This window comes from Salvelinus namaycush, chromosome 3, assembly GCF_016432855.1.
Source record: "Salvelinus namaycush isolate Seneca chromosome 3, SaNama_1.0, whole genome shotgun sequence".
In the NCBI taxonomy this organism is placed as follows: Eukaryota; Metazoa; Chordata; class Actinopteri; order Salmoniformes; family Salmonidae; genus Salvelinus; species Salvelinus namaycush.
In genome coordinates, this window is record NC_052309.1 from 42,283,320 (window position 1) to 42,404,840 (window position 121,521).

At 42.7% G+C, this 121,521-nt stretch overlaps 2 protein-coding genes across 2 annotated transcripts; one reads left to right on the top strand and one right to left on the bottom strand.

The window, feature by feature from the left end:
* The first annotated feature begins 8,494 nt into the window (after window positions 1-8,494).
* On the top strand, window positions 8,495-17,232 carry LOC120043877 (glycerophosphodiester phosphodiesterase domain-containing protein 5-like). Its single transcript, XM_038988482.1, has 14 exons — window positions 8,495-8,581; window positions 8,918-9,011; window positions 9,304-9,363; window positions 9,706-9,804; window positions 9,899-9,992; window positions 10,411-10,553; window positions 11,966-12,048; window positions 12,443-12,593; window positions 12,975-13,199; window positions 13,914-14,075; window positions 14,166-14,309; window positions 14,660-14,742; window positions 14,956-15,035; window positions 15,613-17,232. The coding sequence occupies exons 1-14, from the start codon at window positions 8,508-8,510 to the stop codon at window positions 15,714-15,716; spliced, it is 1,596 nt and encodes a 531-aa protein (XP_038844410.1). The 5' UTR covers window positions 8,495-8,507; the 3' UTR covers window positions 15,717-17,232.
* A 3,555-nt stretch (window positions 17,233-20,787) lies between these two features.
* Window positions 20,788-95,912, bottom strand: LOC120043878 (unconventional myosin-VIIa-like). The gene is made up of 48 exons (XM_038988483.1): window positions 95,895-95,912; window positions 88,792-88,905; window positions 88,269-88,421; window positions 86,972-87,156; window positions 86,582-86,703; window positions 85,537-85,679; window positions 85,283-85,396; window positions 82,332-82,485; window positions 80,853-80,929; window positions 80,600-80,719; window positions 79,243-79,385; window positions 78,575-78,785; window positions 77,925-78,060; window positions 77,447-77,553; window positions 73,304-73,441; window positions 72,937-73,095; window positions 72,591-72,683; window positions 72,352-72,446; window positions 71,929-72,013; window positions 71,457-71,675; window positions 68,617-68,814; window positions 68,035-68,154; window positions 66,800-67,006; window positions 63,480-63,659; window positions 54,205-54,303; window positions 53,729-53,856; window positions 52,485-52,611; window positions 52,161-52,280; window positions 50,515-50,688; window positions 50,082-50,309; window positions 48,232-48,402; window positions 47,747-47,864; window positions 47,466-47,592; window positions 45,682-45,851; window positions 45,223-45,416; window positions 44,727-44,851; window positions 44,388-44,545; window positions 40,329-40,482; window positions 40,017-40,172; window positions 39,513-39,618; window positions 39,193-39,306; window positions 38,227-38,314; window positions 37,326-37,432; window positions 34,467-34,652; window positions 24,020-24,136; window positions 23,181-23,264; window positions 22,977-23,096; window positions 20,788-20,880 (listed from the first exon to the last, which is right to left on the bottom strand). The coding sequence occupies exons 1-48, from the start codon at window positions 95,910-95,912 to the stop codon at window positions 20,788-20,790; spliced, it is 6,555 nt and encodes a 2,184-aa protein (XP_038844411.1).
* Window positions 95,913-121,521: the final 25,609 nt, after the last annotated feature.

Consider the following 121,521-nt stretch of genomic DNA (forward strand, 5'->3'; position numbering starts at 1 on the left):
GTAATTAAGAGTCTATAATACTCCACACCCACTTTCAAGAGATAGGAGTACAGATTCGGGAAATTGCAATATTGTATCCAACACCGGTCATTGTATCCATTATTATTCAACATCGAAGGACAGTGAGTGTGAAGGTCCAGAAGAAAGGAATTGCATTCGACAGTACACGAAAGAATATCTCCATTGGCAACAGTTGGCAGTCGATTACTATTAGACATAACAGGGTATCCTAAGTGCTCGTCGTGTGTGTTCGTTAACCGCGAAGAGGAACTGCGCACTGCGGCTTCCCCGGGAGTGAAAATCAAGCCAAGGATTTGGGGGAAATCAAACGGAACCCTTTCCTGGGGTAGGCTATTTAAATGTATACAATGTCAGATAAAGGATTTAGATAGGGAATAATATCTGCCTGCATGTGTCATTTATGAGAACTGAATATAACATATGGACATTCATAACATACGAACTTCAGTATGTTAGAGGACTTCCGATTTTCTGCAAGTCTTGGCGTGTTATAGACCGAGGTAAAGTTGGTTTTATATTCACACATTCAGCAGACATTCAACAGACATTCGCCAAAATCAATTAAAAAATGTAAAAGTCAATAACTAATTCACAGTTTGTTTTGAGTAGAAATTCCAGTTTTGACTTGATAGAAATACATAAAATGCCATTTAAAGCCAGTATAAATCAATAACTAATTCAGTTTGTTACAGAAACATAAAACTATGTATGATTTATTCTATAAATGTCTAGCATACTTTTACAACCTTTGTTTTGAAGAAAATTCCAGTTTTAATTTGATAGAAATACATAAAAATCTATAAAATGCCATTTAAAGTGGTATAAATGTCACGGTTGTCGTAAGAACTGGACCAAGGCGCAGCGTAAGTAGAGTTCCACATCTTTATTATCAATTGGAACTTAAGCAAAACAAAACCATAAACGAACAACGAAACGTGACTACGTGGTGCACAAACACAAAATAATATCCCACAAACACAGGTGGGAAAATAAGCTACTTAAATATGATCCCCAATTAGAGACAACGATTACCAGCTGCCTCTAATTGGAATCATACAAAACACCAACATAGAAAAAATAAACTAGAACACAACATAGAAATAATAAACTAGAATACCCCCTAGTCACACCCTGACCTACTACACCATAGACAAGCAATGGCTCTCTATGGTCAGGGCGTGACAATAAATCAATAACTAATTCACCGTTTGTCACAGAAACATCAAACTAGGTATGATTTATTTTAATAAATAGATAGCATACCTTTACAACCTTTGTTGTGAGGAAAAAAATCCAGTTTAGATTTTTTCGAAATACATAAAATCAATAAAATGCCATTTAAAGTGGTATAAATAAATAACTAATTCACCGTTTGTCACAGAAACATCAAACTAAGTATGATTTATTCTATAAATGTCTAGCATACTTTTACATTTGTTTTGAGGACAAATTCCAGTTTTGATTTGATATAAATACATAAAATCTCAAATATTGCTTTTAAAGATGAAGAAATCTAATTCAGTGATTGTCTCAGAAAAAAAGTGAAAATATTCATTTATTTGCAATATCTTTAAAGAAATGTCACTTTCAAGTGCAATTTGTTCTATTTGAAGTTAGACAATGTTTATATAAAGTTATACAATGTTTACAATCTTAAATTGTATTTCAAATCAATGTTTGCATTTTTAGTGCAACAAATCAAATCAAATTTGATTGGTCACAAACACATGGTTAGCAGATGTTAATGCGAGTGTAGCGAAATGCTTGTGCTTCTAGTTCCAACAGTGCAGTAATATCTAACAAGTAATCTAACAATTCCCCAACAACTACCTAATACACACAAATCTAAAGGGGTGAATGAGAATATGTACATATAAGTATATGGATGAGCGATGGCCGAGCGGCATAGGCAAGGTGCAGTAGATGGTATAAAATACAGTATATACATGTGATATGAGTAATGTAAGATATGTAAACATTATTTAAAGTGGCATTATTTAAAGTGGCATTGTTTAAAGTGACTAGTGATCCATTTATTAAAGTGTCCATCCAGTTAGTGATTGCTATTTAACATTCTGATGGCCTTGAGATAGAAGCTGTTTTTCAGTCTCTCGGTCCCAGCATTGATGCACCTGTACTGACCTCACCTTCTGGATGGTAGCGTTGTGAAGAGGCAGTGGCTCAGGTGGTTGTTGTTCTTGATCATATTTTTGGCCTTCCTGTGACATTGGGTGCTATAGGTTTCATGGAGGGCAGGTAGTTTGCCCCCGGTGATGCGTTGTGCAGACAGCACCACCCTCTGAAGAGCCTTGCGGTTGAGGGCGGTGCAGTTGCCGTACCAGGCTGTGATACAGCCCGACAGGATGCTCTCGATTGTGCATCTGTAAAAGTGTGTCAGGGTTTTGGGTGACAGGCCAAATTTCTTCAGCCTTCAGCCTCTTCAGCCTTCTTCGCCACACTGTCTGTGTGGGTGGACCATTTCAGTTTGTCTGTGATGCGTACGCCCAGGAACTTAAAACTTTCCACCTTCTCCACTGCTGTCCCTTCGATGTGGATAGGGGGGTGCTCCCTCTGCTGTTTCCTGAAGTCCACGATCATCTCTTTTGTTTTGTTGAGTGAGAGGTTGTTCTCCTGACACCACCTCCTCCCTGTAGGCTGTCTCGTTGTTGTTGGTGATCAAGCCCACTACTGTTTTGTCATCTGCAAACTTCATGATTGAGTTGGAGGCGTGCATGGCCACGCAGTCGTGAGTGAACAGGGAGTACAGGAGAGGGCTGAGCACACACCCTTGTGGGGCCCCAGTGTTGAGGGTCAGCAAAGTGGAGATGTTGTTTCCTACCTTCACCACCTGGGGAGGCCCGTCAGAAAGTCCAGTACCCAGTTGCACAGGGAGGGGTTGAGACCCAGGGACTCCAGCTTGATGATGAGCTTGGAGGGTACTATGGGGTTGAATGCTGAGCTGTAGTCAATGAACAGCATTCTTACATAGGTATTATTTTTGTCCAGATGGGATAGGGCAGTGTGAAGTGTGATGGTATTTGCGTCATCTGTGGACCTGTTGGGGTGGTATGCAAACAGAAGTGGGTCTAGGGTGGCCGGTAAGGTGGTGGTGATATGATCCTTGACTAGCCTCTCAAAGCACTTCATGATGACAGTAGTGAGTGCTATGGGGCGGTAGTCATTTAGTTCAGTTATCTTTGCCTTCTTGGGTACAGGAACAATGGTAGCCATCTTGAAGCATGTGGGGACAACAGACTGAGATAGGGAACGATTAAATATGTCTGTAAACACACCAGCCAGCTGGTCTGCGCAAGCTCTGAGGACACATCTATAGATGCTGTTTGGGACAGCAGCCTTGCTAGGGTTAACAAGTGTAAATGTTTTACTCACGTCAGCCACTGAGAAGGAGAGGGGGGCGAAGTACGTGATTTTCGGTAGACCCTGCCACATACGTCTCGTGTCTGAGTCGTTGAATTGCGACTCCACCTTGTCCCTGTACCGGTATTTTGCTTGTTTGATTTCCTTGCGGAGCGAATAACTACAGTTGAAGTCGGAAGTTTACATACACTTAGGTTGGAGTCATTAAAACTTGTTTTTCAACCACTCCACAAATGTCTTGTTAACAAACTATAGTCGGTTAGGACATCTACTTTGTGCATGTCACAAGTCATTTTTCCAACAATTGTTTACAGACAGATTATTTCACTTCTAATTCACTGTATCACAATTCCAGTGGGTCAGAAGTTAACATACACTAAGTTGACTGTGCCTTAAAACAGCTTGGAAAATTCCAGACAATTATGTCATGGCTTTAGAAGCTTCTGATAGGCTAATTGACATAAGTTGTGTCAATTGGAGGTGTACCTGTGGATGTATTTCAAGGTCTACCTTCAAACTCAGTGCCTCTTTGCTTGACATCATGGGAAAATCAAAACAAATCAGCCAAGACCTCAGAAAAAAATGTTAGACATCCACAAGTCTGGTTCATCCTTGGGAGAAATTTCCAAACGCCTGAAGGTACCACGTTCATCTGTACAAACAATAGTACGCAAGTATAAACACCATGGGACCACGTGGCCGTCATACCGCTCAGGAAGGAGACACGTTCTGTCTCCTAGAGATGAACATACTTTGATGCGAAAAGTGCAAATCAATCCCAGAACAACAGCAAAGGACCTTGTGAAGATGCTGGAGGAAACAGGTACAAAAGTATTTATATCCACAGTAAAACGAGTCCTATATCGACATAACCTGAAAGGCCGCTCAGCAAAGAAGCCACTGCTCCAAAACCGCCACAAAAAAGCCAGGCTATGGTTTGCAACTACACATGGGGACAAAGATCGTACTTTTTGGAGAAATGTCCTCTGCTCTGATGAAACAAAAATAGAACTGTTTGGCCATAATGACCATCGTTATGTTAGGAGGAAAAAGTGGGAGGCTTGCAAGCCGTAGAACACTATCAATAAAGTGGTGATCCTAACTGACTTAAGACAGGGAATCTTTACTAGGATTAAATGTCAGGAATTGTGAAAAACTGAGTGTACCAGCAATCTACCTCACCAAGCAAAGTGAGAAGAATAAGAACACCACATTGAAGCTGCCCAGCAACACCCGTTGGGGTGGTGTTGTCAACCTGTTTGACAGTCTCCTGGAGGGGAAGCAGTCTCTCAAAGAAATGGCCATATCACAGTCTGCAGATATGGACAGCCCCATCAAGAGCATCCTCCTGGATGATGTATTTTGGGAGAGAGTGGTAAGCAGCCTGAAACTACTGAAACCTATAGCAGTAGCTATTGCACGGATTGAGGGATGGCACAGAGCTTGCCATTCCTGAGCAAGCTCTGTACTGGTGGTGCCCCGATCCCGCAGCTGAACCAACTTTAGGAGACGGTCTTGGCACTTGCTGGACTTTCTTTGGCGCCCTGAAGCCTTCTTCACAACAATTGAACCACTCTCCTTGAAGTTCTTGATGATCCGATAAATGGTTGATTTAGGTGCAATCTTACTGGCATCAATATCCTTTCCTGTGAAGCCCTTTTTGTGCAAAGCAATGATGACGGCACATGTTTCCTTGCAGGTAACCGTGGTTGACAGAGGAAGAACAATGATTCCAAGCACCATCCTCCTTTTGAAGCTTCCAGTCTGTTATTCAACTCACTGTTGTAATCCCTGACAATGGTGCTTCTTCAAAGTATTGGCTCAGGGGTGTGAGTACTTATGTAAATTAGATATTTCTGTATTTAATTTTCAATACATTTTCCCCCAAAAATATATTTTATCCATTTTGCATTCAGGCTGTACCACAAAAAAATGTGGAATAAGTCAAGGGGTATGAATACTTCCTGAAGGCACTGTACATCAAGGCGGCTGCAGCCTACAGGCTAAGAACATAGAAAATGTTCAGTAATTTTCATCATAGTGTATAATGTCATTGGTTGTCAGATAATGATCACCTTACTCGAAATTGAGCTCAGGTGCATCATGTTTCCATTGATAATCCTTGAGATGTTTCTACCACTTGATTGGAGTCCACCTGTGGTAACTTCAATTGAATGGACATGATTTGAAACGGCACACACCTGTCTATATAAGGTCCCACAGTCAGAGCAAAAATCAGCCATGAGGTCGAATGATTGTGTCGAGGCACAGATCTGGGGAAAAGTTCCAAAAAATGTCTACAGCGTTGAATGTCCCCAAGAATACAGTGGCCTTCATCATTCTTAAATGGAAGAAGTTTGGAACCACCAAGACTCTTCCTAGAGCTGTCTGCCTGGCCGAACTGAGCAATCGGAGGAGAAGGGCCTTGTTCAGGGAGGTGACCAAGAACCTGATGGTCACTCTGATAGAGCTCCAGAGTTCCTCTGTGGAGATGTGAGATGGGAGAACCTTCCAGAAGGACCACCATCTCTGCAGCACTCCACCAATCAGGCCTTTATGGTAGTGGCCAGAAGGAAGCCACTCCTCAGTTAAAGGCACATGACAGCATTCTTGGAGTTTGCCAAAAGGCACCTAAAGGACTCTCAGACCATGAGAAACAAGATTCTCTGGTCTGATGAAACCAAGATTGTACTCTTTGGCCTGAATGCCAAGCGTCACGTCTGGAGGAAACCTGGCATCATGCTGTCAGGATGTTTTTCAGCGGCAGGGACTGGGAGACTAGTCAGGATCAAGGGAAAGATGAACGGAGCAAATTACAGAAAGGTCCTTGATGAAAAGAGCTCAAGACCTCAGGCTGGGGCGAAGGTTCACCCTCCAACAGGACAACAACCCTAAGCACACAGCCAAGACAATGTAGGTGTGGCTTCGGGACAAGTCTCTGAATGTCTTTGAGTGGCCCAGCCAGAGCCCGGACTTGAACCCGATCGAATATCTCTGGAGAGACCTGAAAATAGCTGTGCAGCGACGCTCCTCATCCAACCTGACAGAGCTTGGGAGGATCTGCAGAGAAGAATGGGAGAAACTCCCCAAATACAGGTGTGCTAAGCTTGTAGCGTCATACCCAAGAAGACTCAAGGCTGTAATCACTGCCAAAGGTGCTTCAACAAAGTACTGAGTAAAGGGTCTGAATACTTATGTAAATGTGATTTCAGTTTTTTATTTGTAATAAATTTGCAAAAAATCTAAAAACCTGTTTTTGCATTGTCGTTATGGGGTATTGTGTGTAGATTGATGAGGAGAGCAAAAAAAATAGTTTAATCATTTTTAGAATAAGGCTGAAACGTAACAAAATGTGGAAAAATCAAGGGGTCTGAATACTTTCCTGTAGAAGCACACTAGCCCACCAATCAAGATAGAAGTTAGCGAGTTGGGAATCCCTAAGAGAGAAATACCATATTCAGAGACTGTCGCTGTAGTGTCTTAGCTCTTATTACTAATGGATATAATAAGAAAGACTCTGAATACATGGAAGTGAACTGGAGCCTCACATTACTAAAGCTAGTTAGTAAAGAATAACACAGCACATGATCAATTGTGCTCCGTTCTTAAAGGGGACATCAGTAATTAATAGAACATAACAATCACCATCCCAAAATGTATTATTGTGAAAATGAAGATGTGTGTCAGAATGGGACTTGTCCTTTACCTAGCCTGTAATCACCTACCTAGTATGGTTTTATAATTCATTATCTAGGCCTACAGCAGTTGTGTAATGTTTGGGGGCCAGGGTTAAGGTTAGACTTGACTTCCTTTTACCTATTGTCCTTCTCCACTATCTTTACCTTTGTGATGAAGTTATGCGATAGTTCTAACCGGGACTTGAACCCAGGACCTTGTGAAATCCGAACCCTTTGACAAAATCTCTATGTGGGCTTGGGTTAAGGCCACTACAATATTAACACTATTTCTCCATTTACTCTCTCCCTTCCCATTCCAAGCTCCTTACGCTCCTCTCACCCATCCACTTCTTCCACCTCTTCCTCTTCTCTCTCTCTCTCTGGTGTGTGATGGCGCTGTGTGTGTGAGCCATGGGCCCCTCTCCGACCACCCTGTCCAAGCTCAAGCTGGGGAAGCTGCGTGTGGTGCGCCGGCGGCTGCTACAGCGCTACGAGCACCAGCCCTATGTCTCGTGCCTGGCCGGCCTCTACGGCTGTCAATGGAGACGCTACCAGAGGACCCGTGCCACACCGGGAGACTGCTGCTGCAGCAAGGTTAGAGAAGTCAGGGACTGTGGTTTTACAGGGTGGTTTAATAACCTTGACAGAACAGAGACTATACTCACACACACACACACTACAACAATGTACTCTCTCTCACACACACCCAGCCTCACAACGTGAGTCAAACACACACTCGCTTTCTTTATCTCCCTCGCTGTCGATATCTCTCTCTAGCATTGCTTACATCATTTGTACTGTCACGGTTTTACAATCATTGTTAAGCCAATGAGGAGCTTTTTCCTCGCATTCCTCCCTCTCCTCAGAGTTCAACGGGCACGTCGTAAACTGTATGGAAAGCATTCTAGGGTATAAATACATACAGTGAGTGTGGAAAGTATTCAGAACCCTTCCCTTTTTCCACATTCTGTTACGTTACATCCTTATTCTAAAATGGATTACATTTTTTTTTTTATTTGAAGGCGTCTGAATACCTTCGAATGCACATTCACACGTTTTGAATTTCCCAGCCCCGTGAAAGACTAGCACGCTTCTATGTTTTGTAAGATTCTTCAATGCTGCAAAACAACAACTTGCTGTGTGACATTCTAATCATTGAATAATGGTAGCCCAGACTTGAGTTGTTTACCTCGTGTTGGGGTCAAACATACAAAGAGAAGTGATCAGTGTGGAGGAGGTTTTGGCTCTGTCCTAAATCGCTGCCTTGCAACCAAAATGTTGTCGGTCCAATCCCAATCTCTGTTAAATTCTTGGTAGTGTACATTTTCAGGCCAACAGTATATATGGGTTATGAATTTGATATGAAGTCTGTGGGACTTATTGTGTTTCTCTATCCTGCAGTTGGAGTGTGTCAGCTTTGCTCTCCTCATCATGACTTTCTGTCTCACGCTGGTCTTCCTCTACTTCTGGAGTGAAGCTCAGAATGACTACAATGATTTTGACTGGTAGGTGTGCTAGTATGTATTCGTAATGTATACACACATCTAAGTACTTTATTAACAAGCACGCAAATATATAAATACTCAAGGGCACACACACAGACATTATACACACACACACTAACAACATTACCATACTGTATAGTCACGACTAGTGTCTCTGGTGCTGACTGTTAACTGCTGCACTCTGCTTTCTTTCTGTGTGGCTCTTGCTCTCGCACTCTCGTGTGATACACACACACACACACACACAAACACACACACATTTTCTCTCTCAACTCTTGTCATCCTCTCTCTCCCCCCTCTCGCTCTTGCTTTCTTCCCCTTTTCTCGCCTTTCCAGGTTTAACTTTGGGAACCTAGGATTCTGGTTCCCCTGGTCTGTGGTGTTGCTGGTCATCGCTGCCGCCTTCTTCAGCTACGTCACTCTGCTGCTGGTGAGGGGTGTATTTGTGTGTTTTTTTGATTGAGGGGTGTATATGTGTGCTTTTTTTATTTGAGGGGTGTATTTGTGTGTTTTTTTGTTTGAGCAGTGTATATGTGTGTTTTTTTTGTTTGAGGGGTGTATTTGTGTGGTTTTTTGTTTGAGGGGTGTATTTGTGTTTTTTTTTGTTTGAGGGGTGTATTTGTGTGTTTTTTGTTTGTTTGAGGGGTGTATTTGTGTGGTTTTATGTTTGAGGGGTGGTTTGGCATCTGTCTGATATGAGGTATGTGTGGTTTGAGTTGTAGCTGTTGGCTGTGTGTCTGCTGTCAGAGGGACAGAAGCTGTACCTATACTGGGGCCACAAGGTAACGTCCTCGCTCCTTTGAACTTCCTGCCTACTTCTCTACCTCATGTGGCCTATCCATCACTTTGTCCTTATGGCCCATAAGTTGTATAATCATCCCATCCATTCTTCTGTGACAAGATGAAATTAATGATTTTACCTAGAAGAAATTGCTGACTGCCTGGTATAAGAAAACTTCAAATTACTGCTGTATGCTGCAGATTTATGGATAGATCCTGAAAAAAGAAGTGAACATTAATTGTGCTCAGCTCAGTTCAACGTTAGGTGAATGAAGTGCTCCGTAGTGTGAATATGGTATGGTGCTAATGGTTGTATGTTGTCCTAATTCTGGGTGTGTTGCCAGATTGGCATCCTGGTGACTCTAGCCTTCTCCATTGTGGCCACAGCAGTACTGTCTGACCTATGGAGCAAAGAGTGGACCACTCTCCTCCTCTCTTTCCAGGTGGGGCCTCCCTTCTTTCATCTATATAGTCATCCCTATCTCTTTATTCTCTGTCTTTCCCACACCTTCTGCAATTTGTTTATGTTTTGAATAGGTGACGGCACCATATTTGCATGTGGGAGGAGTCTTGTTGATGACACTGCTATCCTGGCCAATAGCCTTACATTTCTTCCGCATTAATAAGAAAGGTGAGACTGAGTAGGTGGGGCATGTTTGAGCAGCTGTATAAATAATATGCAAATTACAGAGTAGAATTAGGCAAATACTGACATCATACCTAGGGCAAGGATGGAAACTTCAGGGAGGTTTTCTATCTCAATCAGAGGAGGCTGGGAGGAGCTATAGGAGGACGGGCTCATTGTAATGGCTTGAATGGAATCAATGGAATGGTACCTATAGCTCCTTCCACCAGCCTCCTCTGATTTCAAACGTATGATATGTCTGCATATAGTCAATACAGCGGTAGATATTCCTGTTTTGTTTGATTTGAATTATTTGTTTTACAAAATGTGTATTCTGGTGTCATTTCTTTGGTCTTAAGGAAATGAATCAACCAGAAATAGATATCTGTACCCCATAATAAACCGTGTGTGTGTGTTCCAGTAGGGCGGACGCTCATCATGGGGCTGTACCTGGCGGTTCTGTGTGCCCTCTACTTGGTGCCCCTGGGCATGTACTCACCCTGCCTCAAAAAAGAGGGTGCTCTGGGCCCCGCTCCAGCCCTAATCGGGCACAGAGGGGCACCCATGGTGGGTAGGCCTGGTCAGCAATAACATTAATGCCAACCCATTCTTATCAACTATTTTCAAAATTAACTGGCTGGAAATGACTATTTATATAAGTTACATAACATTGAACAACATAGCAGTGACATTGTATTGGTAGTAGTAGTTGAAAAATAGCGCCACCACGTGGTGGTCTCCGATAGAGGTGTCGGTTTCGATAGGTGCAATTGTCCCAGAGTCCCGGTAAGAGGACTGATAATGCCTACCAGGAGACAGGGATAAACTCACACTTTAATGCCACACCGAACGGACAGCCACACAGCAAGCAAGAAGAGGAGACTAGCTGTAATGTTAGTGTATAGTGGTTTTCTGTACGACAGAAAGAACAGCGAATATATTGTAGCGACCTGCACAGACAGCGGTGTGTTATGTGGTAGACTATTAGTGGGTTGTGTTGTACTTACCAGTGTTCGCGGGGTCCGACATGCCAATCAACCTGCTATCTGCCAATCACGGGGATGCCTGGAATGTTCTGATGCCGGGCATCCTGGTGTTTGGCGGAGTGGCGTGGAGGTGGGTTGGGCAGGGCAGGGGGATGGAGCATTGGAAGTTAAGACCAGGTTTAGCCATTGTTCTCTCTATTACGTCTGGGCTTCACAAGAGAAGGTCACGGTTGGCTTGTGGGGTATCTTTCGTTTATTTGGCGTGGGCTACGGCCAAACAGTAGCCTGTGTAAAGTTGGGTTAATAAACCATAAATTCGTAAACTCAACCCTCTGTCTGGGCAATTGTTCCTTTATGATCTTGTCTGGTCATTACAATATATTACAACAGAGTGATGGCAGTATTGGCTATACAATAGTAATAGCAGTGATGCAATATATACAAATCAGCAATGGCATAGCAATGGGTTAGTACACAATAGTAATGGTTGTAGTAGCGTTAGCGGTGCTAGCAAGGTAATATTATTGGCTGGTAATAAATATACAGTAATACACAGGGGTTAGTAAGCTAACATGCTACAAAGCAGTAATGCAGGCGAACAGGCTACATAGCACAAATGGTAGCATACTGTAGTAAGGGCTAGAATAGCATAGGCAGTATAAAACAGGATGAAATTAGTGAATAGCATAGTATACAACATGTACGGGGAGCTAGCATGCTAGGCTAGCAGGCCACGGGCTAGTAGGCCTAAGGCTATAGATAATAACACACAGTAGTATGGACAGTAAGGCCAAGTTAGCATCAGTGTTAAAACTACAAAGGCTAACATGCTAACAAGCGGCCATGTTGAATGTGGCTATGACCATATCAGGAAGTGACCGGGTCGCTAGTTTGCTGAACTGATGTTTATGCCTGCTATTTATCATCTGTGCTGGTAGCGCCTCTGTTTAGGATAACTATGTTAGAATCATGTTTATGTGTATTAAATCTCAGCTTGCTCCAGAGAACACACTCATGTCCTTTGAGAAGGCAGTGGAGGCTGGTGGGGAAGGTCTGGAGACTGACGTCACCATCAGGTCAGTGGTGGTTGTCAACTCTCCTCACACCCTGTCCATCTTGTGTACCTTAGCATGTCCCAACATTAGTCTATCTCACCAGTCGTGGGTATTATGAAACAAGCTTGCTATGCAAGGTTAACTCAACATAGCTGGTGAGCTCATATCATCAACAAGCCATTGCCATCAGGTTCTTTCCCATGTTTGTCCTGGGCATTTTTATTGGAGTAAAACATTTATTGAAGGAGACTTTGACATACCTGAATAAATTATAGATAGATTGATAAAGTACCTGGGTCTCTTTGACGGAGTTATCGTGATGCACTTCAGTCAACTCTGTAACTGTCAACTCTGCAATGGTCAACTCCATAACCATCAACTCAGTAACTGCCATGTCCTCCTCTCGTTGCCATAGCTACGACGGGGTGCCCTTCCTGATGCACGACCGCACCCTGAGGAGGACTACCAACGTGCAGAAGGTGTTCCCCAACCGGACGGATGCCCCTGCGGCCATGTTCACCTGGGGGGAGCTGGAGACCCTCAACGCCGGGGACTGGTTCCTCTATGTGAGTCACCAACCGCCGCTGTGGTAGTACCTCAGGAAGACTCAGGGTCACGTAAAATAAGCCTAGTCTTGAACTGCTTTTTAATAAAGATCATGATCATTTCGCTTCATGGACATGGTATGATGGGATACCAATGGAAGTAGTTACGACAACATAATAAGATGATGGATAGTGAAGATAGACATTTTGTCACTACACCAAAGTACTATTGATGGGGGTCGGGAGGTTATTGATTGCTCAACTCCAATTGGACAACCAACGACTTTATGGAATACAATGTGATATTACATTGTCCCCTGCATTGCGCCATGCAATATGATTTGCCATGATGCCAAAGCATTCCGTATACTGACTGTCTCTCTACCCCTGGTGGATCTGCAGCGCGACCCGTTCGGCACGGCCTGGTCTCTGGGCGCCGAGGACCGGGCGCAGGCACAGAACCAGTCCGTGTGCACCCTCAGGGACATCCTGGAACTGGCAGCCCAGAGGGGCAAACAGGTGATCTTTGACCTCTACCGGCCCCCTCGGGGCCACCCCTACAGGGACACCTGGATCACACGCACCCTCGAGGTCATCCAGAACGAGTCCTCCATCCACTCACACCAGGTGAGGGCACTGTGGGACGATGTTATAAAGAGACGTAGGGTGAAGTTGCCCCTAGGTGCTGATCTTGGGTCAGTTCATCATTTTCCTCACTAATGGTTAAGATTAGGATTGGGGGATGGGAAGCTGATCCTAGATCTGCATCTAGGGGAAACTTATTCACTATGTGTCAGTGTTAGGGGCCTTCACTGTCCAAAAAGTTGGACCCGTTCCGAAATGGATCTGGGGCTTTCCCATCTGGACCCGATATGCATAAATAAATGTTGACAATATAGAGACTCGGTCCAAACAAACTTGAGGAAAACTAGAACCATTCCGTATAGACTTTTATATAACTTTTGCCCCACACGGAGGCTCTATGACTGTAGCCTATTGCCTCTTTGATGACTTATGATTGGCCAACAACAACAACAAGCTACAAGCGGCACTCTCGTGAAAAGCAAAGAGCAGTAGCATAAATTATACAATTTCTCTCTATCTCTACTGCAGCAGTCGCGTTCTGATCTATATGGGTCCTTCCGGGATAGTCAGTTAAAATTACACCTACTCGAGACCTGTGACAATCACAGGAGATCTGACCCAGACCCGTGAAATGTTTTCTAATTCTAGATTCGATCCCGCTCGGGTCTCGGATCGGGTCTCAGGTATTCGGGTACAGGTGGATCCGTAAAGACCTCTAGTCTGTGTGTGTGTTCTCTGTGTGAATGTGTGTGTCAGGTGCTGTGGCTGCCCCCAGACCTGCGGAGCCTGGTCCAGAAGATGGATCCTGACCTCCAGCAGACCTCTGGGTCCTGGGGTCCAGTGGAGGAGCTGCAGCAGAACCACATCGTCCAACTCAACCTGCACTACAGCTCCATGTCTACAGAGATGATCAGGTGTGTCTGTGTTTGTGTGTGTATGTCTGTGCGTTAACTGGCTATGTGTTTGTTCATTATCTGTGTGTGTGTGTGAGGTGCCTCCCCCAGTGAGTATGCGGCGGCTAACATCAGCACCAACCTGTATGTGATCAGCCAGCCGTGGCTCTACTCTCTGGCCTGGTGCTCCGGTGCTCAGTCTGTCACCACCAATTCCCCACAGCTCCTCAACAAACTCACCAGACCCCTGTTCCTCATGGTGAGAAAAACAACCTGGGACAAATACTTCTGCATCCCAATAATCTATCTTTTCACAAGAAGTGTGCACTTGTTTACTACTCTCCACAAATGTAAAAACATTGTATTTTGGTGTAGGTATGAGCTAGAGGGAGTATCCATCATACTGGTATTTTATACTGGTAATTTTCTTTCATATCCACGAAGGGAAGTGAACAAGTGCACACTTTGAGAGAAAGGACTGATTATTGGGATAAAGGGCCCAAATGCAGCCTATATCCTACCTTCCTCGAAGTATCACAGATCTAAAATGATTTGGATTGGTGAAAGTAATACACCTAGAGACGATGGTTGTCTGTCTTTCTTTCTCAGACTCCAGATGAGTACAATCTGATGTGGGTCCTCACCGACGTGGTGTCCTTCATCCTCATCCTCATCATCTTCATCTTCCACTGGTGAGTGAGCCCACCAGAATACAGAGAGCAAGGGTTGTCATAAGCTGCCTTTTAATATGCCTACATAAAAAACATAGATTGGTTATGTGATTGAAATTTAAGCTTCGGGTGAAGGTCGGTATGTTTTGGATATAACGGTGATGCCACTTCCTGTAGTGTCCCTTCCTGTCGTGTCACTGCTTGTAGTGATGACTGTAACTGTGTTGGTGACAGGTGGCGAGAACGAGGCTTGGCTTTCTGTTCGGGCAGCAAACCCACACTAGAACACGGCACCTACAGCAAGTTCAGGACAGGTGAGTTAGAGGGTGTCGGTAGGAGATACCCAGTCTTTGCTCCATGGCTAGCTTTGGTAACATATGAGATACATGTACACACGCACACTAACCCCATATAGCAGGGAACATCAATTATATTGAGCGGATGGTCAGGGGGCCGGAGCATAATTACAAATAATTTGTAGACTGGGCTTCTTGCGGTCAATTTGCAAACATATATAATAACACAAAATACTTTTAAACCTTGCTTACATTTGTATATGACATAGCTTATATCTCTCTATTATGCGTGGGAATTCAAATCACTTGGAGTTGATTTTCTGGTGATTTTACAGTCTTTTATGTCCATCAATAAAAATAAATAAATTACTATTATTATTTTTGCTCAGAAAACTTGGGGGGGACAAATAAAAATCACTCGTGGGCCAAATTCCGCCTGCGGGTCGCCAGTTGGGGAACCCAGCTATATAGGCTTAGAACAGAGATGGGTTGAAATGAAAAAGACAATGTATTACATGTATTACTTAATCATTATTCCATATGAATGATAATGACCTTTGTCAACCACTAACCGCTAACCTCATCCCCCTGACAGAGATGAGTGATGTGTGGTCCGTCTCCAGTGTCAACATCCTGGGAGAGCCTGCTGGAAGCCCTCTAGCCACTGAGCCTAACCTGGCAACCGTCTCAGAGCACTGAGAACCAACCAACCAACCAATCTCCTCTGCGAGGCTCAGTTCAAACAAACCATTCCTCCCCCTCACTCTCACCCTGGCAACACCCCAGGGCCCAACCTGGCATCTCACCAGGACCCAACCTGGTAACCCGGGAGCTCAACCTGTCAACCCCTGTAACTTTTAGTGAGAATGAGAAATAGTTCAATGATGTGAGGCCTATCTGAGCTGTAAGTGGCGCTGATGTTGATGTGTCACTTGCAGAAATGATTTCATTGCATAGAAATGAATCCGTAAATCCCAGATTAAAGCTCACACAGCCTCAAGGACCATAACCAACTCTTCACACTACAGACACCCTCTGATGCTGGGAAGAGATGACTACACTATTGAACCAGGCCCATGGAAATGGATTACTCACTGCATTAATATAAGAAGAAAAGAGACCTTCCGCTGTAGATATTCTCAATTTATTTTGCCCTCCATGGGTTCCTTTCCATTTCAGCAGCCACTGCAGTGTTGAGTTACGTGAATTACAAACACTTTACCATTTCCTTAGTGTGTGAGAGTAGTGGTCGATAAGATGTGTGTATATGACCAGACTGGAGTTCAATTAGTACGTGTTTGTTTTCTTTCGAATACTTATGCTGTGTGCTTGATTGAGCTTTCCTGGCATTTAGGGAACTAATGAAGTAGTCACAAAAGTGCAAACTCCACCCATCTGGGATCTGGCACTCCAATCAAATGGTCAAAGTATTTCAAAGAAAAATGAATACTATTAGAACCCAGGTTTGAATATGACACGATGATTCTGTTTATTTCTGGAGATAAATGAATGTGTTTGATTGTAGTCTACGTTTATAAGCGTTTATAAACACTTTTAGAGTATTAGGCGGCGTAATGAGGTGACACCCAGAGAACCTGGCAACATACTGTATAATCACTGCAACAACATAAACAGTGACCTACTGAGAACAATTAGATTATGTGTATTTCCATGGTCCATATTGAGTTCATTGTTTTTAACCAATTTGTTTAGTCTTTTCAACACAAATGAAAATCCTTCTGGCAAGGATTAAAAAACAAAATGTTATACAATGTTTAGTCCTTTTGGCCAGATTATAGCAGAACTCTTACATCTCCCTACAGTTGATTCTGCCTCAGATTAGACAACAATGCAGAGTAAAGCTATGTGAATAATGCCAACTTCAGCTCTGGTAGCTAAGAGAATGTTTTTTCTAATAATTACTATTAAACCTGTTAGATTCCTTTATGACTGACGACATATTGATGAGTAGCTCATCACAAAGCTACGGTGGTCCTAAAGGGCAAAGTAGCTTTTAAAAGCCACCGTACAAAGCCTTAGGAATACCTACAAAAGAAAAGTCTGTTCAGCCAAAGAATCACAGTATAGATACAGTACTAGTCTGATTTGTCATCTACGTATGACACCTGTAGTGTTCTCTTGGTCGTAAGATTGTCTTCGTTCTACTTCTATCTGTTTTAGAGACATTTAAGAGCTGTGTGTTGTTTTAGTTACTCTTCCGATTGTAACAGGATGACATATCATATTAAAAGACAATTTTCAAACATGCCAATTTGTAATTTTATTGTCTAAACGTTTCAATGTTGTCATTTTGTTAAATTCCCATTCTGCGTTAGACATATTTGCGTTCCTTAGTGTGAGATTTGCAAAGTGCCTAACAATTCTCATGCAAGAAAATAAGAGGCCCTGCTAATCCAGAGTTAGAAGACCGGCAACAAATGTCCAAAATTGAGCTGAGAGGAAAACACTCAGTTGGCTGTGATAGCCATTGTATTTAGTATGAGCCTATTTCCCTATGAAGTCATTTTAAACAATGGCATTATTGAGAGGGGTGAACGCGACTTCTAGCATAAACATGATCAGAAGTGAACTGAACATTTTGTTCTGTTTAAATTGGTTTGATTGTTTTCTTATTAAATGGAGTAATGCTGAAATAGGCTCATTAATCTTTTGGGGTGCTGAACATTAGGCATTAAAGGAAATATGTCATTTCTTTATTGACACCAACATATTTGGTTACATGGACCAACATTCACAAAACAAGAACAGTTTGAGCTAAATTAATATCCACTATACAGAACGGCACACAACAATGTAAATAAGGGCTCTATTCAATCAGATCTCCTTTAGTCCACATCTGCATAGCGGTTGTTTTGGCGGTGTTGGAGGTGGAACTGCATTAGAACTGTCAAATCCACAAGCGGCTCGTGGCATTATACCTAAAGTGGACATTGCCATTGGCTGCACCGATTCGCATTAACAGAAATCCCATGCAGCCTTGTTTACAAGGTCTAACGCTAGAATGTGAGATGTAATCTACACCTCCATTAGGATGATAGAAATCCTCATTATCAGCTATCACACCATGTAAAGGAACTACTACCTAATTTATTTATTCTTCATATAATGCAGCTAACTGGATTTTGTCAACTCCTTCAGACACCATTAAAGGCATTTTTCATTTTTTTATTATAGTCCAACAAGTGTTTATAGGCCTTGATTGTTTAATTCTAACATTAGATTATTAAATATGTAATACAACTCTCCAAACTAGCACAGCAAATACTTCAACAGTTTAAACATGTGTTGCAAAACAGTGATTAAAATACTTTTTCAGAATATTGACAAAATAATCGACCTTGACAAGCCACTGGTGACAAACAGTGATTAAAATACTTTTTCAGAATATTGACAAAATAATCGACCTTGACAAGCCACAGCAGTTTGATCTCTCCACTGGTGGAGTTCACAACAGATACTCAAAACGGACATATTTTTGCTTCAAAAAACAAAAGTTCAATACAAATATTTGTAAAATATGGAAAAGGATTCATTTGAAAATCCCCCCCAAAACATAACTTTGCAGACCATGAGTGGTCCTGTTGCACTACATGTAATGAGGACATGAATAAGGGGACCTTATGGTGTAGTTGACCCTGCTCATTCCGGATTAATTTACGGAAATCTGACGGAGTTAACCAAATCTCCGGACACATCTTTTAGTAATATCAGTTTTGAGAGAAATATTCTTTAACGTTAGAGGGCTATTGCAAGAAACTACATAAGAAAATGTATCAGTTAATATAAATTATTGCCTGTTTTAAGAATTGTAAATAGTTTTTGGGAGTTTTTGAAATTGGGATCCTTTGCGCCGTACAAGGGCATTTCCAGGCATGTAATGAATAGTAATAAAATTCCAAAACAAATATTTTCCTTAGGTAATTTGGCTCAAATAATGCAACAAAATCAATTGTTTCAAATATAAAAAAATTAAAAAACTTTCCCTGCCAGGCAAGGATAGTCCCGGCTGTCAGCAATCCCTGAGATAATTTCCTGCTATTCTACACATTTTGCCATGAGGCTGAGAAAGAATTTTGCAATTTGAAAGCTACACTGAACAAAAATACAAATGCAACTTGTAAAGTGTTAGTCCCATGTTCCATGAGCTGAAATAAAAAAAATCACAGATATTTACCACACACAAAAAGCTTATTTCTGTCTGTAATAAAGCCCTTTTGTGGGAAAACTCATTCTGATTGGCTGGGCCTGGCTCCCCAGTGGGTGGGCATGGCTGCAAAATGGGTGGGCCTATGCCCTCCCATGGATGTACCAATGCCCAGTCATGTGAAATCCATAGATTAGGGCCTAATTCATTCATTTCAATTGACTGATTTCCTAATTCCGTATGAACTGTAACTCAGGAAAAGCTTTGAAATTGTTACATGTTGCGTTAATATTTTTGTTCAGTATAATTCAAAAAATGTTTTTCATGGCTTATGACGTGTGCACGGAGGTGTGTGCGATGCCTGTGGGGGTGACATCCTGCTTACAGACATAAACAATAACATAACTTTAATATGCCAAAACTGGCACATTTCTGTATGTATATGATACTGTATTTTGTCATTAACCAGAGTTCACCTTTAATACTTAAAAATCATTGATTGCGCAACAATTTTAAAAAGCCAAGTCATATGAAACAGAATTTATTTATAGAATACATTTGCTTCAATAATTAATTAGGCAAACAGCTAAATATGTGCTCGTTAGAAATATCACATGATTAAATATTGTCAACTTTCCACTGAAGGTTTTTACAGTGATGTGGTATACACACAGTATGCAAAGTCCTAGAGACAGCTAATGTCCAGAGGTCAATCTAACTGTACTCATCAAATGTACTTCATCAGTACTTGAAATGTACTAATAACACTGATTACTGTAGGTATGAATAGATATTGAAATAAACTATTTAGCCTGCCTATGACAATAAGGGAAAATGTTGAATTAAACCAAAATAGATTAGCGATCACACATGAGATATATAGTATAGACAAGCCTTAGTTGTATAGTTTTAGGCCCAATGTTAATAAATCACAAAATTGGACTTAGACATTTTATAAACAAAGCTCCTGATTAGTTGCCATGTAACAAGTTGTAATTGTTGGTTGTGCATTTGAGTATAGGTCAAGTAAAGGCAATTGGTGATTGTTAATTAAGACAGGACCCAAGATATAAACCAACATCTGACAATCAGTCAAAACATTGTCATGGCCAAAACATCAATCAAAAATGTCAATCGTCACAATTCCCACTGACAATACAAAAAGAGAATTCTAGTCGCAACGCCGCTATCGTGCCTCCATCCCCTTAACCAACGATTCATGTACATTTCTTTAACACAAGTGCGTGGAGATGCATTATATTCATCCAATGTCTCAGACATTGCATTCAGACGATGTAGCAGCATTGTGCCTGTAGTCCTGAGATGAGCAGTATCAGTAGAATAGACTCATAGACCAGAGATTCTCAAGCTTTTGCACTTTCCACTCTCTTTCATCCACCATTTTTGGGAGGAAATCAGTCAAGTGCATCTCTCTCTGTGTGTGTGTGTGTGTGTGTGTGTGTGTGTGTGTGTGTGTGTGTCATTGATTTGACATGTTATGGCGGAAGGGTTGTATGTATCCCTCTGTTTTAATGAGACAGTGTTATAGATTTGAAAGCCCTCGAAGCCTACTACGCTCAACAGCGGTATCAATCACTTTACAGTTCATTTGATGTTTCCACGGGAACCGCGCTGTTTGGTCATGGTGGTCAGCATTTGGCTGATGTAAGAGGTCAGGAGGTCATCCATCTTGTAGCCCTGTGGTCACACAGACAAACCAGTTCAAACCAGGTCAAAAGGTAAATTCATGTTTTTCCATATTTCATGGTAGCCTATGAATCAGACCCGTGTTCAAATATGTGTATCTGTAAAATACTTTTGCATGCACTTGATTGAGCTTGCCTGGCGCAATGGAGCCAACAGAATAGTCTCAAAAGTGAAAACCTGGTCAACTGTCACTCCAAGACGGCCTTATCAAACACTCAGCATTTAAACCCAGGTCTTTCATGCATTCATTATTTCGAGTTCCACAAAGCTACAGAACCTCCGATGTATACCATAAAAAGGCTTTTCTATCTGCATATAGGCCGATTTCAGGCTAAGACAATTACTATGATTTTTGGCCACATGACACCTACAGTCTAGTCAAGTGTGATTTAAATGAAACCCTATTTTTCACTTCAGCATCTTGAGAAGAATTTGGTTAATAGACGGGTTGGTTGTTAAGCAACAAAGCCGATGCGTGTGCAACTATGGGGCAAACAGATGGGGTTGGCTTTGATCGCTGAATACATGTAAACTACATTTTGTCTCTAATCTTTGTTGAAAACATAAATAAAGTTGCTCAATGAGCACAATGTCTTTCAAATACATCGTTACAGTTGTTGGTTATCTAGCTAGCTAGGAAATGTTGCCATATTAGCATAGATGTTATATCAGCCAAAACACCTCAAAACAAGACATGATATCAAGAACAAAATCAAACGAGCTAAAACAAGCCACCAGCTGGCAGTTTCCGGTCATTGTTGCTATCATTGTTGCTATCTGATATGTAGCTATCTGGCCATCCAGAACCACAATAACACACAGCCTTCTTCCCCTTTGAGGCGTGCACATCATTTCACGACATTGTCAGCTAACCTGTCTATACAGTGCATTCGGAAAGTATTCAGACCTCTTGACTTTTTCCACATTTTGTTACGTTACAGCCTTATTCTACAATAAAAAATAAAATTAAAAAATCCTCATCAATCTACACACAATACCCCATAATGACAAAGAATAAACAGGTTCAGAAATTTTTGTAAAAGTATTACAAATAAAAACTGAAATATTACATTTTCATAAGTATTCAGAGCCTATACTCAGTACTTAGTTTTAGCACCACTGGCAGCGATTACAGCTTCGAGTCGTCTTGGGTAGGACGCTACAAGCTTGGCACACCTGTATTTGGGGAGTTTCTCTCATTCTTCTCTGCATATCCTCTCAAGCTCTGTCAGGTTGGACAGGGAGAGTCGCTGCACAGTTATTTTCAGGTCTCTCCAGGGATGTTCGATCGGGTTCAACCTGGAGCAGGTTTTCATCAAGGATCTCTCTGTAATTTGCTCCGTTCATCTTTCCCTCGATCCTGACTAGTCTCCCAGTCCCTGCCGCAGAAAAACATCCCCAAAGCATGATGCTGCCACCACCATGCTTCACTGTAGGGATGGTCCCAGGTTTCCTCCAGACGTGACACTTGGTATTAAGGCCAAAGAGTTCAATCTTGGTTTCATCAGACCACACAATCCTGTTTCTCATGGTCAGAGTCCTTAGATGCTTTTTGGCAAATTCCAAGCAGGCTGTCTTGTGCCTTTTACTAAGGAGTGGCTTCCGTCTGGCCACTCTACCATAAAGGCCTGATTGGTGGAGTGCTGCAGAGATGGTTGTCCTTCTGGAAGGTTCTCCTATCTCCACAGAGGAACTCTGGAGCTCTGTCAGAGTGATCATCAGGTTCTTGGTCACCTCCCTGACCAAGGCCCTTCTCCCCCGCTCAATTTCGAGTCTCATAGCAAAGGGTCTGGCTACTTATGTAAATAAGGTATTTCTGTTTTAAATCTTTTTTCACTTTGTCATTATGGGTTATTGTGTGTAGATTGATGAGGGTAAAAAATAATGTTATACATTTTAGAATAAGGGTGTAACATAAACTGTGGACAAAGTCAAGGGGTCTGAATACTTTCCGAAGGCACTGTTTGTGTAGAGGGTGAGGAATCTAAAATAGGCTAGCCCTAAATACGGTATACCAACACTGCCTGAGAGCCATTGACATCTCATGTCATGTCAAATTGTGAGTGTTGAAATGTCCAGTAGCTCACCAGTGAGGTCTCACACAGCAGCTTGGTGCCTCGGACCATGTTGCCGATGGTGATGTGGAAGTAGGTGTTTCCACTACTCCAGTTGGAGATCTTAGTGAACGGGTGAGTCGTTAAGATGTCCTGTTCAGGTTGGAATTGGAGAAATACACGTTTAGCACACACATACACAACTTCCATGACACACACACACGCGCACACACGCACCTTTGACTTGGGGTCGATCAGGCTGACACCATGTTTGTTTATTGCTATCAAGAGGGTCTCTGGGAAGTTTGGATCAGTGGTTTGCTGTTGAACAGGAGAACATCTGTTAAGTTGTAAGTGGTATCTTTTAAATCTATAACGAACAACTTGAGTTTGTGAACTATTTTTTATGAATCATATAAATAAATACTGTGATTGAGGCAGACGATAGGTAAATGTACTGTATACACTGACAACGATAATACATAAATAAAACAACAATACATCAAAAGAAAGTAGCAAGGAATTCACAGCAACTCTCTGAGCAGGTCAATAGCAATAGTCCATGACCTGAGATAGAGTTGAGTTTTCCATGACCTGAGATAGAGTTGAGTTTTCCATGACCTGAGATAGTTGAGTTTTCCATGACCTGAGATAGTTGAGTTTTCCATGACCTGAGATAGTTGAGTTTTCCATGACCTGAGATAGTTGAGTTTTCCATGACCTGAGATAGTTGAGTTTTCCATGACCTGAGATAGTTGAGTTTTCCATGACCTGAGATAGTTGAGTTTTCCATGACCTGAGATAGTTGAGTTTTCCATGACCTGAGATAGTTGAGTTTTCCATGACCTGAGATAGTTGAGTTTTCCATGACCTGAGATAGTTGAGTTTTCTGACCATTGATCAAGAAAAGTTATTTGAACAAAAACCTCCTAACGTACCAAACAGCTCTCAAATGCACACGGTAACTCTAATGCACTAAAGAATAACCCCACAAACAAAGATCATTCTGCCCCGGTTCTGCACAATAACATGAATTCATACAGAAATCTATACAGCATTCCTATATACCTCTTTACCTTGACTTCAAAGAAGGCAGAGCCAAATGTAGGCCACTTGAAGATGACTTTGAGGAATGATAGCTTGGCCTCCTCTCGAGTCTTCCCCGACTGCTTGTTGAACAACGCCACTATGGACTGTGAGACAGAAAAACAAGCAGCAGAGTGTGTGACCAAATATGATTTAAACCCTGGTTTCTTATGCACTCCCACTGACCTAAAGCTTAGGCATTTATTTGAGAAGCTAGAGCAAGTCTTTAGGTCTCGGGCAAGGTTACTCTTCACGCAAGCGTAGTTCACTGAACTACTATACCTCTGCTAAATTAGCACAAAATCCTTGCTCAGACAATTTAATTAGCATGTTGTTTATATATATATATTTTTTTTTATACTTTGTTTTTATTGTAGGAACACAAAGAAAGTACAAATAAAGTAAAATAAAAGAACAAAAATGATCTGGCAGTTACAGTGCACTTCATACCTTCATCATCATATTAGTTACATTAGCATCTTTGAATTAGACCTTTTCCAAGTATGAAACCCATTTCTCCCAGTATTCCTGACCTCTCTCCTGTTGAGTTCTTAAAGCAAAGGTCATACGCTCCATGTGGTGTATTTCTTCTACAATGTCTATCCATTGTGTCACTGTGGGAGGGTCTTTTTGTAGCCATTTCCTAGTGATAGCCTTTTTACTGGCTGCCAGTAGGACCTTCAAGAGGTACTTTTCTCTATTGTGTAAGTTATCTGGTATTTCACCCAAGTACAAAGAAATGAATGTTTGTTCTATGTCAAATCCCATTATTTTTCCAATGTTAGATCTTATTTCTCCCCAGTAAGTTTCGATTGCGGTGCAGGACCAAAAGATATGAGAGTGGTCCGCCCTCAATAGACCGCATTCTCTCCAACAAGGGTGTGGTGAGCCAGTCTGTTTTGATTTCAGTTTAGGTGTTATGAAGAAACGTATAACATTCTTCCAACATAATTCTCTCCATGACCTTGAGTTGGTGGAGCTTTGTTGAGTCTCTAATATGTTCAACCATGTTTCATCAGTTATTTCAATGTTAAGTTCGTCCTCCCATTTCTTTTTAATATAGTTTGTAGAATGTTTCTTTGAGGATTGAATACCCAAGTAGAGATTTGAAATCGTTTTTTTGTTACTCCCCAAGTTGTATGCGTTAGTGAATACTTGGATTAATTTTGGAGGTGCTCGAGGGTCAGTCACTTTTATCTCCCTTAAGAAATAGTGTCGGACTTGTAGGTATCTGTAAAAATCTTGTTTATCCAAGTCATGTTTTTTACTTAAGTCCTGGAAGTTATCTAGGTTCCCATTCCTTATAATTGTACTGAATGATGTGATGCCTTTCTGCGTCCATTGTTTAAATCTGCTGTCCTGAGTTGCAGGGATGAAGTTGGGGTCGTATGCGGGCCAACTCAGCAGTTTGATCTCTCTGTCTAAATTATTTTGCTGAACTACCCTAAACCATGTCTTCAGAGAGAAATTAATCCACTGATTTTGTCTATTGTATATTTCTTTTACCATGTCCTTATTTCCCAAAACTGACTGTATGGGTATCCCTGTCAAAGTAGTCTCGATGTCTTTCCATTTGAATTCATATTCTGAATTGCACCAACAAACCAGGGGTCTCAATTGGGCTGACACATAATAATCTTTTAGGTTTGGTAAGGCCATACCCCCACAGTTTTTTGGTAATTGTAATGTTGTATATCTAGTTCTTGGTCTCTTACTGTTCCAGATAAACCTTGATATCCGTTTATCCCATTCCCTAAACTGTTTAGGTGGGATTTCTATGGGCAGTGATTGGAACAAATACAATAACCTCGGCAGGATGTTCATTTTGATTGTTTCAATTCTACTACTAAGATCTAAGGGAAGTGAGTTCCACCTGTCTAGGTCATCATATATTTTCTTGTTGATGTGATCGTAATTCATGCAATAAAGTTTGGGTGTATCTTTTGGTAGGTATACTCCAAGATATTTAATGGATGAAGAGGTCCAGGTGAAGTTATACCTATTCTTCAGCTCTTCCTGTGGGGTATAATTATATACTAGGGCTTGGGTCTTGTGTACGTTAAGCACATACCCTGAATATGTTCCAAATGTTTGTAGAACATCCATCAATCTAGGTACGCTTGAGCCTGGGTCTTTAAGGAATAACAGAACGTCATCCGCATACATGCATATCTTATGTTCACTGTCTCTTATTGTTATTCCCTCTAAGGTTGGGTCCTGTCTTATTGCCTGTGCTAATGGTTCGAGGTACAAGGAGAAGAGCGTGGGTGAAAGATTACAGCCTTGTCTTGCCCCTCGCTCTAATTTTATCGTTCGTGTCAAATGTCCATTTATCTTTATTCTAGCGGTCGGACATGAATACAGTGTTTTGATGCACTGTATCACTTCTTTGTTGAAACCAAATCTTTCCATAACTTGGAATAGGTAATCCCATCCCACTGAATCAAATGCTTTTTCTGCATCTAGACTGATTAATATTGCACTTGTCTTATTCTGAGTAATGTGGTCCATGACATGTAGTGTTCACCTTATATTGTTCTGTGTCTGCCTATTTTGTATGAAACCAGTTTGATCTCTGTCAATTAATTCTGGGAGTATGTTCTCCATTCTTTTGGCTATTATTGATGCATATAGTTTATAATCTGTGTTAAGAATTGCGATAGGTCTATATGAACTGCATTCTTTCTTATCTTTACCCTCTTTTGGGATTACAGATATGATGGCCTCTCTCCATGACGGTGGGAGACCACCCTCCCTCAGAGTCCAGTTAAAACAGGCCTTAAGTAGAGGTGTTAGTTGTTCTCTGAAGGTCTTGAACCATTCTGAAGGGAAGCCATCAGTGCCTGGAGACTTGTTGACTTTTTGTTGAGATATTGCTTTATTAATTTCTTCGGTGGATATTTCTAAAGTTAGTCTATCATTTTGCTCTGTCCCAATTGAGGGGAGATCAAGTGACTTCAAAAAGTGCTCTATTGTCTGTGCATCTGCCTTCTCTGGTTGCTTGTACAGATTTGTGTAATATGATTCAAATGCATTCTGTATTTCATCTAATTTGCATGTGATCTTTTTGGTTTTGGGGTCTTTTATTTTAAAAATGGTATTCTGTGCTTGTTGTTTCCTGAGTCTCCATGCTAGTAATTTGGTTGCCTTTGAGCCTGCTTCATAATATCGTTGTTTCAGGAACCTAAGCTTTTTCTCTACTTCTTCTCTATAAATCTGGTCAATTTCCTGTTTTACCTTTTGAATCTCTCGTAATATAAGAGGGTCTTTGTATTGACTATGAGATCGTTCTAAGTTTCTTAGGGTTTCCTGTAATTTCAGCAGTTTCTGTGCTTTAATCTTTTTCTTGAGAGACGATGTGGCTATGATTTTTCCTCTAATAACCGCCTTAGCTGCATCCCACAGTATAGCAGGAGATACTTCCCCATTATCATTATTCTCCAGATAGATGTTCAATTCTGTCTTTATTGATTCCTTGAATGCTGGATCATTCAGCATGCTTGTATTAAGTCTCCATGTAGTATTTCTTGGTTTGCTATCAAGGTGTAGAGTGAGGTAAACTCCATTATGATCTGATAAGTCGCTCTGCCCGATCCTACAATCCTTAAGCCTGTGTCTATCTGCACTGTACATAAAAAAGTAGTCTAACCTGGAGTATTCAGTGTGGCGGGCTGAGTAAAAAGTTTATTCCTTATCGGTCTTGTGGGTGTCACGCCATACATCGAGCAGTCCTAGATCCTGCAGTATCCTATTGATCTTTTTGGCAATTAGGCTCATTTTCCTATTTTGATTTGTGCTGTCCAATTTTGAGTTTAGAATTGTGTTAAAATCCCCTCCACAGATAAGAGTGCCAGTGGTTTCTGTGGCAATTAAATCAAACACCTTCCTATAGAAGACCATGTCACTCCCTGGGGGTGCGTATACATTAAATAATGTAACTTCCTTGTTATCCAGTTTACATTTAACAAGTATAAATCTACCCTCCTTGTCTTTTATTTCTGACATAAACTCAAAATTAACTGAATTTGGGATCAAGATTGCAACTCCCCTTCCACCCATTTTGTAAGAAAAAAAAAAAGTGTTCCTATATCCCATTTTCTTGAGTTTCTCGTGTTCAGGTGTGGATAAGTGAGTTTCCTGCCAGAATAGTATGTCAACTCTCTCCCGTTTCATCTTTGCTATTACCTTACTTCTCTTGATGGCACTCCCCAGTCCGTTTACATTGAGACTTATGACCTTAAATTCCCGATGATGCATCGATATAAATAAAAAAAACTGTGCACCGTATCTGCCTGCTTATCATGAACCTAAAAATGAACGAAAATTCAAGAACGATAATAAAGTAAACCAAAGTGGGAAAGTACTTTGGTATTTGGACTCCCATGTCAGAGGACTGTCTCTTGCCTCTGGGGTTTGAGGGGATGAGCCTGTCCGCAGGATGGGCCCCTCGCTCAGATATGAAAATGCGTGACGTAGTCACAAACAAGACCTGGTGGAAGCGAAAATAATAAGGGCGCCTATTTCGTCGCTTATACACATCGGTTAATTACAAGTGAAAACTATATTGGTCATGCGTGCATATCATGAATCCTCCCCTTGATATGCCCTTCTGTCGCCCCGTTGTCAATGTGTCATTAATCCTTAGCTAATATATATGTTATTAACGTGACGCTACTTAATGTGTTCATAAAGAACACATGCTTTTGGGTACTCACCCTTGTTCAGCATTGGGGGAAAATAGGGGAGATATTTTATCTATTGCAATGTCAACCGTAACAACCCAAAGTCTTAACAGCTGCGGTAACTATTAATTCTGTTAAATCCGATTCAGTGTCTTTCATCTTCCCGTTGGAAATGCCTGAGTCTCTCTCGGATGTGAATGTCCTCTCGCCGAGATGGTTTCCCTCTTTCTCCATGACCTTGCTTGTTGACAACGATCCATGGGAGAGCCTGCTCGAGTCTTTCCGCTGGTGATGTCGCCTTTCTCCTGGCGGTATACTCCACTGGGAAGCCCCTTGACTTCAGGTCCTCAGCCGCCTCGTCTGCATGCTCGTATGTAACCGGGCCATTTTTCAGAAATACCCGCATTTTTGCCGGGTATGGTGTTTGGAAGCGAATACCCTTCTCTTTAAGTGCTTTCTTAAATGGGGGTGTATTCTTTCCTTCTTTTCAGTATCTCTCCCGCGTAGTCATGATCAAAGAACACTCGTTGGCCTTGGAAGTTAACAGGTTTTTTCCAGGTAGCATGTAAAACTTTCTCTTTGACTGAGAATTTTAGGAACCGTATTACTATGGATCTTGGTGGGGCGCCGCTGGGGGGTTTTGAGGCCAGAGCTCGGTGTGCTCTCTCGATTCCCAGGTCAGTGTCGTCGTCAAGTATGTCCTTGAATAGACCCTCCACGAAGTTGGGCATAGAGTCTTTTTCTGCGCCCTCTACTACGTTATAAAGTCTAATGTTGTTTCGACGTGAGAAACCTTCGAGTTCTGTCACTTTTGCCTGTAGTGCATGTTGGCTTTTCAGTGACTGTTCAAGTATTTTCTTGACTGCGAAGTTCCATGTGTCCATTTCCCCAATGCGCTGTTCTGCGTCCCCCATTCTTGTAGATATGCTGTGAAGTTCTAATTTGTTTTCTTCCAGTTTCTGGTTAATGTCCTTCTTGAACTCATTTAGTTCTATTCTTACATCTTCTCGAAGTTCCTCTCGTAAGCCTGTGAGCGCCTCGCGCAATTCCTCCTTCATCACCTCACGAAATGAGGGTTCTTTTGCTGCTGCTATCTTATTTGCGCTAGCATTAGCCATTTCGGGTTCTTCGACGATTATATCTTCTGCTGTCTTGTTACGGGCTGTTGTTGTAGCTCCACGACCTTTTCCTGTTTTCCCCTTTTCCATTTTGCGTAAGTTATTATAATGCTCAGAGTAAATATTTGAATTTGGGGGGGAAATTCCCAACCGATGTGCAGTACGAAAAACTAGGCAGCCATTTCCTAAGTTGCGTCACCGGAAGCCCCTGTTTATATATTTTTGATGACACAATGACTAGGACCATGGCCCCCGTACAAAAATGTATTTGTTGCGGCAAACTTCCCGTAAGTTTGCGGCAAATTTGATGGAAACTAAATAGTGTGCCACGAAATCAAGTTTAAAGTTTTATTAGTCGTATGTACGGGATACAAATGATATACACCGTCCAACGAAATGCTTACTTGTAGTGTCCTTCTTGACAATGCAACAACAATAAGAAATAATACAAGATACGAATATGAACATAAAGTAAATGGCTCCGTAGAATAGAATAAACATTTTAGCATTAGTATAGTACAGAAAGGCACAATTATAGTCTGATATTTACATGTGTTTTGGGGAAGGGGGGATTGGGGGGCAAGTGTTTAAATTGTGCAGTATTTAGCAATCATAATACGAGTCTGGTAGCAGCAGTTGTGATGTGTGTGTAGCATGAATGTATATATGTGTGTGTGTGTGTATGTACTGTATGTGTGTGTGGTGGGTGCATGTGTGTTAAGGTGAGGAGAATCAGAGCAGGTGGTCAGTCCAGTTCAGTGTTCAGCAGTCTGATGACTTGTAGATAGAAATGGTCCCGGAGCCTGTTGGTATCAGACCTCATGCTCCGATACCGGTGTGTGTAGGCTTCTTGATGATGTTGCGGGCTTTCTTCATGCAGTTTCGAGTAAATGTTCTGGGTGGGTGGGAGCACGGTCCCAGTGATGTACTGGGCCATCTTCACCACCCGCTGGAGGGCCTTTCAATGCACTGGCACCACAATGCAAGTTCACCTACCTCCTCCGTATAGGCTGACTCGTCATGGTTGGTTATCAGGCCTACAACCGTGGTGTTGTCAGCAAATTTGATGATGCAGTTGTGGGGGAACAGGGAGTGCAGCAGAGGGCTGAGGACACACCCCTGGGGGGTCCCTGTGTTAAGAGTCAGTGTGGAGGAGGTGTTGTTGCCAATACTCACAGCCAGTGTTCTGCCCGTCAGGAAGTCCGGCATCCAGTTGCAGAGAGTGGTGTCCAGATCCAGGGCTCTGAACTTGGTGTCGAGCTTGGAGGGAACAATAGTGTTGCATGCTGAACTGTAGTCAATGAACAACATTCTCACATAAGTGTTCCTCTTGTCCAGATGTGTTATTGGCCGTGTGAATAGCGATGGAAATGGCATCTTCTGTGGATCTGCTAGAGCAGTAGGCAAATTGGAGTGGGTCCAGTGTGCCTGGCATGCTGTCCTTGATGTGGGTCATGGCCAGCCTATCGAAGCACTATTTGATGACGGGGCGATATTAATTTTGGTATGTCACCTTGTTTTTCTTGGACACTGGGACGATGGTGGTCTCCTTGAAGCAGGTGGGGACTACAGCCTGGGACAGGGACAGGTTGAAGATGTCCAAGAAGACGCCCGCCAGCTGGTCAGCAGACACTCTGAGGACGAGGCCAGGAATGCCATCTGGGCTGGCAGCTTCATGACTATTCACTCTTTTGAGAGTTCCTCACGTCAGCCTCGGAGAGTGAAAGCACCTGGTCCGGAGCAGCGAGAGTCTTCTCCGATGGCTCGGTATGGTCTGCCTCGAAACAAGCATAGAATGTATTAAGCTCGTCTGGGAGCTATAAATGGTGCCAGAAGTTTGCAAATGTTTGCCACTAGTGGTGAATCTGCCGCAATAATAATACTTATTGCCACTAGTGGCAAACAGTTCGCCAGACCCCAGCAAAAATCTGATTTTTTCTCTCACTACTTTCATTTATCTGCATGTCCAGCCCTTATATTTTGCCCTACAATGAAGTGTTTTAATGTTTATTTTCAGGACAACCAGGGCTACAAGTAGAACACAAAAAAATAAGGTCTGACAAGCAAAAACCTGATAAAAAAGAATTCAGTAAGTACAGAAATTGTTTGCTCAGCGGGAAATGAATATCCAACTAGTTAGTGACAACCGTGTAGAGTTTGGAGTTTGTGACAGAAACAATGTGAGCTTATAGACACTATGTCCTGGGATTTCCTGGGATCTTCTATGTAGAAGAACTCCTTACCTTCCATCTACTCATGTGTGGCTTATGAGCGTCACAGAGCAAAACAGCATTACATGTTCGTGAGAGTCTCAGCTTTTCATAGATGAGCTCAAACCATTCAGACTTTACAGATGTTTTTGTGAAAAGAACTGTCCCTGGACCCCTTCGGGATCCACCCTCACAAATACCACTCTAGCTCAGACACACAATGTTTAAAAGGGGTTAGAAGTCCAAAACGCGGAGACGAGTTAAACATACTAAGGTCAATATCCCTATGGTGTTCACATGCACGCCTCCAACTCAATCATCAAGTTTGCAGACGACACTACAGTGGTAGGCTTGATTACCAATAACGACGAGACGGCCTACAGGGAGGAGGTGAGGGCCCTCGGAGTGTGGTGTCAGGAAAATAACCTCACACTCAACGTCAACAAAACAAAGGAGATGATCGTGGACTTCAGGAAACAGCAGAGGGAGCACCCCCCTATCCACATCGACGGGACAGTAGTGGAGAGGGTAGAAAGTTTTAAGTTCCTCGGCGTACACATCGCGGACAAACTGAATTGGTCCACCCACACATACAGCGTGGTGAAGAAGGCGCAGCAGCGCCTCTTCAACCTCAGGAGGCTGAAGAAATTTGGCTTGTCACCAAAAGCACAAACTTTTACAGATGCACAATCGAGAGCATCCTGTCGGGCTGTATCACCGCCTGGTACGGCAACTGCTCCGCCCACAACCGTAAGGCTCTCCAGAGGGTAGTGAGGTCTGCACAACGCATCACCGGGGGGAAACTACCTGCCCTCAAGGACACCTACACCACCCGATGTCACAGGAAGGCCATAAAGATCATCAAGGACAACAACCACCCGAGCCACTACCTGTTCACCCCGCTATCATCCAGAAGGCGAAGTCAGTACAGGTGCATCAAAGCAGGGACCGAGAGACTGAAAAACAGCTTCTATCTCAAGGCCATCAGACTGTTAAACAGCCACCACTAACATTGAGTGGCTGCTGCCATACATGTAAAAAATGTATCACTAACCACTTTAAACAATGCCACTTAATATAATGTTTACATACCCTACATTACGCAACTCATATGTATATACTGTACTCTATACCACCTTCAACTATGACAGACAAAATGAGGGAAAAAAATCCAGAAAATCACATTGTAGGATTTTTAATGAATTTATTTGCAAATTATGGTGGAAAATAAGTATTTGGTCACCTACAAACAAGCAAGATTTCTGGCTCTCACAGACCTGCAACTTCTTCTTTAAGAGGCTCCTCTGTCCTCCACTCGTTACCTGTATTAATGGCACCTGTTTGAACTTGTTATCAGTATAAAAGACACCTGTCCACAACCTCAAACAGTCACACTCCAAACTCCACTATAGCCAATGTGGAGGACATTGTGATTTTCTGGATTTTTTTCCCTCATTTTGTCTGTCATAGTTGAAGTGTACCTATGATGAAAATTACAGGCCTCTCTCATCTTTTTAAGTGGGAGAACTTGCACAATTGGTGGCTGACTAAATACTTTTTTGCCCCACTGTATATACTGTACTCGATACCATCTACTGCATCTTGCCTATGCCGTTCTGTACCATCACTCATTCATATATCTTTATGTACATATTCTTCATCCCTTTACACTTGTGTGTATAAGGTAGCTGTTGTGAAATTGTTAGGTTAGATTACTCGTTGGTTATTATTGCATTTTCGGAACTAGAAGCACAAGCATTTCGCTACACTCGCATTAACATCTGCTAACCATGTGTGTATGTGACAAATACAATTTGATTTGATTTCTCTCATGTAAATGTCGTAACTACAAAAAATATTTAAAAAATGAGTTATTTAGCATTCTGATGATTTCATGTTGTATTGGATTTATTTTTATCTGTTAAGAAATTGAATACATGTTGTTTAGTGTATTTTCAAAATGTTGTATGTTTAGTTTTGTTTTCTCTGTGAGAAGCAAGTTCATTCAAAATGATGTGATTCATGTAGATAAAACATTTCAATGTTTTTAATACACAAAGTAACCAAAAACTTCATCTAATTTCCATAATCAGTAGAATGTTCGCCACAAGTTTCCTAGAATTGTTTGCCAGAAGTTCACAAGTCACCGCATATTCGCCGTAATAGTTTGCCACAAAACCAATTTGCATGTGGAAATTTGAGCTTGCTGCATATTTGCGGCAAATTGGCCAAATATTTGCCACAACTGTTTGCCAGAAGCGGTAAGGGTATTCACAAAGAATGGGATCTACATTCAGGGTCCCCCTCTTATTCTTTATGACCTAAAATGCAAAACTGATCCTAGATCAGCACTCGTATAGATTTTCTCGGTCAGGTCACGCGGTCCAGATAAACTAGTCCTATAGGAATTCTGATTTTACGACTCACCCGTTTCCAGACCTCAGGCGAGAGGTGTCTGATCTGGTCCTGAGGGATCAGCTCCTTCAGCATCTTGGGAATGTTGGGAAACTGGGATTTGTCCTCCTCGAACTTCACCCTGTAGATCAGCGCTCCCAGCTGGAAAACCTCTTCCCGGGAACACTTGTGGTAACCACAGAGATATTTGGGAAGCTCCTGAAGAGAGAAGAGTGAGTAGGGTCAATACACTTAAACAAATATGCAGACAGTCAAGCACATATGAGCACACACACAAGAATGCTCTCATGCACTGTGGTGTAAAGTACTTAAGTAAACATATTTTAAAGTACTAAGTTGTTTTTTAGGGGTATTTGCACTTGTATTTGTACTCTGATCTGGCAGACTCACTAAACACAAAAGCTTTGTCATGTAAATTCTGTATGAGTGTTGGAGTGTGCCCATGGCTATCCGTAAATAAAATAAAAACAAGAAAATGATGCCGTCTGGTTAGCTTAATATAAGGAATTTTACTTTTGATACTTAAAGGTGTTTTATGTCACACGATCTGTGAAGACTTCAAGCATTAACTCATGAATTATGGACACCTCATGAACTACAGTGCCTTGCAAAAGTATTCATCCCCCTTGGCGTTTTTCCTATAAACAAAATAGTCCAAATTGGTGAAGTGAAATGAAAAAAATTACTTGTTTCAAAAAATTTAAAAAGGAAAAGTGGTGCATACATATGTATTCACCTCCCTTGCTATGAAGCCCCTAAATAAGATCTGGTGCAACCAATTACCTTCAGAAGTCACATAATTAGTTAAATAAATTCCACCTGTGTTTCAATCTAAGTGTCACATGATCTCAGTATATATATATATATATATATATATACACACACCTGTTCTGAAAGGCCCCAGAGTCTGCAACACCACTAAGCAAGGAGCATCACCAAGCAAACGGCACCATGAAGACCAAGGAGCTCTCCAAACAGGTCAGGTACAAAGTTGTGGAGAAGTATAGACCAGGGTTGGGTTATAAAAAAATATCTGAAACTTTAAACATCCCACAGAGCACCATTAAATACATTATAAAAAAATGGAAAGAATATGGCACCACAACAAACCTGCCAAGAGAGGGCCACCCACCAAAACTCACGGACCAAGCGGAGAGCATTAACCAGAGAGGCAACAAAGAGACCAAAGATAACACTGAAGAGGCTGCAAAGCTCCACAGCGGAGATTGGAGTAACTGTCCATAGGACCACTTTAAGGCGTACACTCCACAGAGCTGGGCTTTACGGAAGAGTGACCAGAAAAAAATTTGCAAACTCGCCAAAAGGCATGTGGGAGACTCCCCAAACATATGGAAGAAGGTACTCTGGTCAGATGAGACTAAAATTTAGCTTTTTGGCCATCAAGGAAAACGCTATGTCTGGCGCAAACCCAACACCTCTCATCACCCTGAGAACATCGTCCCCACAGTGAAGCATGGTGGTGGTGGCAGCATAATGCTGTGGGGGTGTTTTTACATCGGGCAGGGACTGGGAAAATGGACAGAATTGAAGGAATGATGGATGGCGCTAAACACAGGGAAATTCTTGAGGGAAACCTGTTTCAGTCTGCCAGAGATTTGAGACTGGGACGGAGGTTCACCTTCCAGCAGGACAACGACCCTAAGCATACTGCTAAAGTAACACTCGAGCGGTTTAAGGGAAAACATTTAAATGTCTTGGAATGGCCTAGTCAAAGCCCAGACCTCAATCCAATTGAGAATCTGTGGTAGGACTTAAAGATTGCTGTACACCAGCGGAACCCATCCAACTTGAAGGAGCTGGAGCAGTTTTGCCTTGAAGAATGGGCAAAAATCCCAGTGGCTAGATGTGCCAAGCTTATAGAGACATACCCCAAGAGACTTGCAGCTGTAATTGCTGCAAAAGGTGGCTCTACAAAGTATTGACTTTGGGAGGGGTGAATAGTTATGCACGCTCAAGTATTCCGTTTTTTTTGTCGTATTTATCTTCAAAGTGGTAGGCATGTTGTGGAAAACAAATTATACAACCCCCCCCCAAAATCTATTTAATTCCAGGTTGTAAGGCAACAAAATAGAAAAAATGCCAAGGGGGGTGAATACTTTCGCAAGCCACTGTAGGGTGTAAAACATGTTTTGATTCAAGTCATGTATTATATTGAATGTAGACTACCTGTTCTGCGTGTGTTCATATTGTGTAAAATTCCCTTGGTTTAGAGGGTAGACTATTGGCAGTGTAGGCCTAGTGGAGGGTAAATGCAAATAAACGCTGTTTACCCACTTTTTTAGAAAAAATGCATTGAAATTAAATGGGAGCATAACATTTTTTTTACTGTGACCGGCAATCAGAGTTTACCCACCATTTTTTTACCACTAGGCCTACATCACTGGCTACAGGCTGGCCTATTTGAAGTTCATGGCAATACACATAGCCTAGTCTAATAAGTTGACCGTGTGTGGAAGGGTGACCATCCCGCTTTTCCTGGGACAGTTTCAGCTCCATTTCAGGTGTTCCGACTTTCCATGCTTCAAAAAAGGTCAATTTGTCAGCAAGACCATAAATTAATCTAGGCCTAATCATTGGCAATCACTGAATGTCATTAGGCACACTTTCTGGTGTTTTGTAACGGATGTATATTTCCATTCATCAAATGGCGCGAGTACACATGCAGTTTGGATGCTGGAATTATTTTGGAGTGGATAAACAACTTTTTGAATCAGATGAAATTATCATGACTGGTTGTGTTCATGCCACATTAAAAGATTATTTATTTATTTTCACCATTTAAATGACTCTGCACACACACACACACACACACACACACACACACACACACACACACACACACACACACACCTGGTAGTAGTGAAAGATGGAGTCGGCCATGGAGTCTTTCCCTGGCATGGTATTGGTCCACAGTTTCTTCATGAAGAACACCTGATAGCTCAGTGAAGGCACTATACCTACAGATGGACGAGAGAGAGATTCAGGACATACTTCTCATTTTAATACATCTACATAGATGGCAAGTTCCCAAACCCAGAAAGGAGAGCCGCACTCTAGGCGCTCAGATGCAAAAATGTTACTTGAAAATAAAGGAGAGCCGCACACTCTAAGAGCTCAGATGCAAAAATGTAATATCCAACGTTTCGACAGCTTGCAGCCAAGCTGTCAAAACGTTGGACATTACATTTTTGCATCTGAGCTCCTAGTGTGCGGCTCTCCTTTATTTTCAAGTTTTCTGCTCCGCTAGCCAGCACCTCGCCTAAATAGGTGTGCGTTTCTTTTTCTTCTAGAAAGTTCCCAAACCCAAGCTTAACCTTCACCTAGCATTAACCCTTGCCACAACGTGTTGACATGACACACCATGTTTGATGAAATGTTTATGTGGCCCAACCCTGAAGGCCGCACTGGGTGCTGAAAGTTGGATCATCAATTCATCCTTAGGATTAATAGGATGGTTGACTTTCTGTCTTTCTTTCTTGTGGACCTAGCAAATGTCAGATGCCTACAGGAAAGTTGAAAGGAAACTTCTTTGAGGCTTTAGAGAACTCATATTTTGATCAGAGTGACACAGATCTAAGATTAAATATGGTTGTTTCTCTGAGAAAATACCCCAAAATATCTTGTTGAATAAAGCAAATGTTTGTCTTGGAGAATTAAAGGTGATAAAGAACAGATCTAATCATGGATAATCTTCCTATGGGTAACCTTTCTACTGAATCTAGGGCCCTCTACAGTCCAGACATGTCTTTACCGTCCTTTGCAGGTCTAGCTTTTTTGATCCAGTCGGTCAGATGCCTTACAAAGTCAAAGAAGAAATCCCCCTCAGGCACACTGATGACCTGGAAAGAACCAGCAAAGGTCAAAGGTCAAACATAAATATTGATACAGTTTATCGAGAGTAATTTGAATCACCCTCACATTCCGACAGTAGTGAAATCTTACAAAAATAAAATTGGTGTAAACTCCTAGTGGAGGTATAGAGGTATAGAATCTTTCAAAACAGTCCCGTTTTGAATAATTAAGATCTGCGACTCATACTGTAATATACTGTATATATTTGGATAAATATTATGAAATTATATATATTATTTGGGTGTACAAGAACACAGTCTTGTACTGATCCAGAGGGCAAGCTTTTGCATGGGTCATAATGGCGTAATGTTCTGGTTGTAAAATTGTTTTCTAGTTGTAGAAACATCGGATTACAACCAGACACGACCAGATTGCAAACAGGAGAAGTCTTTTTTCATGAAGTCATCAAGAAGTCAGGAAAAGATGTCATATTTTGGTTGTTATCTGGTCATATAAACAGATTACAACCAGTTAAATACATCATGTTTAAAAAAATACATAATTTTACAACCAGTATACAACCTGACCGCAAAGTAAAAAAACACGTCCTAATGACATCATTGCATCAGTTTTTCTTGCTGGTGAGGCTTATCAGTAAAAGGGGAAACAGCCGCACTGTTCTCCCCAGCGAGTTTGTTATTATTTTAGTTTTGCTTATGAAATGGAGGAGAACATCCAGCATCACGGTAAAAAAAGTCTCAGTACATATTCTGCTGTTTTATCACACCTGCAATGATGTCCGAGGGAAAAAAACTGTGATCTTTGTTTGAAGTAGTTTCTTTGTTGTTGTAATATCACAAACGGACGTGGCAGTTTCACCACTGTGGATTTCAGATGTAATATCAGTCATATCCTAGTAGTGTACCTTGTCAGTGATCTTGACAAACAGGCTGAAGCCCTCAGAAGACTTGAGGAGCAGTCTGCCTGAGATGTTCAGAGAGAACTCTTTGGCCTTGGTACTCGACTCCACCTCGAAAGCCTGTAAAAAAAAAAAGCTACATTTACACTATTTTGCAATAAAATTGACCACACAATACGTTCCAGGTTAGAATAAGTCAGCATGTGTGCTGTATTTGTCTCTGTTACCCAGCAAACACACAACGTTGTCTCAATGTTGACTTCACGTTTTGGGACTCATTGTGCCATTGCAACTTTGTAACAACATTGATGAGGTTGACCTCTCACCTCATCTGTGTCATCGGGGAAGAACACTTTGTGAAAGATCTGCGTGGTCTTGTGCTGGATGGCCTCCACCTCCACCAGGTGAGGCGGGTACTTCCTGGATCCATTACTGTATTAGTAAGGAGAGAGCATTATGGGTACAGAGCAGTATGGGTACTGTAGTACATCATGCTACAATTACTGTTGGACTGTTAGTTCACCCAGAGGAAGACAATAGAAAGACAAAGGAAGGAATATGAGTAAGATGGCATGGATCTGGAGTGGCTCTCGAGTTAAGAGCCGAATCCTTACTTGAGATCCACACACATAACTCAAATGTTTTTTTGTAAATCTTGCATGGATCTCAAATTAGGATTTGTCCCTTGCGTAAATACGTCAGTATTTTTCTCCTCTGTTTACATGGCTGAGAAACTCAATAAAAAAATATATACTTTTTCCAAAATGGTTGAACCTGTAATGTGTGTATATGTCGAAACACTTAAAGTAAATATACTTTACAAGATATACCGTAAGGCCTTCTGGAGTCTCTGCATGCAGTCAGGTGCGAGGGGGTGGTGCTTCTTAGCCTGGAGGAACTTCTGGACGTGGGGTAGCAGAATGTTACTGGGGGGGAACAGACCTGTACAAAGCCACAGCAGCTCCCAGCCCTTCTCCTCACTGTACCTGCACACCCACCCACACACACAGGCAGGCAGACCAACACACGCAGGCAGGCAGGTAGACACGCCACAGCCACATACACACCATGGTCAATCCCCATATGACCACAACTTCCCTGAGAGACTACATGTGTGTGTAGACTGCACAGTCTAGACATACTTGATGTGGTTCTCGGTGATCTGTTTGAGGATCTGACAGTAGATCTCGTCTTTGAGTGGCTCTGCCTTCAGCGCTCCCTCAAAGATCTGGTCGGTCAGCTCGTTGACCGAACGCGCTCGCTTGGACGGGTAGTCACCCATATATTTCATCAGGGGTGCAGGGGAGCGGTCAAGGGCCATGACCAAACATTGACCACAAACGCTAAACACAGACATTAAACCATGATGCATCACTACATAATGTACACTGCCGTCGGAAAGAATTCAGACCCCTTGACTTTTTCATCAGTTTGTTATGTTACAGCCTTATTCTAAAATGAATTAAATCGTTTTTTCCTCATCAATCTACACACAATACCCCATAATGAAAAAACTGAAATATCATATTTAGATAAGTATTCAGACCCTTTACTCAATACTTTGTTGAAGCAACTTTGGCAGTGATTACAGCATCGAGTCTTCTTGGGTAGGACGCTACAAGCTTGGCACACCTGTATTTGAGAAGTTTCTCCCATTCTTCTCTGCAGATACTCACAAGCTCTGTCAGGTTGGATGGGGAGTGATGCTTCACAACTATTTTAAGGTCTCTCCAGATTTGTTAGATCGGGTTCAAGTCTGGGAACTGGCTGGGCCACTCAAGGACATTCAGAGACTTGTCCCGATGCCACTCCTGCGCTGTCTTGGCTGTGTGCTTTGGGTCGTTGTCCTGTTGGAAGGTGAACCTTCGCCCCAGTCTGAGGTCCTGAGATCTCTGGAGCAGGTTTTCATCAAGGATCTCTCTGTACTTTGCCTCCATCCTGAATAGTCTCCCAGTCCCTGCCGCTGAAAAACATCCCAATAGCACGATGCTGCCACCAACATGTTTCACTGCAGGGATGGTGCCAAGCTTCCTCCAGACGTGAAGGTTGGCTATTCAGGCCGAAAAGTTCAATCTTGGTTTCATCACACCAGAGAATCTTGTTTAGGTAACATTTTGGCAAACTCCAAGCAGGCTGTCATACACCTTTTACTGAGGAATGGCTTCCTTCTTGCCACTCTACCATGAAGGGCTGATTGGTGGAGTGCTACAGAGATGGTTGTCCTTCTGGAAGGTTCTCCCAGAGCTCTGTCAGAGTGACCATCGGGTTCTCTGTCACCTCCCTGACCAAGGCCCTTCTCCCCCGATTGCGTAGTTTGGCCTGGTGGCCAGCTCTAGTAAGAGTCTTGGTGGTTCCAAACTTCTTCCATTTAAGAATGATGGAGGCCACTGTGTTCTCTGGGACCTTCAATGCTGCAGAACTTTTTTGCTACCTTTCCCCAGATCTGTGCCGCGACACAATCCTGTCTCAGAGCTCTACGGGCAATTCCATCGACGTCAAGGCTTGGTTTTTGCTCTGACAACTGTGGGACCTTATATAGACAGTTGTGTGCCTTTCCAAACCATGTCCAATCAATTTAATTTACCACAGGTGGACTCCAATCAAGTTGTAGAAACATCTCAAGGATGATCAATGGAAACATGATGCACCTGAGCTCAATTTCGAGTCTCATGGCAAAGGGTCTGAATAGTTATATAAATAAGGTATCTCTGTTTTAAAATGTCAAAACACCTGTTTTTGCTTTGTCATTATGGGGTATTTTGTATAGATTGCTGAGGATGTTTTATTTATTTAATCAATTTTAGAATAAGGCTGTAACGTAAAGAAATGTGGGGTCTGAATACTTTCCCGAAGGCACTGTACATAATTTATTTTACCTTTATTTAACTAGGCAGGTCTGTTAAGAACAAATTCTTATTTTAAATGACGGCAGAACGACAGATTTATTTTACGTTATCAGCTCGGGGATTCGATCTTGCAACCTTTCGGTTACTAGCCCAACGCCCTAACCACTAGGCTACCTGCTACCATGACCTGTTGAAGTTTGCATCACATTTAAAGGGATAGTTCACCCAAATTACAGATCGGTTTCATTACCCAGTAGGCAGTCTATGGGCAAGGTTAGATAGCTGGCGATTGTCTCCAAATGCTAACTGTTTAGCATCCAAAAATCAATGTACGTCAATATGTTAAATGTAATGTAACCCCTCTTCAAAAGGGGAGAAACTCTAGATCCAAACTGCTATAGACCTATATCCATCCTGCCCTGCCTTTCTAAAATCTTCGAAAGCCAAGTTAACAAACAGATCACCGACCATTTCGAATCCCACCGTACCTTCTCCACTATGCAATCTGGTTTCCGAGCTCGTCATGGGTGCACCTCAGCCATGCTCAAAGTCCTAAACGATATCATAACCACCATCGATAAAAAACAGTACTGTGCAGCCGTCATCATCAACCTGGCCAAGGCTTTCGACTGTGTCAATCACCGCATTCTTATCGGCAGACTCAATAGCCTTGGTTTCTCAAATGACTGCCTCGCCTGGTTCACCGACTACTTCTCAAATAGAGTTCAGTGTGTCAAATCGGAGGGCCTGTTGTCCGGACCTCTGGCAGTCTCTATGGGGGTGCCACAGGGTTCAATTCTCGGGCCGACTCTCTTCTCTGTATATATCAATGATGTCGCTCTTGCTGCTGGTGATTCTCTGATCCACCTCTACGCAGATGACACCATTCTGTATACATCTGGCTCTTCTTTGGACACTGTGTTAACAAACCTCCAAACGAGCTTCAATGCCATACAACACTCCTTCCGTGGCCTCCAACTGCTTTTAAATGCTAGTAAAACAAAATGCATGCTCTTCAACCAATTGTTGCCCGCACTCGCCCGCCCGACTAGCATCACTACTCTTTACGATTCTGACCTAGAATATGTGGACAACTACAAATACCTAGGTGTCTGGTTAGACTGTAAACTCTACTTCCAGACTCACATTAAGCATCTCCAATCCTAAATGGCCCCGTGTGGCTCAGTTGGTAGAGCATGGCGCTTGCAACGCCAGGGTTGTGGGTTCGATTCCCACAGGGGGCCAGTACAAAAAAAAGTATGAATGTATGTACTTGTAAGTCGCTCTGGATAAGAGCGTCTGCTAAATGACTTAAATGTAATGTAAATGTAAATTAAATCTAGAATTGGCTACCTATTTCGCAACAAAGCCTCCTTCACTCATGCTGCCAAACATACCCTCGTAAAACGGACTGACTACCGATCCTTGACTTCGGCGATGTCATTTACAAAATAGCCTTCAACACTCTACTCAGCAAACTGGATGTAGTCTATCACAGTGCCATCCGTTTTGTCACCAAAGCCCCATATACTACCCACCACTGCAACCTGTATGCTCTCGTTGACTGGCCCTCACTACATATTTGTCGCCAAACCCACTGGCTTCAGGTCATCTATAAGTCTTTGCTCGATAAAGCGCCGCCTTATCTCAGCTCACTGGTCACCATAGCAACACCCACCCGTAGCACGTGCTCCAGCAGGTATATTTCACTGGTCATCCCCAAAGCCAACACCTCCTTTGGCCGCCTTTCCTTCCAGTTCTCTGCTGCCAATGACTGGAACGAAAAGCAAAGATCACTGAAGCTGGAGTCTTACATCCCCCTCTCCAACGTTAAGCATCAGCTGTCAGAGCAGCTTACTGATCACTGTACCTGTACACAGCCAATCTGTAAATAGCACACCCAACTACCTCATCCCCATATTGTTGTTTATCCTCTTGCTCTTTTGGACCCCAGTATCTCTACTTGCACATCATCATCCGCACATCTATCACTCCAGTGGTAATGCTAAATTGTAATTATTCTGCCTCTATGGCCTATTTATTGCTTTAACTCCCTACTCTTCTACATTTGCACACACAGTACATAGATATCTCTATTGTGTTATTGATTGTATGTTTGTTTATGTGTAACTCTGTGTTGTTGTTTTTGTCACACATCTTTGCTTTATCTTGGCCAGGTCACAGTTGTAAATGAGAACATGTTCTCAACTGGCCTACCTGGTTAAATAAAGGTGAAATAAAATAAAAATGTATTTAAAATGGATTGTGTAGCTCAATAAAGTTACTTTAAGATGATTTGGGCATGAGGCATAAAAAAGTATTCGATACACAATAGCTGCAAGGCAGTAAGGATATCTATGAAGGCCAGTTGAGCCTCCTGGGAGAGCTCTTCCTGGGCCAGCACCTTCTTCAGCAGAGGCTGTTTGAGGGGCTCCCTGGTACAACACCACAGACGCTCCTTCCCCCGGCCCTTAGTGATCATCACCCTGCTCAGAGTGCTCTTAGGAGGGGGTCTAGAGGGGGGGAGGAGAAGAGTGAGTGTGTAAGAGATAGTGAGTGAGTGTGAGTGTGCATGTGAGTGTGCATGTGTGAGTGTGCATGTGAGTGTGCATGTGCATGTGAATGTGAGTGTGCATGTGTGAGTGTGCATGTGAGTGTGCATGTGCATGTGAGTGTGCATGTGAGTGTGGCTACCTGAAATAGTCGTAGGAGAACTCCTCTAGGGTGTAAGGCTTGACCTTGTCCTCACTCTCAGCCAGGGCCGTCTGGGACAGGTTGATTGACTCTCTTTTCTGGTCTGGAGTCATAGTTACCAGAGCCTAGCAAAGAGAGAGAGGGTGGAGAGAGATGCAGAGGGAAGGGAGCAAAAGAGAGAGGAAGAGTGAGATGGAGAAAAAAGGGACGAGAGATGGAGACGAGTGGGAGCAGAAGAAAGAGAAAGAGAGAGGTGGAGAGGGAAGGGAGCAGAGAGGAAAAGAGAGAGAAAGAAAAACTTCAGTAAAAGAGAAACTACAGAATAAGAGCTGTAAAGGCAGTATGGAGCTTGGTAATTCCTGAGCTCATACTCACGGTATAAATTCCCCAAGTTTCCATAGATTTCCAAAATGACCCATGAGTACAGTTTCTAAAAGTTCCTGGAACTTTGGAAAACGACAGAGAATTTTGCAACCCTAGTCATGAGGTCACTCACCACGATGTCATACTGCGGCCGGGTGACTGTGGGAAGGACGTAGACGCAGTCGGCCGGAAAGTCCCCCCGCTGCTTGGTCCTGTCGTTGACCCCGTGAGCCCACCCCGAGGTCATGACCTGCTCGCCGCAGTGCTCGTCCAATAGGATCAGGTCGCCCCTGGAGAAACTGAGGAAGGTGGAGTCCTCGCCGCCCGCTAAGGGAACACAACATTCAATTAAATGGAAATTCCATTCAAATAACTTTATTGTCCCCTGTGAGGAAACGTCATGTGTGGTGGTGCTGAAAAACATGCCTCTGTACAAGAAAACACCAACAAAACCACAGTCATTTACCATACTTTCCCTTGTTTGCTTTGAAAATCATGACCTGTTCTTAAAAAGTGTTTCCAATGTTGATCAATGTGCATTGCCCCTGGGTAATAAACCTAATAAGTAAATAACGTACAGTAGGTTACTTACCGGGGTTGGGGCAGTCCAGCAGCGCAACCACAAACTTTGACCTCTTCCTGAGGCCTTCCAAAAAGGTCACAATAAGCTCACAGATGTCCTCTGCATTGTTTGAGGTGAACGTGTACTCGTCTCCTTTGATGGTGGCCAACGAGAAGCTCTGGCCCTGGAGCTTACCCCCTCTGTCAAGGGAAATTATTCATACAATATCAAAACAATGATACAGATTATAATATTGTTGTACTTATATTTTATATGGGTCTAAACATGTGAAAATACTTTTTTTTCATCTTTCCATATTTTTGTTTGTTGTATAAAATCACAATCTTTGTATATTACAACTGAAGAAAATACATATTTTTTATCATTACAATCATTACTGCGAGCATGCGCTGACCAACTAGCAAGTGTCTTCACTGACATTTTCAACCTCTCCCTGTCCGAGTCTGTAATAACAACATGTTTTAAGCAGACCACCATAGTGCCTGTGCACAAGAACACTAAGGTAACCTGCCTAAATGACTACTGACCCGTAGCACTCACATCTGTAGCCATGAAGCGCTTTGAAAGGCTGGTCATGGCTCACATCAACACCATCATCACAGAAACCCTAGACCCACTCCAATTTGCATACTGCCCCAACAGATCCACAGATGATGCAGTCTCTATTGCACTCCACACTGCACTTTCCCACCTGGACAAAAGGAACACCTATGTGAGAATGCTTTTCATTGACTACAGCTCAGCATCCAACACCATAGTACCCTCAAAGCTCATCAATAAGCTAAGGACCCTGGGACAAAATACCTCCCTCTGCAACTGGATCCTGGACTTCCTGACGGGCCGCCCCCAGGTGGTAATGGTAGGTAACAACACATCCGCCACGCTGATCCTCAACACAGGGTCCCTCAGGGGTGCGTGCTCAGCCCCCTCCTGTACTCCCTGTTCACTCATGACTGCACGTCCAGGCACGACTCCAACACCATCATTAAATTTGCCAATGACACAACAGTGATAGGCCTGATCACCGACAACAACGAGACAGCCTATAGGGAGGAGGTCAGAGACCTGGCCGTGTGGTGCCAGGACAACAACCTCTCCCTCAACATGATCAAGACAAAGGAGATGATTGTGGACTACAGGAAAAAGAGGACCGAGCACACCCCCATTCTCATCGACGGGGCTGCAGTGGAGCAGGTTGAGAGCTTCAAGTTCCTTGGTGTCCACATCACCAACAATCTAACATGGTCCAAGCACACCATGACAGTCGTGAAGCGGGCACGACAAAACCTATTCCCCCTCAGGAGACTAAAAATATTTGGCATGGGTCCTCAGATCCTCAAAAGGTTCTACAGCTGCACCATCGAGAGCATCCTGACTGGTTACATCACTGCCTGGTATGGCAACTGCTCAGCCTTCGACCGCAAGGCACCTCAGAGGGTAGTGCGAACGGCCCAGTACATCACTGGGGCCAAGCTTCCTGCCATCCAGGACTTCTATACCAGGCGGTGTCAGAGGAAAGCCCTAAAAATGGTCAAAGACTCCAGCCACCCTAGTCATAGACTGTTCTCTCTGCTACCGCACGTCAAGCGGTACCGGAGCACCAAGTCTAGGTCCAAGAAGCTTCTAAACTGCTTCTACCCCCAAGCCATAAGACTCCTGAACATCTAGTCAAATGGCTACCCAGACTATTTGCATTACCCCCCCTCCCAACCAACTGAATGAAAACATATCTAATTATCATTGACGAATATTGACTAAAGTCTATTGAGAGACAGGAATAGTAGCAGCATTACCTGCTACTGGACACAGCAGTGATCTCTGGGAAAGAGAGTTCCAAAAGGACCTGCTCCTGCTCATCCACAAAGTAGACCCCGGTCCAGTTCACTGCCACAATGACGTCATTCTTAGGCAGGCTGGGTCCTGAGGGGTTCAACGTTTACTTAGAGGTCATTTCAACCTACGTTTAGTCATGATATCATGAATACGATACAGGTCTTTCTCAGAAATATCATTAGTGTTACATCCCTTGTATTAAATTGGCCAAAACTCCCATAAATATCAACAGTAGACTTACCTGAAAATTTGAAGGCCTCGTAGAAGCGTGAGAAGAGTAAAGGCCACTTGAAACGAGCAAAGTCAACCACGTCCTCTTTCACCTTCTGAGGGTCCAACCTCTTCTGGGTGTAAACTCCCTGAGGCAGAGGAGGGGTTAGAGAGACTGTTTGAAAACTGGGTGTGTGAACATATGTACTGTTCATAGGACAATATAGTCAAGTTGTAGTGGTAAAAACAAAGGTGGGTAAACACTGAACGCTGATTGAGGTGATGGCGACGATTAACAAATGCTAATTCAGAAAACAATAATTTGGCGTAGTAGACGCTTAAACGCTATTCACTAAAGCATAAGCAGTGGAAAAAGTGCTTACATGTGTTTACCCATTACATCCCTGATTATAGTGACAAATAGTTCAAAGGACAAATCCTGTTGTAAGAGCACGAGAAACAGATTTGGGGTCAGAAAGTGAAGGGCGCTGAGACTGATCCTTGGGGGACACCTACCTTTTTGTGGGAAGAGACAACTAGCTGGGCCCACTTGTCAGTGGTCTTGGCGGAGCTGATTTCACGGTCAGGAATGTAGGAGGGGATGAGGTTGAGGAGGCGCTCTTGGAGGATATCTGAGCCATATTCTACGTAGTACTGCTGAGACGCCAGCTCCGCCAGATCCTCGTCCTGAGCAAGAGAGAGGGAGATTGAGAGAGGGAGAGTGGATAGATGGAGTGAGAGATAAGGCTTTAACATTTTCATATTTTACAAAAAAACATCAGGCATGAATGATACATTTCATGTAAGGAAATTATTGAAATAAATTCATTAGGCCCTAATCTGTGGATTTCACATGACTGGAAATACAGAAATGGATATGTTGGTCACAGATACCCTAAAAAGGAAAAGTAGGGGCGTGGATCAGAAAACCAGTCAATCTGGTGTGACCACCATTTGCCTCATGCAGCACGACACATGTCCTTCACAGAGTTGATCAGGCTGTTGATTGTGGCCTATGGAATGTTGTCCCGCTGTGCGAAGTTGCTGGATATTGGCAGGAACTGGAACACGCTGTCCTACACATCCCAAACATGCTCAATGGGTGACATGTCTGGTGAGTATGCAGGCCATGGAAGAACTGGGACATTTTTAGCTTCCCGGAGTTGTGTACAGATCCTTGCGACATGCTTTATCATGCTGAAATATGAGGTGACGGCGGAGGATGAATGGCACGACAATGGGCATCAGGATCTTGTGCAATCAAATTGCCATCAATGACATGCAATTGTGTTTGTTGTCCGTAGCTTATGCCTGCCCATACCATAACCCCACCGCCACCACGGGGCACTCTATTCACAACATTGACATCAGCAAACCACTAACCCACATGACGTTATATACGGTCCGCCATCGGCCCGATACAGTTGAAACCGGAATTCATCCGTGAAGAGCACACTTCTCCAGCATGCCAGTGGCCATCGAAGGTGAGCATTTGCCCACTGAAGTCGGTTACGACGCCAAACTGCAGTCAGGTCAAGACCCTGGTGAGGACGACGAGCACGCAGATGAGCTTAGCTGAGACGGTTTCTGAAAGTTTGTGCAGAAATTCTTTGGTTGTGCAAGCCCACAGTTTCATCAGCTGTTCAAATAGCTGGTCTCAGACGATCCCGCAGGTGAAGAAGCCAGATGTCGAGGTCCTGGGCTGGCGTGGTTATACATGGACTGCGGTTGTGAGACCAGTTGGACGTACTGCCAAATTCTCTAAAATGTTGTTGGAGGTGGCTTATGGCTAAGAAATTAATATAAAATTATCTGGCAACAGCTCTGTTGGACATTCCTGCAGTCAGCATGCCAATTGCACACTCCCTCAAAACTTGAGACATCTGTGGCATTGTGCTGTGTTACAAAACTGCACATTTTAGTATGGCCTTTTATTGTCCCCAGCACAAGGTGCACCTGTGTAATGATCATGCCGTTTAATCAGCTTCTTGATATGCCACACCTCAGGTGGATGGATTATCTTGACAAATGAGAATTGCTCACTAACAGGGATGAAAACAAATTTGTTCACAAAATTAAGAGAAATAAGCTTTTTGTGCGTATAGAACATTTCTGGGATCTTTTATTTCAGCTCATGAAACATGGGACCAACACTTTAGACGTTGCGTTTACATTTTTGTTCAATGTACATCAGCATTAACTAAATACCACATAAAAACGCCATCTCACATCATTCATAAACCTATAAGAGAGAGAGGAAGAGTGGAAAAGACACATTCAAAGAGCAATTACCCAAATTTGCTCTCTCACCTCTAACCTCCCTCCTCATACATGCCTTCATCCCTCTGCCCTCATTCCCCACTCACCCTCTCACAGCGGTACTCGCCGAACTTGACTCCCCGGACAGTCTGCTGATAGATGAGGTTGGTGGCCACACTGTCGTCGCCAGGATTGTGCCAGGGCGTGAAGATCTCCTTCCTGAAGAAAAGGCGCCAGGGAGCGTTCCTCTCCTGGGCACCCTGCTCCTTGGCATACTGCTCGCACTGCGACACGGCATCCATCACATGGTCGCTGCCGCTGCCCAATGAGGATACCTGGGGGAGAGGGGGAAAAACGGACATTCAACATTGTTAATGTTGTGGGCTCGATAGCTTCTCAAACAAGTTTGTGAGACCGTATGCTTGAGTGAGTTATTGAGCAAGCAAGAGTGAGTGTGTCCCTGCATGCATACATGCGTGTGTGTGCACATCTACACATGTCTCTCGAGTCAGATGAAGCGAGTGAGGTCCAGTCCAGTACCTTGTCAAACAGGGCGATGAAGAGGGAGAAACCGAAGCGGTCTTGGAGGCTGATCTTGTCGGCCAGGGAATTACACAGCTCGCTGGCTGTGGTGGCTGAGTCAGTCAGCAGGGTCTTAGTGGTGCCATCCATGAAGGTCACTGGCAACATGATGGGTATCTTCGACTTAGTGGCCTGGGGGGGTGATTATTGTTTTATAAAAAACAACTCCAGGCTACGCTTGAATGTCTAAAACCAGATAGTAAAAAATATGAGCACCCTTGCACTTTTCTTAAATAATTCAAATTATTTTTTATTTTTTGGTTTCAATTGATGTTGATTTGATGTTTTATTGCATTTAACCTTTTTTTAACTAGGCAAGTCAGTTTAGAACAAATTGTTATTTACAATGATGGCCTACACCGGCCAAACCCAGACGACGCTGAGCCAATTATGCGCCGCCCTATGGGACTCCCAATCACGGCCGGTTGTGATACAGCCTGGCTTCGAACCAGGGTGTCTGTAGTGACGCCTCTAGCACAGATGCAGTGCCTTAAAATGCTGCGTCACTTTTCAACATTGCAGAACCAATTATATATTTGTTAACTTAAGTTTACAATTTTCATGTATAAAATAAAGACAAACGGCACTGTTCTGGAATGGTCAGCGTAAAGTCCAGATCTGAATCATATCTAAAACCTATGGAGAGATCTGAACACAGCAGTTGGTGGAGGGCACCCCTCAAACATTGAAGAATTAGAGCAGTTTGCTGCTGAAAAGTCGGTGTTTGTCAGCAGCAAACTTGGCCAAAGGCTGTGCAACCAAGTCCTAGCTCCGGGGTGCAAATAATTTTATCCATGCCATTTGTCTTTATTTTCTAAATTAAAATGGTATACTTAGGTAACAAAAAATGTATTGGTTCTGCAATGCAGAAAATCCCATAACAAGGTGTGGTGACCAAAAGTTGAATTTAAATTTCAACACATTTTTGAAGAAATAGGAAATCATTTAAGTGCAAGGGTGGCAATATATTTGCAGTGGTGTAAAAATACTTGAACGTACTACTTAAGTATTTTTTGGGGGTATCTGTACTTTACTATTTATATTTTTGACTACTTTTACTTTTACTCCGCTACATTCCTAAAGAAAATAATGTACTTTCTACTCCATACATTTTCCCTGACACCCAAAAGTACTCATTACATTTTGAATGCTTAGCAGGACAGGAAAATGGTCTAATTCAAGCACTTAAAGAGAAAATCCCTGGCCATCCTTACTGCATCTTATCTGGCGGACTCACTAAACACAAATGCTTTGTTTGTAAATGATGTCTGAGTGTTGGAGTGTGCCACTGGCTCTCCGTACATTTTATAAACAAGAACATCGTGCCGTCTGGTTTGCTTAATATAAGGTATTTGAAATGATTTATACTTCTACTTTGGATACTTATGTATATTTTAGCAATAACATTTACTTTTGAAAACCAAATACTTTTTTACTCAAGTAGAATTTTACTGGGTGCGTTCACTTTTACTTGAGTAATTTTCTATTAAGGTGTCTTTACTTTTAGTATGACAATTGGACACTGATCTCAATTTAGCATTTTCCACCTAATAATACGGTTTAGAACTTCCCCCATGATTCACTGATCCTAGATCTGTGCGTACCTGCAGCTCGAGCCAAGATGGTGGCTGGGTCCTGGTGCAGTTCACAAAAGTCCTCCTCAACCTCTCCTCGCAGTATGGAGCGTAGCCCGGCGGACCACTGATCATGAACGTACGCAAAAACTGAGGGAGGGAGAAGGGGGGGTGTCAGGGGTTAAAGACCAATGAGACATCCTGGGGCACATTCAGTGGATCCACTTTCAATTCATCAGGACTAGACCAAGACAAATGAGAGGTGTATGTGTGTGTGTGTGTGTGTTCGCACACATATATGCATACATGTGTATATACGCTGTATGTGTGTTATCAAAAATACGAGGGTCTTACTTTGACAAACTTCTCGGAGGGAGCGAAGCAGCCAGCGCAGAGAGAGAGCAGGATCCAGCCACGTGCATGGCTACTCTTAGATGGGTTCTGGGTCAGCTGCTTACAGATCTGACAGTAGATCTCATCCCTGGTAATAGACACAACAGCCAGCCAATAACAGTGATGGTTAAGGGTCCCCATATTCAAACTAGCATACCACTTATAATACACGTCCAATATATTACTTAATCATTTCTTTGTGACCGGTGCAAACAATTACATTTATGTAATTTAGCAGATGCTCTTATCTAGAGCGACTTACAATTAGTGCATTCATCTTAAAATACTGTAGCTAGGTGAGACAATAACATATGACAATTGTAGTACATTTTCCCTCAACAAAGTATTTATCAGCAAAGTCTGTGATACTAGCAAAAAACTCAGTGGGAAGTATTTAAGATAGTGTACTCTTTAAAGAGGTAGTGTTTCAGACATTTTCGGGAAGATGGGCAGGGACTCCGCTGTCCTGACCATTGGGGTACCAGAACAGAGAAGAGCTTTGACTGGGCTGAGTGGGAGCTGCCTTCCTGTAGGTGTGGGATGGCCAAGCTACCAGAGTTGGCAGAACGGAGTGTTCGGGTTGGGGTGTAGGGTTTGAGCATAGCCTGAAGGTAGGGAGGGGCAGTTCTCTTGTTGGTCCGTAGGCAAGCACCAGGGTCTTGAAGATGATGCGAGCTTCGACTCGAAGCCAGTGGAGTGTGGGGAGGAGCCAGGTGACATGGGTTGAACAGGTGGGATGCGGCGTTCTGGATAAGTTGCAGCGGTTTTATGGCACAAGCGGGGAACCAACAGAGAGTTGCATTAGTCTAGATGGGAGATGACAAGTGCATGGATTAGGACCTGGCCGCTTCCTGTGTGAGGAAAGGTTGTACTTTACGGACGTTGTAGAGCATGAACCTGCAGGAGCGAGTATCTGCTTTGATGTTTACAGAGAACGACAGGGTGTTGTCCAGGGTCACGACAAGGGGCACCGTGGAGTTGTCAACTGTGATGGAGAGGTCTCAGAGCGGGCAGGCCTTCCCCGGGAAGAAGAGCAGCTCCATTTTGTCGAGGTTGCGCTTAAGGTGGTGGGCCAACATCCAAGCACTATGGTGGAAGCTCAGATCATCAATGAAGGAGGGGAGGCGTGGAAAGAACAGATTAAGAATGTAGAGAAAAAGTATTTCTGAGTAATTGGTAGAATAAATCAAAGGGTCGTAGGTCACCTGAGGACGGGCCTTAGGATGCCATTGCCGATGATGAAGTGCAGCTTCTCCAGGTTGGAGGTGGGCCGGTCCTCCAACATGCTGTTTCCCTGTAGGCTGTAATCACCGTCCATCAAAAGCCGGGTCACCTATAGGGGAGAAGAGGAGGCGGTGCCAACAGGGAACAGTCATGCCATTGGCGATTACTTCCATTCAGTCAGTTGGATATTGGTATTGGTAAAGGCTGAGTTGGCAACGGGGGGTTCGGATTACAGGGGTACCCACAGATGCTGAACACCCCCATAACAAATCAGAGTACCCATATAATCTGTCAAATATTAACATATCCATAAGCAGCAACAAGAATGTTGGTCCAACCCACTATTTTTGGGATTGTGTGGCTCAGTTGGTAAGAGCATGGTGCTGCTAACCGGCATATACTATCATTATTATGTTTTTTACTATTATTATTAAGAAAGCTATAATGAGACACAAACCTCCTCAGTGATCTTGGACTTTCTCTTCAGTGTGAGAGAGACCAGCTTGTGTCTCACACTGTTCTTCTTTTGCCCACCACCACCTTCAATTGAGCTGTTCTGTAAGAGGGAGAGAAAGGGCCGTAGTTGAGCTTTATGTTGTCTGTAAGTCTGTCTGTGTCCTGGATGACATACACAAAAAAATCCACCCATTCTACCAACGTCCTCCTTCTCATCTCCTCAATGCTCATTAAGAAATACTAGCGGCCATGACTGAAGGCAAACAAGAGTTGTCTTGGGGGTGGGGTTTGATGTGGGTCTTTGCCATTCAATTACAACAACCAAGTGCAGTAGAGTACAGCGAGGTAAGCTATGCTAGCTTTGCTATGGATAGAACAAAGATTTGAAGTTGAGGACTTCTCCCCTCCTGACTGACACACCATCTCAATTTAGTTCTATGTGTAGGCTAAAGCCTGACCTTGTGTTTAGCCAAACTGACAGCAGCTAGTTAGCATAGCTTGTTGATAGCTGCAGCTGGCTATCATATCTAGCTGATATTTCTCTGCCAAATCAGTTATGGCAAGATAGCAAGAGCCTGGAATGTGTTTCATAAGTAACTCATTCTACAGCACCTTGCTACGAAAGTAGCTTGCAACTTAGTTTCAACGTTTCATCACATAATGTAAATATACACTAAGTGGCCAGTTTATTGGGTACACTGATCTACATTGAACAAAAATATAAGCGCAACATGTAAAGTGTTGGTCCCATGTTTCATCAGCTGAAATAAAAGATCCCAGAAATGTTCCATACGCACAAAAAGCTTATTTCTCTCAAATGTTGTGCATAAATTTGCTTACATCCCTATTAGTGAGCATTTCTCCTTTGCCAAGATAATCCATCCACCTGACAGATGTGGCATATCAAGAAGCTGATTAAACAGCATGATCATTACACAGGAGTATTTCTGTCTGATTGGCGGGGCCTGGCTCCCCTGTGGGTGGGCCTAGCTGCCAAGTGGGTGGGCCTTTGCTCTCCCAGGCCCACCCATGGCTGCACCCTGCCCAGTCATGTGAAACCCATAGACTAAGGCCTAATTAATTAATTTCAATTGACTGATTTCCTTATTGTCACGATCGTCTTCCTGTGAGAGATTGGACCAAGGCGCAGCGTGTGCAAAATACATCTTCTTTTATTTCAGAAGACAGAAACAACAAGAAACGAACAACTATACGCAAACTAACAAAATAACAAACTGACGACCGTGAAGCTATACAGACAAATAGTGCTGACACAAACACTACACATAGACAATTACCCACAAACACATGATGCCCATGGCTGCCTTAAATATGGCTCCCAATTAGAGACAATAAACCACAGCTGTCTCTAATTGAGAACCAATCCAGGCAGCCATCGACATACAAACACCTAGACAAGACATTACCCCATTAAACCTACAAACCCCTAGACAAACCAAAACACATACTTCCCCATGTCACACCCTGACCTAACTAAAATAATACTGAAAACAAAGATAACTAAGGCCAGGGTGTGACACTTATATGAACTCTAATTGTTGCATGTTGCGTTTATATTTTTGTTCAGTATAGTACCGGGTTAGACCCCCATTGCCTCCAGAACAGCCTGAATTTTTTGTGAGCATGGACTCTACAAGGTGACAGATGCCAACAGTAAAGCATCCTGAGACCATTCATGTGTGGGGTTTCTTCTCGGCCAAGGGAGTGGGCTCACTCACAATTTTGCCTAAGAACACATCCATGAATAAAGAATGGTACCAACACATCCTCCGAGAGCAACTTCTCCCAACCATCCAGGAACAGTTTGGTGACAAACAATGCCTTTCCAGCATGATGGAGCACCTTGCCATAAGGCAAAAGTGATAACTAAGCGGCTCGGGGAACAAAACATTGATATTTTGAGTCCATGGCCAGGAAACTCCCCAGACCTTAATCCCATTGAGAACTTGTGGTCAATCCTCAAGAGGTGGGTGGACAAACAAAAACCCACAAATTCTGACAAACTCCAATCATTGATTATGCAAGAAAGGGCTGCCATCAGTCAAGATGTGGTCCAGAAGTTAATTGACAGCATGCTAGGGCGGATTGCAGAGGTCTTGAAAAAGAAGGGTCAACACTGCAAATATGGACTCTTTGCATCAACTTCATGTAATTGTTAATAAAAGCCTTTGACACTTATGAAATGCTTGTAATTATACTTCAGTATTCCATAGTAACATCTGGCAAAAATATCGAAAGACAAAGAAGCAGCAAACTTTGTGAAAATTAATATTTGTGTCATTCTCAAAACGTTTGGCCACGACTGTATATAGCTCCATTCTTGTGTATTGTATTCGTGTTACTATTTTATTATTATTTTTAAACTGCATTGGGAAGGGCTTGTAAACAAGCATTTCACGGTAAAGTCTACACCAGTTGTATTTGGTGAATGTTACAAATACAATTTTGCTTGATTTGAAAGCCCATTTTCATTAGAGTAGTTATTTCCCAGGCAAGGACAAGTACTAACCACACGTCTTGTCTGGGGAAGACGTTCCAGTGTGCGAGTTCATTTTGCATCACCTGGTGCCCCAGGTGCTCATTTGAAACCATTCCATTGGTCCTCCTAAGGAGAGATCTCCGCCCGCCTGAGGCACCGGGCCATGCAAAGCGAACTCGCCCAGTCTTTTCCCAGTTGACTTAATTGCAGTCCGAACCAAATCCTCAAGTCATGACGCAGTCACTTACCAAACTCCATTTTGGATGAGACTGACTTTATGACCAAAATGATCCTTTTTACACTTTGTACTCAAATTTGACACAAAAATAAATGTTTGTCTCCATCCCACATAACCAAGTTTTCCTTTTGAAAACGGACTATCAAGGGCAGTTGACCTTTAACCGCTCCCTTAGGCCAGTGTTTCTCAATCCCGCTCCTGGGGACCAATTTTTTTATTTTTGCCCTAGCACTAACACATTCCAATAATGATTCCAATAATCAAAGGCTTGATAAGTTGATTAGTTGAATTAGATGTCTGCGTGCTAGAACAAAAACAAAAATGTACACCCCTTTGGATCCCCAGGACCAGGATTGAAAAACACTGCCTTAAGCCTTATTTATACCTTGGGCAAGTACACAAAACAAGAACGCAATTAGCGACGCTACTACACTATTTTACTTGAATAATTGCATTCTTATATTGTGTATTTGTGTTAGTTATAAATTAGGCTTTAAACCCTTGCTATTATGTTCTCCCTCCAAAGGACATCCCTTCCTGTCCCATTTTACATTGAATAGCTCACAATCAATGTTCCCTCTAAGCTGTGTGCATGTAGCCCCTAGACTGCTCCACCGCTCCCGGGACAGCCGGGCAGAAATATCAGTCCACAGAGTGAAGCACCAGATTGAACTTCACTCAACTTGACTGGTCAATCTCTAAGGAATTCCTAGTCAATCGCCAAACATTTCTGTAAAAAAAAGTTACTTTTTTATTTATTTGTCTCTGGCTGTTGAATTTAGATGCACCAGATTTAGCTGCGCTGCACGCCGGGTAGGCTAACTGTTTGAACCATTTCATGTGTCTGAAGGTACTCTGCCTTCCCGGCGGGCCCAGAGAGCAAATCTAGTGCACTGTCTACTGCTGGCCAATCAGATGGCTCAAATTACTGTGTCTGCAGCAAGGTAGCAGGCATAAAAGAAAGCTACAGAAAAGTTGATACTGTGAGATTTCAAAACATTTAAAACCATAGAGACTGTCAACGAATACAGCAAAGAGCTTCTGTTTTTATGAGGGAGTTTAATGTTTAAGTTCTTACTCAGCACTGTCAACACTTTGTATTCAACACTTTAATAAGACATAAAATCAGTGTTCTTCCTATTTCCACTCAGTGCTACAAAAAGCACTGCAGCAGTAATGAATAAGTAGGAAAGCATTGTTGTTATTATTAGCAGCTTAAGTCTTTTTTAATATCAAGGAATATTTCACTTTCTCGGTTCATACTGTAGGAGTAACAACATGAATTTGTGCATGAGGCAAATAATGCGGTGCGACTCGGGTTTCACCATCAGCTGGAAGGCGGTCCCTTTTTGGTCAGTCAGTGGAAGAAAGGGGGAGCGAAGGGATGTTAAGAGACTGATCATCAGATGCAGGCACCATCAATCCAGTAAAATAAAAATAAAAATAAAATTATTTAAATGTACGCTCACTCAGCTGTGCATCACAAGCAGTGGCAATTTTAGCATGTAAATCTTGGTGGGGCCAAAAACATAATTGTGGGATGCATGCCAGCAAAGCCACTACACAACACAACACTAAACAATACATTCATGGCACTATAACGGTGACAAACGGTGCCCACAAACTGTTAGGGCCTACATAAAGCTATCCCAACAGCAGAGTCCAAACTGCAGTCCCAACACCTTACCAGCGGAGCCTTGTCTGGCAGAGAAACAGTTCATCCAGCCTCATTTACTGCCTTAAAAAAAAAAACATATCTGACATGGCTGACTTGCTTAAACAAATGTGGTTTCTACTGACAATTGAGATCTACAAACTATGGCATAAGGGGACAAGAGGCAATCCGTAATTTCGATTAAGACATTAATGAGCGAGCTAGGACGGACGTAGTCAATATAACTATTTGTTCAGCACTTTTGAAATATAGGTTACATGTGCACCACCAAGTCAGAACAGTAGGCTAAATTAAGAGGGGAAAATAGACCAAATTATTAGGGTGAGGCACATTGGCTACTAACAGCTTACTACACAACATACACTTAGTATTACTTTCTTAGCTATGGTAAATATATCTCCCTGGCATATTACATAATTTATGCAGCAGCATACAAGACATTGTTGGACTCACCTTGTTGGGCTGTGTTCACAGCACTCACTTGAAAGGAGAGCCGCACACTCTAGGAGCTCAGATGAAAAAATTTCATATCCAACGTTTTGACAGCCAAGTTGTCTTCATCAGGGTATAATCACAAACACTGCGGGATGACTCGTTTATATAGTGTCAAATGACACACAGGTGTCTGTAATCATGGCCAAGTGTGGCCTAATATCATTGGTTAATTCTCAAATATAAAAATGGCATACAAAGAACAGCATACAAAAAACTAATGGATAGCATTAGATCATCGATTCATTTTAGATTACACAAGCTTACAAACAATTACAATGGCAAAGTCACAATAATCACAAGAATGGCTTCAGATCAAAGTCTACGTTGAGACCGAAGGGAGCAAGGGTCTTTAAGTTAAAGATCCAGGCAGCCTCTCGTTTTAACAATAAATTATCAAGGTCACCCCTCTCCTAGGGAGGGTGACATGTTCGATGCCAATATAACCTAGAGACGAAATCGAGTGGTTTGCTTCCAAACTGGGTAAGTCAAGTTTTTGCACCTAATGGTGCTACGATGCTCTGAGATACGTACTTTTAATTCGCGCTTTGTTTTACCCACATAATTTTTACCACAAGGACAAGTTATAAGATAAATAACTGCCTTAGTGGAGCACGTAATAACACCTTTGATTGGGATCGATTTCCCTGTTTGTGGGTGTTTGAAGGATCTACATAGATAAGTGCCATTGCATTGAGCACAGCCATTACACTTGTAATTTCCATACAGTAGAGGCGCAAATAGACGTTGTTGAGGAATATCTTGGGGTGGTAAATCAGAGTGTACCAATTAGTACCACTTTTTTTGCGTCTCAGCCATATTTCTGTCGAAATCTGATTGTTTTTTGCAAATTCTTTTGATTCGACAGAATTGGCTGTAGGGCAAACTATTTGTCAAGGGAAGTGGGTGACGACTGTCAGCCCTCAACAAACTGTTACGATCAATATACCGTTTCCAAATAATGATGTTAGGCAAGATTTTTTTTTTGAGAGGCTTGAATATAGACTGTTTCTCCATGTAACCAACATACAAATTAGCATAGTTAGGAGCCATGGGGATCCCATAGCAGTACCCTTTGTCTGAATAAAGAAATAATTTAGAAACATGAAATAGTTATGTGTGAGTACTATTTCAGCCAATGTTATTATGCAGGCACTGGAAGGTAGTTCATTAGGGTCACGTTGCAGAAGAAAATGTTCCATAGCTTCAATACCGCCCTCTTGTGGAATATTTGTGTATAACGACTCAACATCAAAAGTAACTAACAAAGTATTCTCTGGGAGAGGATCAAGAGATTCAATGATAGAGATCATACTGCTGGTGTCCTTTACAAAGGAGGGGAGCTGTTCTGCTAGTGGTCTAATAAAAAAGTCAACAAAAGTAGATAGAGGGGCCGTTACTGCATCAATGCCCGCTACAATAGGGCGCCCTGGAGGTTTTGTAACATTCTTGTGTAATTTCGGTATAGAAAGTGGCAATTTTAGGGTGTTAATCTTGGTGTTCTCTGGCAAATGCCAAACTGTAAGCACAACCCCCACCTGTAGACGTCGGGCCCTCATACCACCCTCATGGAGTCTGTTTCTGACCGTTTGAGCAGACACATGCACATTTGTGGCCTGCTGGAGGTAATTTTGCAGGGCTCTGGCAGTGCTCCTCCTTGCACAAAGGCGGAGGTAGCGGTCCTGCTGCTGGGTTGTTGCCCTCCTACGGCCTCCTCCACGTCTCCTGATGTACTGGCCTGTCTCCTGGTAGCGCCTCCATGCTCTGGACACTACGCTGACAGACACAGCAAACCTTCTTGCCACAGCTCGCATTGATGTGCCATCCTGGATGAGCTGTACTACCTGAGCCACTTGTGTGGGTTGTAGACTCCGTCTCATGCTACCACTAGAGTGAGAGCACCGCCAGCATTCAAAAGTGACCAAAACATCAGCCAGGAAGCATAGGAACTGAGAAGTGGTCTGTGGTCACCACCTGCAGAACCACTCCTTTATTGGGGGTGTCTTGCTAATTGCCTATAATTTCTACCTTTTGTCTATTCCATTTGCACAACAGCATGTGAAATTTATTGTCAATCAGTGTTGCTTCCTAAGTGGACAGTTTGATTTCACAGAAGTGTGATTGACTTGGAGTTACATTGTGTTGTTTAAGTGTTCCCTTTATTTTTTTGAGCAGTGTATATTTTTAAATCCTGAACAACAATTCATTGGCAGGGCAATTCAAGCAAAGCCAATATGCGGTGATAATGATTTGGGCCTATAGCCTACTTTACAAACATCATTGCTACAGTACTGTTTTTAATTGGTTAATGCTGCATTTGGCTTATGTTTTTTAAGTCATGTTAAAAAAAAATCTGAGTGGTAGATCTCGACTTGCATTTTGACTCAAAGTGATTTTGACTCAGAAAAGGTTTGTGACCACTGTTCTAAAGTTTTCCCTGTTCATTTCCCTTTACTGTGGCAATTGTGATCGAATCAACGCAATATTAACCACTTTCAATGCAACATACAGAAACAAAACAAACTACTGTAGGCAAGAGATTTGTTGTAGGCAGAAAGCATCGGAGTAGGATTCTATTGCATTGACATGCACTACTCAGCACGTACTCTATACAGACCAGTGCGGCATAAACAATCAGAGCTGCAGTAGGTCTATATGCACATTTTGTTCATATACTTTGCTAGTTAGTGAGTTATTAGCCCAGTTGTAGATCATTTGTAGTCAGCAATAGGGGAGTGATTGCTTCCTACAAGAGCACAAAACGTGTACATTTCTAGACATCTTTGAAAAGCAAGTCAGGTAAACATCTTTTTTTTCTCTTAAAGGTGGCAGTGTTGTATTTTGAGACAGGCTTGAATAAGCTAAGTAGCCAATAGGCAGAGAGTAGCATAATTTGTCTGATTCTCTATAATAATGGTATGGGAATATTAATGCATTTTATTTTGCAAAGTGGTTTCTTGTATCAAATAACCCAACACCGGAGCGGGTCGAGAGTTTAAAGTTCCTTGGTGTCCACATCACCAACAATCTATCATGGTCCAAACACACCAACACAGTCGTGAAGAGGGCACGACAACACCGTTTCCCTCAGCAGACTGAAAAGATTTGGCATGGGTCCCCATATCCTCAAAAAGTTCAACAACTGCACCATTGAGAGCATCCTGACCTGTTGCATCACCGCCTGGTATGGCAACTGCTCGGCATCCAACCGTAAGGCGCTACAGAGGGTAGTGCGTATGGCCCAGTACATCACTTGGGCCAAGCTTCCTGCCATCCAGGACCTGCATACTAGGCAGTATCAGAGGAGAGCTCAAAACATTTTAAAAGATCGCAGTCACCCAAGTCATATACTGTTCTCTCTGCTACCGCACAGCAAGCGGTACCGGAGTGCCAAGTCTAGGTCCAAAAGGCTTCTTAACAGCTTCTACCACCAAGCCATAAGACTGCTGAACAATTCATCAAATGGCCACCCGGACTATTTACATTGACGACCCCCCCCATGTAATCACTATACCCCTACCTACATGTACAAATTATCTCGACTAACCTGTACCCCCCACATATAGCCTCGTTATTGTTATTTTATTGTGTTACTTTTTATCTTATTTTTTTACTTTAGTTTATTTAAGAAATATTTTCTCAACTCTCTTTCTTGAACTGCACTGTTGGTTAAGGGTTTGTAAGTAAGCATTTCATGGTAAGGTCTACACCTGTATTCGGCGCATGTGACAAATAACATTTGATTTGAACAACATTTTCAGTTACCTCCTTGTCTGAAGGACAAGTGGATAAACAGGTTAATGTCAAGCCCTGTGTTCAATACAGGCCTCATGGAATGTAGACCTATATTGAAAATCACACTTTGGATGCTACTGAAGGCTGAATGATAGAACAGCTATTTCCATGTTAAAATTTAATGGGCTGCATTTTCTCCATTGTTTTTGATGGAAGGACACTCTGGTAGGCCTGCAGTATGATCAAATAGCCACAGTAGTCTACTTGGCCACTGTTAAAACTGTAACTTAAAGCGGGTACAACCTTAGTGTTCACAGTAAACGCGCGCTGGAAGTTGCACAGAATTTTCACAACATTCAAATTTGGGCAAAAAAAAAAAAAAAAAAAGAAAAACTTTTTGCACACCTCCCCCGACTCCTCAACCCCACATTCGCTCATATCCTCCCTTTCATCCCTTCTCTTCCCACCCTACTCCAACCCACTCTCTCTCTTCTTCTCACTCATTTATCTTTCCTTTACCCCCTCCCCCACTCTTCCCACCCACATTCTATCCCCTGTCTCAACTATGTTTAGGAGAGGGGAAGCTGATCCTGAATCTGTACCTAGGGGAGGCTTCACTTCGGAGCTCACCCTCACCTCTGCCTCCACAGTCTGGAGCTCCTGCAGATCTCTCTTGTAGGTCCTCTTGCTCAGCGTCTCGTAGATCTTGGTCATGACGGGGATCTTCTCTGAGCCGTCACTGATGGCGATGTGGTACTTCGGTTCAGGCAGGTCCCCCATGAACCTCAGCACCGTGATCCACACCGCCAGCGCTGCCTGGGGGATGGGGGGATTGGGATTGGTTTTCAAGAGATTGCTTGGCCAAATTGCTAAATTATAGTGCATTCGGAAAGTATTTAGACCCCTTCCCTTTTTACACATTTTGTTACGTTACAGCCTTATTCTAAAATGGATTAAATTAATGTTTTTGCTCATCACTCTACACACAATACCCCATAATAACAAACCGAAAACAGTTTGACATTTTTGATAAATTGTGTTATTTTTTTAAACAGAAATATTTTTTATTTATTCACATAAGTATTCAGACCCTTTGCTATGAAACTAGCATTTTAGTTCAGGTGCATCCTGTTTCCATTGATCATCCTTGAGATGTTTCTACAAATTGATTGGAGTCCACCTGTGGTAAATTCAATTGATTGGACGTGATATGGAAAGGCACACATCTGTCTATACAAGGTCCCACAGTTGACAGTGCATGTCAGAGAAAAAAACAAGCCACGAGGTCGAAGGAATTGTCCGTAGAGCCCCGAGACAGGATTGTGTCTAGGCACAGATCTTGGGAAGGGTACCAAAACATTTCTGCAGCATCGAAGGTCCCCAAGAACACAGTGGCCTCCATCTTTCTTAAATGGAAGAAGTTTGGCCACTCGGCCAAACTGAGCAATTGTAGGAGAAGGACCTTGGTCAGGGAGGTGACCAAGAACCCGATGGTCACTCTGACAGAGCTCCAGAGTTCATCCGTGGAGATGGGAGAACCTTCCAGAAGGACAACCATTTTTGCAGCACTCCACCAATCAGGCCTTCATGATAGGGATGTCAGAAGGAAGCCAATCCTCAGTAAAAGGCACATGACAGCCCGCTTGGAGTTTGCCAAAAGGTACCTAAAGACTCTCTGGTCTGATGAAACCAAGATTGAACTCTGGCCTGAATGCCAAGAGTCACATCCGGAGGAAACCTGGCACCATCCCTACAGTGAAGCGATGGTGGTGGCAGCATCATGCTGTAGGGATGTTTTTCAGCGGCAGGGACCAGGATCGAGGGAAAGATGAATGGAGCAAAGTACAGAGAGATCCTTGATGAAAACCTGCTCCAGAGCGCTCAGGACCACAGACTGGAGGGAAGGATTACCTTCCAACAAAACAACGACCCTAAGCACACAGCCAAGACAATGCAGGAGTGGCATCTGGACAAGTCTCTTATTGTCCTTGAGTGGCCCAGCCAGAGCTCGGACTTGAACCTTATCGAACATCTGTGGAGAGACCTGAAAATAGATGTGCAGCTGGCAGAAAGGATCTGTTGAGAAGAATGGGAGAAATTCTCCAAATGCAGGTGTGCCAAGCTTGCAGCATTATACCCAAGAAGACTTGAGGCTGTAATCGCTGCCAAAGGTGCTTTAACAAAGTACTGAGTAAAGGGTCTGGATACTTATGTAAATGTGATGTGATTTTTTATTTTTGTACACATTTGCAAAAAAATCTAAAAACCTGTTTTTGCTTTGTCATTATGGGATATTGTGTGTAGATTGATGAGGGAAAAAACTATTTGATACATTTTAGAATAAGGCTGCAACGTAAGAAATTGTGAAAAAAGTCAGGGGGGTTTGAAAACTTTACGAATGCACTGTATGTATGTATATATATATGATTTTTAAGTAATTAATTTGCTTAATAAAATGCAAATTAATTACTTAAAAATCATACAATGTGATTTTCTGGATTTTTGTTTTAGATTCCGTCTCTCACAGTCTCTCACAAAAATTGCAGACCTCTACATGCTTTGTAAGTTGGAAAACCTGCAAAATCGGCAGTGTATCAAATACTTGTTCTCCCCACTGTATATACACACACATATATATGTATGTATATATATATATATATACACACACATATATATTATATACACACACACACACACACATATATATATAAAAAGATAAGCACAAATTAAATAACTAAAATATAGTCATTGCATAAGTACAGTATTTTGCTCCCTGAGTCAATACATGCTAGTAACACCTTTGGCATCGATTACAGCTGTGAGTCTTCTTGGGTAAGTCTATAAGAGCTTTGCACATCTGCATTGTGCAATATTTGCCCATTATTATTTTCACAATTCTTCAAGCTCTGTCAAGATGTTGGTGATCATGGATAGATAGCAATTTTCAAGTCTTGCCATAGATTTTCAAGCAGATTTAAGTCACAACTGTAAATTGGCCACTCAGGAACATTCACCGTCTTCTTGGTAAGCAACTCCAGTGTAAGTTTGGCCTTGTGTTGGAGGTTATTGTCCTGCTGAAAGGTGAATTCCTCTCCCAGTCTCTGGTGTAAAGCCGACTGAAGCAGGTTTTCCTCTAGGATTTTGCCTGTGCTTAGCTCCATCCCGTTTCTTTTCATCCTGACTACCCAGTATCTGCTGATGTCAAGCATACCCATACCATGATGCAGACACCACCATGCTCGAAAATAAGGAAGCAGTTAGTTAGTGCCTTGTTGCATACAAAATGCATGTTTTCAAATATTTGTATTCTGTATATTTGTTTTTTTGTTTTCACTCCGTCATTTAGGTCATTATTGTGGAGACACTACAATGTTGTTGATCCATCCTCAGTTCTCCCATTACAGCCATTGAACTCTGTAGCCATTTGGGCTGAATACTTACGCAACGACTATATTTTAGTTTTATATTTTTTTTATTTAACTTAATTTATTTTCTTCCACTTTGACAGAGTATTTTGTGTTGATTGTTGACAATAAAATTACAAAGAGGGATTATAATGGATTTAATTGTATCACAATAAAATGTTTTACAAAGAAATCCAAGAGGTCTGAATAATTTTGTAAGGCACTGTATTGGTTTCCTGACCCAGTAAGCAGTATTTGGACAGACAGCCATCTTTGGTTTGGTTTAACTGGCTGCAGTCACCAAATGTTAACTTTAGTATGTTTGCCCCCCCTCCTCCACACACAAAAGTTCCGTTAGGTATTAGCATGTTCTTAATTTCGTGCCCAAATTATCTGAAATTGATTGTGTGTGTGGGGGGGGGTAGCCTGAGTGGGGTTAATGTAATATTCAGTTAGACACTCATGACTCAGGGCTCATGTGCAAAGCTGTAGGACCACAATGGCGAACACACACACGATTGGTAAAAGGTCAAAAGTCAGAGGTCAACTCACCAGCTGGTCACCCTCATCCTCATGGAAGAGCAGAGGCTGCTTGAGCGGGCGCCGCACGTATGTGTGTGTGGTGGTGCCCTGGAAGTACATGGTGGCGAACTTGGAGAACTTGTACTCCGACAGGTCCTCTTCCTCGTCGTCAGGCAGAGGGAGAGCTTCGTCTAAGTCCTCCTCCTCCCCCTCGGCCCGCAGAGCCACTTCCAGGTCCTACAACACACCCATGTAAACAGACACAGAGACACAGAGGCATGCACAGAGGGAGGGAAGCAGGCACGCATAGAGGCACATGTGTGCACACACACATAGGCACACCAGTGGCATAGCGCAGTTTTGCACTGATACCATTTTTCCCCCCAGAATATTGACATGGTCTGAGAAAGGGATCTTTTTTTGCCATCGGGGAGAGAAATGTACATTTTATAGCTAATCTCATGTTATTTTACATATTGTGCCATGAGGTGGAGAGAAAACGTTGCTGTTTTAGAGCTCAGGGATTCTGGAAAGATGAGACAATCTCAACATTTTCCACAAAAATATGAACAACATTTTAAATATATATTTTAATAGACCAAAGTATCAGCCTCCTAATTCGACTTTTTTTAATCGTAAAGTGCAACTAACTGGATTTATGTCAACTCTGCCAGACACCATAAAAGGCATTTCATTTTTATAATTATTTTAAGGCCTTTGCTGTTTAATTTGAACAAATCTGTAATACAAATCTCAAAACGTATTTTTGTTTTGGTTTATAGCACTATTAAGAGCTCCAGTATTTTTTTCGAGCTTCAAGCTTCAAGATTTTTTTCGAGAAATACTTCAATTGTTTAAACATATGTTGCAGAACAGAGGTCTTGTTGCACTACATGTAATGAGGACATGAATAAGGGTGTAGTTGACCCTGCTCATTCCTGATTCATTTAGGATTTGAGACAAACCTGATGAGAGCTATTTGGGGGGGGGGGGGGGGGGGGGGGGGGTTGGGTCCTTGCGGAGGCTGCGGGTGTGTGTGCTACGCCAGTGAGGCACACATGTAGGCAGGGATACAGGCAGGTGCATCCACCCACCCACGCACAGACAGACATATACATCAAGGCACACAGACACACACATCCTACATCTAAACCCATACCCCTTACATCTATACCCCTACCCCTTGCACATACACCACTGTACCTACACAGACAGTATCTACTACCATACTTCCCACCACCGCCCCTAACCCCCCCCCATCTCACCTCGAAGCCGGCCGGCCCCTGTCCCTCCAGGTTGGGCAGTGCCCCTGTGTTCCCCAGGAAGCCAAACATCTGGTCCACCATGTCTGAGTGGTCCACAGGCTGCTGCCTCTCCCGCTCCACCTGTTGGGTTGAGGTTGAGTTATAGGCACAGAGTAAAAACAAAGGACAACAAACATATAACACAGGGTACTCTATGTGTAGCTTGGACAGCATGAACCGATCTGGGACTGACTATTGCATATGCAGGTGAGGAAGAGAAAACCAAAATGGGTAATACATTGATCATGTGAATAATAAAAACGTAAGTCGACAGAGTATGATATGAAAGTTTACCAGATAAACTAAAGACAAGATATTGGGTAATATTAATATTGAATAGGTTAATTAATAGGCTATTTTAGCTTGTGAGCTCTACTTCTGGTTGAAATAATTCAAAACCTCCACATAACCTCTTTATAGAACAAATGTATCTTACATTTAAGTCAAATTTGTGACCTAACATCAATTCATGACTAAGGGAAAATTTGACGAAAGTGGAAGTTAAGATTTGCCCCTAAGTAAACAATTAGGTGCTTTAGGAACCTGTTCCACCATCTCCTTCTTTCGTCGTGCCTCCTCCCGTGCCTCCATCTCCCTCTCCTCCTCCTGACGGGTCAGCTCGGCCAGGCGCTCCTTGTGACTCCTCTCGGCCTCGGCCCGCGCCCGTCGCACCGTCATCTGGTTCCTCAGGCGCTCCTCCTCGACCAGACGCTGGCCCTCTGCCTCTTGGCGCCGCCGGTGCTGAGAAATGGGTGAGAGAGTTGTTTAAATCACTTACAAATTCTCATAAATGTTCTTAAATGTTTCTAGAAGCTGGTAAGACGAGGGGTGGGGGTGTGTGTCTTTTTGGCAATAACAGCTGGTGCGCGAAGTCTAATATTAAAGAAGTCTCAAGGTATTGCTCACCTGAGGGAGAGTACCTTATGATAAGCTGTAGACCACACTATCTCCCAAGAGAATTCTCATCTATATTATCCATAGCCGTCTATTTACCACCACAAACCGATGCTGGCACTAAGACCACACTCAACCAACTCTATAAAGGCCATATGCAAACAAGAAAAGGCTTATCCAGAAGTGGCGCTCCTAGTGGCCGGGGACTTTAATGCAGGCATACTTAAATAAGTTTTACCAAATTTTTACCAGCATGTCACATGTGCAACCAGAGGGGAAAAAAACTTGAGACCACCTTTACTCCACACACAGAGATGTATACAAAGATCTCCCCGCCCTCCATTTGGCAAATCTGACCATAAAAAACTAAAGCAGGAAGTACCAGTGACTCGCTCAATACGGAAGTGGTCAGATGACACCGATGCTACGCTACAGAACTGTTTTGCTAGCACAAACTGGAATATGTTCCCGGGATTCATCCAATGGCATTGAGGAGAATACCACCTCAGTCATCAGCTTCATCAATAAGTGCATCGATGACGTCGTCCTCACAGTGACCGTATGGACATATCCAAAACAGAAGCCATGGATTACAGGCAACATCCGCATCGAGCTAAATGCAAGAACTGTCGCTTTCAAGGAGCGGGACACTAATCCGGATGCTTATAAGAAATCCCGCTATGCCCTCAGACGAACCATCAAACAAGCAAAGCCTCAATACAGGATTAAGATTGAATCCTACTACACCGGCTCTGACGCCCGTCGGATGTGGCAGGGCTTGAAAACTATTACGGACTACAAAGGGAAACCAAGACGCGAGCTGCCCAGTGACGCGAGCCTACCAGACGAGCGAAATGCCTTTTATGCTCACTTCGAGGCAAGCAACACCGAAGCATGCACAAGAGCACCAGCTGTTCTGGATGACTGTGTGATAACGCTCTCGGTAGCCGATGTGAGCAAGACCTTTAAATAGGTCAACATTCACAAAACCGCAGGGCCAGACGGATTGCATACCGCCTCAAAAGATCCACAGACGACGCAATCTCAATCGCACTACCACAATGCCCTTTCCCACCTGGAAAAAAGCAACACCTATGTGAGAATGCTGTTCATTGACTACAGCTCAGCGTTCAACACCATAGTGCCCACGAAGCGCATCACTAAGCTAAGGACCCTGGGACTAAACACCCCCCTCCGCAACTGGATCCTGGACTTCCTGACGGGCCGCCCCCAGGTGGTAAGGGTAGGCAACAACACGTCTGCCACGCTGATCTTCAACACTGGGGCCCCTCATGGGTTTGTACTTAGTCCCTTCCTGTACTCCCTGTTCACCCACGACTGAGTGGCCAAACACGACTCCAACACCATCATTAAGTTTGCTTACGACACAACAGTGGTTGGCCTGAACACCGACAATGATGAGACAGCCTAAAGGGAGGAGGTCAGAGAACTGGCAGTCTGGTGCCAGGACAACAACCTCTCCCTCAATGTGAGCAAGACTGATCGTGGACTACAGGAAAGGGCGGGCCGAACAGGCCCCCATTAACATCGACAGGGTTGTAGTGGAGCGGGTCGAGAGTTTCAAGTTCCTTGGTGTCCACATCACCAACAAACCATCATGGTTCAAACACACCAAGACACTCGAAGAGGGCACGACAAAACCCCTCAGGAGACTGAAAAAATGTGGCATGGGTCCCCAGATCTTCAAAAAGTTATACAGCTGCACCATCGAGAGCATCCTGACCTGTTGCATCACTACCTGGTATGGCAACTGCTCAGCATCTGACCGTAAGGTGCTGCAGAGGGTAGTGTGTACGGCCCAGTACATCACGTGGGCCAAGCTTCCTGCCATCCAGCACCTATATAATAGGCGGTGTCAGAGGAAAGCCCATAAAATTGTCAGAGACTCCAGTCTCTCAAGTCATAGACTGTTCTCTCTGCTACTGCATGGCAAGCGGCACCGGAGTGCCAAGTCTAGGAACAAAAGGCTCCTTAACTGCTTCTACCCCCAAGCCATAAGACTGCTGAACAATTAATCAAATGGCCAATGGACTATTTACATTGACACCCCCCCACCCCCCCATTTGTTTTGTACACTGCTGCTACTTACTGTTTATCTGTGCACAGTCACTTCACCCCTACCTACATGTACAAATTACCTCAACTAACCTGTATCCCCGCACACTGACTCTGTACCGGTACCCCCTGTTTATAGCCTCGTTATTGTGTTCCTTTTTATTATTTTTTACTTTAGTTTATTTGGTAAATATTTTCTTAACTCTTCTTGAACTGCACTGTTGGTTAAGGGCTTGTAAGTAAGCATTTCACAGTAAGGTCTACACTTGTTGTATTCGGCACGTGTGACAAATACAGTTTGATTTGATTTGATCAGATTTAAATTGCCTTACTTTAGCCCTGTTGCCTTGCTTTGTGTCTGTGTGTCTATCTCTGTGTGTATGCATATGCCTATGAGTAGTGTAGCATCTTACCTCTGCCCTGAGTCTCTGGGTAACCCTCCGTGCGATCATGCCCCGGGCGTATGCCTGGATGGTGATCACCGCATGCAGCTGCCTCCAAAAAGACTGCCTCACCATGAAACCACGGCAATGGGCCTGTATTTGAGTGACGCAAGTCCTGGCCAATTGGTAGGTGACAAAGAGTTTTCTTGATCTATAGAGGGCTTGGAGGCGCAGGAAGCCGACCCTCATCTGGTGAGGAGACACCAACAATACTCTCAAACACCAATATAACATTCTAACAAAATAACTACACCAATATAACACAACTATAACATTATAGCAACATAACTACAAAACATATTTCAGTAACTGTGGGACGTTCTTTTAAGGAATGTTCATTAAGGGACTAAATGTCATTCCTGCCCAGGGATATGTCCAAGTGAACCATCCAGGAAATGGACGGTTGTGAAATGTCAGTAATCATGGATATAGAAGAACTCACCGCACTGTAGTCCTTCCTGCACCGATAGCCGCGCCACATTTTCTGAATGAGTGTCACTGACCTCCTCACCCTCAGGAAGTTAGTCCTGGAAAACACACAGGGGGAGGGAGGGGTGGGGAGAGGTGCATATGGAAACGTATTATATAATACTGTAGCTCTCAAACACAACATTTGTGAATTGAAATATCCAGACAATTCAACGGTAGTATCTGAATTCGATCTATGAGGGACAAGTTAAACGTTGTCCCTAAGTACAATACAAAGATAGTAACTTAAAGAGGCTCCTTCACCAAATCCCCACCCCACCACCCCCGCATGTCCCCTTTCCCCCCGTCTCACCCTCCCTCTTGCCCCTCCTCTTTCCTCTCCCCCTTTTTCTATCCCCTCCAGCCTCACCCTCCCCTCTACTCCCTCCTTCCTCACCTCTCCTTCATTCCTCGTACAGCCTTTTGGATGAGGATGGCCTTGTCAGTGATGGCCTTGTCCCTGTCTATCTCCAGCTGCATGTCATGGTGGTCCTGAGACGGAGAGGGAGAGAGAGAGCGGTGGGAGGCGGGAGTGAACGAGATAGAGAGTGCACTGTTTATTTTATCGTAATATGTGTAATAATGTAGGTGCAAATATGATAGTATGTCGATTTACAATCAATGAAATCTAGTCACCTTAAGAAAGATCTTGGTCTTCCCAATCTCCCAGTCGTCATCTCGTCCAAGAACAGCCTCCACTATCTTCTGACACGTCCCTCTCAGGTCCTCCTATGAGAAAACACCAGGGAATGAATGACACCTCTCTGAACTAATAGCTATCCTGAAGTAGAGTAACAGAACATAGTAATATAATCGAAAGTGACAGCAGGGTTGTGTTCATTAGGACAGAAAACAGATGTTCTAAAACGTTTTGGAACAGAAAACAAGCGTTTCTTATTGGAAAAGTCCAGGAGGCCCTGGTTTCAGTCTGTTTTTTTTTTTCTCGTTTGGTGCCTAATGGACAGGGCCCAGCTCTGCTAACCTGTCTGTTGGCAGGTTTGACTCCGGGCATGAGGACACGGTAACGGTCTACGAACTCTCCGAATGTGTATCTGATGGGGTAACCGGCGCGTCTGATACGGATGGTCTCCATCATCCCAGAGTACCTCAGCTGACGCACACACAGCTCCCTGTCAAACAGCTAGATGGACAGACACACAAACATAGTTAAAGAGAACAGCTGTAAGTGAATGGTACACGAACATCGTGACACACACACACAGGCACGCACGCAATCACACACACAATCACACGCACAGGCATGTACACACACATGCACGCACACACACAGGCAAATACACCCCCACCCACACTCTTTCACACTAGTGTGTTCGTCAGGTTGGACTCACCATGGGTTTCTTGAGCTCGTTGGGTTTGATGCAGCGGACAAAGAAAGGCTGACATACATTGAGGGTTCTCATCAGCAGCTCCAGAGAAAGCTTGAACTGGCTGCTCAGAGTAGGGGTTCGCTTCCTGGTCTCCATACCCTGGCAACACACACACACACAGAGCAATGTATTTGTAATTTTAACAACCTGACCCTGACACTTTGTTTGCTAATCTGAGGGAATGGGGCTGGGAAAATTTAACCACTCTAAAATTCATAGACCAAGCTATGGATGAAAGGATTGCCATGTAGAAGTCATATTCTTCAAGAATCAATATGTATACCACAAATTGAAATGACAATTGAACAACAGCACCCACAAATAGGCTACCAGTGCGGCAAGTGCCACTGGCAAGCTTTTTTGACTTGGACATACATTTTTGCCAACACATGCTAACCTTTGTTTAACCAGCTAACAGCTGCTCTTAGAGAAAATGTGTTTGGAGTTACCTTTCTAATAGGCTATGCTAGAGATTACACTTCCTCTTCCAATTCTAATGTGGGGAGGTCAAAATAATGAAAAACTATCTACCAAATCTATTCATTTTAAAAATGTTGATTTTATTTTTTAACCTTTATTTAACTAGGCAAGTCAGTTAAGAACAAATTATTATTCACAATGACGGCCTGCGGGGACGGGGACTTAAAAATAAAAATATAGGACAAAACACACATCACGACAAGAGAGACACCACAACACTACATAAAGACACACCTAAGACAACAACATAGCATAGCAGCAACACATGACAACACAGCATGGTAGCAACACCCCATGACAACAACATGGTAGCAGCACAAAACATGGTACAGACATTATTGGGCACAGAAAACAGCACAAAGGCAAGAAGGTAGAGACAACAATACATCACGCGAAGCAGCCACAACTGTCAGTAAGAGTGTCCATCATTGAGTCTTTGACTGAAGAGATGTGTGTGCTTTGGGGACATTTAACAGAATGTGACTGGCAGAACGGGTGTCGTATGTGGAGGATAAGGGCGGCAGTAGGTATCTCAGATAGGGGAAATGAGGCCTAAGAGGGTTTTATTAATAAGCATCAACCAGTGGGTCTTGCGACGGGTATACAGAGAGGACCAGTTTACAGAGGAATATAGAGTGCAGGGATGTGTCCTATAAGGAGCATTGGTGGCAAATCTGATGGCCGAATGGTAAAGAACTTCTAGCCGCTCTAGAGCATCCTTACCTAACAATCTATAAATTATGTCTCCGTAATCTAGCACGGGTAGGATGGTCATCTGAATCAGGGTTAGTTTGGCAGCTGGGGTGGAAGAGGAGCGATTACGATAGAGGAAACCAAGTCTAGATGTAACCTTAGCCTGTAGCTTTGATATGTGCTGAAAGAAGGACAGAGTTCCGTCTAGCCATACTCCCAAGTACTTGTATGAGGTGACTACCTCAAGCTCTAAACCCTCAGAGGTAGTAATCAGACCTGTGGGGGAGAGGGGCATTATTCTTACCAAACCACATGGCCTTTGTTTTGGAGGTGTTCAGAACAAGGTTAAGGGCAGAGAAAGCTTGTTGGACACTAAGAAAGCTTTGTTGTAGAGTGTTTAACACAAAATCCAGGGAGGAGCCAGCTGATTATAAGACTATCATCTGCATATAAATGGATGACTGCCTGAGCTATGTTGTTGATGTAAATTGAGAAGAGCGTGTGGCCCAGGATCAACCCCTGGGGTAATCCCTTGGTTACAGGCAGTGGCTAAGACAGCAGATGTTCTGACTTTATACACTGCACTCTTCGAGAGCGGTAGTTAGCCAACCAGGCCAAAGACCCCTCAGAGACACCAATACTCCTTTGCCGGCCCACAAGAATGGAATGGTCTACCGTATCAAAATCTTTGGCCAAGTCAATAAGAATAGCAGCACAACATTGCTTAGAATCAAGGGCAATGGTGACACCATTTAGGACCTTTAAGGTTGCAGTGACACAACCATAACCTGAGCGGAAACCAGATTTCATACCAGAGAGAGAGAATACTATAGACATCAAGTAAGCCAGTCAGTTGATCATTTATTCGTTTTTCCAACACTTTTGATAAACAGGGCAAAATAGAAATTGGCCTATAACAGTTAAGATCAGCTTGATCTCCCGCTTTAAATAAAGGATCCACAGTGGCTGCCTTCCAAGCAATGGGAACCTCCCCAGAGAGGAGAGACAGGTTAAAAAGGTCAGAGATAGGCTCTGCGATGATAGGGGCGGCAACCTTAAAGAAGAAAGGATCTAAACCATCTGAGACAGATGTTTTTTAAGGTCAAATTTAAGGAGCTCCTTTAGCACCTCGGACTCAGTGACTGCCCCGAAGGGAGAGGTGAAAAAGAGGGAGGAGCGTCGGGGCTAGTCGCATCAGAAGGGGTGGGAGATGAGGAAATGTTGGATGGACATCGACTTCCGGATAGCTTGAGTGCACTTATTTCTCATTTTGCCTGAACGAGAGCCAGTCAGCCTGAGTATTCATGTGCCGGGCTTTTCGCAAAATGGGACTCTTGAGGTGGAGTAACTCTGCCAGATCACGGTCGAACCAGGGACTGAACCTGTTTTTAATTCTCATTTTCTTAATGGGGGCGTGTTTGTTAACAATACCACTGAAAGTATTAAAAAAAAGGTCCAAGCGTCTTCGACAGAGGGGATCAAGCTGATTCTGTACCATTTTACAGAGGTCAGTTATTGAAGGACGGCTTGATCTCCTTGCCATTATCTGATAAGACAAGACATGCACATTTAGTTTTTTGATAACATATGATGGGGGTCCCTGGGTTACCGGTTTAACTGGGAGGGGGTCACTGGGCAAGAAAAGGTTGAAGACCCCTGGTGTAAACTCTAAACACAACTCTAAATCACAGTATTTCTCAAATAGTGGGTTGGGACCCCCTGCTGGGTTGTGGCCAGTTCCTGCTAGGTCACAGTGACAAATGACGTGGTCACAGATAAAAAAAAATATTTGAGAATCACTGTTTTAATATTAGTACCACTGGGGTGAAGACTGAAAAGAAAGAGGGACAGAAAAAGGTTTGAGTTCCAGAGGATGGATGGATGGATGGTTGGAGGGGAGTTTTGGGAGAAACACAAGATACACAAGGTTTGTTGGTAGCAGTGAGATCTGGGTTTACCCAGGGATGTGAATAAACCCTGGATGACTGACAGGGTGCGTAGCCATCTTGGTACTCCTCTTCCATAGTAAAAAATTGTTTTTGGAAGCAATATAAATGTATTTATTAATGTCTAGATTCGTTTTTGACACTTATTCTATTACAGACACCTTAATGCATACTTTTAAATTATATGCAAGCTAAAAAAAAATGATATCTTATTTTATTTATTTTGGAGATGACTACTAATGTTACTGTCCCCACTACAACAAAAAATACTTAAATACATGTTATTTCGTTCTTGAAACATTTAATTGAAATGCTGTATAATTCCATTCGTTCCTATGGAGGACTGCTTCTACTTGGGAGTGCCAATATGGCCAACCGGTTGCTTCAAAGCCTCTCAATGGCCAATGCATAGCATCAGCAATCCAGGGTTTACATACAGAATTGTTTTACCACAGAAGGAATGGCCGTTGTTTACCTTCGGAGAAGGAGTGGTGGGCGGCAGATAGCCACACAGAAACTGGGGTCAGACAGAACAAGAGAACACAACCAAAATGAGAGAAAGAGATGAAGATAGGCATGGCTAATACCACCGCTCCCCTAATGCTAAGGGAAACAATAGTAGTAGGAATAGTAAAGAAAAGTAAGAATTGAGCGTGATCGCTTGATGACATCATCACTGGGAGACAGAACACTTCAAACTATAGGTCACAAAAGATGTCATAACCATAGAAAAATAAGGGGGTACACTTTTAAAATGGCTACCGGTCCACCCATTACAGACCTGTTGACTTGAATGGGGAGGCACGTTCTAGTTATTGTATTTATATAGTCTAAACCTTCTCTGGAATTCCACCATCGTGACCTACTCTAAGCCTTTCGCCCTTATGCTTAGTGGACACAGCCTGGTGGAGTGAGTAGGGAAAATACATTCAGGGTGTCATCGTAACATCATCACTATGTGACCACCAGACACGTCATCTCTCACCATGGTGACGTCAGCCTGGAAGATCTGCTTGATGAACTTGTTCTTGGAGGAGTGGACCAGCTGGATAATGTCAGTGTGGAGGCTGTCACGATTCTTCTCCAGGAAGCCTGAAACACACAGGAGTCAGCCACGTCCAATCCCAAACAAACCCCTAGCCACGGCCCCTTAACCATGCACTTGTGGAGATATGATAGGTGTAAATAAATCAGAGAGCAAGATGGAGCCATTACCACATTGCTTACACATGGCATATCCTCTCTGATCTTCACAAGTGCCTAGGGTGTAGGGGCTAGGAGTTGATTTGATATGGAGCATATGAACAACTAATAGACTTGCTGGAGTTCAATACCTTGTCTTCTGACCATGAACCTACCTATAGAATCCAACCAAGTCCTACTACATGGAGCATCAGGGACTTTATTATGTGATTGCAATGAATTGGGTTGAGTGTGAAGCCAATGCCTTACAATAGGCCTACCTCTGGTCTCGTAGTGGACTACCCCAGCAAAGTGCTGGATGCCAAACTGGGTCTCGTAGGTGTTCTTAGGGGGGTGGTAGTTGGTGTTGAGTTTGTGCTGGGAGTTGAGTTTATACAGCATGGTGGACTCTGTTCCCTGTGAGACACAAACAGAGAAAAGACATTTAGGCTGCGTCTGAAATTATACCCTATTCACTATATGGTCCGCTGTAGCTTAGTTGGTAGAGCATGGCGCTTGCAACGGCAAGATAGTGGGTTCAATTCCCGGGACCCCCAGTACGTAAATTGTATGCATGCATGACTAAGTTACTTTGGGTAAAAGCAGCTGCTAAATGGCATATACAGTATTATAATAAAGGGGCATAGGATTAGGGTGCTAATTCGGACCACAAACAAAAACAATTCAATAGCACTTTTTTAACCCACTCAGGGGCAAAGGCATAGTTGTTGCGCCATGGTATTGGTGTGCAATACGGGGATCCTCTCTGCATGTCTCTTAGATAATTTGTCACAAAAACCAGTCCCTCGGTACAGAGTTTTAAATAACAAACGTTCAGTTCCTCCAACTGTCCATCCCCTCTCACAATACCTAAACACAAATATGCATATCGATTTCCATAAAATGGTAAATTGCCAAAATGGTACTGTACCTTGGGGAACTTGCTCTCCTCGTCTATGAGAGATATGATGTTCATGGGTTTATTGGCGATCATGTCCAGGGCATCCTGGTTGTCAGTGAACTCGATGTGCTGCCAGTTGATGTCCTCTAGGTTGTACTCCTCCTGCTCCAGCTTGAACACATGCCTCACAAAGAACTGCTGCAGGTTCTCATTGGCAAAGTTGATGCACAGCTGCTCAAAGCTTCAGGGAACAAGAAACATAGCCGGTTACTCAACAGCCAATCAATTTAGGGGTGTGGCTATCCGTACTTTGATGTTAAATTTGTCCAGGTGTGTGTGTGTGGATATTTGTGTGTATGTCTGTGATTCTCGCTGGCAAAATGTATGCACAGCTGCTCAAATCTACAGGGAAGGAATGTAGCGAGAGCCAGTCCCTAGACAGCCATTAGAGTATAAAGCCATTCAGTGAGCATGTCAACTGCACAAATCAACAAAAGAGGCTGTCGCTATTGTCTGGCTTTAGTCGGGCACATACCATTGTCATCCAATTTTCCAATAGAGAATGGAAATCATAACAATTATGTCATTTCATGTTCCATATACAACGTCCCCTAAATAGAAAACAAAGCTTTTAGACTTTTTAATTTGAACCAAATGGCTACAACACCCCCAAAGCTTGGGTCAGTCAGAGGACTCACCTGTTGACAATGAAGTTCTCGAAGCCAAAGATGTCGAGCAGGCCAATGGACCTCCTTATGATCTTACTCTCACAGGACGGAGGTCTGAAGATGGCCGCGTTGATCTTGTCCACAATCCACACAAACATCCTCCCATAGATACCCTGGGACAGGAGGGACAACGTTCATTTACACCATGAGTGGGTGTCGTAGATGCTCTCGGAGGAACAGCTTTCATTAGACAGAAGGGAACTTTGACCTTCTGTGAGGAATCAGATTTAGGCAGTGGTGGGCCGTCAGGGCCTGCAAGGCCTTCTCTGCTGGCCTAAACATATAATTTTTTTTAAAATATATTTTCCCACAAATATGTATTAAATTATTCCCCAGAGTAAGAGTTATACTCTTCATTTCATAGCTTTCCTCTTGGTTGCACTGCTTCCTGCCCCAGGTTGAGATTTTGAGGGCTGGTCTTTATGTTAGATCTTTTATCCAATCATATTCAGCCATCATGTGTTGCCAGGGGTCTAAAATCTGCCCTCAGGCCTTCAGAATCAACAGTGCGGGCGCTTGTAGCTTATAGTGAATGGAAATGAAAATTTAGTGTCAACCAATCAGCTTTGGAGTTGGCTATTGTACGCCTTCTGGCTGGCTCCAGTGTTACACCAGTGTCGCTCGCCACTTTCAAAGTTTCAACTACGAGAGCTGTCAATGGCTCACAGGCTCCTTGGCTCCGAGAAGCACTGCAAACTGTACTGCTGGGAATGCCTATTATTTGCAAGTGATCGATTTGGTGTTTGGAGCCACACTGGCTTTGCAAACTTGAGTTGTCTAACCAAGGCAGCAACGAGACACCAAAGTACGGCTGGGCACTAACAAGCAATGGTGCTTTTGAAAACTTTTGGGGACACCGGAGTGGATCGACAGCTCAAAGAACAAACGCGCAGGGCAACGGAGCTGCACAATGAAAAGGTGAAGGGAAATATTGAAAAGACTCATTGATTGTGTCATGTTTTTGGGTAAACACCGTTTACCCAAAAATGTCAATTTGTCAATTTCAAGGTGACGCAACGCCTGGTTATACTGCGTTTCTGTCTAAATGTATAGTTTCTAGAGCCATGGCATCATAATGAGGTGGATTAATTCGGGTGGGACTGTGTAGTACCTCACTGAAGGCCCAGGCCCCAGGCCCACGGCACGCCACTGGATTTAGGAGTGTGTGTGTCCCCTCACTTTCATAAAAAAAGGTGTCCGTGTTCACACGCATGTATGTATGTATGTATGTATGTATGTATGTATGTATGTATGTATGTATGTATGTATGTATGTATGTATGTATGTATGTATGTATGTATGTATATTTGTATGTGAGGGTCCTGACCTTGACGAAGGCGTCCCTGACATCCAGGCCCTGTTCCATGCTGAGGGGGGTGGACACATTTTCGCCCCGGGTGATCAGGGTACGAGTGGTTAGACATGACATCACGTCCTTAAGGTCCACCTCAACAACAACACAACAACATACTGTAGTAGAGTACAACAACAACACAATACACAAACACCATACAGAGTGACGCAGTCTACAGTACAAGCCCAACATAGAGACCATGTACAGGTAAGAATCTACTACCCACCTCCATCAGAGATGCGGCGGTGGACAGGTCTGGAGATCGCACCACCACGCAGGCATCCAGGTTGTCATAGCAACGGGCTGTTGGAGTGTATGTGTTTTAAAGGGGAATAAAAGGGGGAAAGCAAGTCAATTAGCCAAGAAATTTTGCTAAGTGCATTTATAACTTCTAACTCAATAGCTAACGTGTAGTCAGGTGCCAGTTTAGGAAGACTACCCCTCAATAAACCTCTCGCAAAATTCACGAAGTGAGAACAAGACAGGGCTCAACAACTAACACAAACATTCCAATGACTCTTTGGCATCACTTCTCTAGATAGACACTGTACTATCTATGTCTGGGATGGGCAACTGGCGGCCCGCGGACGCCCTCAGATCCATAAAAAAACAAGAATTAGTCGGGGGCTCAACTTACTTTTGCAAGTTAGAATAGTAGAATACACAAGGTGCAATTTCAATATTTTCTCTCCACAACATGGCAAAATCTGTAGAATTGCAGGAAATTAGCTGTAAAACAGAAAACGTTCCTCTCTGCCCCATGGAAAAATGTGTAGAATGGAACGAAATTAACTTTTAAAAGTTAAAAGATTTCTCTCAACTGTCAAGAGGTGCATACACGTAGGTACGCAAATCAACTGAGTTCACATTTTTTGAGGCTCCCACCCCCATCAAAGGCCCTTCCCTGATCTATGTAGTGTGTGTTCATGCCAGTGTTGGTTCCTCAGCGGTAATATCGCCTCGCTGTTTGCTGCTCCCACAAGTAATCGTCAATAACACTTTTAATTTTAAAAAATTAAATCACTTGTGGGCAGGGCTCCAAATTAACATTTTTAATTGGTGGCACTGGCGCTCCCAACTTTAAAAAGTTAGGATCACCATATCAAATTTATGCGCACAATATAAGGAGATTTTTTGAATTCATTGAGATACAGCATATTTTGGGCCTAAATGAATTCTAGCTACTTTTGGAGCACATGCTGTGCCCTAGAACCTAATATGTAACACTATAAATACATTAGCTTATTATAAAAGTAAAAATGTTGATACGAATACCTGTCATTGAAATGACAAAGTAATTTGTGGAATATTAGGTTTCTACATTGTGTAAAAACACTATTTTCCTATTGAGATGCATTACATTTAAAATTGTACACTGTCTCTTTAAAAACGTCAGGTTTGTGATGACAACATGCAAAAGATCTGTCAGTCATTCATTGCTATGATCATTGATCTCCTGATTTTTTCCCATAATTGCACAGCGCTCCCAAAATAAAAATCCCGGCCTAACAAGCAAAATATTTTGTTGCATATGCGACCAAATTAGTCACACTTTAGGGCCCTGCTTGTGGGAGCAGCAAACAGTGCATGAACATACGCCTTTTCCCCCCTACAGTTGGTCTTCTCTGTCTAGCTCTTGTGCCAAATTGAAAGTCATTGTATTGTGCATCAACACTCTCTTTCCAAAATGGCCACCTCAGCTCACCCTCGTAGCGCAATTTGCCCATGTGCAGGATGGCCGCCAGTAGTTTGGATATCTCCCAGTTCTCTGTCTCTGTGAACATCAGCACCTTCATGGCCGACAGGATGCTTGAGTACTCCTTCAGGTCGTCACGGCTGTCACACTTCGTACAGTTCCCCTGGATAGGGACACACACACATATGCATAGGTATTCCTATACGCTGGGAGCTATACACACCCGCAAGGACAGAAGGATGCACGTAGGGCTGTAGCAGTGCCCATTTTACTGCCACAACAGCAGTCATGACTCCAGTAAAATTCCACAAGACCGTTGAGTCACGTAATCTCCTCGTATGCACTCTGGACATGCTTGGTGGTACCCAACTCGCTAACGACCATCAGGTCGCTAAAGGCCTGGTACTCAGGGCTCTATTGTCCCTCTACCACTCTGATATCAATGCAACTGCAATCGAAAATCACATCCAACACTTAGCATCAAAACAGTATGTGCTTTTAAACTCACCTCACTGTGATTGATCAATTTGAAAAAAGAAGTTCAACAGCAGGTTGAAACTGAGTGGAAAACATGGTCGTTGTGGATGTTGTTTCAAAGCCTAACCCAATGACATGGACAGCGCTTTCTAAGGTGATGATTCATTCAAAACACACATATGCATATTAGGGCTTATACATATGCATAGGCCTATATACGGTATGAGGCCAAGCCTGAAAAAAAAAAGAATTAATATAACGATTGTGTAGTTATACAATACAAAACCTACCGCATGTCAAAAATTATAGTAATCGCCTTTGAGTGTGGACTGTATTATTTTGCGTACTGGATGGACTGGTTACCTTGTGCTACGCGCCAAACTTTCTATCCACGAGTCTGGGAGAGAACGTGCAGTGCGGCTTACAGAGTTGGCCTAAAATGATTGTGAATTTGTATTGATTTTGAATAGCCTGGTAATAGGAAATGCTGTATATTTTCAGAATAATTAGGCTGACCATTACCTTTAACAACAGAATATCTCACCACTGTGCATTTCCATCTCCACACCTCTTCTTCATTCCTTTCTCGAGCAAGCAGAGGGAGGGGCTGTCAATAACAGTTTATTAATTAAATGTGTTTCGTTGTGTAAACATGTTACTATCGATGTTCCCAAACAGATTTCACTTGGTTTCTCAAATTAAGCACTGGGTAGTTGCAGGGACAGGGTTGGAGAACCCATGGCATACAGAGTTTGAGCGAGAGGCTGCATGCTCATCAAACAGTGGTTGATGTGTGGAGTGAAATAACCAGAGTAGTCTACCCCAGCATGAGTGATCCAGCGGGAAAGCAGCCTCTATTCGCTATTGGAGTGCATACGAATGACATATATTTTTTTCCCTGCACCTGTCCCTGCCCATTTGATAAATGGGCCATTCTAAAGCGAAACTAATTTGACATATTAGTTCAAACAAGATTCAAAAGAGAATACTCTGATGGTTGAAAATATGATCACTTGATAAGAGAACAGAGTGTGCAGCCTATGGCAAGGAACCGACCTTGCGGTCTTTTATTTTGCGACTTTCTCAAATAATCAATAGCTTGTAGTCGCATCATGCAGCCCATATATGTTTTGATTTCTAAGACATTCTAAAGGTTTGTATCATTCACGACTAATGTTGGCAAATAACTCTAGATTTAGCATATAGGACCTGTTTCAAATGATCACTTTTATGCTCAACATAACCACTTCATATGCGCACTCGCTCCGGAATGGAGCTATAAAATCATAAAATAATGGCACAGCATTTCTTGTATACTAAATGAACAAGCCTACAGCCTATGGCATGACGCATAGTCAGATAACGTACATTAGGCCAACTCAAACTGTTCATCTGAAATATATTTTCTTCATATAATGTTTCTTTAGACCTTAAATAATGGATTGGTTGTGATGGTGTATATTAAATTGATTTATCAGACGTGTTTAAATGTAGATGTTTCAAAGGACTGCATCAGCAGCTTGTATCTTTGGAGGCCTGGAGATGCTAAACATGATTATGTTAATTAGGGTAAATTACCTTGAGACCAGCAGTCATTTGCATGACAATAACCGGCTGACAAAATGTCATGACCACCACAGCCCTAGATGCACACAAACTTGCGTACACACAGAGTGTATACACATGTACACCGGGAGTTATACACATGCACACAGGACCTCAATACAGTACCAGGCGGTGTCAGAGGAAGGCCCTAAACATTGTCAAAGGCTCCAGCCACCCAAGTCATAGATTGTTCTCTCTGCTACTGCACGGCAAGCTGTACCTGAGCGCTAAGTCCCTCAAGCAATAAGACTGCTAAATAGTTAACCAAATAGCTACCCGAACTATCTACATTGACCCTTTTTGCTCTTTTTGACTCCATGCACACACTGGACTCGACCCACACACTCACACATAGTTACACTGACACTCCAACACACACACACAGGCACACACACTCACACACAGCACATACACACAGGCACACATTCGCCACACACATACTGGCACACTTCCATACTCATCACATACACTGCTGCTACTGTTGATTATCTATCCTGTTGCCTAGTCACATGACCCCTACCTAGATGTACATATCTACCTCAATGTCCTCTTCCCCCAGCACATAGACCCAGTACTGTTACCCCATGTATATAGCCAAGCTATCATCGCTCATTGTGTATTTTTTCCTCATATTACACATTTTTTTTCTATATATTTTTTTTAAATTATAATTTTTCCTACTTTGCATTGTTTGGAAGGGCCGTATGTAAGCATTTCATTGTTAGTCTACACCTGTTTTTTTTTAAAGAATGTGACAATTAAAACTTGATTTGACACACACACACACACACACACACACACAAAGATGCAAGTGCCCACGCACGCACATACTGTAGCACACGCACGCTCACACGCACGCTCTCACACACACTACTCACCATGGTGAGGTAGGGGTAGTCAGTGGCGAGTCCCAGGCCAAGCTTGTTCTTCAGCTCTGGGGCCATGCCCCGCAGCATACAGTAGAAAATGTGGTAGTTCCTCTCATCCGCAGCCTGTGGGAAGAGTAACAGCAGGGTCATGTTCATTGGGTACAAAGTTTAAGAAAACGTGAATCTGTCTGCAAACTTGAGACATCTCCATAATGTACTGTTATATTCTGGCCCCTGTATATCCCCTCCCCCTGGACACTTACCTGTCTGCAGACTCGGGACTTCTCCAGAAGGTACTGTTCTATCTTGGCCCCCTCGATGGCCCCTCTCTTGTTAAAGTGAATGTCGATGTATTTCCCAAAGCGACTGGAGTTGTCATTCCGAATAGTCTTAGCGTTCCCAAATGCTGCATGGATGAAAGAATAAAGGTTTGAGTTAGCGTAATAGATGCAGTTCAGTGAACCATGCTCGCGTGATAAATAATCTTGCCTGAGACCCTGAAGACTTGTGTTGGCGGGACCCCAAGCGAATGCCTAGGGCTTTAGCACACAGGGCTAACAGTATTGTGGCATGCAGTATACCCGGGTTTCGAACCCTGGTCAGTCACATTAGCTAAGAGAGACATAGACTGGATGTATACTGTAGGGCGATGCATCCTTTTCCTAGTCCACATGTAGAGTACCCAGATAGAAACTTTAGAAGGTGCAAATGGGACATTAGACCTGGATATGAGGCCCAGTTGTAGTGTTAATTCTGGGTCACACTAGATGTCATAGAAAGGTGAATTAATGCCCTGCGTGGCTTAAGCTGTACACCATACTGTAGGATCACTACTTATGGTCTGGAAGGTGTTTACTTCACCCCTGTACTAGTTCCAGGGGAAGGCACGCACGTCCTACATCTGTCCAGCTGTCTTTCAAGAACTCTTTGAAGAATGCATTCCAAGTTCAGCTTCTCTGATTCTAGCCTCGTTACAAACCATGAACAAACCCTAAAACTGCCCCTTGTGCAGTTTGGAGCGAGTGTATCTCTACATTCTACACAACATTTTCCTTGCCATGTAACACTAGGACAAGTTGGCCTAGGCAGAGACAGACAGCAAGCACCCTAGCTATTAAATGTCAGTGCATGTAGTGAGTCTCACAGAATTCAATAGAACACTAGAATGGACATTGGCATCCAGGAAACACAACTACAAGACAGCAATCTTGGTCTGTTTTTTTTCTCAATTAGACTGGTTTGTAATTTGACCAAGATGGCAGCCATTAATAGCCCATTCTAGTGTCTCATCTCTATGTTGAGTCTGACCTTCCAGTATGGGGTTGGCCTCCAGGACCTGTTGCTCTATCCAGGAGTGTTGTCCACTGATTGCTGCCAGGAACTGCAGGATCAACTTGGTGCTCTCTGTCTTACCGGCCCCAGACTCACCACTGAGGAACACAGGAGGAGATACAATATTTTTCTGTACAGAGGCAGACAAGCAGACAGACAGGCAAACACCCATGCAGGCACACACACACACACACACACACACACACACACACACACACACACACACACACACACACACACACACACACACACACACACACACACACACACACACACACACACAGAGAGAGAGAGAGAAACTCAAACACATATACACTTAAATAGAGGAACACAACGCACACACACACATCAATACAATACACTAACCTGATGATACAGCACTGGTCCTTGTTGTTCCTCTGCATGTTGAAGTAGCAGTTGTCTGCAATGGCAAAGATGTGAGGTGGCATCTCCCCAATCTTCTTATTGGTGTACAGGCGGATATGGTCCGGTGTGTAAATGGGCAGCAGCTGGTAAGGGTTTACTGCCACCAGAATTGACCCTGTGTAAGTCTGCAGGCAAAGGTTAAAGTCAAAAGGTGAAATGGTCAAGAGTCATGCCAAGATCAGGGCAACGATGTCATCCGTGAGGCTTTAGTGATCGCTTGATTTGTCGCTAGTAATAGTACGATTTGTCGCTAGCGATGCCATGATTTATCGCTTTCTTTCACTGTGATTAGGGTAGTCACTAGGCTTGTGATCACTGAGATAATGTGTTGTAAGCCTGATGACAACTGATCATTTAAATTAGAGCTACAAAACCATTGGAAGTTCAAGTTCTTGAACTGAATTTAGGCTGAAAATCACCTTAATCTGCATAATCTAGACATAAAGGCGTTCTAAAGGCTCATGTGTGTTTGACATTTACGCTTCAGTGTTCAAAGCACACTTAACAAGCTGGATCAAAGGTTAAGCCTGAAGCAGAGGCCAGCCTTCAGCATAGCAGAGACTATAGCCATTCATTGATGCTAGCAGAAGTGCTAGCATTAATGTAATGGGCTAGCCTGGGCTAGCTTGTTAGCATGTTGCTTAAATCATAATTTGTTGTTTTCTTCTGTAGTTTGTACTCACCCTTCCCCCACAATTTGTCTATGCAGAGAAATAGGGAGGGAGATGAAGAGGAAGAGTGAGAGGAAAGAACCATAATAGTTGATGAGGGACCGACTGGGGGACACACACAGGGGCTGGGTCTCGATACTCTATAACAGCTTCCTTAACCCTCAGTACCACAATGGACTGGACACGTTTCCATCATGTGTCCTGCCAGAGCAGTGATACTGGAGGAAAGAACATGAGGAGAGGAAATTGTTTCAAACTGTTGAGACACAGCCAGGCAGGTAAGCTAAGGAACCAGTGGGGGGTTGTGGCCAGGGGAAGAGTGGAAGAACATATATATGCCAGCATAACCATATAAAAAAGTAAGTCAAATAACCAAGCAGACAAATGCTATAACAGTTTATCATACATCAACAACATGAGCTACACGTCACTAAACAAGGTCACTATGTTTTATAGAATACGTTCTAAACCACACTTCCTTGTTATTTGAAGGACTCATACAATATAATATGATGGTCCTGTAGTGGTACCAAAAGCGAGCAGACAGTGTTGCAGGGGTGACTCACATAGATGACACACTCGTTGTAGCGGATGAGCAGGTTGCGCAGGATCCCGGCCTCGTTGAGGTCCCCCAGACGGATCATGTCCTCCACCCCGTGGACGGAAGTGGGATGCATGGGCTTAATGTTGGTGGCATTCTGGGGCAAGATCCAATGCTCCTGATGGGGGAACAGTTACAGTAACAGCCATTGAGGAACTATGGTGTCATAGGCTACTGTGTGTCCATGTCGGTTTGTTAGATCAAGTAAAGGCCCTGTTTGAATCCTTCCTTCCTTGGAGTAATCACTGATATAACATGACTGGATAGGTGTAAGCAAGCTTTCCATGGCATTACTTTCAATTATGCCATGTAATGATAACTTCAAGGAAAGGAGGAATGAGAGATGCATTTCAGGAGTATTCGAACAAGGCCAACGTCTTGTTTCATCAACGTTGCGTCAATGTTTTGTCAAAGTATTGTCACCGTCTTGTAACGTCTTGTCGATGTCTCATCGTGTCTTGTCATTGTCAACTTTTGTATGGACTCACCCTCCCCTCGTCGTCCAGCACCTGGATCTGTCCCGAGTCACAGAGCTTGACCACGGCTCCCACCGGGACGACAAACTCCCGGCCCGTCTTGAGGTCCAACCAGACATAGTCCCCCTGGAACGCAACCACAAATACAACCAGTGATCAGGAAGGAATTCTCAGAAAACTCATTCAGCAATTGAATGTGCTAGATCTTTTCAAGAGCTGCAGTCCCATACAGAGATTTCCACACAAGTTGAATACATTACATTTGCCATTCCAATATGTTAAGAACATGATTTCAATCTATTGTCTAATAGGGGTGGGTCTAGCTCTGGTCCAGGACGTGATTTGCATGTTTTCTTAAGCCCCACGTTACGCCCTGGACTTGTCGTCAATATACTTGCAAATTTAAAACCACATTTGTTTGTATTTACTGAAGTACATACTTGATGAGAATGTGATTACATTACAATAGTAATATAATAAAATTCACTAGTAACATCTCACTCTGCCAACAAGCTCAAAAGTCTGGTCTAAGGTCACATTAAATAGTGGAGCAATATCACACTTAATCAAATCAAATTGTATTAGTCACATGCGCCGAATAAAACAGGTGTAGACCTTACAGTGAAATGCTTACTTACGAGCCCCTAACCAACAATGCAGCTTAAAAAAATATGGATAAGAATAAGAAATAATAGTAACAAGTAATTAAAGAGCAGCAGGAAAATAACAATAGTGAGACTATATACAGGGGGTACCAGTACAGAGTCAATGCACCTCATAATCCCTCCTGACACAATAGTATTTTTACTACATAAAAGCTGTTTTCTGTGCACCTCCTAAAATAACCAAGAAGTTCAATCCAAAATAAAATAAAGTATGCTTTAGTCTTGCGTATTGTTCTGCATGAAATACGTTGGCTAATTTGAAGGCTGCCAATTTCCATTAAGGGAAATTAGGTTGATGTAGGCTTAGCCTCGTCAAAATGCAGACTTTATAGGAAGTGATGTAACGTATCACTTGTTGCTAGGAGGAGGTGGGGCTGTTTCGAAAAGGTTTGAATATTTTGAAATTGCATCCTTCCCTCCTTCTGTCCTTGTTATCACTACTCTAAATTAGGATTGGTGAAAGCAAGGCCTATGCCACAAACCTCCCATGCCAAATCAGTGATTACTTCAATGTTTGGGAGGCAAAATAAACAGATAAACAGAACCTTATAAGAGGGCTAGGTTGAGCAGCCTACTGTAAATCCCTGCTGTCAATCAAGGTGAGATTAGGAAATCAGCCCCAGTCAGAGAATGGGTTTGGTCACATTTTAGTGTTAAGCTGCCATGTTGTTTTTATTGTCCCCCACATTGAAATCGGAGAGGGGACTGTGGATCTGTCTCCGTCCGTTAGTACGTTAGTGACACATGATATCTCAGACAGCACTGGCCTGATTTTGACAAAACTTGGGTGAATGATACCATAGAGATCTGGCATTTACAAAATAACCCTGATTGGTCCAAGGCGGGAGCTATAGTAATTAACAGAAATGTGTTAGTCACACGCGATATCTCAATTGGGCCAAGGAGGCATTGTGGGTGGGGGACAACAGGTTTACTGTTGTTTGTTTTAACATGCTGGACACACACTGACCGTGCTGTTATTCCATCTCTCACAAACCACCCAACCACGTGTAGATCCAATGAACCGGAAAACAACAACACATATAGTACCGAATCAATCAAAAAAGCACCATTCATTTTGTCAAAGATATAGCAGTCTATGCTCGTATTGAGTCGAGATTCTTTCTATCATTGCAAACAACGTTTCATTGAGTAAAGGAAACCAAATGTGCATTGCTTTAAGAATGACTTTGACTCCCCAAAACCCGGTTATCAGTTTTGCTAGAAAAAGATGCCGTTAGCACAAAAAAATATTGCATTGCAAAACCAAATTGAGGTGAAACGTCCATGTCACTATCCCTCCGTCTGGACAACACAGATGTCTTACTGAGGGCATGAGATGCATGATTCATGGCTAGGCTCTTGACATTGAGGTAGCCTACTCGTTAAAGGGATAGTTCAGAGATTTGACATATTTTTATATTTGTATCCTTACCTTGAAAGCAGTCTATGGACAACAAGTGACAGCAATCCACACTTTATTTTTGTTAAACTAGCCACTCCAAACAAAAAATGTAATCGATGAACTATCCCTTTAAAAACCTGGATAAAGTGAGGTTTAAAGTTCCACAAAGCCTGTCTGACTAATCAAATCAAATCAAATTAAATGTATTTATATAGCCCTTCGTAAATCAGCTGATATCTCAAAGTGCTGTACAGAAACCCAGCCTAAAACCCCAAACAGCAAGCAATGCAGGTGTAGAAGCATGGTGTCTAGGAAAAACTCCCTAGAAAGGCCAAAACCTAGGAAGAAACCTAGAGAGGAACCAGGCTATGAGGGGTGGCCAGTCCTCTTCTGGCTGTGCCGGGTTTAGATTATAACAGAACATGGCCAAGATGTTCAAATGTTCATAAATGACTAGCATGGTCAAATAATAATAATAATCACAGTAGTTGTCGAGGGTGCAGCAAGTCAGCACCTCAGGAGTAAATGTCAGTTGGCTTTTCATAGCCGATCATTAAGAGTATCTCTACCGCTCCTGCGGTCTCTAGAGAGAGTTGAAAACAGCAGGTCTGGGACAGGTAGCACGTCCGGTGAACAGGTCAGGGTTCCATAGCCGCAGGCAGAACAGTTGAAACTGGAGCAGCAGCACGGCCAGGTGGACTGGAGACAGCAAGGAGTCATCATGCCAGGTAGTCCTGAGGCAGGGTCCTAGGGCTCAGGTCCCCCGAGAGAGAGAAAGAGAGAATTAGAAAGAGCATACTTAAATTCACACAGGACACCGGATAAGACAGGAGAAGTACTCCAGATATAACAAACTGACCCTAGCCCCCCGACACATAAACTACTGCAGCATAAATACTGGAGGCTGAGACAGGAGGGGTCAGGAGACACTGTGGCCCCATCCGATGATACCCCCGGACAGGGCCAAACAGGAAGGATATAACCCCACCCACTTTGCCAAAGCACAGCCCCCACACCACTAGAGGGATATCTTCAACCACCAACTTACCATCCTGAGACAAGGCCGAGTATAGCCCACAAAGATCTCTGCCACGGCACAACCCAAGGGGGGGCGCCAACCCAGACAGGAAGATCACGTCAGTGACTCAACCCACTCAAGTGACGCACCCCTCCTAGGGACGGCATGAAAGAGCACCAGTAAGCCAGTGACTCAGCCCCTGTAATAGGGTTAGAGGCAGAGAATCCCAGTGGAGAGAGGAGAACCGACCAGGCAGAGACAGCAAGGGCGGTTCGTTGCTCCAGAGCCTTTCCGTTCACCTTCACACTCCTGGGCCAGACTACACTCAATCATATGACCCACTGAAGAGACGAGTCTTCAGTAAAGACTTAAAAGTTGAGACCGAGTCCGTGTCTCTCACATGGGTAGGCAGACCATTCCATAAAAATGGAGCTCTATAGGAGAAAGCCCTGCCTCCAGCTGTTTGCTTAGATATTCTAGGGACAATTAGGAGGCCTGCGTCTTGTGACCGTAGCGTACGTGTAGGTATGTATGGCAGGACCAAATCGGAAAGATAGGTAGGAGCAAGCCCATGTAATGCTTTGTAGGTTAGCAGTAAAACCTTGAAATCAGCCCTTGCCTTAACAGGAAGCTAGTGTAGGGAGGCTAGTACTGGAGTAATATGACCAAATTTTTTGGTTCTAGTCAGGATTATAGCAGCCGTATTTAGCACATTTAGGATGGCAGTAGCGTTGATGATGAAATGCAGTCATAGCAGCAGAACTAGAAAGCAGTCTTGGGAAAAGAGGGTGGCAAAGAAGGGAGTTGCAAACATAGGATCTCTGCTCCAGTATTCTCTTAGGGAGTTCTTCTTTACAGTCACCAGGAATGTATACATTTCACTAATTGTGGTTGTCCCCCCACTCCTGGTGTAACAGTATAACTTTACGTCCGTCCCCTCGCCCATACCCGGGCGCGAACCAGGGACCCTCTGCACACATCAACAACAGTCACCCACGAAGCATCGTTACCCATCGCTCCACAAAAGCCGCAGCCCTTGCTGAGCAAGGGGAACCACTACTTCAAGGTTTCAGAGCAAGTGACGTAACTGATTGAAACGCTATTAGCGCGTACCCGCTAACTAGCTAGCCATTTCACATCCGTTACACTGGCTCTCTCTTACCCTGTAGCTCCAAGGCATAGCGATTGGTCTCTACTATGTCTCCCACCAGCTCCTCTGTCAGAAACAACTTGAAGCACTCTGCCTCAGATGGAAATGGCAAGGGGCGTTGCACTCCAGACTGGAACTCATCAACACAATCAGCAGGGCCAGGAGGGGTGAAATGGCTGGCAGCCTTCTAGCTACCACAGAACTCCTGTACTTCATCCACTGTCAGTCTGCCACCATCACCACCAGCATCTTCTAATGGAACTGGGACTTTGTCAGTGGACAAGGGGTCCTCAGATTCAGGGTTCTCAATGGCTACAAGGTTGGGGGGCAGCTCCTCACTGTCAGAATCTGATTCCTGACTTTCATACTCAGACTCAAAATCTCCAGAATTTCCACATTTGTGAGTTGTCTCCTTTTGAAAGTTATTGCTAATGCTACAGCTTAGCTCACTATCTACATACATAAACAACACTGAATGGTTTAGAGTGAGAGGGTACGTGGTTGACTGCCGGCACGCGCCACTTGTCTCAATAAATCACTATCAGAAAATGTTTTGTGTGGCAATTATTTGTGTATTTACTGTTTTATTCACATGTTTTCAATTCTATGTGACAAATCATGCATTCCGGTTCTTGCACAGATTGTAATGGGCACATATTATGTGTGTAAAATGCTTTTTTGAAGGTTGTACTGATTATGATGAGCTAAGCTAATTCCAGCTGTGTAGCCATGTTTGTTGACATACAATGCATTCTGGGTTTCACGTAATCGTCTGTTTGACCAAAGATGTTATAACAAAAGGAGGTGAGTAAGAGTTCACTCATTTTTTGAGGACTTCCGGAAATGAAGGGTGGGATGTGAACGACAGTGATTGACACACCCCTTCAACATGCATACTATAAACAGACCAAACTCATCTTGTCTTCTCTTATTATCTTCGGTTTCTGTGAGGAACAAATGCATGGCTGCGCGCTGAAACTAATCGTCGGATTACTTTCGATTTCAAAAGTGTTTTACCTAATTATTTCGATCAATGGTGAGCTCACCCGTGATGTGATTAATTATACATAATAATTGCTATTAGCTAATTCATATTGTAGTTTATGTCAGCCGAGAGTTAGAAAATATTACTGCTTGTGTTGGGTCAATCTTTCCTCAGTTAGCGCTTGGACAAATGTAGCCTACATTTTTCCGGTTAGGATGATTGTGTTATGCTATATATACTTCTGTGAATATCTGAACATTGCATCCCAAAATAAACTGCTCACATTCTGGACATAACTTTGTAAGGACTGTGTTTGTGTAAATAGTTTCTGAAAAAAGTGTGGCCAGCTCAAACGCTGATTGTTGCGTCATTCGAAACTGGCCGTTCTAAACGAGCGTTCTAAATGAGTGTTCTAATCACACGGGTGTGATCGTACGCTTCAGGGACCACTGTAGAACGATCACACCCGTGTGATGGTACGTGTGAAAGGGTTAACAGGAAGCCAGTGTAGGGAGACTAGCACTGGAGTAATATGATCACATTTTTGGGTTCTAGTCAGGATTCTAGCAGCCGTATTTAGCACTAACTGAAGTTTATTTAGTGCTTTATCCGGGTAGCCGGAAAGTAGAGCATTGCAGTAGTGTAACCTAGAAGTAACAAAAGCATGGATAAATCTTTCTGCATCATTTTTGGACAGAAAGTTTCTGATTTTTGCAATGTTACGTAGATGGAAAAAAGCTGTCCTTGAAACAGTCTTGATATGTTCGTCAAAAGAGAGATCAGGGTCCAGAGTAACGCCGAGGTCCTTCACAGTTTTATTTGAGATGACGTTACAACCATCAAGATTAATTGTCAGATTCAACAGAAGATCTCTTTGTTTCTTGGGACCTAGAACAAGCGTCTCTGTTTTGTCCGAGTTTAAAAGTAGAACGTTTTCAGCCATCCACTTCCTTATGTCTGAAACACAGGCTTCTAGCGAGGGCAATTTTGGGGCTTCACCATGTTTCATTGAAATGTACAGCTGTGTGTCATCCGCATAGCAGTGAAAGTTAACATTATGTTTTCGAATGACATCCCCAAGAGGTAAAATATATAGTGAAAACAATAGTTGTCCTAAAACGGAACCTTGAGGAACACCGAAATGTAGAGTTGATTTGTCAGAGGACAAACCATTCACAGAGACAAACTGATATCTTTCCGACAGATAAGATCTAAACCAGGCCAGAACTTGTCCGTGTAGACCAATTTGGGTTTCCAATCTCTCCAAAAGAATGTGGTGATCGATGGTATCAAAGGCAGCACTAAGGTCTAGGAGCACGAGGACAGATGCAGAGCCTCGGTCTGACGCCATTAAAAGGTAATTTACCACCTTCACAAGTGCAGTCTCAGTGCTATGATGGGGTCTAAAACCAGACTGAAGCATTTCGTATACATTGTTTGTCTTCAGGAAGGCAGTGAGTTGCTGCGCAACAGCTTTTTCTAAGATTTTTGAGAGGAATGGAAGATTCGATATAGGCCGATAGTTTTTTATATTTTCTGGGTCAAGGTTTGGCTTTTTCAAGAGAGGCTTTATTACTGCCACATTTAGTGAGTTTAGTACACATCCGGTGGATAGAGAGCCGTTTATTATGTTCAACATAGGAGGGCCAAGCACAGGAAGCAGCTCTTTCAGTAGTTTAGTTGGAATAGGGTCCAGTATGCAGCTTGAAGGTTTAGAGGCCATGATTATTTTCATCATTGTGTCAAGAGATATAGTACTAAAACACTTGAGTGTCTCTCTTGATCCTAGGTCCTGGCAGAGTTGTACAGTGTGTGTGTGTGTGTGTGTGTGTGTGAGTATGCGTATGTTTGAAAGAGAGAACGAGTGAGAAATAAGGAATTCTACTCTGTACCTGTTGCAGAATGACCATGGTTCAGCTTCCGGTTTATTCCAGGACATTAGAAGTCACCATGTCAGGCTCCTGGAATAGAAAAAAAATCATTATAGACATGCATATCAGACCTACAGGACATAGGCACACGTAGAAACTGTCCCAGAGGGGATTTGAACTACCACTGCTGGGGGGCATATGCAGTCCATACGCAGTTGTGTTGACCACTGGCACAGTCTAACTAATGGTAAAGATTCACCACAGGGTTCTCTACATACTGTGGTTCTCACGGGACAGATGGCTTGAAGCGGAGTCTATTGTCCTGTGGTGATTGGTGGACCAGACCCCACACTGTCTAAGGTTAGAGGAATACCACTTTAATCAATTGGAATTCATGTGTATAAAATGATAGACCTTTCTGCCCACGGAGAGCGAGGGTACACACATATGCTTGTTGTCAGAACTTCCATTACATTGCAAGATTAAAGACATGACTGTACATAAATTAAAATGTCCCCAAAGCAGTTGTCATTGGATGTAATGTGTAGTATGGCTATCAAATCAAATCGTATTGGTCACATAACCATGTTTAGCAGATGTTGTTGCGCGTGTAGCGAAATGCTTGTGTTCCTAGCTCCAACAGTGCAGTAATATCTAACAATTCACAACAATACACACAAATCTAAAGTAAAAGAATGGAGTTCAGAAATATATAAATATTAGGACGGCAATGTCAGAGTGGCATTGACTAAAATACAGTAGAATATGGTACATACATATGAAAATGAGTAAAGCAGTATGTAAACATTATTAAAGTGACCAGTGATTCCATGTATATGTATATACTGTAGAGCAGTAGCCTCTAAGGTGCAGGAATGAGTAACCGGGTGGTAGCCGGCTAGTGATGGCTTTTTAACAGTCTGATGGCCTTGAGATAGCTGTTTTTCAGTCTCTCGGTCCCAGCTTTGATGCATTTATGCTGACCTAGCCTTGTGGATGGTAGCAGCATGAACAAGCCATGGCTCAGGTGATATGGCTATGTCTGAAATTGCATGGCACCATATTCCCGATATAGTGAATTACTTATAGCCATAGCCATTGAGGTAGTGCACTAAATAGGCAATAGGGTGCCATTTCAGGCTATGACTTCTGCAGTTTTCTTCTGGACTGATCATCCATTGCACAGGGGCTTTCTGACCTGTGCTCTGGTCTGATTCACTTCCCTTCTTTTAAATGTGCACTCGTTCACTCCTTATTGGGGATTTAAAAGCATTTCATACAACGGGTGGTTAGGAATTCCAATTGTTAGTCTTTCCGGCCCATGATATACTAGACAGCATACACATGGCCACATAAAAAGTGGCATTGTTTACATCGTTACCTAGCAACACACTACTACTGCTACTACTTTTACAGATCCACTGTCTCATCTGCCCAGCCATGCAATTTATAAACGTGATCTCCACTGTAAAAAGCATCTAGACATTATCTCTGACATTTGCAACATTGTGTCCCATTATAATGAACGTGTCGGAAGTCAGTACGAAACAGACAGGCAGCTTTTCTTAGCCAGTCGAAATCATGAATCAGCATAATTTTTACAGATATATACAAAGAAATGTCAATGGAAAAACGGGTAAAATGAAATGCAGCTAGTTTGCTGTCTTTCCAGCATCAGTCTGAAGTGATTGTGTTAGCTGTGTAGTTGGCAAGCAAGCAAGATGGGAAGAGCCTCCATAGCATCCATTTTGTTTGTCATAGCAACCTGCAAAGCACTGGAACGATCAACCAGCGCTTGGATAGTTTTGCTTTACATGGCAGTCAAGACGAATAGAACTAACGACCATAGAACATCTAAAATTGCACTTGACAACCAGTTTTTGAAAGTAGCATCACTATTTTTTTTTTTAAATGTATGGTTTAGGAAATAAGCTTTCTTTTAAATGCTGGTAACCCATTGTATAAAAGCAATAATACACTCAAGTCCATGTGTTATGAAATTTTTATCATGGCTTCGCCTCGTCGCTATGACCAAGTCACAGCCAAGATAAAAATGTCATAACACATAGCCTTCACGTATTCTTTTTTAAATGTGCAACATAGGATTTTTTTTTTTTTTGCATTGTAATTTCAGAAAATATCCATAACATATATGCAGTAATAGTGTTGTGATTGGCTGTGATATTTGCCTATTGACTTCTCCTGCCAGAGCGGCATCTGTTTTCAAAATGGGAAAGCTGTTCTTACTTTGTGGCTATGTTATCTAGTGGAAATCACTTTGCCATTTCCTGGTTGCTAGAATTCTACACTGTTGCCTCCATGGGCTCAAGGGAGTTTCCACCATATATCTTACACCTGTGACCTTTAAATCAATGAGGACGAGTGAACAAGTGCACATCATGGAGAAGGCAAGAGAATCGAAACGAAAACCAGTTCCCTGATCTCACACACGCACAGCCAAACAAACACACACCATCATTGTAATCCACAAGTAAACTGTCTAATGAAATTAGGCTCTGGCTGAGAAAGCTTGATCAGGCAGCTATTATTTCAGATCTCCATGACTACAGTTAGTTGTCTGAATGAAAGGACTCCCTCTCTCTCTGATCCCAGTGAGCATAACTCCGACCTGTCACCTGACTAACACACACACACCAAAGACGTTGACTAACCTTTCAAAGACCCTAGTAGTAGTACGGACTTCCTCCAATTGTGGTTATTATGGTTCTAACAAAGAAGGAATGACGCACCCACTAAGAAATAATGAACAAACACGCCAGTCTACATGCAGTGGACTGTCCAGAAAGGGAAACATTTCAAACAATCACAATTTAAAACCTGTCCTTCACTGTATAGTCAATGGAAATAGTTAAAAATAAATAGGAGGCAGCTGAATGCAAGTGTTTACTTTAGTATTCAATGTAGAGACACATTAGCCTGGTCCTAACGTGCGTTGGCATGGCAAGTACAAACAGATCTGGGACCAGGCTAGAGACACATCGACACTCAAAAGGCTCATGATTAAAGAGACAGAGTGAGATGACTGTATTTGGCTGTCAGACAGCACATTAGCTTTGGGCCTGTATTCATAAAGGTTCTCAGAGTAGGAGTGGCTATCTAGGATCTGTTCATATAATATTATTCATGATGATATAAAATGCTAAACTGATCTTAGATCAGCACTTTTACTCTAAGATGCTTTGTAGACACAGACCCTGTACTAGATCATCACACCTACTCTGAGACGCTTCAACTTTGGACCCTGGGCATTCTGGTCATGTCATTTCAAGTGTCAGTTGCTGCTGTTAGGGAGACCAGGGTGGTGTCTATCTATTTAGCTCATAACGCAACCCCCCTTAAAAATACATTAAAACATTTACATTAAAGATACATGAAGTATGTGTGTCTAAAATTGCATTGAAGCAACTGTGCCGTTAGGCGCCATTCACATACAGTTGAAGTCGGAAGTTTACATACACTTAGGTTGGCGTCATTTAAACTAGTTTTTCAACCACTCCACAAATTTCTTGTTAACAAACTATAGTTTTGGCAAGTCGGTTAGGGACATCTACTTTGTGCATGACACAAGTCATTTTTCCAACAATTGTTTACAGACAGATTATTTCACTTATAATTCACTGTATCACAATTCCAGTGGGTCAGAAGTTTACATACACTAAGTTGACTGCCTTTAAACAGCTTGGAAAATTCCAGAAAATTATGTAATGGCTTTAGAAGCTTCTGATAGGCTAATTGACATAATTTGAGTCAATTGGAGGTGTACCTGTGGATGTATTTCAAGGCCTACCTTCAAACTCAGTGCCTCTTTGCTTGACATCATGGGAAAATCATAAGAAATCAGCCAAGACCTCAGAAAATAAATGGTAGACCTCCACAAGTCTGGGTCATCCTTGGGAGCAATTTTCAAACGCCTGAAGGTACCACGTTCATCTGTACAAACAATAGTATGCAAGTATAAACACCATGGGACCACGCAGCCGTCATACCGCTCAGGAATGAGACGCGTTCTGTCTCCTAGAGATGAACGTACTTTGGTGCGAAAAGTACAAATCAATCCCAGAACAGCAGCAAAGGACCTTGTTAAGATGCTGGAGGAAACAGGTGCAAAAGTATCTATATCCACAGTAAAACGAGTCCTATATCGACATAACCTGAAAGGCCGCTCAGCAAAGAAGAAGCCGCCATAAAAAAAGCCAGACTACGGTTTGCAACTGCACATGGGGACAAAGATCGTACTTTTTGGAGAAATATCCTCTAGTCTGATGAAACAAAAATAGAACCGTTTGGCCATAATGACCATCGTTATGTTTGGAGGAAAAGGGGGATGCTTGCAAGCCGAAGAACACCATCCCAACCGTGAAGCACGGGGGTGGCAGCATCATGTTGTGTGGGTGCTTTGCTGCAGGAGGGACTGGTGCACTTCACAAAATAGATCGCATCATGAGAAAGGAAAATTATGTGAATATATTGAAGCAACATCTCAAGACATCAGTCAGGAAGTTAAAGCTTGGTCGCAAATGGGTCTTCCAAATGGACAATGACCCCAAGCATACTCCAAAGTTGTGGCAAAATGGCTTAAGGACAACAAAGTCAAGGTATTGGAGTGGCCATCACAAAGCACTGACCTCAATCCTATAAAAAATGTGTGGGCAGAACTGAAAAAGAGTGTGCGAGCAAGGAGGCCTACAAACCTGACTCAGTTACATCAGCTCTGTCAGGAGGAATGGGCCAAAATTCACCCAACTTATTGTGGGAAGCTTGTGGAAGGCTACCCGAAACGTTTGACCCAAGTTAAACAATTTAAAGCAAAGCTACCAAATACTAATTGAGTGTATGTAAACTTCTGACCCACTGGGAATGTGACGAAAGTAATAAAAGCTGGAATAAATCATTCTCTCTACTATTATTCTGACATTTCACATTCTTAAAATAAAGTGGTGATCCTAACTGACCTAAGACAGAGATTTTTTATTGGGATTAAATGTCAGGAATTGTGAAAAACTGAGTTTAAATGTATTTGGCTAAGGTGTATGTAAACTTCAGACTTCAACTGTACGTGCAATTACCATGACCTGTACAGGTATGGTACAGGTGTTTAATTGCTATATTGTAATTATTTCGCCACTAAGCCCATTTATTGCCTTACCTCCCTTATCCTACCTCATTTGCACACACTGTATCTAGACTTTTTTTCCTATTGTATTATTGACTGTATGTTTGTTTATTCCATGTGTAACTTTGTGTTGTTGTTTGTGTCGCACTGCTTTGCTTTATCTTGGCCAGGTCACATTTGTAAATGAGAACTTGTTCTCAACTAGCCTACCTGGTTAAATAAAGTTGAAATAAAAAATGTAAAACATAAAAATAAATGGGAAATGCTAAGGAAGTCTATACAGGTACTTATATACAAGAATGTCACATCTTGCTCTTGTGTAATACCAGTGCAAATAATCGTCCTCATACAGGGAACCATTTCATTGGACATCTTTACGCTTGTTATTAGTGTCACAGTTGCATCTGGGTTAAGCACAGTGTCATGCCTTAGCCATGTGGCTCAGCTGGTAACGTAGTCAGGGGAGCGAGGGCAGGAGGAAAAGAGGGGATGAAACGAGGAGGAGGTAAGAAGTCTAGAGGTTGGGGTAGGGTCAGGCCTTTAAGGGATTAATCAGATTCCTGGGGCTAATCTCAGTGCTTATACAAACAATAATTTAATATTGACTGCTGAATCATGGGCTGCCTTGGTATCAAAGCCTTTGTTTACATCTGTATTTATGGTAGCCATTTTGGCTCCATAGCCACCTACAGTGGGCACAGTGGGCATGGCCTGGGTCCATTTCAGTACCTTGCTCCTTTCCTTAGGCTCTACCCTTTTTAATTTCTACGGAATGTGAAGGACGAGATAGGTGAAAGAGATCATCTGAATGAATATGAGCCCAGATATTATTTTACAAATAGGAGAGGAAGTGCTTTTTGACACCCAGCAGCTGTCTGTGCCTGACCCTGTTGTTGGGATGGGTGAAAGCTTCACATTTGGGCACATGCTGGGATGGGTGAAAGCTTCACATTTGGGCACATGCTGGAATGGGTTGCCAGATTGGTCCCTTGTGGTGCTGGATAAGAGGCTCTGTCTTGGCATGTGTGGTGTGAGGAGCAGTACTTCCATCCAGATGTACTATAAAGCTAGTGATACACAAAGGGCTAATATATACAGTACCAGTCAAAAGTTTGGACACATCTACTCATTCAAGGGGTTTTCTTTATTTTAACTTTTTCCTCCATTGTAGAATAATAGTGAAGACATCAAAACTATGAAATAACACATATGTAATCATGGAGTAACCAAAAAAGTGTTAAACAAATCAAAATATATTTGAGATTTGAGATTCTTCAAAGTAGCCAACCTTTGCCTTGATGACAGCTTTGCACACGCTTGACATTCTCTCAACCAGCTTCATGAGGTAGTCACCTGCAATGCATTTCAATTAACAGGTATGCCTTGTTAAAAGTTAATTTGTGGAATTTATTTCCTTCTTAATGTGTCTGAGCCAATCAGTTGTGTTGTCAAAAGGCCGGGTGGTATACAGAAGATAGCCCTATTTGGTAAAAGTCCAAGTCCATTTTATGGCAAGAACAGCTCAAATAAGCAAAGAGAAACGACAGTCCATCATTACTTTAAGACATAGAGGTCAGTAAATCCGGAAAATTTCAAGAACTTTGAACGTTTCTTCAAGTGCAGTTGCAAAAACCATCAGCGCTATGATGAAACTGGCTCTCATGATTTCCAGTGGAAATCAGTCCTTTGGTCTGATGACTCCAGATTTGAGATTTTTGGTTCCAACCGCAGTGTCTTTGTGAGACGCAGAATAGGTGAATGGATGATCTCCGCATGTGTGGTTCCCAACGTGAAGCATGGAGGAGGTGGTGTGATGGTGCTTTGCTGGTGACACTGTCAGTGATTTATTTAGAATTCAAGGCACCAGCATGGCTACCACAGCATTCTGCAGCGATACGCCATCCCATCTGGTTAGCACTTAGTGCGACTATCATTTATTTTTCAACAGAACAATGACCCAACACACCTCCAGGCTGTGTAAGGGTTATTTGACCAAGAAGGAGAGTGATGGAGTGCTGCATCAAATGACCTGGCCTCCACAATCACCCGAACCTCAACCCAATTGAGAAGGTTTGGAATGAGTTGGACCGCAGAGTGAAGGAAAAACAGCCAACAAGTGTTCAGCATATGTGGGAACTCCATCAAGACTGTTGAGAAAGCATTCCTCATGAAGCTGGTTCTGAGAATGCCAAAAGTGTGCAAAGCTGTGAACAAGGCAAAGGGTGGCTACTTTGAAGAATCTAAAATCTAAAATATATTTTCATTTGTTTAACACTTTTTTGATTACTACATTATTCCATATGTGTTATTTCATAGTTTTGATGTCTTCACTATTATTCTACAATGTAGAAAACAGTAAAATTAAGAAAAACCATTGAATGATTCGATGTTGAGAACAAGTTCTCATTTGCAACTGCGACCTGGCCAAGATAAAGCATAGCAATTCGACACATACAACAACACAGAGTTACACATGGAATAAACAAAACATACAGTCAATAATACAGTAGAAAAAGAAAACAAAAAGTTTATATACAGTGAGTGCAAATGGGGTAAGATACAGGAGTTAAGGCAATAAATAGGTAATGGTGGCGAAGTAATTACAATATAGCAATTAAACACTGGAATGGTAGATGTGCAGAAGATGAATGTGAAAGTAGAGATACTGGGGTGCAAAGGAGCAAGATAAAATAAATAAATACAGTATGGGGATGAGGTAGATAGATGGGCTGTTTACAGATGGGCTATATACAGGTGCAGTGATCTGTGAGCTGCTCTGACAGCTGGTGCATAAAGCTAGTGAGGGAGATACAGTGGGGCAAAAAAGTATTTAGTCAGCCACCAATTGTGCAAGTTCTCCCACTTAAAAAGATGAGAGAGGCCTGTAATTTTCATCATAGGTACACTTCAACTATGACAGACAAAATGAGAAAAAAAATCCAGAAAATCACATTGTAGGATTTTTAATGAATTTATTTGCAAATTATGGTGGAAAATAAGTATTTGGTCACCTACAAACAAGCAAGATTTCTGTCTCTCACAGACCTGTAACTTCTTCTTTAAGAGGCTCCTCTGTCCTCCACTAGTTACCTGTATTAATGGCACCTGTTTGAACTTGTTATCAGTATAAAAGACACCTGTCCACAACCTCAAACAGTCACACTCCAAACTCCACTATGGCCAAGACCAAAGAGCTGTCAAAGGACACCAGAAACAAAATTGTAGACCTGCACCAGGCTGGGAAGACTGAATCTGCAATAGGTAAGCAGCTTGGTTTGAAGAAATCAACTGTGGGAGCAATTATTAGGAAATGGAAGACATACAAGACCACTGATAATCTCCCTCGATCTGGGGCTCCACGCAAGATCTCACCCCGTGGGGTCAAAATGATCACAAGAACGGTGAGCAAAAATCCCAGAACCACACGGGGGGACCTAGTGAATGACCTGCAGAGAGCTGGGACCAAAGTAACAAAGCCTACCATCAGTAACACACTACGCCGCCAGGGACTCAAATCCTGCAGTGCCAGACGTGTCCCCCTGCTTAAGCCAGTACATGTCCAGGCCCGTCTGAAGTTTGCTAGAGAGCATTTGGATGATCCAGAAGAAGATTGGGAGAATGTCATATGGTCAGATGAAACCAAAATAGAACTTTTTGGTAAAAACTCAACTCGTCGTGTTTGGAGGACAAAGAATGCTGAGTTGCATCCAAAGAACACCATACCTACTGTGAAGCATGGGGGTGGAAACATCATGTTTTGGGGCTGTTTTTCTGCAAAGGGACCAGGACGACTGATCCGTGTAAAGGAAAGAATGAATGGGGCCATGTATCGTGAGATATTGAGTGAAAACCTCCTTCCATCAGCAAGGGCATTGAAGATGAAACGTGGCTGGATCTTTCAGCGGAGGTCAAACGTTTTCTGTAAGTCTTCACAAGGTTTTCACACACTGTTGCTGGTATTCTGGCCCATTCCTCCATGCAGATCTCTTCTAGAGCAGTGATGTTTTGGGGCTGTTGCTGGGCAACATGGACTTTCAACTCCCTCCAAAGATTTTCTATGGGGTTGAGATCTGGAGACTGGCTAGGCCACTCCAGGACCTTGAAATGCTTCTTACGAAGCCACTCCTTCGTTGCCCGGGCGGTGTGTTTGGGATCATTCTCATGCTGAAAGACCCAGCCACGTCTCACAGGTCTGTGAGAGACAGAAATCTTGCTTGTTTGTAGGTGACCAAATACTTATTTTCCACCATAATTTGCAAATAAATTCATTAGAAATCCTACAATGTGATTTTCTGGATTTTTTTTCTTCTCATTTTGTCTGTCATAGTTGAAGTGTACCTATGATGAAAATTACAGGCCTCTCTCATCTCTTTAAGTGGGAGAACTTGCACAATTGGTGGCTGACTAAATACTTTTTTGCCCCACTGTATATATACATTTGCAAAAATAAAAATAAAACGTTTTTGCTTTGTCATTATGGGCTATTGTGTGTAAATTGATGAGGGGGAAAACTATTTAATACTTTTTAGAATAAGGTTTTAATGTAACAAAATGTGGAAAAAGTTAAGAGGTCTGAATACTTTCTGAATGCACTGTATGGATCTGTGCCATTTACTTTGAACTGGACTGTGTTTACAGCATAAGCAGTAGTGAGTAGATGTGCTTGTTTTCAGATCAAAGCGAGACCTGCATGTAGCCACATGTGCACATTTTGTTAATATCCTTTGCTAGTTAGTGAGCTATTAGCCCGATTATAGATAATTTGTAGTCGGCAATACGGGAGTGATTGCTTCCAACAAGAGCACAAAACGTTTCTGAACATCTTTGAAAAGCGAGTCAGATAACAAGGTTTTTTTGTCTTAAAGGGGCAGTGTTGTATTTTGAGACTGGCTGGAATAAACTAAGTAGCCAATAGGCAGAGGGTAGCATAATTTGTCTGATTCTCTGTAATAATGGTATGTGAATAATAATGCATTTTATTTTGTAAAGTGGTTTCTTGCATCAAACATCACAGCATTTTCAGTCACCTCCTTGACTCTTCAGTGGATCAGCAGGTTAATGTCAAACCCTGCATGTTTTTTAAAAGTCTCATGCAGGCCTATACTGAACACCACACATTGGCTGCTACTGTAGTGTGAATGATAGAACAGCTATTTCCATGTTAAAATGTTATGGGATGCATTTTCTCCATTGTTTTTGATGGTAGGCCACTCTGGTAGGCTTACATTATGATCGAATAGCCACAGTAGCTTACTTGGTCACTGTTAAAAAATGTACATAAAGCAGGTATCGCCTCAGTATATGCGTGCTGGAAGTTGCACAGAATTTTCATAATGTTTAAGTTTGCGCTCAGCATTCCTGAAATTAGAGGGAACATTGATCCCAATCGAACATTTTATGATGCAGAAATCATTGTAAGAACCAGAGAGCAGGACCTTAAAACCTGGCCCACCCCCACTAACAAAGTTCTGTCAAATTAGACATCTCAGTACATGTCCCTTTTTCAGGCACATAATCCAAAAATAAAAGGAAACACGAACAGGTCTTAATAGCGTGTAGGGCCACCATGAGCCAGAAAAGCTTCAATGCACCTTGGCATAGATTCTACAAGTGTCTGGAACTCTATTGGAGGGTTGCGATACCATTCTTCCGTGAGAAATTCCATAATTTGGTGTTTCTCGGGGGCCACTCCAGAATCTTCCATAAGAATTCAATTGGGTTGAGATCTGGTGACTGAGACGGCCATGGCATATGGTTTACATCGTTTTCATGCTCATCAAACCATTCAGTGACCACTAATGCCCTGTGGATGGGGGCATTGTCATCCTATGGGGGCATAGCCATGTTGGCAAAAGTAATGGCCAAAATAATGGTCTGCCCAGCATTGTTGTACAGTGCCTCCAGCAAGTATTCACACCTCTTGACTTTTTCAAAAATGTTGCTGTGTTACAGCCTGAAATTAAAATGGATTAAATTGAGATTTTGCGTCAATGGCCTACACACAATACCTCATAATGTCAAAGTGGAATTATGTTTTTAGAAATGTTTGCTTATTAAATAACATTTTAAAGCTGAAATGTCTTGAGTCAATAACTATTCAACCCCTTTGTTATGGCAAGCCTAAATAAGTTCAGGAGTAAAAATATGCTTAACAAGTCACATAATAAGTTGCATGGACTCTGTGTGGAATAATAGTGTTTAACATGATTTTTGAATGGCTACCTCATTTCTGTACGCCACACATACAATTATCTGTAAGGTCCCTCAGTCTAGCAGTGATTATCAAACACGGATTCAACCACAAAGACCAGGGAGACTTTCCAATGCCTCGCAAATAAGGGCACCTATTGGTAGATTTGTTTTAAAAAAGCACACATTGAATATCCCTTTAGCATTGTGAAGTTACTAATTACACTTTGGATTGTGTATCAATACACCCAGTTACTACATAGATACAGGCGTCCTTCCTTACTCAGTTGCCGGAGAGAAAGGAAACTGCTCAGGCATTTCACCATGAGGCCAATGGTGACTTTAAAACAGTTACAGAGCTTAATGGCTGTGATAGGCAAAAAACAAAGATGGATCAACAACATTACTCAACAATATTAACCTAAATGACAGAGTGAAAAGAATCAAGCCTGTATAGAATACAAATATTCCAAAACATGCATCCTGTTTGCAATAAGGCACTAAAGTAAAACATTTAAAAAATGTGGCAAAGAAATTAACTTTATGTTCTAAATACAAAGTGTTATGTTTGGGACAAATACAACACATCACTGAGTACCAATCTTCATATTTTCAAGCATAGTGTTAGCTGCATCATGTTATGGGTATGCTTGTCATCGGCAAGGACTGTGGAGCTTTTTAGGATAAAAATAAATTAAATAAGGCTTAGCACAGGCAAAACCCTTAAGGAAAACCTGGTTCAGTCTGCTTTTCACCAGACACTGGGAGACAAATGAATCTTTCAGCAGGACATAAACACTGGAGTTGCTTACCAAGATTACATTGTATGTCTCTGAGTGGCATAGTTACAGTTTTTACTTAAATCGTCTTGAAAATATATGGAAAGACTTGAAAATAGCAATGATCAACAATCAACATGACAGCGCTTGAATAATTTTTGTAACAAATAGCGTGCAAATATTGTACAATCCAGGTGTGCAAAGCTCTTAGAGACTTACCCAGAAAGACGCACAGCTGTAATCTCTGCCAAAGGTTATTCTAACACATATTGACTCAGGGGTGTGTAAATGAGATATTTCATTTTTAATACATTTGCCAACATTTCTAGAAACTTGTTTTCACTTTGTCATTGTGGGGTATTGTGTGAAGATGGGTGAGAGAGAAAATCGAGTTAATCCATTTTGAATTCAGGTTGTAACACAACCAAATGTGGAATAATTCAAGTGGTATGAATACTTTCTGAAGACACTGTACAGTGGGGTCTGAAACTGGATGATGGACCATTGACACACACGGTAAACTGTCAAGCGTGAATAACCCAGTAGCGTTGCAGTTCTTCACACACTCAAACCGGTGCGCCTGGCACCTACTACCATACCCCATTCAATGGCACTTCAATATTTTGTCTTGCCCATTCAACCTCTGAATAGTACACATACACAATCCAATTGTCTCAAGGCTTAAGAATCCTTCTTTAAACACTATGGGATCGGTGTCCCCCCCACCTCGTGGGACGGTTGAGCTAATGTAGGCTAATGTCCAATTTAGAGTAGCTATTACAGTGAAAGAATACCATGCTGTTGTTTGAGGAGAGTGCCCAATTAGGAACTTGAAAATGTATTAATAAACCAATTAGGCACATTTCGGCAGTCTTAATACAACATTTTGAACATGTATGCAATGGTTCATTGGATCAGTCTAAAACGTTGCACACACACTGCTGCCATCTAGTGGCCAAAATCTAAATTGCGCATGGGCTGGAATAATACATTATGGCCTTTCTCTTGCATTTCAAAGATGTTACCAAAAAAAATTATCTGATCAATGGCCGATGTCCTCCTTAATAAGGATTTTTCAATTTTCGCCTAAAATGACATACCCAAATCTAACTGCCTGAAGCTCAGGACCTGAAGCAAGGACATGCATATTCTTGATAACATTTGAAAGTAAACGCTGAAGTTTCTGGAAATGTGATATTAATGTAGAATAATATAACACATTAGATCTGGTAAAAGATATTACAAACAAAAAGTGGTTCAAACTGTAGAACCAAGTTCCTACATTTGAATATATACAATTATTTTATCAAACAAAACTATGCTAAAATGTATCTCTGGGACCCACAGGATGACAAATCAGAGCAAGATTACTGAATGTAAGTACATTATTGACATTCAGAGGTGAATGTATCAAATCAGTTTCTGTGATAAGTGTTTTGTTGTTGTGCACTCTCCTCAAACAATAGCATGGTATGTTTTCACTGTAATAGCTACTGTAAATTGTACCATGCAGTTAGATAAAAAATAATTTAAGCTTTCTGCCCATATAAGACATGTCTATGTCCCGGAAAGTTGACTGTTGTTTACAATGTTATTCTAGTCACATTAGTGCACATTAGCAACAACCGTCCCGTTTTAGGGACACGGATCCGTAGAGGTTAAAAAACAACACGCACAAGGAAATCTAGAACTTAGATACCTTAAGCGCCAACTTCAAATGCCTTTTCTCATTCTCACTCACAATCCTACCAGTTTATTCTTTACTAGGGTTATTTAATCATATTTTACCAACTTGATTTGATAAAAAAAGTACAAATCCACTTGAACACACGTTCTGGCAACATACACACTCCCAACCACCACACACACACACACAGAAAGAGTCACGTTCTGCTTCTCTAAGTCAGAGTATAAATGGTCCCCTTTGAGGCCTGGTACGGCGGGAGCATGCAGTGGGCTTGAGCTGGCTGAGCGGCGAGCAAGCCGTAAGAGGATTTGGGTAACTAATGCCTGAAGAAAGGCGCCAACACCGTGTCCTGGGACAGCTAAGCCCTCAGCCCTGACTGCTCAGCCCTCATTTACTTTCTTACTTACCACTCAAGACACTCCAGTTCCTCTGTCTCCTCGCTTCGTCCCTCTTTCCTTGTCCCTCTCTTCCACTCTGGTAAGTCCAGGTAACTGGTTACAGCCAGGTAGCAGATGAACCAATGGGAAGAAGCAGGGTGACCAAAAGAAAAGCTCTCTTGAAATCTTTCCACTTGCTGCAGTCTCGGTCTCTGTTTGTCCTCTCTCACGCTGTCACATGTTCTCCCCCTTTCCTTCTCTCTCTCTCTGAGGTACCTGTTGCTGTCTGGTAGAAGAGTGACTACAGCCCCTCTCTCGCTCATTCAGTTAGACCGCTGATCTCCATTAGCAGGGAGGCGGGCTTAGTGCACCACACAGGCACAGTGACCAGTCGGTCGGAAGGGAGGAGGGGGAAGGAGGGGGGAAGATGAAGAGGTTGGGGACTGAGATGTCATGGGGTGGCAGATGGTGCCAGACTGGTCAGGGTTGCTACAGACAGGGCTGGTCACTTGGCTGCTTAGACGCAGGGCTAGATGCAAGATACAAATCTGTTCTCCTCCGCCCAATCCCTTCCTCCATCCTGCACCTATTGTCCCACAAAACACATTGTAATGTAATATATAGTGCCTTCAGAAAGTATTCATACCGTTTGACTTATTTTGTTGTGTTACAGCCTGAATTCAAAATGAATTTAAATAGATGTTATTTTTCACCTATCTACACACAATACCCCATAATGATCAAGTCAAAACATGTTTTTAGAATATTTTTTGGGGGGGGTAAATGAAATACAGAAATATCTCATTTACAAACAGTACCAGTCAAGTTTGGACACACCTACTTATTCTTTCTTTTTGACTATTTTTGACTATTTTCTACATGGTCATCTGATGCAGCACTCCATCACTCTCCTTAGTCAAGCTCGTACACAGCCTGGAGGTGTGTTTTGGGTCATTGTCCTGTTGAAAAAGAAATGATCGTCCCACTTAACTCAAACCAGATGGGATGGTGTATCGCTGCATTATGCTGTGGTAGCCATGCTGGTTAAGTGTGCCTTGAATTCTAAATAAATCAGTGTCAACATCACAACACCTCCTCCATGCTTCACGGTGGGAACCACACATGCGGACATCATCCGTTCACCTACTCTGCATCTCACAAAGACACTGCAGTTGGAACCAAAAATCCCAAATTTGGACAGATTTCCACCGGTCCAATGTCCATTGCTTGTGTTCCTTGGCCCAAGCACGTCTCGTCTTCGTATTGGTGTCCTTTAGTAGTGGTTTCTAAGCAGTAATTCGACCATGAAGGCCTGATTCACGCAGTCTCCTCCGAACAGTTGATGTTGAGATGTGTCTAACTGCAGTGTCCAATTTACAGTAGCTATTACAGTAAAAACATACCATGCTATTGTTTGAGGAGAGTGCACAACAACAAAACACTTATCACAGAAACTGATTTGATACATTCACCTCTGAATGTCAGTAATGTACTTACATTCAGTAATCTTGCTCTGATTTGTCATCCTGAGGGTCCCAGGGATAAATTGTAGCATAGTTTTGTTTGATAAAATAATTGTATATATTCAAATGTAGGAACTTGGTTCTACAGTTTGAACCACTTTTTGTTTGTAATATCTTTTACCAGATCTAATGTGTCATATTATTCTACGTTCATTTCACATTTACACAAACTTCAGTGTTAACTTTCAAATGGTAAATTGGTTTATTAATACATTTTCAAGTTCCTAATTGGGCACTCTCCTCAAACAACAGCATGGTATTATTTCACTGTAATAGCTACTCTAAATTTGACATTAGCCTACATTAGCTCAACCGTCAACCGACCCGCGTGGGGGGGGGGGGGACGGGACACACACACACACCGAACCCATAGTGTTTAAAGAAGGATTCTTAAGCCTTGAGACAATTGGAATTTGTATGTGTACTATTCAGAGGTTGAATGGGCAAGACAAAATATTTAAGTGGCATTGAATGGGGTATGGTAGTAGGTGCCAGGCGGTTTGAGTGTGTGAAGAACTGCAACGCTACTGGGTTTTTCACGCTTGACAGTTTACCGTGTGTGTCAAGAATGGTCCACCATCCAGTTTCAGACCCCACTGTACAGTGTCTTCAGAAAGTATTCATGGCAACATCATGCTGTGGGGATGTTTTTCAGGTGCAGGGACTGGGAGACTGGCATGATTGAGGGAAATATGAACGAGCAAATTACAGAGAGATCCTTGATGAAAACCTGCCCCAGAGCGCTCAGGACCACAGACTGGGGCGAAGGTTCACCTTCCAACAGGACAACAACCCTAAGCACAAAAGAGTGGCTTCAGGACACGTATCTGAATGTCCTTGAGTGACCCTGCCAGAGCTCAGACTTGAACCCGATCGAACATCTCTGGAGAGACCTGAAAATAGCTATACAGCGATGCTCCCCATCCAACCCATCCAACAGAGCTGGAGAGGATCTACAGAGTGGAATGGGATAAACTCCCAAAATACACGTGTGCCATGCATGTAGCGTCATACCCAAGAATACTCAAGGCTGTAATCGCCTTCAAAGGTGCATCAACAAAGTACTGATTAAAGGGTCTGAATACTTATGTAAATGTTATATTTCAACCTGTTTTTGCTTCATCATTATGGGGTTTTGTGTGTAGATTGATGTTGGAAGAATAAAAACAATGTAATCAATTTTAGAATAAGGCTGTATCACAGACCCGGGTTTGATCCCAGGCTGTGTCACAACCGGCCATGGCCGGGAGTCCCATAGGGCGGCACATAATTGGCCCAGCGTCGTCCGGGTTAGGCCGGGGGGACTTTACTTGGCTCATCACGCTCTAGAGACTCCTTGTGGCAGGCCGGGCACCTGCAGGCTGACCTCGGTCTTCAGTTGAACGGTGTTTCCTCCGACACATTGGTGCGGCTGGCTTCCGGGTTAAGCGGGCGGGTGTTAAGGAGCGCGGTTTGGCGGGTCATGTTTCGGAGGACGCATGACTCGACCTTCGCCTTTCCCGAGCTCGTTGGGGAGTTGCAGCGATGAGACAAGATCGGAATTGGATATGACAAGCAAAAAAGACTCTTCCTAGAGCTGACCGTCCAACCAAACTGAGCAACTGGGCAAGAAGGACCTTGGTCAGGGAGGTGACCAATCTGACAAAACTACTGAGTGCCTGAAGGGAGAACCTACCAGAAGGACCAGTCTCTACAGCACATCACCATTCTGGGCTTTGTGGGAGAGTGGCCAGAAGAAAGCAACTCCTGAGAAAAAAGGCACATGACAGCTCGTCTGGAGTTTGCAAAAAGGCGCATGAAAGATAGAGCATAAGGCAATGGTCTGATGAGACCAAAATTTTACTCTTTGGCCTAAATGCAAAGCGCAATGTCAGGAGAAAACCAGGCACAGCTCATCACCAGTCTAACAACATCCTTATTGTGAAGCATGGTAGTGGCAGCATCATGCTATGGGGATGCTTTTCAGCATCAGAGACTGGGGGAATGGTAAGGTTAGCAGGAGCAATGAATGGAGCCAAATACAGGCAAATCCTTGATGAGAACCTGCTTTAGAGTTTAAATTACCTTAGACTGGGGGGGAGATTTACATTCCAACAGGACAATGACCCCAAGCATACAGCAAAAGCAATGCTGGAATGCCTTCAGAACAAGAATGTGAAAGTCCTTGAGTGACCCAGCCAAAGCCCAGACTTGAATTCCATTTTAAATCTGTGGAAAGACCTGAAGATTGCTGTTCACTGTCGCTCCTCATCTAACTTACCAGAGTTTGAGAAAATCTGCAAAGGAAGAATGGGAGAAAATCCCCAAATCCAGATGTGCAAAGACGATACAGTAATACCCAAGACCACTCAACGGTGTAATCGCGGCCAAATGTGCTTCTACAAATGATTGACCCAGGGGTGTGAATACTTACGTAAATTAGATACTTCTCTACTTAATTTTCATTAATTTTTTTAAATCACTTTGTCATTATGGAGTATTTTGTGAAGATGGCTTAGAAAAAATATATATTTAATCAATTTTGAATTCAGGCTGTAAAAATAAATTGGGGTATGAATACTTTTTGAAGACACGTTAGTGGGGTCTGAAATTATTGACACCCTTGATAAAAATGTGCAAGGGTGTCAATAATTTTGGACCCCACTATGTAAAAGGAGGAGAAGGAGGGTTAACACAGTTGTGTAAATCCTGGCTTATGAATAGGGTGGGTTTGGGGACTATGTGTATGTGCCAGTTGATAATGCCATGTGAAGACTGAGGGTCTTGTTTTTTTAAACGACAACTACTAACCGTATGACGAGACAAACGTGACTACACCAAGGTTAGATTCAATTGACTTCCTGAATTGAATGGAATTGACGCCAACCCTGGACCACACATTGGCAGCCATTTCTGACAGATCAAGTTGAAAATAAATCAGGTTTAATGTTTTATTTGAAAGTCATGCCACAAGTTGACATAAAATACAAAATGAAAATAAATGATTTCCAGATCATAACTATAAAATAACCACAGTGTAACCGATAATCAAATCAAACAAACATGCACGGTAACAAAAAAAGACAACGTAAGAACACGCAGATAAGCATACAGTACATAAGATACAGCCTTCTGATATCTAGCTATCAGTAAACATATCAGTGTTAAGCGTAGAGAACACAAGGTTAATTGGATATATAAAATTAACAAGAGTATAAAATATTGATAAAAGATAGGCTACTCGTTATAAAGACCTTAGTATCTTCTATAAGTGTCACCATGCAGTATATTCCAGTCTCGAGTTAATAAACATCCGCAGAAAAGTACAAGAGAATCACAAGCTCATTCGTCGAACGTATCAGACTCCATTTTGGAAACATGGCCACCACAGAAGGTGTCTCATGACTTGGCAAATTTGAGTGAGCAATGTCATAGAATCTACATAATGCTATCGTAAAGATGACGTAACACCTAGCATAAACATGTATGAAGTTTCATGACCAATGTCCTTTAAAGTTCACATGCAGCGGTATGCAGGCTAACAAACTCAAGGTAGCTCCGAGTCTAAACGAGCTAACATACGTAAATCATTGCACCATGTTGATGGCTGTGTTCAACTGAAACATAGAAAGTACTGTTTGGCCATTACACAGGCTTTAATAAAAACACATATTCCAAATAAATCGTAAACACAATACAAAGACTCTCTGCAATCACTTATTTTCGGTATTCCTCACATTTTTCATGTTGTCCATCTCTAACAAATTTTTTTTGCTTTCAAATTTAACTGGATAAGTATCCATCTGACAAGTATTCTTGCGGACCGTTGCTTTAAAATGTCTCTCAACAATTATACGCTCTTGCGTTTGAAATGTCAGGAATATATTGTAATGACCCTGGACTTGATAAGCACAGTACAATCCCTCCCAACTGGGATAGCCCTATTGTAATTGTGGATAGGGTGTTAATCTTTAGGCTAGGCAACTGGTGTTCACAGCCCACTACAGACTTAGCACAACTTCCACATTTATCACACTGACGTCAGAAGTGGGATAGTGATCGTGGCTTTCGAAAGTATGTCCTGTAAGACGCAGGACTTGACATGCTTTCTGAAACGGAGGGGGTAATGATGAAAGTAAGAGTGTAATGATCCTATCCTTGAAAGGTGCCTAACAATCTCTTCCAGTGGGGATATCCTTATTGGGATCGGGGATAGGGTGTTTGTGTTAAGATCAGGCGACTGGGGTTTGCGGCCCACGAGGGACCTTGTGCTACTTCCTTGTTCGTCACCATTATATCTACATTTGTCACAATAGGAGTCCTGCAGTAGTGGACAAACACTTTGGTTGCTGTCACTTTTCATATACAGTACATACTGTTCGGGATGCTTAATTCAAATGTTCAGAATCTGTAAAATACATGCAAGTATGCAACATAAGCCTTCAATATATGAATTTAGTAACACTGTTTACAACATTTTGAATAAAAAATATATCTTTGAAAATCAAACTGTGCGAGCTGATTTGAAGTAATTTGCTTCATGCATTGGTGTTATTGGTTTGATATAAAACTGGCCAAAGTTCTGAACATTCTTATGCGTTTTGTGTCCTTAAAACATTTGGCATGGACCATCAGAAAATATATACAGAGCCAGAAAAATCAGATCACCGAATTGACACTCCGCTCACCAAGGGTAAACCAATCATACCTTGAGTAAGTGATGCTTCTGGCAAATGACAAGAACGTGTAATGTTAACGCAATGAGATCTCAACCAGCATGCGTTTTTGACAAAGACACAAAAAAAGCATATTGGAACGAGAAAGGCTTGACAATTCCCACAATGTTTAACTAGTTATTGTATGTCCACAAGAGTGGCAAACAAAGCTAATTTACTGTAGAACCTTAACCAACAGTACACTGCAGTACAATGGTCTTTTCCTCCCGTCCATTTTGGCACCGTTGTGGCACATATTTTTCTTGAGTTAAAAAAGACGAGCGATGGTCTACCACATGTGATACAACCCCTTGGTCCTGGTGACTATTATTGGTTCAGATATGGTCAGAACAGAAGCTGCAATACGGCCAACAGCTACTATACCACTAGCAATAGCTAACGATAAGGACTTGGGCAAACTACCTAACTGAAGACATTGTTTGTCTGTGGGGGTCACAGCAAGATTGTGAAACTGAGTCGTATAAATAACTAAAATGGCTGCTGCTGCTAACCTGCCAGCCTGCCCACCACGGGTGCCCCTGTTCAGAGTAGAGCCGAGCACCAGACTGGCTGAATGGACACACATTGCTACATCCTGGCAACAGAAAACCAACCAATCCCCTTATTGACAGGAGGACCTCTTCTTCCCCTGGCATGAAAGATTAATCTGCTTGGTATGTCATACTTTAACCCTGTGACACCTGCATGCGCTCTATGGCACTCTATTGCCTTTAACTTAACCATGACCCTTCTCTCCATAGCGTTCTATTCTCTGTAACACTTTACTTAGAGGATAAACAGAACGTTAGCTTCCGGGGGTGATCTTGATGCTCGACTTCGTCTCGGGCCTAACAACACCCGTGCCAATATATCCCCCAAACACCGGCTTCTCAGGCATTATCACTTGATTATCATCTCAAAATGATCCTGACTAAATTACAGCCATTATGAGTAACTTGAACATTTCCTTCATAGAGACAAAACATCTAGGTTATTATAGTTGTGATTTTGTTTTTGTTTTTAGATTTTTATTTAAAATTCAGTTTAGTTTCAGCTTGTCTTCAGACAATGTACTATTTTTTATTTACTTTGAGTTTTATAAAATAATTTATATTTCATATTATTTCATTTCAGTTTAAATGTGTGTGTTAGGGACAGAAAGTAGCATTATGCATGTGTGGCAGGCCTATAGTTTGTATTCTTGGGGGGGTGTCACTTCTTGTCACTGGGGGACAATAATACATAAGGTGATGGGTCAGGTCATAGGTTTGTTTAGGTTTAAATTATAAATCAATCTTAATGTGACTTGGGATTTAAAAGGATAATCGTCTGTGTCTAACTCAGATTCAGACATTTCTACCGCACCGTTCAAAGCTATGGCCAGCTCTGGTTGTTGTTGATCATTCTCTTGCCAGTTCTGTAATAGCTCGATAGCCTTGACTATGTTCACCCTGTTGTCAGTTATGACAAGTAGGATCTTCTCCTCTGGTATGTCACTTGCTCAATTACCTCTCCGGTGTATGGATGCTCTCCGGTGTATGGATGCTAAATCCGATGGAGGTTGAGCAACGCATGCTGTGCCTTGATTGGAGGGGTGATAGAAGCAGGCTGATATACCCATAAATTAAGTAGTCATTCCTTTCTTGCTCCATCCGTTTACACGGTTATTTTTCATGCCTCTTTCAGAATCTCCTTAACCTTCTGGGTTGCTGTATCCATTTCCAAAGCAATCAACCTGTTTACTCTAGCAGCGCCAGGTTTTACATTTTGGATCAGGTGTTTGGTTGAATTATCTGAAGGCTCGTGGACTTGCCAGACTGGATGAATAAATGAACAAGCGCTTCTTCTCTTTTTTTAAACTTGAATTAGGTTCTGATGTTTCTATTCTTTTCATGATAACTGCTAAAGTTGGTTGCCGTTGATGAGCAGCTACCAATAGCTGGTGGCTGAAATTGTATGATTCTTTGTGGGCGCAGATCAGATGAACTTTGAGGTTCTTTGGGTGTTCTCTTTAATCTCTGTCCCACACATGCTGCCATCTTCTGACACTACAATACATTTCCTTTTATCCTTTCTAGAAATGTACTCAAAACAACAGATGCCGCCCTTGTTTACGCCTATGGTTCAATATTCGCGCTAGGATTTCTTCCCTGTTAGCTACAGGTTTGACGGATGCCAGTAGAATGCTACCTGCCCGAATGCATAGTGCCAACTGTAAACTTTGGTGGAGGAGGAATAATGGTCTGGCTAGGCCCCTTAGTTCCAGTGAAATCTTAACTCTACAGCATACAATGACATTCTAGACGATTCTGCGCTTACAACTTTGTGGCAACAGATTGGGGAAGCCCCTTTACTGTTTCAGCATGACAATGCCCGCGTGCACAAAGCGAGGTCCATACAGAAAGGGTTTGTCGAGATCGGTGTGGAAAAACTTGACTGGCCTGCACAGAGCCCTGACCTCAACCACATTGAATTGGAACGCTGACTGCGAGCCAGGCCTAATCGCCCAACATTAGTGCCCGACCTCACTAATGTTCTTGTGGCTGAATGGAAGAAAGTCCCTCCAGCAAAGTTCCAACATCTAGTGGAAAGTCGTCCCAGAAGAGTGGAGGCTGTTATAGCAGCAAAGAGGCACTAACTCCATATTAATGTCCATGATTTGGAATGAGAGGTTCAACGAGCAGGTATCCACATACTTTTGGTCATGTAGTGTAGTTTTTAAAATGTTTTTCTGAATTATTTTATTGTATTGTTATTGTTTTTTGTTACTATATGTTACTTGTATAACATATTGCCTTATAACAAGACAGTTTGAAGTTTCGGCTTGCAAAGCAGCTCTGCCAATATCGGCACCGCTGTTTACAATAATGAATCTGGACGTTTCTAATTATGCTAACTACTGGAAGATTCTGTTGCTATGGGCCTTCAGACACAACTCGAGGTAAGAGTAATTCGACACAAAAATAGATTTTGCATGAACTATCCCTTTCAGAGTTTTTTGTAGCAACCAGTTTAGTCTCTCTGTCTTAGTCTGCAACTGAACAACATAGAAGGAAATACATGTCACACAGCACTTGAATGGCATTTTCGTCATTTGAAGCAACGAATGACAGTCAATAGTAAAAACATATTGTTCTGAATGGTGGATGTCACTGATCAGTACCTTTAAAGTGACCCTTTTAAACATCTTGATATGACATTGATATGATGTGCAATAGTGTAAACATGCTGATTCTTAAACACTAGCATTTGTTTCCCACACTGAAGATGGAAAGAATAAAGAAATATAAAATAGTAACAATAGAATAACAATACAAGGCCATGTACATACCATTAAAAATGATCTATCCAAGACACATTAATTAATTAAATGCATTAATAAATATACAAACAAATGTGATAATACAATAAATAAATAAAATGCAATAAATGCCATTGTTGTTCGAGTAATGCAAAAAAGAAAAGGCGTTGAAACAAGCACATAAACAAGTAAAAGGGATTGATGGTTTGATAAAGAGAGAGTGAGAGATCGGTCGGTCGAAGCTCTCCGCATTACATTCAAAAAATAAAATGTCTCTGGAATGATTCTTAACGTACGTGGGATCCCACGTCAAATCCTGCTCTAGAAAAGTCTCTGCAATCATATTGCACTTTTGAAAAGACACTCGACATGACAACATGGCTTTTGGGGCTTGTTCCTCCTTGTATATCTTCTTTCTCCGCCGCTTGCAACTGTCAGAGATTGAGATAAATAGCCTGTGGAAAGCAGGTCAAAAGAAAAAGAGCGACATGATCTACATGAGAAGAGATGCTAACGGTTTTGGGGACTGTACCAGTGATGGTTCTGAATGATGTCATAGTCTCTGTCTTGGCCAGACAAAAACCCACTCTTTTCACACTACCATTTCAAATAATAAAAAATGATGCTAATTCAAACTGTGTTCCGGTCGGGAATAGTGGTATCGAGTCACAACAGAGTCAGAGCCAGGAAGAAGGCTATGGCACGTTGTTTTTGGCAGTCGACTGACGGATTTCCTGCCTCTTCTCTCCGTCCACTATCTCTTCTTCCGCTCATCCCTCCATCCAGCCATGTCCGTGAGCCTGTCAGAGCCAGGCGAGGTGCATGATGTTCAAAGGCGCAGGCATAACATGTACGAATGCATGCACACACACACACACACACACACACACACACACACACACACACACACACACACAGAGGGACAACAGCTGCTGTCTCTCGGGTCACATGATTCACGCGATTCAGGTCAATTGACAGGAGTCCCATGACTTAGGAAGCGTCAGGCAGTGGCGTTGCCGTAGAGATGACCGACTGACGTGGCACAGTGGCAACTGCCGCCGGCAAAAGAGAGAGGGAGGGAGGGCCTGGTCCGTCTTTGGTCCCGTAAAGCACTTGAATATGGCAGGCGGAGCTCCACAGTCACTCCACTGGGGCATATCAAAAGCGCCGGTTGCTAAGCTAAGAGTGTGATGCCTAGTTAAATAAAGGTTAAATAAAAATTAAATAAAACATTTGTGTGTAAAGGGGGAATGGGACATGTGCAATGCAGGCAGATCATTTTTTTGCCGTGCTAAACTCGATTTTGTCCATGGCAACCTGTAGAAGTGAAGGGTAGCGTAGTCCGAGGGGATGGGAGTGGGAAGAGGAAGATGGGATAGATGTGATGGAGGGGGGAGGAGGCAAGGCTACACCCAGTATACCACCCAATACAATGACCCCCCTCCCACCCGACATATGGCTGGTCACAGGCTCCTAAAGAGACCCACTCAGCCTTAAGGCGATGTATAGCCCTTAGAGACGCTGGCAGATGCATGAGGAGTGCAGGAGCATGTTAAAAGTGTGTGTGTGTGTGTGTGTGTGTGTGTGTGTGTGTGTGTGTGTGTGTGTGTGTGTGTGTGTGTGTGCGCGTGTGAGAGTTGAAGGCATGTAGAGAGAGTAGTCTTGCCTACTACTTACTAAAACGATATACATACTGTGTACTAATCATGCATCATACTATTTAGAATGTACTGTTTAGTATATGTATGCAGTAAGCTTCAAACATCAACATACCAGGCTCACCCATACTGAGAATGTGTCATCTAACGCACAATTGCTTTGTTTCCCACCATTCATTCATTTTGGTAGCTGACTATCAGCGGTTTATCGGCTGTTGTCACACCTACGTGGGTCTGAAAAGACACTTCTCTTCCTTAATAGTGTGCAGTGAATTCTACTAGATGGAAAGATGAAATGAGTATGAC

Excerpts from the sequence above, each read along its gene's own strand:
- LOC120043878 (XM_038988483.1), bottom strand. Across the intron at positions 78,061-78,574 it reads AGGAGAGCAAGTTCCCCAAG|GGAACAGAGTCCACCATGCT; the intron begins GTACAGTACCAT and ends TGTGTCTCACAG. Across the intron at positions 50,689-52,160 it reads CATCTTGGCTCGAGCTGCAG|GCCACTAAGTCGAAGATACC; the intron begins GTACGCACAGAT and ends TCACCCCCCCAG.
- LOC120043877 (XM_038988482.1), top strand. The coding sequence starts at position 8,508 with ATGACTTTCTGTCTCACGCTGGTCTTCCTCTACTTCTGGAGTGAAGCT. Across the intron at positions 9,012-9,303 it reads GCTACGTCACTCTGCTGCTG|CTGTTGGCTGTGTGTCTGCT; the intron begins GTGAGGGGTGTA and ends TTTGAGTTGTAG. Across the intron at positions 13,200-13,913 it reads CCTCCATCCACTCACACCAG|GTGCTGTGGCTGCCCCCAGA; the intron begins GTGAGGGCACTG and ends TGTGTGTGTCAG.